This window comes from Diprion similis, chromosome 3, assembly GCF_021155765.1.
Source record: "Diprion similis isolate iyDipSimi1 chromosome 3, iyDipSimi1.1, whole genome shotgun sequence".
Taxonomy (NCBI): Eukaryota; Metazoa; Arthropoda; class Insecta; order Hymenoptera; family Diprionidae; genus Diprion; species Diprion similis.
This window is the reverse complement of record NC_060107.1, coordinates 2,677,918-2,822,096: the sequence shown is the minus strand read 5'-3', so window position 1 is coordinate 2,822,096 and position 144,179 is coordinate 2,677,918. Positions and strand designations below refer to the sequence as shown.

Sequence of the window (144,179 nt, the reverse complement as noted above, 5' to 3'; positions counted from 1 at the left end):
GGAAGGGGTGCGATATCGTGGAGACAATGAGATCACCGCTGATTCGACGCTTTTTAAAATCTTTGCTCGGCATTCAGGGTGAAGCGTAATTTGCGTTGGTACCTATAATATTCCTCAATCGTAAATTAAAAGTGCTCGACGTCGTGCTAATTGGGCACAATTGCCGATTTCGAATCTCTATATTTTCTCTACACATAATCTATGCGAAATTAATTTATTATGTGGTTAATTTTATTCCTTGTTTATTCCTTATTTAAAAAATTTCGGGGGCCCACTTTGCCCCACTCTCCCCTACCTACATACACACAGACTTTCACCTGAAAATAATTGGAAGTGATTCTCTAAGCTTCAAAACGTAAAAATCTAGTCCAAACTCAACTTTTTATTTTCGGGGTGATTCCAATAACACCCTAATTTTTCTTTGAAAACAGAAAAACGGTGCTTTGAAAATTCTCGCTACACCAGTGCAAAATTTTTACCCGCGATTCGGGGCTTCAAACTCGCGAATTTCTAAGTCAAAAATTATTTCGCGAGGGGGAGGGATGGGGTGGAACAGCGGGGAGTGCAATGCGTCATTCGGAGGTCGAAAGCAGGCTGCCGGCACCTCCGTATGTTGATGACAGCGCTGATTGTCCTTTCGACGAGTCCGCTGCAACGCTCAGCCCGAATTTCTCCCTCGCATGCACGCCCCCCACGTGTTGTGTTTCTGCAGGGCATTCGTGCATGATCACCCTTTGGATCACCCTGCAACCGAGTCCCGGGGTTCGGGCCACTTGACTCCCTGACAACGTTGCGTAAATAACGACAAGCACACATGTCAGAGGTGCATATACCTGCATCCTGACTCCACGTCCATGTTTCACCTTCATGTAACGCGATGCTCGATGCGTTTTCGCAGAGCAAAATCGAAATCACATGGCGTTTCGGTATACACGGAGGGAAAGGATTATATACGCTGGTCAACGGTAGTTTTTTTTTTTTTTTGTATGTATATAAATATGTATTAGGGTGGCGCAAAGAAACTGACTATTTTTTTTTTTTGAGTCTCGTGTGACAAAATGTTAGTTTTTGATGTTTTAAGAACCCACTCAAAGGACAGTTGAAAAAAAAATTTTAAAAGGTCGCTCCACAATTTTTAAAACGTCAGAAATCGTCAAAAATCGATTTTTTTATAATTTTTTTTCTCGTTACGGTATAATTTTGTAGACAAAAAAAAAAATAAGCTTCCGAAAGTTTCAGTTCAAAATTTGAATTTTGAAAGGTCGCTAATAATTTTTTTTCAATTTTGTGGTGCATTTCTTTAGATCTTTTTGAGCGACCTTTTAATATTCATATTAAAATTTTTTCTTTTTTTTTTCTTTCAGTGTAGCGATAATTAATTAATTTGCCATTTCTTTCACGAGATTGTGAATCAAGATTGATTGTGATTGATTGAGATTGTGAGAGATCGAGATACTGAAAAAATTTCTTTATGTGGTTCAAAACGCAGGGTTTTGACAAAAATTCACGTGTTTGCTGCGAGAAAAGAAAATGAAACGAATTTTACCGCCATGTCAAGAGAGTTCAACGATTGGATAGAATTGATCGCCGTGTGATTGATGTTCAGCGAATATTCCGTTGTTATTTGAATTCGCAAATTTGGTACGTTCCTCTTTAAGGAAGTTCGAGGCCGCTGGAAGCCACCCGAGACATGGCGCCGCCACGCGATTTTCGCCATAACTTTCACGCGGATGAGTCAATTCTGCACTCAAATTAACAGATCAATTACAAAGAATAAAAATCCTGGAAAAAAATTATCAGCAAAAAACGGAAACGGAAGGGAAAAAAATGTTCAAAACAATTTCAAGAATCCGATTTCGCAAAAAAGTAAACAGAAGACACATAATAACGGGTCAATCTCACTAGTGAAGAAAATTTTCGATCTTTCTACCGGCTTTTCTCGCCTGCGCTTCAGCTTCTGCAATCAAGCTAAGCTTCCCCGTCTGTTTTCCTTCCTCGCGGCCAATCTGCGCGGGTTTTCAACACCGTTGACAGGTAATCTTGGATATGAGCGAAGAGGGAAGGCTCAGGTGGCGACAGCGGCTGCCGCCGGATGACAGGGGGCGTCTTGTTTCCCCGCTTGATTCTTCGCTTGACTCGCTGCCAGGCGGGATCCTCGGGACCCGAGGGATACTCCAGGACCGCGAAGCCCGTCACTGGATGACGTCCCGTCCGAGGATCCCCGCATAGTCACTCGGGACCTTCGGTCAGCCGACTTGATTGCCTTTTCCTCCAAGTTTCCAGGAGGTGGTGGCTCGTCCAACCCCCGAAAGAACCCTGGAGCGAAAGTTTCCTGATCGTTTTAGACCGGTGAAAAGTCTCAGAGAAGTCGATTGGCCGATTAAACGATTTTAAACTTGGAGCTACTTGTTTCTTGAGATCGCAAACATATTTATAAGAAGCGATTTCTTAGGGAAAAAGAGATTTTATGAGAAATCGCTTCGTTTAAATTGGTTTGCGATTTCAAGAAATGAGTAGCTTCAAGTTTAGAATAGTTTGATCGGTCAATCGACTTGTTTCAGACTTTTTGCCGGTCTAAAACGATCGGGAAATTTTCGTTTCTTAGAAAAAAAAGAGATTTCAGAATAAATCGCTTCGTTGAAATTGGTTCACGATTTCAAGAAATGAGTAGCTTCAAGTTTAAAATAGTTTGATCGGTCAATCAACTTGTTTGAGACTTTTTGCTGGTCTAAAACGATCAGGAAACTTTCGTTTTTTAGGAAATATCTTTCTCTCCGAAGAAATCGCTTTGGATCACTGAAGATCGTTTGAAATCGGTTGAAATCCTATGAAATTCAGCGAAATTATTGGAAATCACGACGTGAAGTCATTAAAATCTTGCAATCGCTTGTCACTTAATCTGTGAATAAATAATTCCTCGATTTTGACTGAACTGCGCTTTTTTTTGGAATTCCAGTATTTTTTCTATTTGTATTTTTAATGAGATCGACAAACATTTTTTTCTATTAACTTCTTCTGTTCATATGCATGCAAAATTGCAGCATTAGTATTCAGCGAAATAATCATCAACTCTTCGCTGGTCGTTATTATAATTAGACGTCAGGCTTCTGGTTCTTTTTTTGTGGTTACTATTTTTCGTCTTTTACTGCCGAGACGCGAACGTGAGCTCCTGTTGAGGGGATGGAGTAAAGTTACAGGAACTCGTTTTTCGTGAAAGGCGTAACGACGATACGTATCACGTGTTAAAACATCTGCGATTTTGAAACTTCTTTACCATATCAACTCCGTGCCGCGTTATTTTTTTTTTCGTTTTCAATATGATTTTCAGGAGCTGCAGTGAAGTTAAAAACTTGTATAAAATCATTATTATTAATAAATTTATAAGCTTGATAAAAATAATTTCTATTAAAATAAGTAAAAATTATACAGATTATGAAATTGATCGAAGAATAAACTGAGACATAAATTAATAAAAAATATAAAAATCAATTATTATTCCCATAAATATTCGAGATGACTGATTTACAGATGAATATCCTGTCATGAATTTTAACGATGTCTGATTAACTTCTATCAATGAATTTTTTTCCCTCATTTTGTTTCATAAGTACTCGTCGTCATGGGTGGTTTCGGTTTTAGGAAAAAGGTGCGTCGCCGGGTCGACAAGTGATTCGCAAAATTCGAGAAGCGCGCGATTGAATGTATCGATGGCGGCCGACCGTTACGACTAATCGAATAAACCGCAATCTCAATTCTTTGTCGAATTCACGCCGCGGATCCTCGTATAAATGCTAATTTTTTCTAGAGGTAGACAAGTTTCGCAGAAACGCGTTTCTCCGCGAAATTCACGCAGCGTCACGCGGCGCTGCTTCGAATTCTTCTCACCGTGGACTCCTTTTGGTACACCGACGCCGCCGCGCCGCGGCGCTTCCTGTCGGTTCGTCTGATTCAGCGATAGCCGATAGCTGCATAAGCATAAGCCTGTAGGTGTAGGTGTACGTACCTTATATTACACTCGGGATACGGGATAAGGGATAACTAGCGAGGAAACCAATACCCTATTCGAGAAAAAGGAGGGTCTGGTTCTTTAGTAGCCTCCAGAGTCTCTCAGCCCCTTATACTTTTGATAAGACTCACCGATACTGTAATAAGATTAACCACTTTACACCGGACTTAAACCATGCTTTATACCCCGGAATGTAAAGGGTGTCCTATTGGACCCTTCGGATCCTGGAAATACGGGGACCTGATGGAATAAATACTTAGAAAGAGTTTTTATTTTCATAGGCATATTACATCAGTATTGGACACCACTTATTCCGAGTTACAATTTGTAATTAATGATGCTTTGATTATGAATTAGAAATGAGACATCATCACGTATGCACATCGTGAAATGGAATAGGAATTATATTTACATTTTGTAGTATGTAGGATGAGATATAAATGTATCTACGTAGAATTTTGTATTTTATTTTGACCTGTTTACAAAATACAAAATGCAGTCTATCTTTTTTAATTACCAAATATGAATTGTATTTCGTTTTTTCTATTTCAAGAAAATAAAAATCACAGTTCTATCTTGTTTTCTTTCTAATTACAAAATACAAATGTAATTTGTATTCTATTTAGGTTTAATTACAAAGCACGAATATGGCTTGCATTTTATTTCGTTCCAATTGCAAAATAGATATATTATTCTTATAAAGTTATTTTCATGATCGAATTACAAATCTTAATATTGTAATATACAATTTTTTTAGAATTTTACATTACAGTTAAAACTTTGATTTGTAATATATAATTTTTATAATTGATGAATTACACATCTTACATTACATTACAATTTTGCATTACAATTAAAACTTTGATTTGTAATGTATAATTTTTATAATTGACGGATTACACATCTTACATTACAATTACAAATTGTATTTGTAATGTACAACTTGTATAATTGACGAATTACAATTTGACATCACAATTACAAAGTTTATTGTAGTGTAAAATTTGTATAATTGATCAATTCCAATTTTGACAAATTACAATAATTAACGAATTACAATTTGACATCACAATTACAAATTTTATTTGTATTGTAAAATTTGTATAATTGATTAATTACAATTTTACATTACAATTACAAATTGTACTTGTAATAACCAAATTGTGTAATTGACGAATTAGAATTTTGCCAACCACTGCTATTTCACATTGTATCCAAAGTGAATATCTCAAGGGTGAAAACGTAAGTGATCACCGTGTAGGTTTCCCCGCAGGGACGAGATTCTGAGCGCGGGAGTCCAAGGCTTGTAAAGTATTATAGAAGTGGGACGTCAGGATGCTATTTACATAAATCAATTAATTCATTGACAATTCATTAGGGCGATAGGCTAATGTATCCCATTTGAATGCGGACGGTTCTAAATCAAGATTCCTTCGGCGATAAACATTCCGCCGTATAGAGAAACTCTCCTCTCTCTAGCCACCGCTGATCGCTCCTCCCTAATTCCCTCGGAACTCTCTCCATTTCTCTCCCTCGCCGCCGTTCCCTCCCTTTCGAAACCGATCGGACACAAGTGCCAACTCACGCGACCCTGTTTCCCCTGGTCTAACAAATGTCTCGAATAAATAAATGCCCGAATTAAACCCACTGTGTAAGTGCCCCCTAAAAGCGATTCTTTTTTCCAATCTCTCATTCGTCTATCTCAGAGTTGATTTCTCTGGATCATATTTACATTCATTCTTTAAAAAAGATTAATATCTCTCAAATTCCACCCGCGGGCTAATCTGACTAGAACGGTCTAATTGGAAGGACCGAAATGTTTCAACCAACCGTTCGACAAGCCTCACGAATCTTTTCTGTCAGTCGGAAGGCACTCGCGCGTTAAACGGGGGTTGTCAAGGCTGATAACTGATAAAGAGCGTGGGACGTTAATTAGATCGATCGTGACTCGTTAATGATAATGTAGATCGGAAATGACGGCTGTATTAGCTGATCTCTTCGTCGAGAGAACGGATGTATCAACGATTCGTTTTTGTACACGTGTAACACACACGCCGAGGACGGGAGACACGCCAACTACGGCAGCTGAAAGAAATTAAAAACTGTTTAACTTAATGATTTGAGTGTTAAACGATTAGACGGACTTCACGCCGCAAGAGATTACCCGCGTTGCTTGTGATTTACGATCGGCTCATTCCACGTTCGCCCCTTAGGACTTATGGGTTATCGTATAGTGCAGCCAGTCACGCTGGCTGGTGCCGTGCAACTCGAGTCACGGCCAAATGATGAATCGACGAATTTAAAAGCCGCTTCGTACTTGTCCCTGACTTGTACCGGACATTTGTACCTGACTGAAAAAAGTGAAACTGAGAGCAGAGGGAAAAGGAAAGTGCGGCTTGGGTTCAAATTCGGGGTTTCGAAGGTCCCGAAGGCGCCGAATTCCCAGTTTTTTGTTACGAAATTTAAAATGAAAAAATTAAAATTTGGCGAAATTTTCTCGTTCAAATCGAAATTTTTTTTTAATCTGAAACGTCGACATTCCGAATGATACAAGATTTTTAGTTCCCTGAATTTCTGGCTCGGTGAAATTTCGCCATTTTGATCTGTCTTTGTTTTGGATTTTCGACATTTTTCTCAATTTTTACACCCATTCGTTAAGTAAACTACCCTATGTGAGTATATTTTAATTTTACGAATTTTACTCTATCGAAACTTTATTAATTAGAACTTTGCTTTTCGGAACTTTAAGTTTTCAAGTTTCCGATCATTCGAAACGTTGTTGTTTCGTGAAAGTTTGATTTCTTCACTTCAAGTTTCGCCATCAAATAATTCGGAATTCGACGTTTTCGGAATTTCATCAAATTCGCAAATTCAACCCCCCGCTCAATTTTTTCGAATTCGGTAGTACCTTCACACGCTACGCCATTTTTCCCACCGAGATAACATAACCTCAAAAATAATCTTTCACTACAGGGGTTTCACTAATAATTTTCTAGTATCAGACGATTTTTTATCAGCCCACACAATAAACCGATAAATCGTTTTATTACACGGCTCGTCGATTATTTTTCCCAGTTTGCTGTTCGATTATCGAGTTTACGTCACGTGCCAAAAAAAAATGGGCGAAAAAAAAAAAATATTACCCAGCCGAAAAACATTGAGCTGCATCATTAGTATCGCGACAGTTTAATACATCGTAACAGAATCAAGGCAGAGAAGAACGAGGCAGAAATTCATAATTCCGTCCAAGATTGTATCACAGTAAAACAAATCCGTGATGCGGAAATTCTCAACTTCTCCAAGAGGACAAAGCAAAGCGCGCGAGATTCTCGCTCTAGAATTAAAACCGATTTTCTCCAAGAATCGCGGAGAGTATAGGGGTAGCAGCGGTATACCCGTTTCTGGAATGGATGTAAGCGTGTCTGAGGGGTTGGGAAATCGGCATAAAGGGGGGGGGGGGGGGTGAGGGGCGTCGTCATCAGAGCGGTGGTGGAAATTCGCGGAGTCTGGTATCCTGCAGCGGCGGCAGTGAGAGACAGAGCAAGGAATTCGAAACGTTCGTCTATTGTGCGAGACACACAATGGCGCAGTAAACCTCAGTAGCAGCCGGGGCGCCAGCTGTCGGCGGGGGGCGGGAAGGGGGCGAATTTATAATACCACTATACGCCGTATTAAACAACAAACCATTACAGCATCGCAGCGACTAGGACGAGGACGAGGACGAGGACGAGGACACGCGGAAAGCCAATAGGTCGACATTGGACACGAGTCATAGAGCATTGTTCCGCACCCTGTCCGATCAGCCCGCCGACCTTCCAAACGACACGCGGCACGTCACGTCGGTGAGAACAATTCGGGCCCCGGGCCCCCGGGCCCCCTGAATTCGGGGCCCCGGTGGTCCGGAGATTTACGCCTCGGATGACTTTGAGGCGTTTTACGTGCGCGGCTTTTTATTCATCCGGCTCGTCCATTAGCGTCGGATTTGTCGGATTAGAAATTGATTTATCGAGCCGTCCGGGGGCCCGTTCAATATTTAATTTGCCAAATATTCCTTTATACCTCCTCACGCACACCGTCCCCCACCCCCTTAGTCACCTCTAAGGCTCCAAGGATTAACAACCACCTCACGTTCCTGACCCAGACTAACCCTGCAGGGCAAACCCAGCTTGCAGGCTCGCAGCTTCGCTTGGTCTGCAGTTTACCTGTCCCAGTTAAACCACGCGGGATTATTTATGGCCCGACTATGTCGCTCGTGGGGCTTCCGTAATAGTCCGGAGATTTTTCAATTTCTTTCTTTCTTTTTTTTTTGTTTGTTTTTTCTTTGTTTTGGTTTTTTTTTTCTCTTTTTTTTTTTTGCCTCCTCTTTTCTTCTTCCTTTCGGGAAACGTACGCCTCCAGGGCGTCGGTTTTGACTGTGCATTGAAGATCTTGGCTACCGTGACAGCGGCTGACGCTCGGATCAGTCACGATTTTTAACCCTCATATGCATGACGGCTTGGCTAGGCTCGGCGCCGAGATTCTCATTGTTATGCCGGTCACGAGGCTCCAGGACAATGTCTATGCCGTGAATTAATATATCGACTCCAGTCTCTCGATGCTTATCGAGATTCTAACGCTAGCTAAGGCATCACTCACTGGCCGACGATTATACCTGTCAAATATATACGTACTATATATATGTACAAAAAGGATGTGAAAATCTAGAATCTACATTTCAACTCCGTTGAATTTTTATTGAGATTTACCGGGGACAGGTGGAGATTTATGTCAAACACTACTTTACTCTACGAACATACGTACGTAGGTACCTTTAACGTTAACTCGCGTGTAATCTGATATTCGTTCCTTTTTTTTTTTGGGCTGTTTTTCCTGTAGCTATACAACCCCGCACTACGTATTACCTTCGCAATGGCATTTTGGATCAGGGGAGAAACGGGCAAGCGTCAGATCATTTCTGACTTCGACACAGTGACTGACCGATTGTTTTTGATGCAGGGCTTGATGGCAAGTGACCATGAATCTCTGGTGAATAAATCAAACTGCATCGTGTAACACGAGTAATTTTCAACTCTGACGTGGTGACGCACAGGACAAGATTGAATACGTGGAGTAAAATGGTAGAGGTTTAAAGGTAGTCTCAAACGAATTACAATATGAATAGCAGTAGAAAACAAACTATGCGTGGATAATAGCTGTGTCGAAACAAAATTCCTCGGACCAACATGCGCAAGACACTCGAACATAAACGCAAACATTTGTTTGGAGGGGAATGAGAAAAAGGAGAAACGGTACGCGCGTCGAACTTTCCAAATGAACAGGTAAAAATTGAGCTTCTTCTTAAAAGGATAAGTGAAATAAAGCGTGCTCCTTGATTTTTAGAACCCAACGATGCACCCACACGAGGAGCTAAAGTGGGCAGAAGTTCAAAACTGGCCTAACTCATATCCGAGGCTACTGCATGCCGACTACCTACCTTAAGGTTCTAAGAGATTACACCTGCACACCATCGTGGAAAGGCGGTGGAAGTTGAGTCGAGTCGGTGCAGTTGACACAAGCGAAGCGTAAGGAGAGTACTTTGTATTCACATTAGGTGTTGTCTGCAGGGGCACCTGGATACCCGACAGGGCTCATCCCGATAGGCTTCGGCCACGAAGGCACCCGGTCGTTGATGTATGTCCCCATCGATCACCCGCCTCATTCCACTGACTGGGCTCAGTCGGTTCGTCTGCGGCCGCCTTCACGCCGAGCACGCGTTCCTCCTACTCCATAGGTATACCGTATCCGCACCTTGCGCCTTATTTTGGCATTAAAATTCCAGAGGGGTGTGGAGTTTTATTGCTTCAAAGAAGCTCCCCGAACAAAGAGAGGAAGAGAGAGATAGAGGACTTCATTGACGTTCTCATACTACCTACTTCCGATGCAGGCTCCGCTATCTGCGTACCTGAATCGCGAATTTCTGCTCACATTGGAATCCTATTTCCAAGAAACTCCGAGTCCAGTCGAGTCCAACTGTCCAATCGGTTTTTAGGTGGAACCATGACGGGAGAATGACCTCATCGACCTGGAAGAGTCACTCTCATTTCATATTCTTTCTTCGCCGGTCCTCGCAGGGAGGATTCGTCGTCGGGTAAACAGGCGGCCAATACGTCAGCCGGATATAAACAGGCGAGGCTGCATATACTTGTTAGCCAAAAACAAATGTGTCCCGGTCCCCACGTCTGTTCAGCCGCCGTCAACACCCCAGGGATTATCCTGGGACCCCGGGAAGGGCAGCTTGGCAGCCTCCGCAGAACCGGCGTCTCGACCCCCGCGCCACGAATATGCAGCCATATGGCCAACTCGAGCTGTTGCGTCTTCCCGCCTCGATATGTTTGTTTGTCAAGGTTCCGGGGGGAGGAAACTCCTGCGGCATTACGCTCGCCAGCCCCTAGCTTTTCGGGATTTTCTAAACACCCCAAGATGCCTTCGTTATAGAACAGCCCGAATCCATTCCATGGGGTTGCAATCTCTCGTAGTTGCATGGAACGGACACCATTGATCAGGTTGAAAATGAGTCAAAGGTGAGTGTTCCAGGTGCCGGACGTCCATCGTCGAGTGATCAACGCTCCTCATTTTTCCTTCTTCCAGACACCGTGCAGAGGCAGAGATGTTGAGGGGTTAACTAACCGGGCTGACCTACCGAAACACGTTTTTCAAACCATTGTTGCGTCGGGATGAGTTCAGAAGCCGGTTGGGAACGTTTTGTTACGACTAGACTTGACTGACGTGGTGAAAAGTGAAACGGTTCGAGAATAATAATACAGTATACTGGGGCATGTTGCGCTCAATCAAACGGTACGGCATAGCGATTGAATTCATCGAGGAATAACGACGTGGTGAAACCTTTCCAGGATGACACAGCGCAACTGGCTCTACCCATGTTCACAGGCTCGTTCTTGGTACAGAGACGCTCTGTGCCGGGTGACGAAACACGAGGCCTGTCTGACCTTTGCACTCAGACATCCAAAGGCGATCGAGTTCACCTACACGAGGCGTAGAAGAGGGAACAAGAAGAAGAAGAAAGCTGCTCGCAGCTTTCACGAACAATAGGATCAGGCAAAATATGATTAGCATGGACCGTCGACGACAAGAGCGTTCCTCCTTTTGTCATCTCATTAGGCGTTTCTTCTTCTCCTCATTCTCTCTTCATTCTTTTTCTCGTCCTCTTATTTCTCGACATTTTATTTTACCCTCCCCTCCGCCCCCAGAGGATCGTGCTCCGAGCAAACTGAACCTCCAGCTCTGATCGTACGAGAAATCGGATCCCCGTATAATCACAACGATTACTGCTATTCGATGACGATTCTTGCGTGCCGTAGAGTGTTTGGAATGTTCGATCCTATCTCGCTCAGGGAACACGACCGCTTCAGACGCGAGCTGGTGGACCAGCACAAACGCTGGAGCCTCGTCGAGTTACCTCGATTTTTATTAACATTTACTTACGGCCTGCACGTCGCACGGAAATACCAGCGAGCTCTCGACGCCTGAATTACACCTTCCGAATCGAGCTACGATCCCATTATGTACGGGGTGGGAATGCCGAAACTGCAGTGACGGGGTGGCTGCGGGGCCGCAAGCCGAAGGTATAAATTTACAAAAACAACAAAACCCCAGGGGTGCAGAGTTCCCACGAGTGTTGACCGAATGTTTTTACAACTAAGAAGCGGCTGGAGGTGCCTTTTCTGAACTTGAGATTTCGGGGGAGTCGAACTGTCCGTCAGGGTCGAGGACTTGCCGCAAAGAAAATAAGGAAGCCCCCCCCCCCCCCGCCGTTTACTCGAGAGTGCCGGGGATGCGTGCAGCGTATTTTCACAAGTGCGCTCCATCCATTTCGTCATGAAGCTCTTAATTGCACTTGTTTTTCCTTCCGTAACATTTTGCCTTCTTCTCCTTTTCCACGTTCTCATTCGTCCTCCAATGAATGGATCGACTTATTCCGACTTATCCCTCCACCACGGTAGACTTTTGCGAAATTCGATCAAAGAGTCCCTCCCCTTCTCTCATATTTAATTCCCTGTATACGATGTATCCGAATCGGGTACCTGCAGCGAATTCGCGGATGAACAAAGCGGCAAAAGCACCGAGAGACACTCAGCTTCGAGTACTGTGTCGGTATTGGTATCCAGCACTCTTCCCTGGTCCTGCAGCAGCGCGAAAATCCATCACTTTCCCCCGCCTCGGGTGGCTCGTCATTTGGGAATACTCGCGTCCTCTTCTCGGTCCGTACAGATGAAAGCAAAATCTGACCACGAAATGGATTTATACCCAGTCGGGTGATACTCGAGGGACCATATGGGTAGCTCTCGGTTGTTCTCCGTGTCTCAGCCGCAGTTGGTTAATTTTCGGTATTTCAAATTTTGGAAATCCCTACCGCACATGGGATTCGAATGTATATCCACGAGGTACCAAAACGTCGAGGTACAGCGTCGAGCGAAGGGTTCGTGCGTCGGCGCGAGGTCCTTATAACAGGCAAGTTGATATTCCGAGCATCCTTTAACCAGCGTGTAACACGATATCCACCTCCGAAGGTAATTCTTCTTAAAGATAGATCCGAAAGGTGAAGTCTACGGGGGCGCAACGAGCGACGTTTTCGTTTGTGTGCGTCCTGGGGCAGGTTTGAAATACCGTTCCGAGGTGGGCACGGTGACACAGCATTAGTCAAATGTGGGTAACACCGTCGTACTCGATATTTTATCATTGTTGACGTATACACGTCTGCGGCGCTATGAATATTATTCAAAGTATACACGAGTTGGTCGCAGCGAAAGCCTTTGATCCCCCCACCGTTACGTGTACCAACACACCTATTTTATACGTACGTGCGCGTTGTACGTCTTTGCGAACCCTGTGGGGGGGAATTTCACAAGTTTCGACATCTCGGCGCCTCGCCGTTCGTCGTTGTGTGCGTTGGGCTCACATGGACGTAGAAATACACACCGTGTTATACCGTACTCTACAACTTGGACGGCGCACTTGCTCACTCGGGACGTCGTCGCGACGCCCCGAAACGCGTTACTTCCTATACGACGTCTGTTAAACTCCCAAGGGATAGCCATGAACATTATCCTCTTCAGAACCACCACCACCACCACCATCACCACTCTGTCGCCCTGCGCTCTGCAGATGAAAGCGAAATCTGACCGCGAAACTCACCGTCTCTTAGATAAGCCTCTCAGGAGCAAACTTCTGGGCCGGATCCTCTCTTCCAGTTACTCCATATTGTCGTGGGATGGTGCAAATGGAACGGACGCGTTGTATCGAGGAATTAGAAAACGCCTGGTTTTTATCGAACCTCTTTTACTACGGAAGGTCGACGACGAGTCCGAGTGTCTCCCTTGTAAAACCAAGAAACAGGATCTTCTCCGTAAGTAACATAAGAGAGGAGTGTCCAGTCACAGTCTTGTCTTGCCCACGTTCCTGTTTAGTTTATTGGCTCGGTGTGGCACAATGATCTCTGCTTTAGGCGAGGAGTCTGGACGTGGTAATTGACAAAATACGTTGACGGAGCTGGTCTCCGACCGTTTCGAGATGATGGGTGAGCTGCAGTCACGAGTCCATGGCCAGGCGTGCATACGAGATAAGAAAAAAATATACGGTTTCGAAATTCCAGACCAGGTTATAATAACTCTGCGAGCTCTAGGACCCGGCCCACACGCCCATGGTCCACCCATCCATTAACCATTGTTTCGTCGACAGAACGAGCTGTTACAGATCGTCGAGGTGCGACGATCTCATCGGATCAGCGTGGGCTCGAAATCCGGGTGGACACGTTTTGGATCATGGTGTACCACGTACGCCTTTTCACAATTCCTTGTGCAATTAGAGAAAGCGCATAACTTTCGTCCCATTAACCGAGCCTGCACGCGATCGTTTTCGGTCGGGGCCGCTGTATACGGGGCCGAATTTATCCTCCTCGTCCTCTTCATCGATGTTTGTGTGTCTCCGGCGCACCGCGAGTTCTGGTACCCATCGACACGGCCACACACTCGAACGATCCTCGGTTTACGTGGTGAACGTAAAATCGTTGCTCCAGCCGCGTGGACCACACACGACTGATGTCAATTTACGCTGGTATTACCTCGTAACTTACCGCTTCCACCCACGCCGCAGCGAGAAGGCTCGCGACCGCTAAAAGGTCATGTTCATCGCTGGTCCCGCTCCTTCGTCCTTCCGCTGACTTATGCCCTTGTGATCGGTGCCACTGGGAGGTGCGACGGTTCCCACGAACTCGCGCCGCTGCGCACTGCAGGGTTCTTGAATCGGAGAGGGTACCCGGCTCCAGGGTTTCCCCATGAATTATGGAACTCCATGGAGGAGACCGGGGTTATATGCGCCTCAGGCTGTCTAGCACAGCGTCTCCTATTCGTGAACCCGGATAAGGTATTCAGGAGCGACACATCGACCCTGCCAATTCAATTTTCATGCTCGCATGTCTGACACTTTCCTGCCCCCCGTAAGAGGAACCCGCCAACGTCAACGGCGCACTTCAGGTTCTTCAGTCTTCAGTGGGAGTTGAGGTGTCTGCCTGCTTTTGAACGACATCGTCATTATCATTCCAGCCACTGTAGTCTCGGCACGATTATCGTATTTTCATCCTCGCACAGTCGTGAGGACCGATCAGTGGGTCACCGACCTACGTTATGAACTGGGCCGTTGAGTGGTACCGTGTTTTCAGGGTGACCCTACCCCGGAGTGAAATGATTAATGACCTCGGTCTCGTGTTACTCTGGGAGGAGGGGCGTCGATTCGCAGTCTGGTCTGGTATCGTCTATGGAAACCCGGGAGCCATGCACACAGTGTGAGCAAGATCGCGCTGCACTACGGCCCGCAGGAAATTACATCTTGCCATCACGTGCATGGGACACCATGGGTCCCTGCCGTTTGCCGTCAATCCCCGTCAATTCAACACGCTACTCACGCTTCGCGAATCCCTGATCCAGTCAGGTGCGAATCAAACCCTCAACGCCGCGGTCCGTGTCCATCAAATACCTGCATGGAAGGATACGGTCAATGGGAGTAAATTCTCCGCCTTGAACATCGCGAGTGTTGATTCATGTTACGTTCTTGTCTCGGTTGGAGGAGCGTCAGTCTTTGCAGCAACGATTATTTTCAACAACAACAACAACAACGAAGCAGCCGTTACTGCGAAAAACTCTGTAGGCGACGAGAGGATTGTTTCTCAAGCACGAGAAGCTGTCGAGGATAATTAATCCTGCTCAGGAAGTAGGTACGGTAACAGCAACAGCCACTGGTATACACTTGCTTTACTCTTTGAGTCGATGGAGGCAATTTCGAGGTATGAAATAATTGGCGAGTCGGTACGTTATAAAAGTATGGCGAAGGCAGGCAGGCAGGTAGGTAGGAATTGTGCGGTGGGTAGGTAGCCGCATGATTTATGTTCGTATTATTCTGGGAGAAACATTAATTGTTAAGCAAACATAGCGGAAACATGTCAGAAGCATACGATAAGAAAATCCTCTCGCTGGCCGTCCAGCCCGGGGATCCGCGTTCTTATTCTTATATTTCTTTCCTCCATGATCGTTAATCATCTCGCCAAGACGAAGCCCGCGGAGTCTGAGCTAGCAAATTGCTGGGCCGAGCAATGCGTATAGCCAGGGTCAATATTCCTCCTCTCTTTTCCAAACCCACCCCCTCGCAGATTCAGGACCGGTTAGTTTTTCCCGTTCCTTCCGATCGGCCACCGGCAAAAGGCCTTGGAGCCCCGTCAGCCCCCCCGTTATTTTCGAGCTTTATAAATTATTCGGCAGTATCAGCAATTAGCCCCCGACGACGCGTCAAGAGAGAGAGAGAGAGAGAGATTCATTCGCGTGGGATGGGGTATACAAGGTATTCGGATACAAGAGGCGTTATCGGATGGTTGCATTGTTGTTTGTGCCAATGAACCTTTCGTTTCGCCTGATCGCAGCTGTGTTCATCGGCCGAGAATTTAATCAACAACTGCTGATTGCCGCCTCGTTGGATTACCTACGTACCTATACCATGTAGTACCTGCACCTGTGGGTAGCGTTATATCCGTGGAATGTAAGCCGAGCGTGAACATACGACTGTACGTTTCTCCGGGCATCGGAATACCCGAATTACCGATTCCGGAACGCCGTGGCAGATCGGTATCTGCCTCCCAACGATCCTCGAGGAGGGACAAGGCATGTACCTACTAGATAAAGATGAAGCGATCGCCGTGTCGACTTGACGATTTTTATACTGCCTGTATCGATTAGCCCGATATTGATGTTTCATAAAAGAAACCGGTGTAACAACGATACGGCGTACAATTTTATTGCCACGTATGGACTCGTCAGCCGGACTAAACAAGATAGTGAGAGACCTGCTCGGGTATTTTTACTCTCGATACGTTATCTCATTCCATCGAAGTTATTCAACGATTATCATTATCCGATACGATCATCCTATCATCGACTATCGTACCTATATATAATCTCTTATCCGACGAACCGCGGCTGCTGCTGCAAAGGCGGAGCTCCACTCCTCTCTCCTCCACCTTGAGATAATAACACACACTTATGTGCTCAACACTCCTCGGTTATCTCCACTTCCTCAGTGCGCACCGGTTATCGCTTGTCGACTAGACCCTAAGAGACCGAAAACCTGCCTCCGTCCCAGGTCGTAAACGAACCTCAACAGCCTGTTTCGATGACTCTCGAAGGGTTGTGGGAAGTCGACTATATCATTGGTACTATAAGCCGTACTCTCATCGATACTGTCCTCGTCCATGCCAAATCAGGCCTGGTAAAAACGCAGATTGTATCAACGGACCTCAACAGCGTATTTCAAAGACTCTCGAAGGGTTGCGGAACGTTGACTAGGAACATCATTGGTACTATAAGTCATGCTGTCATCGATACTGTCCTTGCCTATGCCAAATCAGGGCTGGTGAAAATGATTACCGTAAAGGCTTGAGAATGATTTTATATATTTTATACCGAAAGCTGACTGCTTTCCAAACTCAGCACAGTGTGAATTCAGGCTACGAAACTTGGAGTCCACGATCTTGAGGGCAGATAATTGTTGACCTTTCGGAGTGGCTTGCGCGGGCCAAGTTGAAGGGGCATGTTCGAGGAGAGTTATGCGAAGAAAGGGTCTCATCGATGGTGAGCATCGATCAGCCGTCCGGATAGTGTGGCTGGGTCTTCTACCCGTCTGCGTAATTAAAAGTGGCAACAATATATTGCTCTGTCACATCACTGAGCTGCGTGCTCTCTCCTCGTAATATCGAGAGGCCCACCCAGCTCCCGTTAATTAGTAAACTCGCTGCCGGTTCGGCTGAAGCGTACTAATGAGAATTTGAGTAATGACCCCGTCGACTGCCACCACGACGTTCCAGGAGGAAACCTGCCGCACGAATTTCGTTGTTTGATTCTCCCTTCGGAGTCCCTCGATCTATGAGCCACGTCTCACAAGTCTAGCCTCCTTCTCGTCTACTGAGTATTTCGAGTGTCTCTCGAGGAGTGTTTTTCAATTGTCAGAGAACGAAGGGAGCCATTAGTCTCCTCTCAGGGCTGCGCCTTTATAACCTCCGAGAAGCGCCCCCGAAGCGCGGGAAACTCGAAATTTTGACATTCCGAAGCTTCTGTAACTCTGGCAACTTCACTCCCACTCTTTCACCTCGCTTCACTCCCTTCTTTCACGGTTTCACCACCGCCATGGGTATTAAATTGGGAAGTTTATGGATCGGGGAATCCGGCCAGTCGGCAATCTGCTCGGTGGCGGCACCTACCCGACATACGTTCAACCTCTTTGCGGGAAGCGACCGTCAGCCTCACGGTATATACTCTGCTAGATAAGTTAAGCTAGCTAGTTCCGTACGCAAGGCTCGGTCGAACAGGCAGTGATCGATGGTGGATGACGGGACTGTAATTAACGGGAAACGTGGCCGTCACGATGCAAATAACAACTTCGAAACGGAGCAGGTGTATTGATTTTTTAATACCACCGTCGTACAGATGCGGTTTTATCAACTTTTAGGCCAAATTGCGTTACGTAATTTTGTTTGTTCCGCTCTTCTTTTTTTGCATTTTTTTTACCCAGACAATGTAGCAGAAAGTTTATCCTGTTCAAAAAGTTTTAATCGAAGCGTACGCGTATACGTCACGTTTCCCCCGCAACAAGTAATTATTTTCGTTACACGATTAACGCCGTATACCGCAAGGCTGGGAGATATTTTTTATTTTATTTCATTTTTTTCGAAAATCCAGCAGAAAGGTATAATCAGGAATTTTTTTTTTTTAAACTGTAGCAAAAGTATGAGTTTCGTTATCCAGCGAGAGTGAAAATCAGCAAACAAGGAGAAAAGATCATGATCAGATCAATGTTCTTCATCTTCTTCTATTACGACATCTGAAACTGAAATCAACCGGCTGTTAGAGCTTTCCTTTTTTTTTTTTTTAAAAAAGGTGTAAATCGTGAAGCAGGATGTAAGTCACGAGATTTCTATCATGCAGAGAGCACCGACCTTACAGCTTGTTGTCGTATGCATAAGGAGCGGGATTTCGGGATGTTTGTTTGCAGCGCAAGCGCTCATCCGTGTTTCCGGGAAAAGGTGGCGGGTTGAACGCGAATATATGTATACACGTGAGCCTCCTCCACTAGCTTCCGAGGAAAGACAAATATTATCGTGTTGATAAATTTTAACCGTCAAGCTGCAGAAGAGTCGACTCTTATATTGCAGTAGCAGCAGCGTAGGGTGAAGTCGGCATCCGTTTGGGTTTTGATTAATGTCTCGAAAAGAAACAATGAAAGTTGCCCTGTCTATCCGATCTAATAAAACTTCACACGGCCCGGAATCACTCTTCCACGAGCTGCTGTCGGTCTAATTTCCGCTTCTCGGGACTTGGGCACTTCCGGTTGCAATTATAGCGCATGTTAATTCCATTGGTACAGCGGTATTTATACGACTGTAATAACCGGAGCGAGCTTTTTCGCCACTGTAGCATAATAAGGCTGGTTCTGCGTACAGATTCCGTGACCGACGGCTTACCGACGTTTCAGCCGTTTCACAGCTCGGATGCAAACCCCTTTTTTCAGTGAGGGTCATTTTCCAGTTTGGCGATTCTATGCCCAGAACCGTCTTTGTTATGCTACTGATTACGGGATTTGCGATCGAATACCTGCCTGATCATGAACCCTGAGTCTCGTCCGAGATTAGAATTATTTGCAGCTCCTATTTCCGCCCAAAACTCGGCCCAAAGGCCAGTTCTGCGTACAGATTCCGTTACCGACGGCTTACCGACGTTTCAGCCGCTTCACAGCTCAGATGCAAACCTTTTTTTTCGATGAGAGTTATTTTCTAGTTTGGCGGTTCTGTGCCCAGAACCGTCTTTGTTATGCTACTGATTACGGAATTTCCGATCGAATACCTACCTGATCATGAACCCTGAGCCTCATCCGGTATTAGAATTATTCGCAGCTCCCATTTCCCGCCCAAAACTCGGCTCAGTATTGTTGCCAAGTTAGCTTCGGGGGTGGCGGATAGCTTTTGGGGGAGGGTGTCATTTATGACTTATTCATTCGGTTCTCGATGCGCGCAGCCGACGCCGGTAAGTTATAACGTTCAAAGTTCCTCCCGCGCAGCAATATATCGCCTCGACTCGGTGCTCATTGTCTATGCAAATCCTCATTTCAACTCGGTTAAAAACACTCCTTCACCTCAGCGCGGGCTAACATCGCCCCCATTTTCTTATTTTTCCCTGTACATCCCGCCCTCCCACCGACCAATCTTGTTATCCGGGGGCTGGCTTTAATTTATCCGAATTTCAATTCAGGAGTGCTGCAGAGTGCAGGAAACGCCGGGAATTGATATACCTACACAAGTTGGAACAACACGCCGCGGTTCCCGTGGGCTTATAATCTCGGGACTGAATTGAAAACGCGGAAATTTCCCAAAGCCAGTTTTCCGCAGGGGCGGGTCTCCTTCTTTGCTAAACTTTGAAGATATTTCACGGATTTTACCGTTATGCCTATTTTATTCATTCCCTTGCTCGAGAGCTGTGCGGAGAAAAGTTGAGGCAAAATTTCGCGCCCCCGACTGGAGGGGCGACATCAAAAACTTAGACTTTATATTCACGCGCTTCGGAAAATCCACCCGCGAATTATCGTGTAAGGAAATATATAAAAGAATGATGCTGCGGATGCTTAATAAGGACCACTCAACGCCGTCTTTTGAGGAGGAGAAGGGTAGGAGTGGAGGGGCGGGGGGTGGGGAGGGGGTCATTACGTAACCATGAAATAACTCGCGAGAAACCCCCGAGTTCCATTAATCAAGTTACCCTTAACTTTCGGGCGAACTTGTTAGCAGCTACATCCTTGCGGTAGGTTCGTTTCCACCCCCCCTTTCAACCCCCTAAACCCCCTAGACTAGCCTACGAAACGCTTGCATGGAAAGAGCAAGTCGACAAGCAGAACCGCCATCGTCGAGTCGTGAACTGGCTAAACTGGGAAGCAAAGATACACAAATTCCTTGTGCATGTCTCTATCTGTGTCCATATTTACCCTCACAGCGTGCATCGGGATTAACGTTCGTGGAAATTACGGTTGAGGCGTTAACGCCCAAAATACTCAGTCTAGGAGATTGGAAATCGTCCATAAAAATGGCTCACTATGCAGGAGATCGATTTAAAAAACGAAAGAAAAATCTCGAGTTATGGAAATTCGATCAACGTTCTTGCGATCTGTGATGCTTGGACGTTTGAAGAGAAGAAAAAAAAATCATACACTTTGGCACCGTCTTCTCTGAAGTTGTTGGTAATAAGAATTTTCTTTTACCAGGGATGAACTTACTATTTTCTTTTTTTTTTTATAGAATATAGAATTCGAATTCGAGTTCACACGACTAATTCATTTCTATTGTGCCTATGGTTTAAATTTTACTTCTCTACAAAATACTTTTAAACAAGTCTAGAAAAATTAAAGGAGATTTACTTACCGTACTGGAGAGTAGTTGAAAAAAAGAGACAAAAAAAAATAATAAGAAAGAAAAGAAATAAAAATGAGGTTTTTACATTGTATAACCGCTTGTGGGCTTACGCAGAGTGAAGGTATTACGTATATAATAATATAGGGTATATATACGTATATCGTTAGACGGGCTTTTCCTCCATGAGTATAAGTTACATAAACTATACGCTCGCTGCTCAACTCCCGTGAAATTTTCATAAGAGAACGAAAGAAGAGTATAAGAAATTCCCGTATAAATATACGTATATGGGGATAGAGGAGGGGTTAAAAATATAGCCCCAAAGAATTTATGGAGAGCCTTGAGAGAATCCGCGAGGGAACGGTTTCCGTCTCGAGGCCTGCAATCCGACGCAAGCAGTTTTCACCCCGAACGGACTGTACGCGCGGATTTTTTTTTCCTCGTTTATTTTTTTCATTTACTTTATTTTCTCCGTAATTTTCTTTCGCCGGTGCAAGCCACGCATCGCCTGGAACGCCCTGTACTTCATATAACTCCTAACGCGCCCCGCGCGTTCACGTGGGATATTTACACGCGAGAGACGCCAGGCGTCGCGACGTCACATCCAGGCGACAACCGGCCCATGCATAAATATACATACTAACGTTATGCACACTGAATTTCATCGTTTTATTACATGAACGTACCTACCATGCGTGCTTCTAGCGCTGCGAAGACTTCGTCGAATTTATTCCAAATTAGAAAATCCGAAGTTGGAATTCAACTCTCGATGAAAATGACTTCTTCATATTTCGGTTAGAAAAAAATTGACGCTCCATGTTTTCCTTCAAGGTATAATAAAATTATCATTTTTCTGTTATTGGACGAATTTAAAATCAGATTTTTCAAAATTCTACTTTACTTGTGAAATTATTAATAATCATCAATCAATCGGGCTTTGTTGGGCAATTTTTTTTTTATTTGTTCACATTTGATTAGTAGATGAAGGTGTTTATTTTATTTCTTAGCTCAAAACTTTCAACTTTTTTTTTTTTTACCTATAATCTAGTTTTTCATTATCGGTCGTCTCATATTTCACATGTTCGTTAAACCTGTAGAATTTTTTTTTCATCAAACTATTCCCAGAGACTCTGTTCGGTTTCCAAAATCAGGCACCGATCGTGAAATAATCGATGTCCTTGGTCGGGGATGAAGAAAATCGATCAAAGGGCGCGGGGGCTGCGTATGGCAACAATTCCCGCGCCGCGGTTTCCCTGCGTCTGGAATAGACGGCGAGCTACCCCCGAAATACGATCCTATCGAAAAACAATAGCCGAACAATAAATAACGGAAATTGATTCGGCGATGGAAGGGTGAGAAGGGTGTAAGGGTGAGGGGGTGAGAGTGGGGGAGGGGGGAGCTAGATCAGCCACGCGTCTTTTGTAGCGTGGGCGGCCCCCCAAGGCTCTCCGCATCGCGCCGTCAGCCCATCCAATATTTACGCCTTCAAGGGAAAACATAAATATTTCAACCCCCCAACATCCCTTCCTTCGCCTTTTCGCCCTTCGCCCCCGCAGAAAGCCCGTCACTCTCCGCGGCAGGTAAGCGTGAGATTTCCACCGCTTTGAAACACACCCCCACCCCCCACCCCTTTCGCTTCCTTCCGCCCCTGGATCTCGCGATTCTTCTCCGGCTTTCATACACGTGCCAGGTTGTTCCTGTCTCACATATACCGGATATTCTGACTTCTCAGATGCACGCGGTCTTTCCTTTTCATTTTTATTCTCTCACTCCTTTCTTTCTTGGCCGACTTTTAACCCTTGTGTTGTAGAACCAGGTGTTCTTGCGCTTTAAACGTGACACTTACTTCTTTCATTTTTGCAATTGATCGTGACTCTTCGAGTTCCAGGTCTTACCCTGAAGTTTTACTACATTTCACCGTGACGCGAGTGATAGAAGCTCGATATTTTCTGATGGGGTAGTATTCTTGCGTCCATTTTTCGTCTGACATATCCTCCTCGATCATTGAAATCTTCAAACTAGCTAATGTAATGAAATTATTTGATAAACTGATTCGTGATTAGTCTTTTCTATATGAACACTGCAGAGAAACTGACCAAATAAACTATATTTCTAGGGTGGAACGATTCAAAAGACATCAATAGAATATGTTTCATAGATCATCGTCTACGATAAAAAAAATGTCATTCGTGTTTGCAAAACCACTTTCTTACTTTATGAAATAATAGCGATGATAATGATCAATTTTTGTCTTTGAAGCTGTCGAAAATTAAAGTTGAGGTTATGTTGCCTTGGCTGAAAAAATGGTTCCCACTACATCCATTCGAATAACATCGACCTCCAATCACTTACACCATCGTTAATATTCACGTTGACAAAATCTCAGGATCATTATTTCAGTCTCTAATCAGATCGAATCATGGCGCAGTTATTAAAATGTAGAATCTAAGGATCGAAAGGGTCGCTTCATCAGAACTGGTTTGGATCCAGCGTGAGTCGTGTACCTACACTCCGCCGTTGAAAGTCCCTCTCCAGTTCGTCTAATTGGTAATTAAGCAAGGAGCAATTAATCATCGCTTGACCCTGTAAACCATCCGTTAAGAGGAGGGGCGAGCTGCGGGTGGGGGTTAGGAGGGGTGAGAAATGCTCGGAAGTTTCCTCCCCCACACGGAGGACCCAATTCGTTAATGAAGTCGCGTGTCAGAAGGCGGCTGCTTCATTCGGGTGAAGCGATGCGCGTTCATTGTGTGTGTCAGTTAGTATAACAGTGCTCATGCACATACGTCTACTCGGGCATTGCATGTGTATAATGATAACTTCCAGAGGAGAAACGAACCACCACCGTAAACTCGACCAAATAATAATTACTGGTCACGGTAGGTACGAAGGGCGCGATGAAACTGTTCGGTCAATGTTTTTGGAATAGTATATAGTATAGAACTCGTACACGGTTACATGACGAGATATTTTTGGCGCCAAGGCAACATAACCTCAACCATTAACCTCAAAATCCACCATCATCATCGTAATTATTTTATCAAGTAAAAAAAATTGTTTTTCAAATATTCTCATAGATGATGAGATGAGATTTCTTCTGTGAATAGTTTGTTAGGTCAGTTGAAATCGGTTCTTCGAACAAAGACATTACATTTCGTCCTGACTCGTATCGTCCTTGTTCTTAATCATCGCAGAATTCACACCGATGTCCTTTATGCGATGTACCGGAAGTTCCGTTGGCATGCAAATCGTTAGATTAGCGTCCCCATGCGTGAGTACCTGCACTTGTTGATTCTTCTGCAGTGATCCCGATCCTGCGGTCTCCCAGGACTACGGACTCCGGCTTACCCTCAGACCTTCTCCAGACGCCACTCTCTGCACTTGCCCGTCTTAATCGATCGGCTTTCTCAGGTCTGTTTGGCTTGGTGGAAGGAACGGAAGCTAAAGGGAACCGGGAAGTTCATTCCGGGAAGCACAAACAAAATCGAAGGTTCCAGTCTTCCAGTTGGGAGACGCCTTGTGTCTCTTTGATTGTCTTACGATTGACTGCACCGCGTGCTGCTTCTCCTTCTTCACCCTTGAATCCTGAAAGAATTTCTCACCTCCACCTCCTGTGTATCCCACCCCAAAATGATCATGTCTTGAGACACTGCGACGTTGGCCGGAAATAGGACAGTAATTTTCACAGCTGCAGTCTGCTACCCGCGATGAATGTTTCAAACTGTAAGATCAACAGTGAGAGGTCTGATCGACGTATTCTAATTTAAGTCAAGCTTGCGATTCCAAAGCTCTTTTAGCTCCAGCCGATCCCATAATGCATGGGAATCAGATTCTCTACCAGGGAAGCAGATGAATTAATAAACCACTTTGGAATATACGAAGAATCTCAGATGTATGTCGAATGAAATTGCAGGTAGCTAGACAAGAGCTATTCAGACGTTTGATTCTTTCCTGGAGAATTAACCTGGCTGGAAATTTTATTATTATTTTTATTCTTATCAAGAGTCCTTATTGAGTGAGATCTTCTGCAGAAAGAAGCGAACCCTGATCAGATGATCGACGGAAATTGGATACAGACTTGCGATTTCACTTGCGAAACTTTTCGATGCTCAAGGCTGTGCTAAAAAAAAAAATAGAAACCCACCAAAAAAAGAAAAAACGGCGAGAAGTGGCGAGCTTTACCGACAATTTGTTCCACCCGTCACGTACATGCAGGTGAACGTGCTTTTATAGAATAATAGATTTTCGACGGTGAAATTCCAGCCCGTTTCGCATCGAGGCTTTCGATTCTTCACGGCTCTGCGTTTAACACATTTTTCGTTGATTTTTTTTATTTTTTTTTTCAAATATTCTCATTTGTTTTTTTTTGTTTTTTTCTACCGCTTCAACACCGAGCATCGTTCGACGTTCTGAAATTCAAAAATAACCGTCAGCAATACGATTTATGCTTATAATCAGAATCAGTTTGCATTTTATCGACGGATAAAGTATTCGTAAATGATTGGCTAAAACGTAAAAGCATGCGAGGTGCAATTTAAAAACGATGCCAAATTTTTTCCCCGTCCAATATCCATGAGAGAGAAATTGATCGAGATTCATTTGCGGCTGTAAAATGTAATGAATAATGTAACTATTTTGCCTGGCAATATCCCTATTTAATGTTTGACCGAATCGTGTGGCTACGCTTGAAGACGAAAATCGATTCTCGTAACAAATTCATTGGAATTAACCACGCACTATTCAAATCAAGTGTGGAAGAAATTTATTGCCACCTATTTATATATAAATACATGAATTTCAATAGTCTCGCCGTCGGAAAGACTCCAGTGTTATGGTTTTTTTTACCTCGAACTGTACTCATACTCTCATGTTCTTTCTCACTTTATCAAGTACATACCTTGACACGATTATCAGTAATAAGATCGCGTGTTTATCAACTTCTTGCACAAGGGCAAAAAAAAGCACAATGGTAAAGGCAAAAACTATAACAGCACAAAATTAAAGCGAAGAAAGAAAAGTTCAGTCACGTGAGGCTCCTCGCATGTTCGACGAGTCACGTGGCCTTCTTCACACGAGCATTAATCCTTTTAGTCTTACTGTTAAATATTCTTTCCACCTATTTTACATCCATTTTTTGTACATTAAGAAAACTTTCCAACATATTTCCATCACTTTTTGAGGTCACTAATTACGAATCTGAAATCAGATTTTAAACAGTCAAGATGGCGGATCCAATGTGGCGGACGAAAATTTGAAATTCGATCGCATCCGGAAAAAAAACTCTGTCCAGGGGTTTTTGGGGTCGCTGATTACGAATTTGAAATCAGATTTTGAAAATTCAGTATGGCATATCCCATCAGCGACCCTGAGAAACCCCTACATAAAGTTTTTCAACCGTGACTGATCGAATTTGAAATTTATGTTCGCCATATTGGATCCGCCATCTTGAATTTTTTAAATCCGTTTTCATATTCGTAATCAGCGACCCCGAAAGCCACAGAAGACTAGCTTATGTTATGAAAGTTGACTCAGCACAATAATGTGTGACTCAATGGGTTAGACTAATCAATTTCTTCTGTAAGGCTCACTTTTGATACTGGTAGAAAAACATGTCAAGTTTTGATGTTATTAGCTGCTTGAAAAATGTCAGTTAAAAAATTTATACCGTTGTCGATATTCGAGACAATGTGCGTCAAGAATTGACGCACGTACTGCTCGGCATTAATTATTCATAAGAGTTGAGATATATATTGCTGTTTTGGATGGCTCAAAATAAGCTCGAGCGAGTCAAACCCTAATTGATTACAGTCTATTCCTGCTCTATCATCGGCATCAAATATTTTTGTCATATATTTTATATTCCATTGTATAAAGTTATGAGACAATGTACGGAGATATACGATTCTATTTATTATTATTTGTTGTTCATAAACATATTTGTTTAAATTTTTAAATATATTCTCGGCAAAAACTGCACGCTGTTAGTTGAAATTAATTTTTTTTGTATATGAAAATGTAAAATAAACCTGAAACGAAAATCGAATCATTTTTTTGTAAAGTTTGAAGATTTTTAAGAAAATATGAAGTCAGGGTGAAAGTCTTTGTCGAATTATAAGTTCGGACGTGGAACTTGTGATTTTTTGATTTTTCACGTAAATCTGACGTTAAATTAAATACACAGATGCATAAATCAATTAATGTCCTCGAATCTGACGATACCTAATTAGTTACCGAAAATGCTGAAAAATTGCTGAAAATGATTAGTTACAGTCGACTCTCGTTAATTCAAACCTGCGATAATTCGAACCTCTCTATAATTCAAAGTTATCACGAGTTCCCTAGAAAATCTCTTGATATTTCGAACCAAATCAATACATTTTGATGCACTCGGTAATTCGAACGAAAAAAACATTGTTAGGTAATAAAACCACGCGTTAATTCGAACTCATCGGCGTCAAACACTTGATAATTCGAAGTTGCAGAGAGAAAGAGACAGAAAGATTGTTTTTGTTATGATTAGTTCGACACACACTTCCGCACGAATTGGTTGTTCAGTTCATTCTCAGTTACTGTTATTCTTTCGTTGTTTGTATACAGATTAAAAGTTTGTGTTAGTTATGCGTCGTTAAAAGTATAAATGCTTGACGATTGCTGAAAAGAAGAATGTAATCGAAAAAGTAGAGGGAGGTGAGAAGAAAAGTGATGTTGCAAAAGAATTTAAGATTCGTTTGAGTACTCTCTCAACCATAATAAAGCACAAGGAGAAAATTCATGCTGCTCAAACTGCATTTCAGGCACTTTTTTTCTTGAAAAAAGTTATTGAGCAGTCTGAGCAGCAGCAATATGCTTTGAAACAAACAAATATAACGAAGTTCTTTCCAAATATTAATTAATTCCCATTATGAATATGTACACGTATCCGCTAAACTTTTGCCATTGTTTAAGAATAGCAGTTAATAAATAATAATTGATCAACACTCAATAATTCGAAGTTTTATTTATTTTCTCTCAAAAATCCCGAACCATTTGATATTTCGAACACTCGATAATTCGTAATATTTTAAGAGTCCCTCGAGTTTCGAATTAACGAGAGTCGACTGTATTTGTACCTCCCTTTATTGCAATTCCAACAATATTCGAACAGTTGTTCTATCGATGCCTATTTTACTATTTTCTAGTGACTGTATCAAACAAATTTTTTTTTCACTTGGATACGGAATCGAAATCTTTTTGAGCGGGGTTGAAATTCCGAATTTGAAAAGTTCCGAAACCGCTAATTTCCCATCTTTTGGTGACGAATATTGCAGTAGAGAAATCAAAATTTAAGGAAACAACAAAGTTTCGAATGGGCCAAAACCCGACGCTTAAAGTTCCGAAAGTGTGAAATTCTGAATGATCGAAGATCTTCAGTTCGGTAAATATCTGTTTGGATGTAATTTCACCACTTTGAATCACATCTTTGTTTTAGATTGTCGATATTTTTATCAAATTTTCGTTCTTCTGATTTTTTACACCCACTAATCGAGTGTACTACGATGTATGATTATATTTCGATTTTCAGAATTTTACTCTGATCAAAACTTAACTTTTCGGAACTTAGCTGAACCTTAACTTGAATTTTGAGATCACTGAGCCATCGGCTTTCCGTCCAGTCAAAACTTTGTTGCTTCGTAAAGTTTGATTCCTTCACTCCAACTTTCGCCACCAAATAATCCGGAATTAGTCGCTATCAGAACATTTCAAATTCGGAACTTCAACCCCACTCCGTCGTTTTTCAGCCCTCGAAAACAAGCTGCCGAGATGATCGCGGTCAATTAAAACGCGAGGCTGTAAACGGCTCGCGGTCAGACAGCGCAGCGCGTGCAACCAACGTCGACGCAAAAGCGCAGGTGCGCAAGACCGGAAGATCGGCCCGCGGGTGAGGGAGCAAACTCTCGGCGTCGAGGCGTCGCGACGCTCAGTCTTGCGCGAAGCCCGCTTGAGAGAAGAGCGTCGGCATCGGACGAACGAAGCGCGTCGCGACGCGCATCTCGGCTCGAGTCGGTCGCTCGCGAATCACGCGGCGCGAATTTGAATGACCGTTGCGTCAATTTTCCCGCCAAGTGCAGCGCGAGGTCATAAATAAAAGCGCGCGGGATTTGAATAATCAATAAATCGTCGCTCGTGTTTTGCAGTGAATAATTGTGCTCGTTTTCTTGCTTGTTCCGAGTCATCGAAGCCTCGAGGTGCGTCGAACCCCCTGGGAATTTATACAACGCGACCTATTTCCACCCCTCGATTGTACGGATGACGGAAAATCCACCCCTACATTCGACTTGGTGAGTTTAAATTATTGGTGCATATATTTTTTCCACTAAAAAATAATAATCTTTTCCGTTCACATGTACGTCGACTTTTTATTACAGTACAAGTTTTAAATTAAGCTTTCACAATCTTTGTCCTCTTCGATCTCCTCGATTTTCCGATCTCTCGTTCCTGCCTATTAGATATCTTCTTTTCATTTCTTTTTTTACTTTTATTACAATCGCTTACCCCGAATTGGCAACGTTTCAAATCCTCGATATATTCCCCGGAGATCACCTGATCTCCGAAAGTCCTCTTTTGTCTTCATGAATCAGAAATCATCCCCCACATGTTACAGGCATAGAAAATCCGGCTCTTTAATCGACTATACGAACGAACGGAATCCGGCATCTGAGCGTCTAAACCATACAAACTGAGATAATAAAAAATGAAATCGTGATCGTTTTTTGGCACGTTCACAACGTAGTTGAAAATTTCCAATTCATCCCCGATTCGTCAAACGACTCTCGTCGCTCCTTTGTAAGCCTTTATTTCTCTCCTAACGTGGCTCGACTTTTTTTTTTCTCTCATTTTATTTATTTATTTTTTTTTTTGTTTCTTTCTTTCTTCGCCCTCCGATTGGCTTCGGGATATCACGCGCTTGCGCAACGGTCGAATTCGTTTCACCACTTGTTCTTCCCGGGACCGTTTACGATAGTGTGTCTGACTCTGCGTTTGTGTGACGCGCATGTAGATTTTATACATATGTATGTATGTATGTATATATATATAATAAACGCGGTGCTCCGTGTGTTCTTCTATTCAAATGTTTACCAATCTACTTTTATCGTCGGGCCAATTCTGCTCCCAGTGGTCCAACATTTTGCAATATTGAATTTCCACCCTCTTCCTCCCTCTCTGCCTTCCTTCCTTCCTTCCTACATCCCTCGCTCCGGTTTATTATAGCTCTGTGCATATAACGCCGCGTACTCGGTTGATGGCCGGCAGGCATGTAAACGCGTGCATGCATCGCCGGAATCTCCGAACGACCGTTTGGTGCAACGCAAACTGCGATAGACGATATTACACCCTTGAAATGTTGGCACTTTACACCATTTTCCGACAATTGTAGGTCGATTCTTTTTTCTTTTGTGACTAGAATTCGAAGTCCATCATTTCGAATCGATATTGCGTAATTTCACGATCTATAAAAAAAATGTTACTTAGGATTATCAGTAAGGAATTTTACTCCTGGTCGAATTCCCAGGATTTTCTATAATGCTTATTTAACAAATCATCGAAGCCTGTCTCGCAATTATTTGAACGATAATTGCTTAAATTTACTCAACAACCCGAATCCCGAATATCGAATTTGGTAAAATTTCACCGATAGGGTTAAAATCGGGAATAATTCGGCGGGTGTTTCGAGATTTTTCGATTCGGATATAATTGATTCTTGACTCGAGAAGCGCAGTTTCGACTTATTATCAATAACCGCACGAACCTCTGCAGAGCAAAAATTCAATTATCTCTAAAAAATGGCTTGTTTTTCATACATAAATGCACTGTACCTACGAGGTGCCAAAATAAACTGAAAAAGCACTGCAAGTCAAAGTCGAGTAACAGAGTTTTTAGAAATATAGTCAAATTATACACAAAAATTAAATATTATAAGTTATCATATAATTAATAGAAAAAATTAAGTATTTATTAATTCTGGCCGTATCGCGTATTAGTCAAAATATTAATGTTGAATGAGTCAAAGAAAACATGCAAATAGATGAATGATAAAATGTATATTTTGTTAATTTAATTTATTAAAAATTAAGTATTCATCTAATAATAGATAAAAAATTTATTTATTATTATTGAGGCTTAAATAAATTGTCCCGACATGACCTAACGATAAGCTCCACACTCGTTCCTGCATAAATTCTTATTTTTTCTTTCGTCCAACTTTCTGTTACTTTTCCTCTTTTTCCTCTTTCTTTCTTATTCTTTTTCTTATCCTTTTTCGTACACTCAAAAATGTAGAAAAGGCTCCCAGTACGTATACGCAATCGAAAGTTGTGCTGACCGTGAATTTATTGAACGTTGAAAAATTGTCACCCTGATATAACACGTATACCTATAAGTACCGGAAGTATCGGGAGGCGTAAGTCGATCTCTGGTCTGTGGATATTGGAATCGACGAACTCGTGGGATGACGGAAAGTTTTCCGTCAACGATATCGCGCCTGTATTCACAGGCCTGTGCATAATTCTCTTTGAAATTATGTATAACCAGCTTCCTCGATGGAATTGCGAATAAGCTCAGAAGCTTCAGATTCTTACCTCAGACAAGATTTTTTTTAACATTATTACTCTTACAATAAAACGTCTAATACTCAGATAAAAAAAAGTTTATCTCGTATTATTTAGTTGAGGTAAGATTCTGGAAAAATTAGGCGATTGTTTTTGAACTATTAGAATTTCATTCGGGGTGGGTAAAAAAATTCGTCAATACCCTAAATAAGGACCAGTTTTTGAGTTAAATTTACAGCAATTTTGGTGAAATTTGCAAAAAGCTAGAAAACATTCTTTTCACACAAATTTAGATTCGTCTCAGAAAATAAAAATCTCACAGTAAATTAAAGGGCAGTTTTAAAAGCTAGAAAAAATTTCTATTTAGACGTTTGACAAACTACGAGATCTATTTTTTCATTTTCAATATACAATTTCATTTATATATTGTTATTGTAAAAATTTTTTATTTCATAATAAGTTTTTAAAATCACAAATGTGTTCATATCTGCACATTTTGAAGCTTATAAATGAAAACTGTCAGTAAAATCTTACGTAAGAAGTGTAAGGAAGAGTTCAAAAAATCTTATGTGTTCTAACATGGGGGATAGGGGGTTAAAAATGGCTAAAACCGTCTTTACGTAATTAATGAATGACTCCTAAAATCTACGTTAAATTTTGTTCCACGTGTGCAGCCTGAAGGCTAAAAACTGTGTGGCTGTATGAAAATTGTAAAGAAAGAACGACGAGCCGAAGGTATTAATTTCGTTATATACAGTCGAAGCAGCGGCGCTATACGGTCGATGAATAATCGTTCTCGATCCCCCTTTTTATCCCCTGCAAACAAGCGTGAATCGCAACGTCCTGAAATATGCAATACCTTGTATAACCCGCGATATTTTTCCGGCAATAACACGAATTTACGCGCTGCAAGCTCCTCGCGTTTCCTTTTTCACCAAAAGCTCGATCTTTTGGCAGCGATCAAAGCTCGGATTGTCAAAGTCAAAGACCCTTTTGTTTATTTTTTTTCCGTCTTGCCCTTTTTTTTTAGGGTTAAAAAAGTTGATTTTCAAACATTATTTCCTCTGCATATCACGTGCCAAATCCCAAAAGAGCATATTTTTTTTTTTTTGCAAATCACTTTTTAAACATATTTTAAGCCTAAGAATGAAAAAATTGTTGTTTTTTTTTTTTTGTTTAATTACAAATGTAGCCAAATGAGAGTGGAACAAATTTTTGATTATTTAAAAACTAATCCAAGTGAAAAATCTTTTCGACGAAATCTTTTAATATTTTTTTTCGATTTTATCCATTTTGCCCCTTCTTCACTCTTTCTACAGTTAGACTTTTCATTCTTCATTTTTATTTTGATGCAGCTTCATTTATGGAGTAATTTTTTTATGTTTCAGAGCAAATCTTGAATTTTTTTTATACGCCTTTTTAGAGTCAGTAGTTGAAAAAAAATAATTTACAGATCCTTAGGTTCTAAGCAATTCTAAGTTGAACCGCAATTTTTTTTTTTTTATTTATACGCGCTTTTGGCATTTGGCGAGCGATATAATTCTTTCTTATGCGAAAATTTCTGATATTCTTTTTTTTTTACAAATTTTTTGTACGTCGTTTTGCGACAGCCTGATTCAAATAAAGTCAAAGAGTTATTTGTGGTGAGGATCAGGCTTGAATCATGGATTCATTTATTTATTCTTCGCCACGATTCGAGAGAATATTTTTTAATTTTTAAAGATGATAAATATTTTTGGTGACGGATCATCCACGAGTGGTTATTTATTTTTTTTTTTTTCACCGGAAAAGAGGGGTAAAATTGTCTCTTTTTCCCTTAATTCACACAAGTGAACGTCCCCTTAGACCAATTTTCCCAACATCATCCCGACGCCCTGATTCGGCCTAATTCGCAATAAATCAACGTCGCCCCACTCATACATCCAATTTCACCGCGGCGTTGTGTCGCGGCTAATTCATCTTCCGAGTGCCAAACCGGAAGTCGCGAAAATCGGTACTCCAGTCAATTTCTCCGCTCTTGTTCCATCCCCGCAGCTGATCTCCAGACACTCCGTAAGACCAGCTCTTGCTACCAATTAAACGGCTTCTCATTTGGCTCGAATTACATCACCGAGAATTGCTTGGGAATTGCTTCTCGGGCTTTTGAAGTACTTGAAACGAGAGAATTAGCTGATCATCGATTCGCTCTGATTTCGTCTTCTAATTTCAATCTAGATGGATCGGAATTTACGATGAACGGTGACTGGTGAGGCTGAAATTCCGAATTTGAAAAGCCTCGAAAGCGCCAAAATTCTAATTTTTTACTCGGTGAAACTTAACATAAGGAAATTTAATTTTTACGAAATATAAAAATTTGAAATGTCGAAGATTTTCAGTTCCGAAAATTTTTCCAAATCCTGATCATTCTGATTTTCGGTTTTTCTCATATTTAACACCCACTCGTCTGTGCCAAACTATGCCCGTGAGAATATATTTTGACTTTCGTAAATTTCCTCCATCCTAACTTGAATTTTCGGAATCTTGATTTTCGACGTTTCGAAACGTTTCTTGTTGCTTCAAAGTTTAATTTCTTCCCTCCAATTTCCGAGACAAAATAATTCTGAATTACACGTTTTCGTAATTTTTCAAATTCGAAATTTGAATCCCATCCCCCAAACCAAAGCTTATAATCTCTCTTCCATTCATTCTTTCTTTATTCATCTCTCTTTCATCGTTCCAAATCTAGCTTCGTGCAGCTCTTTCACTGCTGTGCATAAACATATATTACACACATGCATGTGTGTTATTTATGCATCCGACTACATTTCTTGGAATATGTACGTTTTTTTTTTTTTTTTTTTTTTCTTTTACGTTTCTGCTTTTTTTTTAATTTTTCTCTCACTCGTGTTTGCACCTCCGGTTTAGGTTTATATAAAGATATACAGACGCGTTTGCAGGGTTTCATTTTTCTGCAACTTTTTATCCCTCTGGCATGCCGCGTGCGGAGAAGTTTATTTTCAACCTCATGCAAGCTTCCTCAGCCTAACTAAAGATGTTCGTTTATTTTTCTTTCGACGTTGCTCATTTCGTGAGCTTTATTTTCAGTGTCTTTGACCGCGGATCGCAGCTTTAAATATTTTTTACCTCTCCGTATTATATCTTCTTCTTCTCTTCTCAACGTTTATATTTACGCATAAAAATATTTGGTAATTAAAAGAGCAATAAAGAAAATAAGAAAGAAAGATTTAAAACACTCGATTCGAATCTTAATCTTTCATACATTTCGTACGAATTTTAAATAAATAATTTATTCTCTCATCTAGAGTAACAATTAGCCAAAGTTTAATTGTCAAGAGTATCCGATGACCCCTGGTCGATAAACGACGACCTATACATAGACTTTTACGTTCATGTATGTATAATTATTTTCTTGTTTATATATATATATATATATATATATAGACATGCATACATGTAAACGAGTATAATTACCTATAATTTGAACTCGTTATTAATAGATACGTAGCACGCTCGATTATAATTGCATAGCGTGGACCTAACGAACTCGAATAGGGTGTTCAATTAAATGTTACTTAGCGAGACTCTTCGCCCCCAACCTCGCTAATCACCGTTAACTCTTCATCCCTCTCTCTTCCTCTACCTCTCTCCCGAATTTTCTCCCGCTCCCTCTATCTCTCTATCTATCTATCTATCTATCTATCTATCTATCTATCTATATCCGTAAACCTTCCGATGAAATCGTTTACCACCGTCAGCGGGACCTGTTACTTATACCTACATTTATTATACACATGTGTGTGTGCCGTGGAACATAACCTCAGTAACTGATCCATCAGAAACATGGAAAGAGGGATGGATTATGGATGGAGCTACGCGCTTGATGATCACTGGTGTCTTGTTTATCATTTGAGTCGAACGATTTTTGTAACGAGATAGTATTCTGTGGTTTTCGCGTCGCAGATTAGGAATCTGAAATCAGATTTAAAGAATTCGAAATGGCGGATCGAATATGGTGGAAGAAAATTTCAACTTTGATTGGATACGGTTAAAAAACTCTACGCAGGGGTTTTCGGAGTCGTTGATGGGATTTGCCGTACTGGATTTTGGAAATCTGATTTCAGATTCGTAATCAGCGATCCCAAAAACCCCTGGACACAATTTTTTTTCCGGATTAGATCGAATTTGAAATTTTCGTCCGTCATATTGGATCCGCCATTTTGAACTTTTCTAATCCGACTCCAGATTCGTAATCAGTGACCCCAAAAAGTTAATATTCGTATAAAACCTGTACACGCGTAGAGGGTTAACATTTTTGGAAATTAATTATTCCTTCAAATTTCACGATTTTTTTTCTATCAATTTGTTTCTAACAATAATAATTTACGTTATATCGCAATAACTAGTCTCGAGTATTGAAAAAAACGTGCTGAAACGAAAATAAAAAATACATTATAATCTACTGACTCGGTAACCTTTAAAAAACAGATTTTTTTGCGAAAAAAAATATGGAGATACAGCGCGATGAAAAAAAATTATTTTTCTTGTCGTAAGTGAAGGCGGATTTTTGTAAAAAAAAAAAAAAAACAACAACAAATTAACGATTTTTACGAAATTCCATTACTTACTTCAAATCAATCAAATCAAATTATTCTGGATATTTTCGTATAAAATTTACCGGGTAGATATCGTGGGGTCGTTTAGACCCCATTGTGCAGCGTAAGGGTTACCAAATGATAATAACGATAATAACAATAATAATATTTTATGATTTTCAACTTTCAAATCCGAAATAATTATTTCAGAAAATAGTACAGAGCAGCGAGAATATACAGTTGAACAAATTTTTTTTTATTGTCGGATAATAATAAACGATGTTTTATATTCTACGAATCTCGGCTGATGATCTATAACAACCATGTTATATATATATATATATATATACATATAACCACGGTTGTATGGATCGTAGAATAAAGCTGTACCGATAGTTCAGCGTAAAAAAAAAGAAGAAAAAAAAAAAGAAAGAAAAAAGAAAATGAAAAAAATCACAAAATGGAAATACTGGTGATTTTTACTCGTGCAGTACGTCATGTCGAATACATGCACCTAACATGCGGAATATTATATAGGCGAGTCACGAACGAGTATAAACGCCGCGAGAGTTGTGTTTTCAACCGACTCACTCCACCTCTCTCTCTCTCTCTCTCTTTCTCTTTCTCTCTACACCTCCATATATTATACAAACATGAATGTACACACCTGTATTTCTCTTCTATTGGAATTTTTGCCAATAAACTTTTCGCGTTTTTTTCTATTTTTTTCATTTTAATTATCGGTTCTTCTTTTCAATTTTTTTTTTTTTTTTTTTTTTCAGTTTTGTTTTTTGTCGTTTTTTGTCTTTCAATTTTTATCGCCTACCTCGACAAAGAATATTTAAACCTGTCTCTTGTTCGCGCGCACGTGTGTGTGTGTGTGTGTGTTTTTTTTTTCCTATCTGTATACACTATTTTTTAACTTCTGTTGTTTTCTCTTTTTTCTTTTGTTTATTCATTCATTTGTTTTTTGTTTTTTTCCCATTTCCGTACTACCTATACACCTTTCACCTTATTGTTAAACGGATGAAAAGTCTTTTCAGGCTAAAAAAAAAAAGGGTTACGTCAAAAGATGATCGTTATACGTCGTGTGGAAAATTGCACTAAATTTATTTTTCATCTTTTTACATTGAAAAGGAAAGAAAAAAAATTTTTCACTCTCTTTCCCCATATTAATGTACTTTACTTAACCAGCTTATACTACATATATTATATACATATATATATATATATATATATATATATATATATATATATATACAGATTACATGGTATACGTGAGGAATTTCTCGCGAATGGAATTTTCCGCGAGTTGTTCTTAGTCGACGTTATATATATATATATGTATGTATATATTTATAGGTGTATGCATACATTCCTTCAATATACCCCCATAAACCACACAGCTGTATATTGAAATATCACAGGGTGTTGCGCTCACGGGGGCGCGGCGTTCGGCTTGCAGATCAATCCGCAAGTCGTTGGTATTTAGCCTTATATACATATACTAGAATATATAAGTATGTACATATACTCGTGTCTGTGTATGTATATATATACATACATATATATATATATATATATATAATCGCGGGGGATGCGCGAAGAAGAATTTTCCAATAGCGACACGGCAATGAGATGGAGAGAGAGAGAGAGAGAGAGGAATTTGCACCCCCCATGCAGAGCTCGACTCAACCTCGGCCGTATGTAGGGGATGTATACGTAGGTGTATAGAAACCGCGAAGAATGTCTTGTTCCAGTAGCCCCACGAACTTGCGAATCTCTCGAGTGTCTTTCACCCTCTGCCTCGAATGTCGCCTCGTCGCCTCGTCGCCTCGTCGTGTCTTTGCGGAGGGGTGAACGGTGGAGGGGGGGGGGGGGGGGGGTGTGAAGAACACTCGCAGTTCGAGTATTCCCAACCCCCCACCCCCACCCCCCTCGCCTTGCCTTGCCTATAAGTTCTCTCGCGAGAAAAAGATCGCGGAATTTCACCTATTCCAATATTCACAGACATAAGCGTCGAGGCTAGAGATGTCTCTCTCTCTTCTCTTCCTCCCTTCCACACTCTTTTCCTCTCTCTCTATCCGTCTATCTTCCGGCGGTTCCGTCCCTCTCGCAACCCTGCAACACCGGCACTCTCGTACGTACCGCGATCTTATTCCTCGGGGATGTTTTCATTATTGGAACCGGTTCACGGGGTCGAAAAACCATCCCCCAGTCGGTGAACTTGAAGCTTTTATCAACAGCTCTATGTCACTGGGTCGAACGAACCCCTTTTTTTCCCGGCATCCCTGATCTCACTGCTCCTGTTTTCGTTTTTTTCTTCTCCTCTATCTATCTTTCTCTTTCCTCTATCTCTCTTTTTTTTTTAAAGATAGTCGGACGATATATATCGCTGATAATAATTTGACGGTGTTAAAAATGTGTTTCAATTTTTCATCGACATTTCAACGATCCCCCCTCAAAAATGTGGCAAATATATATATATTTTTTTTTTTCTTCTCTTGGTCTTCTACCAAATTATCTCAGATTTGACGTACTTACTTATTTTTAGGCCAACGTGAGATGTCTATATCTTGGGCATAATAATGGACGACCAAGAAAAAAAATTGGGTAAAAAAAAAAAAATTTCCCCCGATTCTTTGTTTTTCTTCTTTTTCTCGCGATTGTAAATTCGGAGTATGTATTCATCTGCTTAGGCTATTTCAGACGAATTAACCGTATGCCGGTGATGATTGACGTTTGGTAAGAGTAAAAAAAAGAAAAAATCTCATCAAAATTAGATTTTTTAGTAAAATTTTGTTTTTCTCTCTTTTTTTTTTCTTATACAGAGTATCGGTAAAATTGCGGTCAATTTGTTCGAAGTAAAAGTAAAAGAAATTAATTTTTCTAAAAGAAAAACAAAATAATTTTCTCATACTTTCATTCGAAAATTCTTATACTAACTCCTTGAAAAATACCGTGCTTCTCGTTATCTCATGGAATATTTAGTTTCTTTAAACTTTTTCCTCATTTTCATCAAGAATCTCATATTCATACGGTATCGGTATAACTATAATTACACCCTTATAATTTTAACATAGTGTACTTACCTTACTGTAAATCGACAGATCACTTACACAGGAAAAAAGAGGGGGGGGGGGGGGGGGGAAGGGGGAGGATAAGGTGGTGCTAAAAGATACGAGAAGAACCCATTTCGCAGCTGATTATTATATTCATTGGCACAATTGTCGTCCTCGCCTTATACGTACATACATATATATATATATATATATAATTATATAAGTGCCCGAGTCAGATTTATCGGTGGAAAATCTTTTCCTTCTACTTCATCTTCTTCTTATTCTTATTCTCGGTCTCTCCTTTACCCCGCACTTATATTCTTCTAGGAAGTATATTCCACCCCCCCACCCCCCTTCCCGCCGTTCGCCACCATTGCCAACCAATCCCCATATTCTCTTCTCTTCTCTTATAATTCCGCTTGAGGCGAATAATTTAAAAGCTCATTAGCTCTCCGGCGTTTCTTAAGAGTTTCGAATAAAGTTTTCCTGGTTCTTTTCGGGTTCATCCCCAACCCCCACCCCCACCCCCGTGTCCTCCCTGCAGCTGTGTATTATCATACGACCCGCGTGTCTCATGCACCGCAGCATCATCCCCTACCCTCCCACCCTCCCTTCCACCCCTCGTCGGCCACCACAGGGTTGGTTTGTCGGGCCATTAATCGGAACAGCTTTATACCGTGAGATTTATATTGGATTAGGTCGCCGGGGTGGCGCTCTGTGGTTTAGCCAAAGCCCCGCAGCCGCGAGAACCCCCTTTAAACACCCTCAGGAACGTACAGCGTGACGTGACGCAACGCAACGCAACGCAACGCAACGCAACGCAACCTGCAGCTGCTTCTTGGCACGTTCAAGAATTTTTTTCCCCGTAAACGTTGGACTGCAACAAACATGTAATTAATTATTCTCGAATTTGTAACGTTGAAATAATTTATTACTACAAATTACTAAAAATTATAATGTAATCCGTGTATCTACAGAGTGCTGAGTGACCGGGAATAGTCAGGGAATTTTGCTCATCGGAAAAAGTCAGGGAATCGTAATGGACCGCGAAAAAGGTCTGCCTTTTTGTTTTTTGTTTTGTTTTTATAAACCTTTTTTTTTTTCAAATTTCAGCTACGCTTCGCAAATTCAGTCAGACTAACTTCTGGAAATTGTGTTAGTCGATTTCTAATTATTCGTGTGAAACGAAGCGATACTGTTATAGGTGTGTTTTTTTTTTTTTTTTTTTTTCATTATTTTTGAGAGAGAGATCCACATTTATATATTCAAGGTGCACAAGTTTTGAAACTTTTTTTGGTCATAAAACCATATATATATATATATATATATATAATATAATAATTATATTATACCATTGAAAGAATGAAAACTTTATTTGAGTCTGGCAGTCGTGATAAATTTTACCCCGATACCTAAATATTATTTGGGGATTATTTATTGAATTATTTACGACATACCTTCGTTTTTAATACGAGCTGATGCTAATGTGTATATATATTTATATGTATAGGTATACATGAGGGTGGTTCGTTTGAAAAGACAGTTCTTTTTTTTTTGGTTTTTTTTTTTTCGAAATAAGAATTGCCTGAAGGTTACAGCCCTCAAAATTAATATTAAGTAGCTTCTTTTCCTTGGCGTGAGAAGATTTACCATCTAAGATACACGTAAATTAAGATTCTTTTTTTCAAAATCCAATATCTTTGCAACAGTTTAAGCTATCACATTATTGAACCGGATCGCAATCTACTCAATATTTCAGAAAGTTTGATTCGATAATAAAAAAGTTGAAAAATTGATATCGTCAATAAGTTGAGGCTCAATATCTCAAGAAATATCAAACTTAGCGATTAGGTTGAAAAGACCTTTTTGTAGAAAATTTAATTTCCTACAAATTTGTGATTTTTACACATTTTCGCCAAGTTTAGTCATGTAAATGAAATAACAGTGAAGAAACGAGAATTTTGGGTAAAAATCAACTTCAGTGATCGTTTAATTCTGAGTAGATTGCGATCCAGTATACAATGTGATGTAGGATTTTGAAAAAAAGAATCTTAGCTTACGTGTATTTTCGATGATAAATCTTTTCACGCCAAGGAAAAGTACTTAATCTTAATTTCAAGGGCTGTAACGATCAAGGAATTCTTATTTCTACATGTTCGATAAAATGTTAAGTCAGGAGTGGAAAAAAAGCAAACAAAAAAAAAAAAAAAAAAATAGCCGTCTCAAACGAGACACCCTAAATATACACACACATATATATATATTGTTTTTTTTTGTTTCCTTCCTACAGAGGTTTTTTATTATTCTCTTTTCTCACAGGTAGGTACATACCTGTTTCGCTTCCAAGTTTAATAAGGTTTCTCTCGAAGTTTGAATTTACCCCCATCCCCTAATTCCGAAGCTATGAATATCTTACCGGGTTATCAGAGTGTGATCGGATCAAAATACAAAACTATATATCTCTTCTTCTTCTTCTTCTTCTTCTTCTTATTACTATACGATGATCCGACGAAATTTTATACATTATACATCAGCAATCAATCAATTTTTACACCTTGTATCCTATTATGTCTGAAATATAATCCTATATATCTATATTAGGGTGGCGCAAAAAAAATCGACTATTTTTTTTTGTTTTTTTAGTCTCGTGTGACAAAATGTTAGTTTTTGATGTTTTAAGAGTTCACTTCAAAGGACAGTTCAATAAAAGAATTTTTAAGAGGTCGCTCCACATTTTTTAAAACGTCAGAAATTGTCAAAAATCGATTTTTATTCTTTTAATTTTTTTTCTCGTTGCGGTATAATTTTATAGACAAAAAAAAAAAAATAAGTTTTCGAAAGTTTCAGTTCAAAATTTTAATTTTAAAAGGTCGCTCATAATTTTTTTTTGAATTTTTTGGTGCATTTCTTTAGAAGTTTTCGAGCGACCTTTTTATATTCATATTAAAATTTCATAAATTTTTTTTCCATTATTTAGTAAGAAAGAATCGATAACAATACACCACGACGTGAATTAAAAATCAAACAAAATACTGAAAATATAATTTTATAATTTAACTTTTTGACGATTTTTGACATTAAAAATTTTTTTTTTTTTTTGATCTGTCCTTTGGAGTGGGCTCTTAAAACATCAAAAACTAACATTTTGTCACACGAGACTCAAAGAAAAAAAAATAATCGGTTTTTTTGCGTCACCCTAATCCATATGTATAACGATGAAGATGAATACAGTGAATTAAAAATCGTACATAAGTGACAAAGGAAAAACGTTACTCTTCTAATTAGAAAAAAAATAATCAACTAATAAGGTTAACATTAAATGTCTAAATTATCTCGCATACTAGTTCCGTCCAACCCTTTAACTCTGATTCTTTCCTCAGTTCACTGGATTTACTTCGTCTCGTTTTTCCTCCTCTCTTTCCACGGAAGGGTTGCTTTTTTTCTCTCCTCTTTTATCCACACTTCTCTTTTTCCATTTATTTATATACATATACTATATCTCCACATAATACTATAGCTCTATATAAATCTATACAGAGAAGTTTCGTTGTCGAGTGCACGAGGGTTAATCCGAAGTACACCTTCTCACCGGTATATAAGGTACAAGGTATAAGGTATAAGGTATAAGGTATAAGGTATAAGGTATAAGGTGTGGAGGGTGGCTTTGAGACGGTCCGGTTCAGGGGGCGAAGAAAATAAGTCGATAAGTCTGTGAATCGATGAAACCCCAGCGCGCGTTGTAAGAATGAACACATTGGGCTTATTCCAGTCTCTCTCTTTTCTCTCTCCCTCTCTCTCACTCTCTCTCACTCTCTTTCTCTTCTCCTCCCTCACCGCTATTCGGACAGCTCTCTGTTTTTCTCTTAACTCTGATACAGACGTTTTTTGGGTCAACCGTAAGAATCCAGCCTTTCCTTTTTCTCTTTGTATCCCAATCGAAATCTGTGCTAGGAAGTGACGAAGAGAAATCATTTTTTTATTTTTTCTTTCTCGTTTTTGGATAGGGCTCGTGGTTTTTGCACCAACGAAAAATCAACGCGAGTGTAATGTGAAGTTATTGACCGACGATTTTACCCCGAAGATTTGATAAAATGATAAATTAAGGTGGTCCGATAAGTGTTTGTAGATCGAATTTTGAGACTTTATTTTTTTTATTTTTTCTACAGGAAGTTGGGATCTATGGGGCACGTGATAGTGAGAGTGGTGAAAGCAGCTCTGGAAGCTCACCGAAGAATCTGATTAGTAATGTTATTTTTGGTTTTGGATCCCATATTCCAATCCAGAAAATCGAAAAACTCAGAATACCAAGTTTCATCTAAATCATGCTGAAATTATAGTTGCCCGTCGGCCATATTGGACATGCCATTTAAAAGTCCCGTTTCGAATATCATATTCAAATTTGATGACCCAAAAAACTTGAAAATATCAAGATTCATGTCGATCATTCCAAAATTTCAGTTTCCCGCCTGCCATATTGGATTTACCATTTTGAATTCCCAATTTTGTATTTCATATTCGAATTTTATGACCCAAAAAACTTGAGAATACCAAGATTCGTGTCGATCACTCCAAAATTTCAGTTTCCCGCCCACCATATTGGATCCGCCAATTTAAATTCCCAATTTTGAATTTTAATTTTGAATTTGATGACCCAAAAAACTTGGGAATACCAAGATTCGTGTCGATCACACCAAAATTTCAGTTTGCCACCCACCATATTGGATCCGCCAATTTGAATTCCTAATTTTGAATTTTAATTTCGAATTTGATGACCCAAAAAACTTGAGAATACCAAGATTCGTGTCGATCACTCCAAAATTTCAGTTTCCCGCCCACCATATTGGATCTGCCAATTTAAATTCCCAATTTTGAATTTGAATTTTGAATTTGATGACCCAAAAAACTTAGGAATACCAAGATTCGTGTCGAACACCCCAAAATTTCAGTTTTCCTAGCCGCCATATTGGATCTACCATTTTGAATTCCTAATTTTGAATATCATTTTTGAATTTGATGACCCAAAAAACTTGAGAATACCAAGATTCGTGTCGATCACACAAAAATTTTAGTTGCCCGCCCGCAATATTGGATCCGCCAATTTGAATTCCCAATTTCGAATTTCAATTTTGAATTTGACGAGCCAAAAAATTTGAGAACATCAAGTTTAACGTCGATTGTAGAACCATCGAATTTTGTCCGTGTTTTCGTGGATTCAGATCACTGTGGGCGCAAGAATAAAACACGCGGCTCTTGTTTGGCCGACTCCTGGAGGCGCGAAGGACCCGCGAGGACTCGGGCTCATCGATTCTTACCGCTATTTTTGTCTCCTCCTCCTCGTTATCCCTGCTATCAGTGCTGTATAAAATTCGCCTCTTGAATCGCCTTTGAATAATTGGGCAAGAGATTCTGAGACGCGCAGCAGGCCTCCCTGCCCGTCGTGTCACGTCGCGTCGTGTAATTATTTCGAATCGAAATATCAGTCGATGCTTCATGCCGTTTCGATTCGAAAGTCCAAAAAATAATACCCATGGAAAAGAAAAGAAAAGTAAAATAATAACAATGACAATAATAATAATAAGCTTGGATCTAGATATTTTATTACATTAAATCGAAATCCAATTACTTTCCATAAATTATTGGAATCATAATTTCGAGAAGAAAAAGAATTCAAGATTTGATTTAGCTGAAGAAAAAAAAAAAAAAAAACTTTGTTAGATTTATTATCGACTTGTTATTTTCTTGGGAAGAAAAAAATTTTATCGATCAGTAGAATCCGGAGTGTTAAAATCATAAAAAATTTTATACGAGGTAAGATTTTACAAACCAACATCGCAGTTCGGAATTGAGTGCAATTATTAATGGAGTTTAAGTTATTATATAGCTGGTAAAAATTCTTACAGCGCGTGATGCGGTGTAATTTTTTATAGCATATATATATATATATATATAGAAGAAGACAACAAAAAAAAAAAAAAAAAAAAAAAAAAGAAGAAGAAAAAATAGTCGGTGAATTGTATGGTAATAGAAATCGTTGATCGACGCTTGATTAAGCGATGTCTGTGTTATGCGGAAGAGATAAGATAAAAGGCGAGCTGAGAGTCACGTAAAGTAATCGCTTTTCACGGGGCAAAAGCAGCTCGGCAGTTGAAGAGAGAAAGAGAAAAAGAAAAGGAGAGAAAAAGAGAGAAAGAGAGAGAGAGAGAGAGAGAGGAAAGGGTAAAAGGGAATAAAGAAGAAATGGAAATAAAAGAAAAGATTTTCACTCGGTTCTCGCCCCCATGTTGTTTTACGTTTCGAATACATCGTGACAAAACAAATCCTCTTTCCTCGATGTTTCTTGACGGTGGGATTGAATAAGATTTTCTCTTCACAAAACCCGCCGGCGTGGCATCTCCTGTTGCAAGAGGGGTGGAGGGAGGCAACGTTCCTTATTCCTGGATACCCTTGCAGCACATACAAACATAAATACATATACATATATATATATATATATACATACACACACACACACATATACCTATGTATGTATATATGTATTTGTATTTATGTGTATATCACCCTTGGAATTCACTCTCTCCTGGGGATTAGTTGAATTCAAGGAAAGAGCGCTATTATATGCTGGTATATGTATGTAGGAGAAATTTGAGTAATTTTTCACGAACGTTTCCGCGAATCCATTCTTATTTTTCTTCTTCTTTTCACCTCTCCTCTCTTTCCCTCGTTTTTTCATCTCTCTTTCTTTATTTCTTTTTGCTTTCTCATTTATTCTGCTCGCAATATTTTCCAGTTCCAGTTTTCGACTGTTTTTACAGCTTTGGAAATATGTGCTCGCTTCGGAATTTGACTGACAATAAAAAAAAAAAAAAAAAAAAAAAAAAAAAAAAAAATGAATGTATACAAAAACATTACGAAAGACATTTTAATATCCACGAATTTTAAACCGAGAATCAAAATCAACTGTATCGTTAATTTGGTGCGACCGGTTTTTTTTTTTTGATAAAAAACAAAGAATAATTTTATTTACATTTTTATTATAACACAAAAGGTAGTATAATTTTTAATTTGTAAAAGGTTATACTGCTAATTTGGACAAATTAATTGTACGATTTCGGATAATTTAGGAAAGAGTGGGGCAAAACGGGTCCCTTAAAAGAAAATAATGCCTGAAATCAGAATAAAATGTTTGATTTTCATTCGAACAATTATGTTAAATTATTATCTAGCTTTCTCGAAAAAAAAGTAATCAGAAATTCGCGTTCAGAAAATTATTTCACTTTGACGAGTTGAGAGTAAAGAACAATTTAAAACGTTTCACCATATGAGCGCTGTGCAATTACTCGAGTAAATGATTTTCGAATAATTCATACTTAATATAAAAAAAGTTGACGTGGTTAATTTTATACCTTGTTGTTTAAAAAATTTCAAGGGGCTCACTTTTCCCCCAAATTTTTTCAGATATCAAAAAATTTTAAGGTGCCCACTTTGCCCCACCCTCCCCTGCATCAAAAGTCCCTCTCCCCCCCCCCTCCCCCCCCCCCCCCCCCCCCCTTCTTATCGGGCAATTCTTTTACTTTCTACAAACCTCCAGTCCACCGACACCCTCAGGCCTAATGGATTCTGAAAATCTAAGGACTCGATATCGCCGGAGTTTCCAGTTTTCTCCAAATTAAGCCCCGATCAGACGTCACTCAAGATTGTACAACAAGCTTGCGGTAATAATTCTCTGGTTAGGGGGTATAAATATGCCCATCAACGGCGGTGATCGATGGTTCGGCTGGCTGTAGTAAGATGGTATCTCCTCGAGCGGGTACGGATTGATTATAATAATAATAACAGTGGTCCGATATTGGCCCGCAATCAATAATTCAGAGAACCTGTAGGGAATGAGGGAAGAGGAGGAGGAGGAGGAGGAGGAGGAGGAGGAGGAGGAGGAGGGGGAGGGGGAGGAGGAGGAAGCGGGATTCAGGCTCTTGATAATAGTTGCTTCCGAGTGAACTGCGACCCGAAGTAATACATCAAACGTCGTCGTCTCATTCCCTGCATTCTCATTCTTCATCTCGTCTTATCATTATCGCTATTATTGTTGTTATTATTATTATTTTTCTTGTTATTATTCTTGCAGTATTCGCTTCTCGCTTGGTTCTTTAAAATTCTTAAGCCCTGAAATAATGCGTCCCTTTATGCTTTGAATTTATTCAAATTTCTGCATCTCTCCCTTACATCTGATGGAATCGGATTTAATGTCGACGAGTTGAAAAATTTGGAAATCGATCCGCGATTCTAAACGTCTTCTTTCGAAAAACTTGTCTCCTGCAGATATTCTTTTCAGATAAATTTATATATTTTTTTTTTTCCATTATCTCTATGAAAATATCGTTCAACATGACGAAAAACAAATTCTGGAAAAGTTTCACTTCTTAATATTATTATTATTACGTGCTTATTAACGATTTTACACTTCCCGTTTAAATAACGAAGGAAATATTTTTTTGGCCCACCGTAATATGCAATATATATATATATATATATATATATACATATACATACTACTTTTATTATTTTTCCTCTTTCAACCCCGCCCGACATTTTCCACCCGGTTTAACCGGTCGCAAACGTTTTTTCACCGCTCTGTTGGACGTCATTTGTGCTCCAGTTTTTTCCCCACTTCCTGTTCCGAGCCGATTCGTCTGGAAATAAGAATAGCCGATTTCCGATCCGGCCAATTCTTACATCGGGAAATTTGATCGTGCGGAAAACACGGAAAAGAAGCTCGAAGAAAGTGGATTGAGATGGTTGCTCGGCGAAATATCGATGCTTTTTATTAATTTTCGGACATCTTGTTTTTATCAAATTATTACATTTCTAAGCTACACAGCTCTCTTAAGAAAAAAAAAAAAAAAAAAAAAAAGGAAACAGAAAAGTACGTAAACATTTACAACGACACTGGACATCTGAAGAAAACCTTGATCTTATTGATCTCGGACTTTTAGAATACTTTCAAAGTGGTAGAAAATCTATGGTAGATTCCAGTGGCACAGAGTCAGTGGGAAAATTTTGTTTTTTGTTCGTCGCTGTTTTTTTTTTTTTTTTTTCTTTCTCGTTTTTTCTTACTCAGTCGTGAATTCAACACGTTGCCATTTGTTCGCTGTAAACGATACAAAAATAACAAAACTAAGTTTTCAAAAATGTTATTCGTATTATACTAAAAAAAGTAAAGTGTCTTTTCGAATTTTAAAAAAAATAAAGAAAGAAAAAAAATATGTAAGTACATACATATCGATGGAGTAAAAAAATTGAATGAATTCTACTGGATTTTCAAAATTTTTTTTTTTTCATCTATACAATTATAGTGTTTTTTCATTCTGTATTGAAAAAAAAAAAAAAAAAAAAAAAAAAAATACGCACATCCAACGATAAAATGCATAAAGTGTACAGATTTTTGGCGAAGAAAATAATATCCCGAAGCGTTTTTATCATCGGCGGGGAATAAACTTTTAATATCAAACATCGCGAATCGTAGTTTTCCGTCGATTCGCTTTTGCTTAAGTATATGTATAGGTACCTACAGTATAAACGGAGGCTTTTCAAACTACCCGCTTTGACGTTATATATATATATACATATGTATACGAGTTCAATTGTATAATAGAACTAAGAGCGCACGTGTTCCTGGTGCAGTTTACTCACATCTTGGGAGTAATCCGAGAGCCAAAGCAGAGATAATAGCGACGAGACCGGGGCCGGCAGAAGGTCCACTCGACTCGTCGTGTCTGCACCACGTCCATTACTGTGGGGTTGGAATTTACCGTCGACGAGGGACGTCGTCATCCGACGAAATGGGACCGCCGTTAGAAACGGGCTTAATAACGTTAATTGAGGGAGCGCTGCCGCTCCAGGCCCAGTTTTCGCGGGGAAATATCGTCAGAAATTATCCTCCCCCCCCCCCCCCCCCCCAAAAAAAAAAAAGAAAAGAAAGAAAAGAGAAAAAAGAAATTCAAAGCTGATCCGCACTTTTTTGGCTTACTTACGCAGAATCGGTGTAAGAAAATTTTTTTCTGGAAGATTTTTTTATTTAAAACCGCGGGGTGAATTCTCACCCTTTGAGTCATATTGATAAGTATTTTTACCACCTGTTTTATATCCATTTTTTTTTTTTTTTTTTGAATATATATAAAACTTTGAAATATATTTCTTTACGGTTTTTTAATACGTTTTTAATACTCAAGAGTAATTATTGCGATATAATGTTAATTGTTATTGTTAGGAATAAAATTGATAGAAAAAAAATGGTGAAAATTAAAGGGATAATTCATTTACGAAAATGTTAATCCTTTACGCATCTACAGGTTTTATACGAATGACAATTTTTGGGGTCACTGATTACGGTTCTGAAATCGGATTTGAAAAATTGAAGATGGCGGATGTAATATGGTGGACGAAGATTTCAATTTCGATCGAATCCAGTAAAAAAAATTCTGTAATCAAGGGTTTTTGGGCTCGCTGATTACGAATTTGAAATCAGATTTTAAAAATTCAGTATGACGAATCCAATCAGTGACTCCGAAAACCCTTGTATACAGTTTTTTCACCTTAACCGATAAAATTTGAAATTTTTCGTCCACCATATTGGTCCCACCATCTTGAACTTTTTAAATCTGACTTCATATTCGTAATCAGCGATCGCGAAAGCCACAAAAAAATGTCGGTTTTGAACTGTAGAAATCGAGGGTGGGGGGGGGGGGGGGGGGAGGTAATACGGATCCTTGGAGCAACGGTATGAAAGGGGATGAAACTGGGCGTTTGGAAAAAGGTTCGCACCTGATTTGAGGGTGAAAATAAAAAGGAGTGAACGTGAACTGAAAACAAAATCGACGTGAGAATCTCTCGCGGCGCTAACTACTAATGAAACTTTTTCGAAAGCAATTACTTTATGGATCCTATTCTGCAGGGTGGGTAGGTGGATGGGAGGATAGGTACCTCGGAGTGCTTCGCGAACACTCGCCGAACGATCATTCTCAATTTTATCTCTCGGTCTTCTCTTCTCTCTTTCTCTACTTTCCCTCGATCCTTTTTCTACCGCTCTCGAGGACTTTCGGTTTATTTATAGAGCGCCATGCTACGCAGGGACACAACTTTTTGCAGGGCATATGGCTGAGAAAGAAGAAGAGAAGAAGAAGGAGGAGAAAGAAAAGAATGAATCCAGTCCTACTGCACCAATCGAAAGCAGCATATATCGTGTGTAGTATAAATACTTCTAAAATCTGTGGAAACTTGTTGAAAAGTTTTCTTTTCTCGATAAACTTTAGCCACGAAATCCAAGCCAACACTACGGATCTGCTAATTTTCCAATCTTGATCGGCCATTGTGGTGGATAAAGAAAAAATAAAAAAGAAGGAAAAAAAATGGGGGAGGGGGGGTGAACCAGAGTGAGAAAAATGGAGAGAAACCGTAAGGAACGAGAGCTTTTCGCTCCCCGCAGGATATATCTTCGGGAGAGGAAGTTGAGCTTGAGTAATGACTCTGCTATTCCAAAGCGAAGAAGTCATCGAGGTTCGCTAGACCGGATTTGGCTGCCAATCCGCGATTCTTTCCCGATGAATTACTATCTGAATCGCGTTATTCGATCGAGAAACGGAAAATTCTTTGCCAGTAAGGTTAGATTGTCAGATTGGGGTGGACGTCCACCCCAGGCGAAATTTGGAAATGAGGTTTTCGTAGATTTTTATAATTTTCTTTGACTTCCAATGGATTTTTCAATAATTAAACTTCGGTGAAACTGATATCGATATGCCACATTCTTTTTCGGATAAAAAAACGAAACGATTCATCATCTTACGAATCCCATGATTTTACGAACAAGAAACGCCTGAAGAGGACAAGAAACTTTTGAAGCATACATTTTACCTCGAAGTCAAATTCTTTGGAATCGGGTATACATGGGTTTTCGGGGTCGCTAAAAACGAATCCCATCTCGAAAGTTTAAAATTCAAGATAGCGAATCCATCACGCCGGATTGAAAATATAAAAATCGATCCTATTCGCACATATTAGATCCGCTATTTTGAATTTTGAAAATCTGAGTTTGGATTCGTAAGCAGCGACCCCAAAAACCCACTTTAACCAAATTTCAAGTTTTCTCCTCGGATAGATTCTTCAAAAATAAATTTTCACAAAAAAAGTAATTTTTTTTTTTTTTTTGGCTCCGTAATTCATAAACCTTATATTAAAAAAATGCAAAAAACCGGATCTGAAAACGCAGAAAAGTAAACAAATTAGAGAAATTCAAGAAAAATCGAAAAAGGTGAAAAAAATAAATCTGGCGTTCTGGGGTTGATAAAAAATGAATCAATAAAAGAAAAAAAAATAACAAAATTTCGTAACCCCGTAGTGTCGACAAAATTTTTCGCTTTTGGTCTGGGAAAACGGTCGCTGTACTCACTTGAGTGCGGCTCTCTCGCTTCTCCACGGCTCGTCAAAATTGCAGGAGCTCTGATCGTAACGTCTCAACCCCCGCGCGCAGCATTAACCCTTCAACCAGCGGAGCTTGCGATAACTCGAGGCAATGGCCATGGCCATGGCTGCCCGCCGACTCGGGCAATAACTTATCAGATCAATTACAGTTATTACTTTATTCCGGCTGGATGCTCTGCAACTTTATGTTGAGCTGAGCTAAGCGAACCGTTCCTACTTCCTTGCCCACGTCGTCGCGGCTCCCGCACCCCGATTTTCACCCCTAAAACTCCCTCCCTCCGTAAATTTCCTCCTCCTTCTTCTTCTCCTCCTCCTCACCATTCTCTGGGCTTATTTGCTGGGACTGAAATTTTCGCCATGAACGTTTTATAAAGGCTACGGAGTGTCCTTAGTTTTTACATGTAACAAGTAGCTGATTTGGATGACCTTAATGGAACCACGCTGATAAAAATTATTGTGAATTTAGTAGAGATTTTCTGTGAGAAAAGAGTAATCGATTTACGAAATTGGGTGAAAAATTTAGAAATTCTTTCCAGCTACGTGAATTAATATGGATTTGTCGTGAATTTTTTGTTTTTGATTGAATTTATGGGAAAAATGATAAACGGTAATTTGAATTTACTTATTGGGTTTGTAAAGTTTCACAGAGAAATTTTTAATGCTGCGGTTTCTACAAAGAACTTCTCCCCTAAAAAAAAAAATTTTTATTTTCTCATTTTTATATTCAAATAACACGATAACTACTCGAATTATCATATCGGAAATCTGATTAATTATGAATTGAGATAAGCCTCGTTTATTGAGATAGAAATCATCCAAATCCGCTGATTCGTTCTCCAGATATAATCGTTGTATAAAAAATTAATCACACACACACACGCATCCAGGTGTTCATGCAAAAATAGTCGGAGATGGTTTTGTGGACCTTGAAACGTAGAGATATAGTAAAAAATCAGGTTTTCATACAATCTAAGGTGATTATAATTGAACCTTCCTTCAGGTATTCCGATTTTTCTTTGAAGACAAAAAAGCAGCAAAATGAAAAATAAAAAATCATCAGTTTCTAATTTTTTTTCAACCGATCCGTCCAGTCCAAAAACAGTGGGATTGGATCGAATACATCGAAGTTTAATCGTTTTGGAAATTCTGATTATAAACCCTTTTCTCAAATTCTCGAAATCTCGAAAAATTAGCTCGGGTTGTTCGAATTTTCTCGGTTTCAGACACGCGTGTCGAGACGTTGTTTCGTTCGTGTGAATGAAATCATTGCAGGTGCAAATATCAACATTGCTGGAGTTGTTTTTTTTTTTTTTTTTTGTTCTTTTTTTTGCGAAGGTTTTTCCTCCTCTCGCAACTTTTTGTTGCGACTTTCGATCCCGTTCGACCTTAACTGTTGCTCCGCGTTTCACTCGCGAGTCGAGTGGTCTTGGAAAAAACTGTTCAGCCGACATGCGGAGGGAGAAAAACGGAAGAGGAGACACGAGGAGGAGGAACGCCTTGGCTCAACATTCTTGAGGGAATAAAATAAATCGATCCATTGAGACTGGATTCGTTCGTTTTTCGCTATTTCACCAGCAGCGCTTTTCGTCCTTGTCGTAAGTTGCATGTGGAAGGTGAAAAAAAAAAGAAGAGGACTAAAATAAGAGAAAGAAGATGTAAAAGGATAAGACAAGATCCTGGTATCGGCATAACAAAGGAGTCGAAGACCGGGGAGAAGCTTGTTCTAAATTTATTCTTATTTTATTTTTTTCCTGCATTTATTTATTCACTCATCTTTCTCGTGGTGGGAAAAAAAAAATTTCATTCAACGAATTCGCGTTGTTGTAAGGATGCCCGGATAAAGTATCAGTTGTACGTATGAACGAGATTGAAAGAGAGAAGAGAATTGCAGAGAGTCCGAAGTGGAAGGTGGATGAAAAAATGGTAGCAAAAAGAAGCAGAAGAAGAAAAAAAAATATAACAACAACAGAAACGAACCTTGTCGTCTGCTGTCCAGCCGCCTGTAACGAGGGAAGGAGAAGCGAGCAGCCACTCGGCTCGCGGGGATCTTTTGATGATAAATTTACAAGCGATCTCTCTGCTATTCGAGACAATGGAGCGCAGCTTCAGCCGGACGACGAGACGTCTGATGAACCGTTTCGGAGGACCCTTATCTCCCACTCTTCATCTCGTCGGATGAATGCGATATTTACAGATACCGAGATGCGCGTGTGGAAATGGAAGTCGACTTGAGAGCTGCTCGTTAAACGTTGAAACCGCTAGTGCGAAGCGGATTTTAAAGTTCGTGCAGTAGGTGGTGTGGCTTTCGACTTTGAGGGGACCGCGAATGTCGTTTAATGACATACCATTGGAATCAGAGACATCAGATTCACATTCTGAGTGACTATTCTCGGTCCTCACACTTTGGTTGGATTGGACGTAATTTTCGATTTTTTGGGTACCTTGAATGTCGTTTAATGACATACCATTGGAATCAGAGACATCAGATTCATATTCTGAGTGACTATTCTCGGTCCTCACACTTCGGTTGGATTGTACGTTGTTCCAGAAAGTTTAAAAGTATGATGGAGGTGGTGTAAGTTGGCGAATTTGCAGAACCAACACACGGAGCAGCAATCGATTTGCGACCGTGTGATCGAGCGCTTCCTTACCTTGACTTCTTCCTGCATGGACACTCTAAAACTCATAACACCCGTGTGCTTGTCCGTCGAAAGCTCGTTGTAATTCGGCCTTGGTTGAGACGTCCGACCATCTCGTCCCCGGTTTGGAAGCAGAATTTAAGGCCCCCTATCGCCCGATCTGAGAATCGATCGATCCCAACCGCCGCCGCAAGGAAACCTTATACATCGCTAGTCGAGAACGATGGGCTTATCGGTGCCAGAAGGCGCAGAGCCAGTCGGAGGATGAAAATTACCTCCAATTGTAGATTTTTCCAGCAGAAATCGCGGTTCCCGTCGCGCCCCGTCGACCCGTTATCATTTTACCGGGGCTGCTCAGCGACCCCTAAACGCTTCTTGACTCTAAGTAATATTTATTGCTTCTGCCAAACCCTCTCAGCGACGTCTCCAGACACAAGACTCTGGCTATTCTCTCTCTTTTTTTCTCTCTTTCTCTCTCTGTCGGATTCGCCATTCGCAAAAACCGCTGGTGGGTTAAGAACCTCGCAGTTTCATCTCCGAATTCTGTATATATAGTATAAATATATATCTATATATACAAACCTGTACAAAAACCTCGACGCGTTTCTCTGCCTGTCGAGTTCGTGTGTGAATTTTTCCTCTCAGTTTGGTGTCTAATTTTCTCCAACAGCCACGGCGTGGATTTTCGAAAAAAATTTCATTACTCCAAACGTGAGGCGAGGAACGTCGATGCCTACAGGATTGTCGCGTAATTCAGGAACGAATTATTATTAACCCAGGCTGCAAGTAGAATGGGGGTTCGAAAAATTCTCCTGAAGTTGGCAATCCCTTCTCGTCGATTTTTCAACTACAAAAATCTCGACGAAGATTTCGATTGAACAAACGATCTCCTTGTAGATCGTCCCGTCGATCGTTTAACTCGATATAACACCTAATACACGTTGCACACTCCTTTTGCGACGGCAATGCAAATGAGTTATTATACCAATTTACATTTCCATTAGCAGGCGCGCATGCCGTTCGGCGACCCGCCTCAATAAATCTGGCTTTACACGCCCTGAAATCCAACTTTCTTAAACAATACTCGGAACAAAGGATATTATTCATTTTGGCAGAGTAACGTTTTAGAACAAATTACGACGTTCGGAGGGCCGTCGTCCTTGCTTTCTCTCTCTCTCTCTCTCTCTCTTCGGGGGCTAGTGGAGGGGTTAAGGGGGGGGGGGGGCTTTTAATATGGGGCGGCATCCGGCGGTAATGCCGACGATATCCTGGCAGAACTCACAGCGCAAACCTGCGGATTCGCAAGCACCCTAAAACCCGCTCTCTCTCTCTCTCTCTTCCTCTCGGTTTCTCGCAAGCCCCGCATGTTGTTTCAGTTAGGTTAGGGGTGCAGGTGGGGGGGGGGGGGGGGGGGGGGGGGAGGGGATTCGAGACCCTACTGCAAAGCTTTCAAAGTAGGCTGGAACGGGATGGCGAGGCCAGGCCGCCAACTAGCGCCCCGCTTATTAAGACTTATTACCCGTCGCGCCCCGCGCGAGTGGTTGAGCTTTTCGCCCCCCCCCCCCCCTTCCCCCACCCCACCCCGCACACCATCGGTGAACTGACAGAGGGCAGTGGGGGGGGGGGGGGGGGAGGAGGAGATGAAGCGGCTCCCCGACGCCCGTAATTGTTATAAATCGGCCCTTCGGTTTCGTAAAATGATTTACCACCCCACCGCGTAAATTATGCCAGTGAAAATGTAAAAAAGAAGGATGAAAAAAAGTAGACCGCAGACTTCCCCTTGTTTTTACCCCGGTTTTACAACTCTGGGACCCCGGAAGATGCAGACACTTATTGTTAGTCGTACGAATTCCCGAAGTTTGATCTAATTATTCTCTCTCTCTCCTTCTCCGTCGATCTCTTTTTTATCTCTTTACCTTTTTTTTTTTTTTTTTTTGCAGATTTTCACTTGGATTGGGTATATACAACTATTTCGATCGAATAAGAAAACTCCGTAAGATATATGATTGTATATTGTATACTGAAAATTGTATAAAAGTGTATTTCACGGAAACGACTTTAATTGGAAAATTTAATGTAGGTCAAATTTGCACGCATTCATGCAATTCGGAGTACCTTATACATTTTATGGATTTTCGTCTGTATTTTTGCAATCGAGAGCACAATTTATCGACTGAACTTTGTATTTTTATTTGAGATTAGCCGAATCCTCACTCTCTCCATTTCTTGACTATATGAGACTCATGTCAATTGGTGAATTGTACCACGAATTGCATATATGTAGGCGGATTTCAACAAAAATGTACCACGAATTGCATAAATGCAGGCTGATTTCAACAAAAATGTACCACGAATTGCATAAATGAAGGCTGATTCAGGTTAAATACACCCTGAATCACACACATGCAGGCGGATTCAGGCAAAATCGATCCTGAATTGCATAAATTCAGGCTGCTTTGTCCTACAATGTTCAATTGTCGACGGTATACATTTCCAGGAAACGACATGTTGCATAAAATTGAATGAGACCTCTCTCTCTCTCTCTGAGAATCATAAAAATAATAAAAAAAAAAAAACCCGCGTAAACCAAGTTAGAAACAAAATGTCCGAAGAATGAGAAAAGCTCGTCCCGAGAGCTTTTTACCGTAATGTGCGTTACGCTTGTCCCGGTTAGACGCGCGTAGCCGCAAGATGCAACGATGCGGAGGTAAAAGGTGACCGCGAATTCCGCCGCGCGTGGCCGCATATTTTCCCCACGGGATATTCTACCCTTATAACCTTACCTCCCTCACCCCCTTACTCACTCTCTCTCTCTCTCTCTCTCTCTCTCTCTCTCTCCTCTCCTTCGTTTCAGCGCAACTTGCAGCTCCCAAAGGGCTCGCATTCTCGATCCGTACGTTCTGGACCAGCCACCCCGACCCTCTACGAGGCTTGAGCTTAATCTCAAGGACGTCTGCCTTGACTCACGGACGGAGGTTTATTGCGTCGTAACGCGTCGCGACGCAGACGCCCGGCGTCCATTCCAAAAAACCTGGTGGCCACGATTCCGGACGTATATTCCGAGGGTGAGCTGAACCTGTCGCTAGGAAATCAACGAAATCTCGGGAAATCCTCTTTTCTCTCGTTCTCTACTCTTCGTCTTCCTGCAGCTTTTTTTTTGGATCTCTGTAAAATATTCTATTCCATTCCGTTCAATTCTATCCGACGGTCGTGCCGACGGAATTCGAATTTCCCGCGCACATGCGCCCTCCGTACAATTCCCCGCCCTTTACCCTAACGAATTTATCACCCTTCCCGAGTTTTTCTCGGAACCGATTGAGAGACAATCGAATAACGCCGAATGTCCTGCGGTTCCCCCCTCCCCCCCTCCCCCATCATCCCTTCTGCAACCCATCCTGGATTTTCCGATATTCCGCGGAGACGTGAAGAGGGATGAAATACCGTTACAACAATTCCTGCACACGCGGGACATGATTCAGTTTACCCGAGAAACAACTCACGCAAAATCTTATATATCTTCGTATCATTTATTCACCCCTCTGCACCTACGAAAAAATTCTTCTCCAGACAATAAGGATAATAGAATAATATATAATACAAATTTTTGGTAGAATTTTTATTATACGACAGTGATTTCATTTTTTTTTCGATGAAATTGATTTCGTAAACGTTCAACTATTCAGATTTCACCAACGTAATCTTAATTTTTATTTATCTAAAACAAAAGAATCCTACAGAATCCTTGTGAAAATTGACTTCCGGACCAATTGGTACCATCTTTCATATGTTACAGTCCATATTCTTGCGATCCGGAAAGTTCTCATGGACGTAAATTCCAAAAATCTATTGGTCACGCGATTTTTACGAATTACAAAGCTTCGAGGGATACTCGAAATCAAATATATCACTCAAAAACTGCGTAGCCGATTTGCAGAGACTCCGCAGACGCGTGAAAAATAGGACAAGTCCATTATCGCAAGACTCGGAGGGTCTCGTTCTTCGGGTGAAATCTCACGCTGCACCTCCTTCCGGTAAACCAGCGAGTTGACGGATGGAATCGATGCATCGACGGAATCAATCACAGCTTCCTGCCTATCTTTGAGAATCAACCGTGCAGTTTTTTCAGTGATTTATTTGATTTCCAGTCCCCTTGTAGCTTTATAATTCACGAAAATGACGAAATCCATAGATATCAAAAAATCTGGATTCCTTTTTTCCGGAATCTGTATCTCGGAAACTGCTGATTTTTGGGACTTGTGTCCATGACAGTTTTTCGGATCGAAAATATATGTTCTCTACTACATACTGAAAATCTATCCAATTTCCATAAGAATTCTACGAGCTCCTTTGATAATAATAAAAAAAACACTCATTTCGCCATATCCAAATATACGTTTGTTAACAGTAAACAAACTCTTTTCTCAATGTATGCGTTCTCATGATAAATTACGCGACTAAAAGTCTTTCCGTAAAACTACATACTGAAAATCTAACCAATTTGACGGAAGAGCCAATAAAATTCGCTTCGTACTTTCCGACACACCCATATAACCCTACCAAAAAAAAAAAAAAAAAAAAAAAAAAATTTGCCAAAATGAAAAATGAAAAGTTCCACCAAGACGAAGACTCACCATCCATTGCGAACAATCTTTACAGCAGAGATGAGACGCTACCATTTCGGCCCATTTTGTCCGCCGGCTTTTTCCTCGGACTCTGATCCTTCGTCCTCGTCGTCGGACTGACACGGGTGGGTTTTTATTTGCAATAGTGACCCAATTACGGTGAGTGGTTCCGCCGGGGGACAGAAGGGTGCGGGGTGAAAGGAGAGAATAAGGGAATACCGCGGGACCAGGGTGAAATTGTACGACTCCTCACGCGGACCGAAATTCAAATTTAAAGACCCGCATCCCTCGGTGGTTTGTGCAGTATAGTCGCGACCTCGTCGTCGTCGTCGTCGTTGGTCGGTTGGTTGGTTGGTTTCACGGTGAGCCGAGATATCAGCCGCGATAATGGGTGTATAAATTTAGTCCACGTCCTTGCGCCGCGGTCGCGTTTTAGTTTCCTTTCATTGAAAAACAAATGGGGAAAAAAAGTAAATGAAAAAGAGGGACGCCCTTCTTCTTCTCCCTCTCTCCCTCCCTCTCTCTCTGTCTTTTCAACCCTTCGCGCAGCGCTGCGCTGCGCTGGTTCGATCAGTCGTTAAATCTAACACGCAACCAAGCAATCGCCCTGCTGCCCCTGCAAGCCAGCATGGCCCTAATACCCACCCTGGCTGCGACCCCCTCGGGTAATGGAAAATCGAATTGCTTATTATACGGTGCATACCTCCCAGAGTTTCGCCGGAGCTGCCGGCTCCTGGAGTAATCGCAGCTCTGCGCATTGCAAAAACGAAATTTCTATACTGCTTTAAGAAAAAGTCCTCCTCCATCCATCCAGAGACGGCAAAGATTTTTCATCTAAATCCCTGGTCGAAAGGAGAGTAAAACAAGGATTTATTGCGCAGGTGTCTCCGGTTATTGGTGATGAATTATTACCGATTTAGGTATGTATTCTTCACGGGGGTTGCCTGCTGCTGAATTATACTTTCAAAACTACAACCCGATGCTGCTGCTGCAGGTTGGACGTCGGCCACGCTAAGCTGCCTGGTCATCACTTGGCCAGTCTGTGGCTTGTAGGCGCGCTGAATGAATCGCGGAAAAAAGGACAAAGAGAGAAAGAGAAAGAGAAAGAAAGGGAGAAAGAGGTTTGGAGAGTGCTGACTTCATCAGGGCTCGCCTTGAATAAATAACGACGTCTCTTCGTCGGATCGGGACAATAATACACAGCCACCTTATACAACGAGAATGATGCTGGATGCTGGAGGCGAAGGTCCAGGTGCAGATGTCATGGAAAAAATAAGAAGAATTTAAGGGAGACGAAAAGGGTGAAAAATTGAACCGGCAGATTCGGATGCTCCACCAGGTTTTGAGCAATGGTTACCCCATAGACTCACGTGACCCCATCCTACAGTTTCGATGTTCGATTGAGAAGGAGGGGGGGTTGGATGCCTGGAAACATTAAATATCAATTCCCGTTATGTTTGTAAACTGTGCACACTGCAGTAGCCACTCAAAACCCGTGGGAATTATTGTGAATTTTTGATAAAAGTGACCCCTCGGTTATCACACATACCCTTCACCCCCACACCCCTTTGAAATTTTCTCTCTCACCATTATTCTGTATTCGGTTGCAACGCCCGCCCGCCAATATCGATCTGCTACACGCACTTTTTTCGTTACTTTTTGTTCTATTTACTTATTTGTTATTGATCGATACGCAATGTACACCCTGTATATATTTATGGAATGTATAACAGCTTTTGGTGTATGTACATATGCGTCTGATTAGTATACATGAAGGTACCTTTTCACTCTGTATATTCAAACAAGGGTAGATTACGAATAGATGAATTACTGGGTTGCTGCGCTAACTACTTTTATTGTATGAAATTATTTTAAAAACAGTCTTTTGAACATTTATTTTCTTGACTACTGACTATTTTCACTGCATTAGCTTCTTGATCGGAGAACATTTATATTTAATCGTATTAATATTGCAATATTCAATATCTATATACGTATTTATGAATTGGCCAATCTACTAACGGTTTTATTCACCTGGCCGTTTATTCGTATTCCAGAACTTAATCCTTAGTGGCCACGTAGAGTTTGGGGTAACTAGTTACCCCGTGTGGCTGCTAAGGGTTGAAGGTAGCGACACAAGAATCCCTAAAAGATATCATGAGAAGGAAGTTAGTAAGGTTACCTTGAGAACCTTATCTTGAGAACAAATGGTTACTTCACACTTTTAAAAACGTCTAAAATTTAGTAAACCGTGATGAATAAAGTAAGGCGAACTCCTTGAAAATCGTTATCTAAAGTCTCATAAGTCGTGAAAAAAAGTAAGAGGAAAATGATCAGTGAAATGAATTTTCACACCATCGTTGAGCAGAAGACGCCTTTAAACACATCCAGAATGGTCTATAAAATCCTAGCCCACAACGTATCTACTTCTTGCGTTTCCATATATACGAAATCCTTTATAAGGTCTTCGAAATCGCAACCGCAAAGGATCGAGAGAGAGGCAAAGAAAGAAAGTGCATTCAAGTGTTATGAACGAGAGTCGAGGATGCGCAGGAATCCCAGGGATTTTCACTCGGGGGATGGAAGAGGAATGGGGTGTGTACTGAAAACCGTAATTCGACGGGGTTGACGGGTTTGTTTATTCACTCGGAGCTGCGACATCACTTTCATTCTTCTCTCGGAAACGTTTTGGAAGTTTCGATTCCGCCGTGTACCAGACTGGCGAACATCGCGGTTCACTTTTCGTTCCATTTCCACTACGAGATGAAGAAAATTCGGGAGTAATGGGACTGCGATACTATGAAATACAGCGAATGAGGCTGGCGGTTTATGGAAACGAGAAGCGGAAATCGAAAGGAGAAAAATGGAGTAGCTAATTAAAAACAAACCCTCTTATGTACAGAGAAATTCGAAATTCAATCGCTGATCGGCTCGTGTACAAGCCGCCGGCTCTTTTCGATCAATTATTCATTCATTCATTCATTCATTCATTATTTCGTTTATCCGTTCAGAAATTCCGGGCTACTCGCGTTGATTCGGTGCCAATTGTCGACAATTCGATTCGCATTCAATCTACGGAGAGGATATAAAACCCAGGGAATAAATAAAATACATTTCCCAATTATTATCCACCCTCAGAGAGCCAATTGTCGGTGCATAACATGTACACGGTGAGTCAATTGAAACTCCGAGAATGGGAGAAACTCGGTTGTCTTGATCAAAGTCAGGTTCGAAGTCTACGTCTAGGTAAGCACTGTGAACGAGGAACAATAATGAAGATATGACAACAAAGGAAAGACGATGGCACGAAATGTCAACAATTAGGTTCGTTTTGTCTGTTGTCATCCCTCGCTCGTTGTCATATCGTGACTTTATTTCTCATTAGCACTGAATACTTGTACCAAGACTTCGAACCTTACTTTGACACGAAGACAACTGAGCTCCTCTCATTCTCGGAGTTTCGATTGATTCACTCCAGACTGGCTGAAAGATACGACCTGATTCGTCAACTAAGCTCCTCCCATTCTCGGTGTTTCAATTGACTCACCCTGTACATATACTATCGAATTATGATAAGCATATTGACGAGAAAGAATTCTTACGGAGGAAGTCGAGTATAGGGTGGAGGTACTACAGTAGTAGAAGATATACGGAGCGTGAGTAGGTATAAGGATATTATAGGAACAGGTGTATAAAAGTAAAAAGGGAAAAGAGTCAAAGTTGCAAGGCGAAAGGTTGCTCGGTTCGCCCGAGGTTCACGGAGCTATGGCAATAAGAGATACACGGCGTGTGTTTTATTGGCCTAAGGGATAAATGGAAGCTCATTTCACGACCACTGACTCCTCCATAAAAATGATAAAGAAGGATATATCGCCGACACAACTGCAGGCTGGTGAAGAGGAGGAGGAGGAGGAGGAGGAGGACAAAACACGGATAAGTCTGATACAGAAACCCTGTACGTATACTGTTCCGTCTCTTTCCCTCCGTATCTTGGTTTTCTTTTGCTTTTTTTCCTTTTTTATTTTCTTCTCGATTTAGTTTTTCTTTTTCTTTTTTTTGGATACTTTTTTTCCATCATTACGAGCTTTGAGCTGTACTTTTTCCCTGATTTGTGTTTTCGAAAATTCAACATCCCAAGTTTCGAAAATCGATCTTTTAACGCTTCGTTGATCGCAATCCGGCATCGATGACTGTAATCCGTTTCCATAACTGGAGAATTTAATTCACACTTATGACACAGGATCCCGCAATATTCAAACGACTATCCGACGCTGCAGGTGAATCCTTCAGTCGTATTGCTAGAGAAACATCTTCAAGAGTTTGTCTTGTGATTTTTTAGCCCTTTTTCTCCCTGGTTCTATCCTTTTTTAGTTCTTCCTCTTCACCCCATACGAATTGGTGTAATCAGATGTTCCATAGTTGCATCGTGTAAAATTCTAAAACTTATTTTCTCTTCTTCCTCACCCTTTTCGCATTAGAGAATTGAACGTCGCGTCAAATAACACCGAAATCAACCCTTAATCATCCCAGGGAGATGAACCGTGCGGAATAGGGTAGGTAAAAATAATTTTCACCCGTGGAAGCGAAGAGGAGTGAAGAAGATAATAACAGAAAAAAAGAAGGAAAAACAAATACGAAAATGGAAGAGATAATAGAAGAAGAAACGAACAAATTATTATAAAGTAAAAGCACCTGTACCGGTGGGACAGCCCGAGGCAAACTCGTAACCGTAAAATAAATATCGGTGCGTATCTTGATACGGTGGGCGTCGGAGCTGCCGAGCTATTAACGACACGACAACCACATCTTCATCGCTAAGGGTAGGTGATACGAAATCCTCCCTCGCGCTGCGGGAGAGGAACGAGGAAAAAGCACGAAAGAAGAAAAATAAAGGGAAGGACAATCAAAACGGGACGATATCCCGATGGTCCTAAGCCTGAGCCGTGCCATCCGCCATCATTTTTCGCATAAACGTATGAATGTAGAAAAAAGTAAAAAAATTTACCACCGAAGCCAATCCCCGAAATTCCGAAAAAATATAGGCCTACATTATATGCAGGAATCAACTATTTATTGATCATCGTGTTTTCATTTCTTTCAAATGATTGCAGGATCTTGAAATATCTATTTTTTTACTTAACGTTAGTGAATTATATTACATTGAAAATCGGACTTTTTTTACACAGAAAACACGTAAGGTTGTAATTATTTTTTTTTCCTTGAAGGAAGTAGTAAAAATTCGAAAACAAATGCATGGTTGACATAAAAAAAAAGCGATAAAATTGATCAGCGCATTTTTCGTTAACGGTTATTCTTAGGGCCTGAGAATGGAATGATTCTCGTATTTTAGTGTGGCCTGTGCCGTATCGAAATTGAAATTTTATCTGAATAGAAATTTGAGCCCCAAAAAGTCCATCTGTAAGTTAACGAATCATCCGGTACATCGGCAACCTCGCGGAGGTTGGAATAATTCATCCTTCTGAATTTGGGGATATGGAATAATAAAGCAAGGGAGAGTAAGAGGGAAAAATAAAACTCGAACGCGGGGCTAATTTCAATTTTTACCCGTCGTTGTACGTTGTACAAGCGCAAAACCCGAGGGACAAGGATGAGGACGAGGACAAGGACTAGGACGAAGATAGGCTCGCCTCCGTCCGGGTGCTAAGCTAAGCTGTAATCGTCTTATCTCGTGTTAAATCTCGTCCCCGGTCTTCGCCCTCCGGCGCCGATTCCCCGAACACGTCTCAGGGCTGAAATGCCACGACTAGGAGAAGCCGGGGCCATTGTCTCGGGGCTTACCAACTACACGAATGGGCTCTAGGCAGGTTCATAGTTATAAGCCCCGGAATACGAACCGAGTCACCCACCCGGCTGAAGGCTCGGTATTCCCAGATTAAAGGCACTCGCGAGCTCTGCTGTAACGCTTTCTTTGACACGAATCGTCCCCCACCTACCCGTCTAATGCTTCTCGTCAACGAGCTGCAACGAACTGGGGCAAAGCGTCGCTTATGATCCTCCGGGACCCAACGCTGTGTGCATCCACTTGACGGGAATTTTTTTGCCTTCAAAATAATACGTCGAAATTTCTTCCCGGGGAAACCCGATCAATTCCCGACTAGGCCCCAACCGGGAATTAGTGTGGACGCCCTACTGTGGACGCCCCGATTAACCCCGACTAAAACCCCAACTTGCTTGTAGTTCTCCAAAACGAATTCTGACGGTGGTGCAAAAATCCATAAATTTTCGAATGTTAAATTTTGCATCACCTTGGTCCTTGAATTGATTCCGTCAATTTTTTATTCTGGTAATTGTCTGCAGGCGATAGAAAAGAGACGAGAGGGAAGTAAGAAGGAAGAAAAGAGGACACGGAAAGTCCAATAACCAAGTGCGCGGAATCGTGTTCGTAAAACTACTTGCGTCACAGGCTCGTTTCGCCTGTATGGCATGCATGTTTATTGAAAAGTTTCTCGTTACTCGGGACAGCCGCGCAACCCGCGCTCCTCAAACGGATCGGGAACACGGAGTCTCTCCGCTTGTCGGGGAACATCAAACGGCCGAAGCGCTCGTTTTCAAGGCTCGCTTGTCTAACGATTTTGCCAGCTATACGTATAACATCCGAGAACAAAAACAGGCAAGGATAGATGCGATGGTGCAACTTGCCGATTGGCTATCCATTCCTTTGCTTCGGGAGGACTGAACTTGCCAAAGGACGCCTTGCTTGATCAGTCGTTGGAACGCTGAAGGAGATGCCGAAATTTCTATGCTTAGTTGGGTGGATCAGGGAGGAAGGGAGGAAAGGAGGGATAAGTTGTACATCCGAAACCATCACCTGTCCATTTCGTGTATTTCGAGAAAGGTCCCAGGTGAATTGGCCGAGTGGTTGAAACCAACTTTGACAAGGAGCTTTATAAACTTCCCCATCAGCCGGGCGATGCTTTTATCGGATTTCATTCGTCAAATGAAGTTTTCTTCTCCAGTTACTTTGTTTTTTTTTTTTTGTTTTTTTTTTTTTGTCTTTTTTATTACTGTTTTATCAACTTCTTCTCTCTTATATTTCGGATTTTTTTCATCCTCCTTTCACTTATCACTTTGACTGATACAATGCACGCCTCGCTTGATTCAATTACAAGGTGTACCTACGTCTGTACGAATTGTTGCTCGAATATCGACGCTATATCTTACCTTGAATCACGTCAATCTTATTGTCAATTTTCGTTCCACCCTTAGAGGAAGAAGATTCGTCTAGAGGGTCGTACGTATAATTCAACTTTCTCAAGCCGCTTCGAGACGAAAGCTCTGTAGTCAGGCCTGCATAGTTTAGCTCGTCAAGAGCTTCCAATTAAGCCTGCAAGTCCCTGCGGTACTGCAGGGTATGAACCACCTCTGGTTACCATCTTTCCCCCAAAATCATGGCACGGGGTTGCTGTTCGGACGGGCGCTGATCACCCCGGCACGATAGTCGAGTGGCGCTGGGCATGTTGGTTGTTACAACTTGGCAGAGCATGGAAGCGATGCACCAGAGGCTTGGGACTCGAGTTGGGTAGGTACCTAGGTACCCACTGGCCGACGTTAACGCGATGCTATTATATTATACACACGTTTCTCCTGCCGCAGTAGGTATAATAATGTGCCAGTAGCTGTACGAGCCACGCTATATGCAGGTACAAACCTTGTACGTATCCACACACGCATGCATGCATGCATATGTATGCATACATCCTCACCGGCATAATTTATGGATAATAATTACAGCGGTGAAATTGCCCATCATTTAAAACCCTGCCCTGAAGCTCCAGCGAGTTACTGCAGGCTGCAGGAATACATCGTGGTGGCCGATTTTCATCGCCTCGTACCTCCTGAAATCAATAACATAAACCGTGGCAGAGGCCTTACAGGATCGCGTGGTTGGTCCCCCTGGTCTGACTGATCGTCACGCATCCCTCATCCCTCGTTTTTTTCTTTCTTTACTTTTTTATTCCACCATTCCCTGAGCTACTCTCGACTCGACCTTCGGCCATTTTGGTACCGCGTGAGCCTCGAGTTAATTGAGGTTAAGAGTCTCTTTCTCTCGATCTGTCTGCGGATTTAGCACCGATTTCATCCAAACTCGTATTCTAAAACGGTTTCACTAATTGTCCAGATCGGATCTCTTGTCTCAGGTGTGGCTATGACTTATTACGTATTTTCCTTTCCTTGCATTTTTATTCCACGATTCCCTGAGTTACTTTCGACTCGAGCTTCGGCCATTTTGGTACCGCCTGAGCCTCGAGTTAATTGAGGTTAAGAGTCTCTTTCTCTCGATCTGTCTGCGGATTTAGCACCGGTTTCATCCAAACTCGTATTGCAAACGGTTACACCAATTGTTCAGATGGGATCTTTCGCCTCAGGTGTAGGTAGTACTTGTCTTCAAGGGGTGAATTATTCAGCCACGAGACCGTGACACGTAACTGCCGCTCCGCATTTTCTATACGCACGCGTGAATAAGGGATGAGAGAATGTTTTACCCCGGAGTGAAACGAGTCCCGGAGATCGGAACGAGCCGGGAATCGCAATTGAATTTATATCCGAGTTGCAGTCGATCATGCAACCTGATGAACACGTCATCTAATTACACCTGCCGCATGGATCGCTCTGCAGATTCTCGACACGCGACTGCATCACGCGGTTGTGGTCACGTCATGCACTTCCGTTTAGAAAAATAAAAAACTGACCCATCGATTCTCCTCCAACTCGTAGGTCCCGAAATTTTTATTCTACTTACTCGTTTTTCCGTGCAGAAGCGCTGCAATACGCCCACTTTTTCACCATAACATCTGTTTATGAGGAATTCCATGGGGACCCGCCCAGCGCCTGACCCACACCATTTTCGATTTTCTGTCAAATTTTTTATGCAATTGTCCCAATTCTGAAACAGCACCCCGAATTTTTTTTAGACTTTCTGATCAAACGGGTAATTATTTACAAATATTTAAACTTTCTTTCTCAAAACCACCTTAAATATTTGTAAAAAAATCAACCGCTTGATCAATAATTCTAAAAAAAATTCGAGGCGCTGTTTCACAGTTGGAAAAATTGCGCACAATTTATTTTCACAAAATCAAACGTTGGCTGGATTCTCATCGAATTCCCCATACATTTACATACAATTTATATACATCACAGTATACCGCGGGAAATTCAAAATTTTCTACCAACTCGCGTGCCGGTGGTTCGACGTTTTGAAGGAAGCGCACGTTTCAACAGATTTACGATTTCCGCAACTAGGTCAATCCCGGATAGCTGCGAATACCTCCGCTTCTTCTTTTTCTTCTTCTTCTTCTTCTCCTCCTCCGTCTCCTTATACAACAGTCTTCTTCGGCCCTTCACCGTAGTTAAAGAAGGAAACCAGACGCAGAGCTTTTTCACCTAGAAAGTTTTTTTCATTACCTACACAGTATAAATTCCCGCGTCTAAAGTCATAGCCAATTCAAAAAACTTTACTTATCTATAATAAAAATAATACTATTTTTTTTATTTTCTCTCTTTTTTTTTCAAAACTCCACGTCATCTGATTAATCGCATCCTTCTCATAAGCGGCTAAAATTGCACCCCAGATTGGCACGCCGGAATTCAACAAGGTATTTATAAATACCTCATGCACAAGTGCATATTTTAGATCATAGAAACTCGTCTACACGTAACAGTTACCAGTTCCATGCGATCATGGGGGAACCGTTATAGAGAGAAGGAGTGCGGGACGTAAACTACGAATCGTGCTTACAGTCTTATCCAGCCACTCGCGTCGCCAAGAGACACATTTTTGCAGAGCTATGCTGTAGCTGGAGAAGATTCTGCAGGAGAAATCGATGCTCATATATACGTGTATATATATATATATATATATATAATCCCTATACGTACACCAATGCCAGCTTCGTCTCACCCCGCAGCTGCTCTACACATATACAACCGATATTTCATGGCATTGTGAAATTTTTCATTTTTATTATTAATACATTTTTTTTCTTATATTTTTTTTTTATTTTTTATACAGTTTATTTTTTTCTTCATGGCGCAGAGATGCTTTCGCGCCCTCCTCGACGGAGAGAAGTACTCTCGTTTGGTGCGAAAGGGGAAGTGAATTCAAGTCAAGTCGAGTATTTTATCGGCGGTTAGGTTAGACTCGAATATAATATATACATATATATTCGAATATCCATATTCATATTCTTCGAAGCGCGCTTATGGAGCAGAAAAGTGTGCATGGCTAACGGTGCAGATGAATGTTTGCCAAGAGTTTATATATACACACCGTGTGTCTATGAGAAAAGTGTTCACCTTATGCGCATGCGTCACGTCGTTCGAATTTCATTGGCTGACAGTCATCACCTGATCGAGTAGCCGGCACAATACCAATCGCTACTGTCAGAAAATGTCCCTAGGAACCCACCATTGGCTCTAGGCTCGTAGGTACATTTTCTGACATTATATATACATATGTTCATACACATATATAGTGTTGACGACGGTAAAATTTTCACCTCTATAAATCGAAACTCGAAACGGTATTTGTGTTTACGCATATGATGAATATAGCTGCTGGTATGTATATGTATATTGTATGTATACGTTTAACGCACTGTATCGAAGTAGCAAACCTTTAAACTTGAACCATCCTGGCTTGCCCATCGTTTCTACCTCACACACACGCACACACACAGATACTTGGAATAGATCGATTCCTATACCTACTCGCTAAAAGGATGGAGCATCAAAGTTTACCAATTTTTCTTTTTTTTTTCTTTCTTCTCTCTCCTCCTTTATTTCGACGATGCCACAAGATATTCGCCAGGGTTACGTGACCCCGTAACCTCAAACCTCCACCACCCCCCTTTCACGTGACAATATTCCACCTGGGGGAACCGCCCGTTTCCAACCCTAGCTCTACTAACCTCCCTTGTTTATCGACATCTTGCGCTCTCTTTTTCTTCATCCTTTTACTGTCTTGTTTGTCTCTTCTTTTTTCTTTTTTTTTTTTTGGTTTTTTCTCCTCTCGCGAATTTCTGCGACTTTTGGAGTTCTATGGTATATAAAAAAAAAGTTTGTAATACTTTTTTTTGTCTAGTTGTAATTTATTTCGAGAATAGACGCTCAGCCCTACATATATGGACAACCATATGCATGATCGAAAAATTGATGTTGAAAATATTGTAAATCGTCGGTGTAACCCCGATTTAGTTTAATCGTATATGTACTAAAATGAGTTTTAAGTAAATTATGTCTGACAATAAGTATAATATTACACAACGCATATGCAGGAATAAGTAGGCGGGACGTTGCGGGGGGCGTGGGGTTGAGATTAATCGTTTTTAATCGCCTGCCCACTTTACCCAAGTATATAATAAACTTTTAAAACACTATTAAACTCCGATTATCCAACAGCGTGTGACCGTCTGACTTCGGAGTCTAAGAAAAAAAGCACTTGAATTACGGTGAGGATATTATTATAACATTAATCGGCACAGACTTTTATGCATATCTGTAGACACAGGTGTGAGTGAAATAAAATGAAAAAAATACAGGAAAAAAAAAAATTAAAACAAGTAAAGAATCAACAAAAACTATATTTTCAGATTTTTCGTCCTTCTATCTTCCGGAGTGATAAAAAAAAAACCCCAAAAAATTAAAAAAAAAACACCCATGTTAAAAAATAATCTTTCAGCTTTATCGTAGAAACAAAACGGCGTGACGGTTCTCGGGTTACAATTGTGTAAAGCTTCATCAGCCGTCTCGTGCATTTTTGCTTTTCCTTTTTTCCATTTGCACCCCCTCGAAACGATAGCGCGTAGTTACCTAGAATTAGTTTCAGCAGTCGCACGCGAACAGATTACGGGATATGGCAAAACTGCGTTCAACTTTTCCACGGCAAATGGGGAAAAAATTTACGGAAGTAAAGATAAAGGTAATAATATAGAGTTAGAAATTGTGTCGATACAAAAGAGACGGGGATCAAGCAACGCAACGTCGCGGCAGGAAATTCTGCGGCCAAAATCGAAGATGAGCTTGCGAGCTTGCAAAGCTCCACATTCACGTCTAGCATCTTCTTATCATTTTCATTTCCGTGCCGCTAAACGTGCCGCATCCACCGCGTGCGCATGAAAACTGGCGTGGAAAATTGCATTTCCGCTTTCTATTTACGCGAATGCATCCCTGATATTTTAAACTGCACGGCTGCCTGGCGGCATGTAACAGAGCTATTAAAATGCAGGGCGGATATTCACTCCCCGATCCGCACCTATAAGTGTATCTGGATCCTGTTGCCAACTCACAAGCCGCGAGGATTTCCCATTTCCCGGATTTTCTCGATCGCAATTTATCGTCGGTATCGCCTCGCATCGAAACTTACATCCCCTGGACTAGATATTACAGAATATCAAATTATCAATATTAACACCTGCCATAGATATCGCGCGTGCGGAAAATGACGACAGAACAAAATTGGCCATGTTTGTCCCAACCGACGGGAATTTCCACCCTCCCTAAGCCAACCATAAGCTTCCGCGGCTACGCCGTGGCACGAAATTAACCCTTTCAGTCACACAAGCCACTGAACTGGCTCTGCGTTTTTTTTTTTGTTATTTGTCGGTTTTTCATAATCCACGCAAAATCTTATTTGTTTTTTTTTTGTTTTGTACTTTCAGGCAAAAAAAATACTTCAACTTTGGAATGAATAAGATTTTTTGTCAATCAATAATTGTTTCCAATTTTTAGGGAGGACACGGATTACAAAATAAGCCATAAGAAAAAAAAACGACCTGCATCAAAATAACCTGATAAAAAATAACGATGATATACATAACCTAAAAAGAGGGAGAAAATGATAAATCAGGTAATGTAACAATAATAATTTTGGTCAAAAGATTGTAGCACCAATAGCGCTATATTTGCAGCTCAGGTATCGTTTGTTGCACTGCGCCTGATGGCTGGCAACACTAATAACGCGGTAAACTTCTGCGCGCGCACATTTCCGATGCATCAAACGATACGAACGCAGCGAGTGGCGCAATCGGTATTACAAGCTCCGTACACGAATCTGTAACACTTTTGCCATCCGACATAGGCAATAGAAAGATATGTCTCCCCCTGATATTACTTCGTGGTCCCTGTAATAGCTGCCGGATATCCAGCGACCGAAAATCGAGAGTTGATGTTTTTTTTTTTTCATTCTTCTTTTCATCGAGGCACACAGAAATTCTCGAAAACGGCGAATTTCCCGAAGGTGGAATTAGCTCCTGATCGACGGAGGGAATTTTCTACGCCGCAGTGTCCTAAACGGGATTAGAGGACTTCCGGTTTTACCCGCTGTGGCTGCTGGTTGACCGGTTTGGTCCGTTCGCCGAGGGACTTCTCGACCCCCCTTTACCCCATTCCGAGGAGTCAATTTCTATTCATTTCACCCCCCGGTCGACGTCCCTCTACCGCCTACGATGATCCTTTCTTTCCGCCAATTCCACTCGTGGGGACCGCACGTTTCGACCTCGGAACCTCCCTCGAGTCGTCACCGAGTTACCCGGAATATCCCCCGTTGTGATGAGAACGGTTTCTTCGCGGTGCCGAGAAACCCGCTACTTACGCCTTCTTCTGTTTTTTTTTTTTTTTTTTCTCTTTCTTTTATCTTTCCATCTTCTTTTTCTTCCTTTTGCTGTATATCGTCGAAGTTTTTTTTCTCTCTGAAGATTAATTGTTATTTCATTAGCATAGTGAATAATTCAGAAATGTTGTTGAGTTTTTTTTTTCTGAATTTGAAGAAAATTTGTATTTTTATTCAGGTGGAACGAATCTCCCTTTTTTTGGAACACAAAAAAATTTAACGTTTTATTAAGTACACAATTTTTACAATTTTTTCCAAGCATACGATATAACGTGAGAAATATATACGTCGAAAATAAATTATCTATTACATATATAATGCAGTTTTATTGCAGATCAACTTCAATACCGAATTTTTTTACTGAATCTTCAGCTTTTGAAATCCATTTTAAGAAAATGTTAGTGTGTGTTTTGTGTTTTTTTTTTTTCTTCTATGTACTATGATTTACTTTTTGTCCGAGAATATCTCAAGAAGAAACAAACAAATAAACTCTGATTATTCTAGGTTCTTCCTACCTAGAACTGATTAGATTTGGAACAAAATCATGCTCACTGTTCCAAATTCATTATCAAAAATGATTTTTTTTTTTTGTTTTTTTTTCGATAACAACCCGAAAGAATATGACCCGATTTTTACTTGGAACTGATCAAATGCCGAGAGAAATTGTCGAAAAATCTTGTCACGAAAGATTCGTAATAATTTCGTAACTAACTTCGAGTATAACGAGAATTTTTTAGAGCTGGTTGACTGATACCCTGAATTGCATAAATACAGGCTGATTCAGACAAAATGTACTCTGAATTGCATAAGTGCAGGCTGATTCAGACAAAATGTACTCTGAATTGCATAAGTGCAGGCTGATTCAGACAAAATGTACACTGAATTGCATAAATGCAGGCTGATTCAGGCTGAATGTATCCCGAAAAACTGGAACTGATCAGATGCTGAGCGAAATCGTCGAAAAATCTTCTTCTCACGAAAAAGTTCGGGATAATTTTTCTGCTAACTGAAAGTGTAACAAGAATTGTTTAGGACTGGTAAATTTTTCTATCGAAAATCGTAAGTTTGAATATTTTGTCAACCCTCTTGTGTAGCCGCGGTTCTCCGGACGCAGGTGCCATGCGACTACATCCACTTATCGATAAGTCGGAGAGGCCCTTTCTCTCCCTCCCCCCCCCCCCCCTCTCCATCTCCTCTCCTTCGTATCTCTGTGCACGCTTCAGTTTCCAACAAACGTGATGCTGCGAGGCGGCGGCGTTCCCGGTTTCCATAGGTTATTATTCGACGTGAGTCTGACTTATACGATTGTTCGCAGGAGGTATTGTACGCCCGGGTGTGCCACCCATAATTTCGCGTATTAGATAGCGAGTCCCGGCTCTCCGTAGCATCCCTTCGGGGCCTCGAGGCTCGGCTCGTGCCTTCCTACCCACTGATTCAGCAGAAAACACACGCGATGCAGTGATCGGGAAACGCTAAGAGAAGGAGGAGAAGGAGAAGCTGGATGGGCTGGAGTCGTCTCGGTTAAACTACGCTTCGCCAAATCATCCTCATGTGCAGTCTCTCAAATCTCAACTCTCTCTTTCTCTCTCTCTCTTTCGGCTCTCCGACTCTTTTTCTTCGCTGAACTCCATCGGCGTACGTGACTCCATCGAATAACGACTGACAAGGGAAAAGTAGCGAATATTCGCGAGCAATTGAATAACGAAATAATTATTATTATAACAATGCAATCGAGCGTAACAATACAGCTCACCAAAAAAAAAATTAATAATCTATTTTCGTGCCTGGGTTGAGTTAATTATTATTATTGTTGTTGTTTTTTTTTTTTTTTTAGCATGCATCGAAACAATGGAAAAATGTAGACATCTTCTTTAAAGTTTGCTTCTTTAGTCTTGGGATGAATAATAATAACAATATAATAATTTCGCTAGAACAAAGTCTACTGATATTTTGTGCCTGGAATTTTTGTATGTCTGTTTATAGATTACTATTTTTGGAAAAAGTTTGATTTTGCAACCGGCCGAGTGCTGTTTGAAAATTGAAGAAAATCTATGATTTCAATTATTTAGCTAATGAAAAACGAAAACAATATTAGATTTAAATAAAGGTAATTGAAATGCAAAACTGAAGTTTCTATGATCGTTATTTACAAGAAATGTTTAAGAAGACAGGCAATTTTTTGTTTTTTTTTCAAATCCGCAATATCGTTCTGGTTTCTACAAAAACAAACTTTATTTAATAAAAATATATTCTTTCCTTTATTAGGTAAGTTAAAGAAATTAAAAATCTTACATTTATAACCCAGACTTAAAATTCGTCTTAATTTTCAATTTAATTTAATCCTAGTTCCGATTTTCACTTTTCACTCGGTACATAGACGATTTTTATTTCTTAAAACAAAATATGAACCTTCGCGAATCCAAGGCTCGGTATGTAGTGCAAATATACTATTATATACTATATTTTAGGGGCACTGCTCGTTCGAGCGCGAATTTCTACTGCACTTTCCGATATGCAACGCAGTGCAGCCTGGATTCGGAAAGCGGTGCATCGGCTAGCGTAGTAGGTATACTCATGCAGGATCAATATTATAGCATCGATGCTGCTGCACCGAGCGGGACACCCAAAAATTTATGTAATATTATATGTGTGTATACGTATGTATATGTATATCTACATCGTCCGGGTTCCAGAAGGCAGTTCCGGTAGCTCGAGCTGCATCGTCCCATTTTTGCACAAGCACGACTAGATATCTCTTCGATTTAATGGAACACGCGGCGAAGTCTTGGAATTTTGCAAATCGAATTCGCAACGATACGACATTATTTATAACACACGTTTATAATATTCATAGATTAGATTATACAAGGTTAAAAAATCATCTGCAGATATTATTTTCTCTGTCAAATCTATATCTAATATCATATTAAAGTTAAATTTCATTTTGAGGATGCAAAAAAGAGATGATTTTTAATGCTTGAAGAATCGGGGAGGATATGCAGAAAAAGAAAAAGTAAAGGAAAAAGAAAAGTAAGAGAGAATCGAACCTGGAACACCGCGAAACACACGTGTTTGAATAATTTCTCTTTTAATGCGTTATTTTTTTTTCTTCTTCTCTCTCTTCTTTCATTTTATCTCTTTTCGATGTTTCCCCCCTTTATTAAGTGCCCAACCCGTGGCACGTGTGAATTTCATTCACATCCCTTATTCTATTCAATGAAGATTTTTTCTTTCTTCCGTTATCTTATTTATTTATCTATTTCTTTTTTTTTTTTTTTCTCCTCTTCACGCGTATGTGTTATATACATATACCTATATATTTACACAATTTGTATTATATTACATTACTCGACGAAATTGGCAACCTCGTTATTTCACTCTCACGCACTTTTCGCCTCTAATTTGTCATTTTGATATAACAACTGCGTATGTATGTACATATATACATACATACATACATACATACATACTTATACCTGCTACGCTATATCGCAGACCCAGTGGGAAATACATATTTGTACGTTATACCTATTATATTCATTCGCCACAATTCGAATTCCCGCTGAGATCTGAATTTCGGAGATAACCAGCCGGCGCGGCGTGACGCGAGCGTTATGTACTCGTCTAAATTAATTTATTCGCTTCTTTTTTTTTGTTCTTGTTTTTTTTTGTTTTCTTTTTTTCGTTTTGTTTAGTTTTTATTTTCTTTATTCATCCATCTCTCGATTTCACTCGCTGCTTCAGCTGTTTGCCACGAAAGTATCACGCAAAAATTCAACACCGCATGATCCAGCTCTCCTCTCTCTCTCTCTCTGTCTCTCTCTCTACAGAGATAATATAACGATTTCCGGATTGAAAAAAACCGTTGCTATTTATTCATTTGTTTGTTTGTTCGTTCATATTTTATTCTTCATCTTCATAAATTTATTTCGAACAAACAGCCGTGTAGACTTTACACATTATGCCTATAATAATTGATTAAAAATGTTAAAAAAAAAAAAAAAAAATACGATGATCCATTTACAGGGATGTTGGGATAAAGTAATAATATACATATAACCGAGTCAACACTCGGCTTGATAGAATATAAGCACAATATCCACATGATCACGGAAATTGCGAATTTTTAATAACAATAAAAAAATGCCGATGATTAAACTTAAGGCTTCGATTCTGGTAGCGAGAGAGAAAAACGTGGAATTTTTTTAATTATATAACACCAGCAATAATAATAATAATAGTAATAATAATAATAATAATAATAATGAAGCAAATAATCGAAATCGCGACTCTTCGTGCAGGTACCAGGATACAAAAAATTACTGCAGAAGAGCGGAGAACACAAGGAATCCTGAGAAAATAAAGGGTGCTGGCGGCGGGGTGAAGGGGGGTGAAAGAAAATAGGGGATGGCGGGGATAAGGGTGAGGTAAAATATGCAGAACCCTTTCTCGTAGGCATCGATTGTATCCTTTGCAAGGAGGGCTTCCTTCACCTTCCATAGGTACTAAGGGCGAGGAATTTGCTCGAAGCAATCTTTCCAGGACCTCCGTATCCTCTCTGCACGAACACGTGGAGAGTCGCACAGCTAAACGTTACGCTTGTATGGGTTGGAGGTATGTATGGATGCATAATGCTGTTTAGGTATATATATATATATATATATTGTATATATATATATATATATATGTAATCTCTTCACATACCTAACAGCTACAACAGCGTGGAGAGACAGAGAGAAAGAGAGAAAGAGAGAACGACCCGCGTAAAAGCATAAAGGCATTCCAGCCAACAAAGCACGCAATTATTTCATTCCCAAGGAAAATGTTTACGATATTAAAACTGTCACCGCGCCCAGCGTTGTACAATTGTTTGTGTATAGGTAGCTGGTAGATGCATGTATATGTGTATACATGTGTATATATATATATATATATATATGTATAATGGATAATAATCCCGATTCCCTGCACTAATTTCACACCCCCGTCTTTCCCTTGCCTCATTACCTCCCCCCAGAGGTTTTCTTTCAACCAATTATTTATCGGCGTATTAAACGCATCGACGACCCTTCGCAATTGGGTCAACGAGATTCACGGATCGACTGCATGAGGAGCTGGGATCAAGACGATAAAAAGGGACGTTATAAGATCATATGATAAATAAGAAATTTATTTAATTTTTTTTTTTTAATATTTTTAACGATATATCGACGTACACGTGGGATAATATTGTTTATATATATATATATATATGTATATATTGTCGTGAATTTTTATTAACTCGAAATAAAAGGAGAATAAATTTATTAGGGAACGTCGCGATCGATCCTAAATTGAGAATTTTACGTCAAATGGATACTTGAATTTTTCAACCAATGAAAAATAATTTTAACAGATTGATGGTATCGGGATGAATTGGAGGGGAAATTGTAAAGGAAATCGATACTGTGTCAATTTGCATGTTTCTCAGGGTGACAAAGCCGCTGTGCTGAGTTTTTTTTTTTTTTTTTCTCTCTTTTTTTTTTTTCTTTTTTGTAGAAGCGTCACGTGGACAATTTTACGCACAGTGTAAATCCGTCTGTATTGATATGCAATTTAGGGGTACATTTACTACAATCCACCGACGTTTATGCAACTTGGGGTACATTTCATTGATTGATATTTTTCACATTATTGACGATTAGTCGATTCCTCAATACATACTTGAACAACCGTCGACTACGAGACAGATATTTCTATATGTGAAATGTATCCTGAATTGCATGAATGAGGGCTGACTCAGGCAAAATGTACCCCACATTGCATAAATGCAGGCTGATTCAGAAAAATTGTACCATGAATTGCATAAATGTAGGCTGATTACAACAAAAATGTATCACGAATTGCATAAATGCAGGCGAATTCAGACTAAATATACCCCGATTTGCATAAATGCATGTTGAGACAGATAAAATATCCTCTGAATTACACAAATACAGGCAGATTCAGTCAATATGATCCCACATTGTATAAATGCAGACTGATTGACTAAAATTAACCCTAAATTGCATAAATGCAGATGGATTGACCCAAAACTCTAAATTATTCGTATACCCAATATTTCCTGCACAAAACAACCCAGCATTACGTCGAAACGTAAGAATTATGTACAAACCACACAGGGGAACGTTAAATCTGTTTCATGTGATTGAAAGAGGAGGAGAGGCGGAGGAAAAAGAAGGTTGTCGCCGTATTCATTTGACGATAAGCAAACGACGAGGTATCGTCGTCGTGAGTTGTGACAGAGTTAGGGTGAAGATAGCCGCAGAATAACGGATAGAGAGAGAGAGATAGAGTGAGGCTGCGAGAGGGAGGGGAATGGAGGGGAAAAGGTTCATACGATTGTCCCTGATCGCGAACACGAGGCGTAGCAAATTTCCACGATCAAGATTACAAGCTCATCTCTTTTTCTTTTCGTCAAATTTTCGATTCGCGTATTAAAGGTAATTGGTTCGCGATTTTTTTCTACACGTGTATAATGAACGTTATACGTTATGTCGAGGGGTGAAAAAAAAAAATAAAAAAAAAAAAAAAAGAGAACCGGGTGAGTGTAAATCTTATCACAAGAAAAGCTCTGTATATACTAGTATATATATATATTCGATCGCCGGGGGCCCGATGGGTTGGGAAAAAGGGAATCGCGAGGGGGAGGGAGAAAGTAAGAAAGCACTCGACTGGCTCGAGCGGCGCTACGCTCCGACCATTCTGCCGATTTAATAACGTAAATTGTGCTCCGGGCATTAGCAGTTCCGTCACGAATTTTTCTAAAGCACACTATTGAGTGTTCGCGTTCATGCCGGGAATACAGAGCTTCTTGAGGGGGTTGAAACCACCCGACGTTCCCCCTTCGCCCCTTCGACGGTATTCGGATCCCTCCCGTTCACCTGCCCGGTTTCTCTCTCTCGGTTTGACCCTGCAGCGAGAGGAATCTGTCGACGTCGATTTTTCTGTTTCCCTTTTTTTTTTTCTTCGTTTTTCTTCTTTTCCCGAGGAACGTTGCTTTTTGTCTTTCGATGGAATCCACCGGCCGCTGTTAGAAGGTGAGAGAAACAACGCACCGCAATGTGGGAAAACGGGATCGGAATTTGCGGGGTTTCTATGGGTCACCCAGCGATTCCAACGCCGATAGAAACTAAGTCGAGAACTTACTTTGGGCTCAACGTTTCTTCGAGACCATTTGAGGAGGACCCTGAAACCCGCCCATTAACCCCGTATAAACGGACGATGCGAAAAGCGGGAAGTAGGAGTTTAACAAGTTTTTATTCGGACCCTTCTCTTTCTCTCTCTCTCTCTTTCTCTTTCTCTTTCTCTCTCTGAAGGAGAGTCTTGGATTCGCGAAAACCAAATGACGTGGAATAATCATGCCACTCTTATACCTATACTATATATATATACATATATATATAGGTATACCTACAAATCCGTCGGAGCGAAAAATGTAGAAATTTTTGGAAGAACCTTAGATTTTTTACCTTCGGAGTGCAAGACGCGTATTCTGGCGAGGTGTAAAAAATTTCGTAGAATCGTATAACCTCAAAATGGGGAACATCAACTCTCGCCTCCGGTATATTTGCATTTGATTAATGAGCGTCTCACGACGTATAGTGTCTAAAGTGCTGCAGCAGTGACGGATGTCAGGGATAGGGCTGTAAAAAAATCCGGAGGATGGGGTTAAAATCCGGGATCATCATTTAATAAATAGTATATTGTGTAACAAGGGAGTGAACTCGGTCTTATTGGACCGGACGTAAGTTTACAATACGAGTAATGAAAATACGCGAGGCGAAATACATTCTTTATACAACAAGGATATGTTGCACGTTTTTTCGCGAAGCACGAAATTGAGGTTAGGGTCACGTGATGTCAGATTTGTTCGCGGTAGCGCATGCGCACGGTGGAGAAAAGACCATTTTCAACTCATAGAAGTTAAAAGTAAACTTTTCTGCACTCACTCTATCGTCTTTTTTTCTATAGAAACGAGTACGGATGGAAAACTATGTAAAACATACTCGCGTAGGATAAAAATGTTTATCGAGTGTGTGATCGTCCTTGATAATCGCTATAATTGTTATGAGAGATCTGAAGATTCTAGGGATAAACGAAAAATGAAGATATGTGGATAAGGAGAATCGTTGATAGCGTGATAAAACGAAATATGAAAAACAATATTTTTACTCTGCAATCGATGAACGATAAATCTTTCGTGTCACGTGATGCTGGTGAAAAAAATTAGACGAAGATCTGGACGCGAAAATGTGGGAATCATTTTGGTGAAAAATTTACAGTCGATCCCCTTTGGCTGGGGGCGGAAAAGCGACGTGTATTATGTTGTAGGATTTAGGGTTTCCCGTCTGTTTCCAATGTCGGATGGTTTTTCTCCCTTCCATCCTTCAATTTTGCGGACGCGACGGCGTAAATTCGTTTCGCTCTACCAGCGTCTTGACAAATTCGCATTTCTCGTCCGGTAGCTAGTTCGTGCAAATATCTGGGAATCACGTGTCACAGAGTAATTCCCATATCCCGAAACTGGAATCGCTCGTTCGATCGCTTATTTCCCGCCATCTTATATTACAGCGTTCGCAAAGTGTTCCAGTTTATCCCTACAAACGCCGCGTTTCCGCTGTTACGAATTTTCGTGATGTATTATATATATAGGTATAAAAGACTTTCGTGCGGCTGATTAATGTCCCGGTAATTCGCGGAGCTCAACTTGAATAAAATACACGTTAAGCTGATGAATTATCGCGCGACTCTCGCCTCATCCCGTTTCCGCCTTTAATTTTTCGCCAACTAAATTCGTTATTTAACGCCATAATCGCCCAAGATCCGAAAATGTCTATTTTTCGCTTCGTAAATTCGCAATTCACGTGACGTGCGGTTTTTCTTCTTTTAAAAACAACAAGGCTTTAGACTGGCCATCAGCCAGCCCACGAACCTCCCGTTCTCACACTGAAAAAGATTAATAATATCCAATTCGAACTTCGAACTACAAGTTCACATTCATGATTGACGATTTTAAAACCCTCGAATACCATTTCACATAAAAATTTGACGATTTTTTGTTTTTTAATTTTTTTTCTCCTCACGGTATAATTTTATAGACAAAAAAAAATAAGTTTCGGAAAGTTTCAGTTCAAAATTTGAATTTTGAAAGGTCGCTCATAATTTTTTTTCAATTTTTTGGTGCATTTCTTTAGATCTTTTCGAGCAACCTTTTAATATTCATATTAAAATTTTATAAATTTTTTTTCTGTAATTCAGTAAGAAAGAATCGATAACAATACACCACGACATGAATTAAAAATCAAACAAAATACTGAAAATATAATTTTTTTAATTTAATTTTTTGACGATTTTTGACATTTTAAAAATTGTGGAGCGACCTCTTAAAAATTTTTTTTTGAGCTGTCCTTTGGAGTGGACATTTGAAACATCAAAAACTAACATTTTCTCACACGAGACTCAAAAAAATAAAAAATAGTCGGTTTTTTTGCGCCACCCTAGTGGACATCTATTGATAACTGAACTTTTTATAACTTCCTTTTTCTTTTATGAAAACAGAGAAACGAGAAATTTAAAATAAGGGCCTCAATAAGATATGAAGAGAGAACAAAAAAAAAAAAAAAAAAAAAAAAATGATCAAACTCCCAACGATCAACAATCGCGCATTTCCCAGCTCATTGTTAGACGGTCTGCTTCCGCAGCCGGCATGCGTGGACGGAAAACGCATCGGTGATTCAGGCGGAATGGAGATTAACTCGGGCCCCCGCATCAGTAGGACATCTATAACGCAGAGTCGAATCATTTATGCAGCGGTTGCAGAGCCGCCGAGCAATCGAGTCCGTTGAATTCTGTTAATTGCGCTGCAGCCGCGATTGGCGGAAATCCAACGTGTTTTGGGTCCGTTTGTCTGCTGCGGATTGAACCGGTTGAATACCGATCATTAACACGTTTCGGATTATCTTGTATTCTATAATTCAATGGTACAGTCGGCAGCAGGATTTTCCAAAAAAGTTTCCGTCGACGGGACGCAACGCACTGCTCGAATAAGGCTTAGTGCCTACAGACTGTGACGATAATCAACCGTTAATTGCAACTCCGGTAATTCCGTTCGAACGACGGCCGCAAAGCCGGCTACAAATGCATTATTAAACGTGATTAGAGAGAGAGAGCGAGGAACGAGAAAAAAGAGAGAAAGTTTTACGGAAAGACTTTTAGTCGCGTAATTTATTATGAGAACGTATACACTGAGAAAAGATTTTGTTTACTGTTAACAAACGTATATTTGGATATGGCGAAATGAGTGTTTTTTTATTATTATCAAAGGAGCTCGTAGAATTCTTATGGAAATTGGATAAATTTTTAGTATGTAGTGTAGTACATATATTCTCGAACCGAAAAACTGTCATGGACACAAGTCCCAAAAATCAGCAGTTTCCGAGATACAGATTCCGGAAAAAAGGAATCCAGATTTTTTGATATCTATGGATTTCGTAATTTTCGTGAATTATAAAGCTACAAGGGGACTGGAAATCAAATAAATCACTGAAAAAACTGCACGGTTAATTCTCAAAGATAGGCAAAAAGCTGCGATTGATTCCATCGATGCATCGATTCCATTCGTCAACTCGCTGGTTTACCGGAAGGAGGTGCAGCGTCAGATTTCACCCGAAGAACGAGACCCTCCGAGTCTCGCGATAATCGACTTGCCCTGTTTTTCATGCGTCTGCGGAGTCTCTGCGAATCGGCTGTGCAGTTATTGAGTGATATATTTGATTTCGAGTCCCTCTAGAAGCTTAGTAGTTCGTAAAAATCGCGTGATCCAGAGACATAAGGATTCTACGGGGTCCTTATAGTTGAGGCAAATACAGATCGACAAAAATTTGTTAACAGTTAACAAGTCATGTTTGACTGGACTAAAATTTGATAATAATAATATCGAAACATTTATTATATTATATCCGAATATACGTTTGTTAACAGTGAATAAACTCTTTTCTCAGTATATAGCCCACGTGTCGGAAAAATGCGCGTTAATTTTAGCCACTCGTCATCACGTGCTTCGCTGAAAATTCATTTTTCAGTATATTTGTTAAAACTCATGATGTACATATAGATACGTTATAACAGTATGAACTCGACGTTTCGGACCCTCGTATTAACGATGTTGAAATTTGTGAATTTTACCTCGAATTTAATGTTCAGGTAATGCAATTAGTCGGCCAGAGAGAGAGAGAGAGAGAGGGAGAGGGAGAGAGAGTCGGAAAGTTGTGGGCAGAAAAACGGGAAAATAAAATTGAGAAAAGGAAATTGAATGTTAAATCAGTTTCATTCAATTCTCGATCCTCGCAGGCATGTAATAAATTAATCCGAGAATTGTGTTGCAAAGCTGTACAAACTTTAGCCAAATTGAAAGGTCGAATATCACAAAGAGGTAAATTCAATCTGTGGTAGCAGCAGCAGTAGCCAAGGCAGGGATAGAAAAAGATAGACATAGAATGAGAGAGAGAGAGAGAGAGAGAGATATAGAGAGAACAAGGTAATTTTCTTTTTATAGGTAGCAGAATGAGAAACCGCTCGCTCATTTAGATTAGACGAGATTCTCGATGGCACTGTAGAGGCGTCTTTGCGAAGTTATTTCATCGCAATTCTTCGTCTGGGAAAACATTGTTAGTAATTTAATTAAGATCTGGGCAGAAGGAGAAGACGAGTAGTAAGAAGGAGAAGCTGGGGGTGTGTAGCTTATAGCTAGCCTCCAGAGCTATATAACAAACTACCCAACTACCATCTGAACCTTGGTATACATGCCCACCCAACGTTACCGTGGGAAATTGTTTGCAGGAAATAAACTTTTCTTATTCGAGAGCTAGCTGGAAAAGATGTAATGCAAACAAGCAACGCCGCGCGCCGCGCCCAGAGACGCTCAGAAATATCTCCTTTCGTCTTCTTCGCTCGGTTACTCGTCGCTCGAGAAATGCTGTCCTCGCTTTTTCCCGTTGGCGGTATTATTAATTAATTTAAAAAAAAATAAAAAAGAAAAAAAAACGGAAACGAGAATTAAGAGGAATAACATACCGCGTCAATTTTCCCTCTACTTTTCCGTACTCTGTGTATCATGTTATAATACTTGAAGCCGGGATCGCGATGAACTTAACGGAACGGAACGGAAAGGCACGAAACTTAAAACAAAACGCACTCATGACTACTGTCATTTCAAGACACCCGCGTCATCGCTTCTTTTTTGAAAATCCTGCTTCACTACGGCCATACCGTTCTAGTTCCGTTCCGTTTCGTTCCCCTCGGCTCCAGTCCGTTCCGTTCCGTTCCGTTCTGTCCCATTCCATTCCATTCCATTCCATTCCATTCTATTTCCATTCCATTCCATTCATTTCCATTCCATTCCATTCCATTCCTTTCCGTTCCGGTCCGTTCCGTTCCGTTCCGTTCCGTTCCGTTCCGTTCCGTTCCGTTCCACCGTTCCGTTCCGTTCCCCCGTTCCGTTCCGCCGTTCGGTTAGGTTCATTATGATCCCGGCTTAGGTCGAAGAGCCGTTGACGAATCTTGTAACGTATTTCAATTTGTCATGGAAGTTGTAGGGGTTGTTTATGCATTCTATTAGATGAGTATAAATTGAAACTAAATGTTCTCGAGCAGTTCTTTTGAAAGAACTTTTTTCAAATCTAAGCCCAAGGCAATAGAGTACCTATAAGACGAGGAAATACGTTGTGAAAATGAGTCGATTTAGTTTCAGGGACCTAACTAAGATGATGACGGCGAGGAGGAGGAGTATATCTGGTAGAAAGTTGAGGAAAGGAAAAACTAAGGAGAAGAGAAAATGGGAGAGAGAGAAAAACACACACAGTGTAATGATAATATTCGTTCGGATTCTCGGCCATTGTCGACCGTTCGTTTTATTCCTTGGTAGACAATAGAGCGTAGGAAAATCAGCGGAAGAAACATTCCTTTCACATTTCAGCCAAAGTTTAACCCCCGCCCTCTTTCACCTTCCACCCACTCTACAGTAATCAACGCACCTCATCCCCGCCTTCATCATCATCATCTTGGTCTTCTTCTTCTTCTTCTATTAGTGCTTCAGTCTCGAGAGCAAAAGCATCAGGGTGACAAATGTCAAAGGTCCAGATTTGTTAGAATTTTTTTCATCGAAAATAAAAAACGTCGTGAATAGAGGAACGAGGAAGTGAACCTGAGTGAAAGGGAAGGAGAGACGGAGAGCTGGGAAAACAACTTTTGATAGCTATAAAAGACGAACTTGACAGGCACTCCGAAATTCAGAGGGAAATTAAAACTTGGAGTAAGCTTTAGGATTATAACCAAGGAAGGGAGGGAGGGTGAAAATTATCCATGAAACGAGCGAGGAATCAAGCCGAAGAAAATCTCTAATTTTCCACTGAAATTCCGTCGATCAGCGGTTGTGAAAGCCTGTTTTACCGACGGAACAACCACCCGCTGTAGAATTTCTTGAGGTTAGGACCTGGGATTCTGTGCTCCGTGTTGCGGTCTGGATCACCCAGTCTGTATTCAAGGTTAGCGAAAATCACACGCTCGAAACTAATTTCCCAAACTGGCTATTAAAACGCGATACTGTCGTCGAAGCTGTTTCGCCACCCGGTATATAAACATTAATATTCATTGAGTACTCAGACTAGGTAGAAACTTCTGGCAGTCAAGGTTTAATAATAAATTACTGTGCAATCCTTTGTCGGCGGAGAATTTCCCAGCGCCAATCGACTTTCATGCCCGAGGATTATAATCAGTGCAGAATAATTGCACATCCGGTGTTTAGTCTCGTTGGTTTGATTACCATTTTTGAATTTCCAACGTTGAGACAAAAAATTCGACTACATGAATGGAATTGGAACTAATTATTTAATGACCTTGGAATGGTCGGTTCAAATCCTGCTTTGGTGGTTCGTGAATGAGCTTGCAAATTCAACCCTAAACATCGAAACACGTTACTTTAAATACCGATTTAAGATGCGCAAGGTCAAAGTCGATCGTCAAAAAAAGCGTTTCCTCTTCCATTGGTCTGGGGTAAATTCTCCGACCCGTGTTTAATGGAAGGGTTAAATTCCCACGAAATTGGGAGCACTGTTTCCAAGATTCGTGGTCCGGTAACGTATCATTGAAGGGTGAGGAATGTATATTCGTGAAAAAATGTCTCTTCTCGACAGGGGCAAGTCGTCGGGAGGGTCGCTAACGATCCACCGCCAACCCCCACAGTAGAAACGGGCAAAGGACATGAACCTACTCTCCGAATCGTCGTCGCGTCGCGTTGCGTTGTAAATTGTGTTTCTGGTGCAGAGACAGGCCTGCCACGAGGATCTTTGAGGACAAACAGAGAGACACATAGACAGAGGGGGTGGAAAGGAGGGTGGAGGGTGGAGGACTCGAGTGTGTTTTGTTGTAGGGCTCGTTTGCTTTGCACGGGCCATCGAACGCGCAGAAAAGCTGCTGCTGGGCGACGACGTTGGGAGAGATAGTGAGTGACAAAGAGAGAGAAAGAGAGAGATAGAGAGAGATGTGATTGTGCTTGCGTCGTTATCTAACAATAAGCGTCGCCTCCGCACAACAATGATTTCCCCCCAAACTGACCGACACTGGTGTCCCCTCTGGTTTCAGGTGAAGAGGAGCTCCACCCGACGCCATGTTGGAACCCAGATCCGAGGCGGATGGTCGCCTCGCCCCGCGATGAGGACCTTCGAGGCTCGGGGGTGGTAAAGGCTGATTCTCAACTCAGCTGCAAGATGAGACCTGTAATTCAGCTTCACGAGGTCCTGATCCTGATTCTTGGGCTCCTGTTGGTCGGCCGCACGCCGGAGTCCCTGGCCCTGGACCTCGGTGAGCACCTCAACTAACTATATAACTTTTAGCCCGTGACCGGAGATTTTTGAGCCAGATACCAGGGCGCTTTTCTTCGTCACGTGACGACGTGCAATTACCGGTATTTTACCGCGAGGATACGGCGAGCCGAGTCCTTTGTGTCCTGCACACGTCGACGAGCTACCGTCGGCACTCGTCGGCATTGTGTTTACCTACATTCAGCAAATGAAACGTCAACCGCACGATGAATTAACAATTCTGTCTTAACGCGGTCGTTTAACTGAGAAACAGACAAGTGGGCCACCCTTCTCGGGATTCCACCCCTACACATCTTCGCCTGTGGGCGTAAACCCCTACGCGTCACACCACGAAACCTTTTTTTTTTTCTTCTTTTTTTTTTCCACATCTTCTACACGAGTTTCGTCGCAAGAGAGTTAATTAACCGGAGCGAGTCACGCGGCGAAACTGCCAACCGACGGAGGAATCCTCTTGTAACCAACTAAACGCGTTTTTCCATCTCTCGTCGTCACGTCACACCCGGAGCGATGTTTAGTCGAAATGACTATTTTTCAACTACGTACTTATTACCAGCGATACATGTACTGTGAATAAAAAAAATGTCCCGGTAGGTTGACTAAAATTTTTTACTTGATTTAACCATTTTTTAATGTATCACTAACAAGTAGAAGAAAAAAAAAGTACAAAATGCTAATTGAATGTTGATATGACAATTCACACCAGAACTACCGATGTAAACTGTAACATTGAGTAGGAATTTCAAAATCAAATTCTAAAACCCGTCATTTTTACTGGTCTGGTAAAAGTTGTAGTGTTTAATGTTAAAATTACAATAATTAGTGTCATATTAATAAATAACGCAAATAAAAAGTGAACCTGCTGACACGTTACGTTAAATAAAAATTTTCTAACACCCCAGTCACCGAAATGTGAACTATTTTCATTTGACCTATAGTCAAACACCCGACATTCCATCTCATTGTCAGCTCATCGGCTGACTTCTAGACTTATTGTATGGTAATACGAACCCTTGGACGACCTTTGACGGACGATATCTAATCGCGCGATGATTCGAACAAGCAAAATTCATTCCTCGCTATTTCCATCCCCAAACAAGCAGTCGTAACACAACGTTTCCATCAGAAGCTTGTAATCGTCGATGAACAGTTTCTATTGCATCTGGTACCTATAACCGTATGATTAAATTTCGGTAAGCTGAGTCAATTAACACTGCAGGGTTTCAGTAGGTATACCCGAATGGTGAACCGTTGTAGAAGCACGTAGCAGGGTTGAAATCAATAACACACGGGGTACAGGAGGAACGAACGAATAACCAACAGCAGTAGGGAACGCAAACGGTGCGGGAATGACGAATTGCTAACGTCGTTCTCCAGCCGGGAAAGGACGCGCATACGTCACCAATGAATAGTTTAACACGGAAACAGAGGCGCACCTGCATCCCGAGGTGGAAAAGGAGGAGAACGATGATAAAAAAAAAAAAAAAGGAAGCAAGCAATAAAAAAACTCGCAGCACCCCCCCTTCGCTGATGAATTTTTCAATCGAACGGACGCGCTTCGCATTGCTCATTCCGCCGTTTGTCTCACCTAGCTTCGACGGTTCTCAGGGGAAACACGTGCACGCATCTCCCTTTCCTTCCACCCCTTAGTACCTGGGGGTTGTAACTTGTCCACACACACATACACACATACACACATGTTACAAGGATGCGGGAACGACGGAACGCGATGGACTGCCGCATGGGTACCGGAAGTTGGACTACGTAATGCTTTCCAACCGTTCCTCCTGGACCGAAACATTCCCAGTCACCCTGTTCCTCCTCCACACCCTTCTTGCCGCCGCCTCCCCCTCCCCCTCCCCCACCCCCACCCCCATTGCTATCCTCGTTTCGCTGCAGGACAGGATTCGTTCTGCTCCGACTAATCCCGGGACCACGGTTGCATTCTGCAGTTTTGAAACTTCCCCCCCCCCCCTGCAGCTAGCCAGCGAGCCAGTCAGCCATTGTATAGCGAGTCGGTAACTTGAGTGCACTGCACCTCCGCATCCCACCGCTGCCACCAATTTATCACACGGCCTGAACGCTAAGAGAAATTACCGTCCGGGCAATTTTTATAACTTTGTTCGTTCTTTTTTTGTTGGTTGGTTGTTTTTTTTTTTTTTTTTTTTTCGTTTTTCTTGTTGCCGCCACTTTATCGTCAATTTTTAGTCCTCCTTTTACCATATTTTCTACTTCCCTATCTTACTCTCTCTCTTTCTCTCACTATCTTTTTATTCCTGAAAGAGAAATGGGAAATAATTAGTAATTTGGATAAATTTTCGTTCTTTAGGCTTATTATAATCCATGGATAAATACTATACCTATATATCTTCTCAAAATTATTTAAATCGTATAGCTGCTTGAACGATGTCAGAAAATGACTGACATTTAATTGTATATCCACTGTTGGAAATTATAACGTTTTTCACATTACGAACAATCATACGTTATTATAGCAATTCTTATAACAATTTCGATGCAGTACGGTACGGTGTTCTGGAAAAACTTGTCAATTTCTCCGACTAATTCCTTTTTTTTTTTTTTTTTTGTTACAGGGCAATGCACCGCCGCGCTGGGGATGGAAAATGGGGAAATCCCGGACGACGACATCACGGCGAGTTCCATGTACGATCCAAGCCTCGGACCGAAGCACGCGAGGTGAGAGGAAAAATAAATAAAAATATTTATTTGCAACTTTTTTTCGGTCTTTTGGACAAATCGCACCGTTTCTGACGATCCATCGTATTCGCTGGGGTTCTCAACCCCTTTCTATGTATATCCGAATGTTTACCGATCGTGTAAACCGCTAGTGAAGCTCGTTTGGAGGCCCGCCGGATGGCGGATATTTGCAACCAACCTGGTTTCGGTTGAAACGGTCGCGGGAACCGAAGGCAACTGTATAAGCAACAACAAAGGAAACAAGACAAACAAGAAGAGGGGGTGGGTCATTACGGTCCAAACTACAAGATACACACGGAGAGCTCGAGTAGCCTTATATCTCCACCCCCTCCCCTCCCCTTACCTTCCCTTCCATCCCCTTCCCATCCACCTCCACCTCCACCCCCGCCCATCACGGTGTGTATAGCTGAAGCCGAGAAGGACTGCCCTACAAATTACCCCCAATTTTGTGTAAATTCCCGAAGCTCGCCTCAGCATAATACCTGTATTAGGCAAGCGGGGGCCGAGCTCTTACCGGCAATAAATCTGTATTAAAGCAGTATTTTGCCAAACGGTGAAAGCTCCCGGGCGTTAACGGCTCCGAGACAGGCACGAGGTACGAAATTTTTCAGCCCAATCACTGAACCGTAATACCGCATCTTCGCAACTTTTTTTTTTTTTTTTTTTATATGCATAGGTATACTCGGTAACTAGATATTGCGTATAGATTATTAATTGACGAATTTAGTAACGGTCACAATTTCAAATTACTATGGTTAATACTCGTCGCGATTGGTAGTCCATGGTTGCCACACACCTGGGGAAATATTTCAGGGAAAACATGGAAATGTCAGGATATTTTTAATTTACTCGTGGAATAAAACTGAAATTATCAGTTTAATATCGTGGGAATTAGAAATGATTTTTTTAGGTAGGACAGGTTTACCTTTTTTTGTTTTGTTTTGTTAAGTTTTATTATTGTTTTTTTATTTTAATATTTATATTCAATCTAGATGCAGAGTTGATAAACTGATCGATTTAGGTTTTTCGGTAACTTTCTGGAACGGAGGGAAATATCGGGAAACACTGGGTGTTAGGTTCTGGAAAACCTGGAAATGTCGTCGAAAAACCTTCGAGAAATTATTTTACTTAAACAATTAACACGGTTCTGTAGAATGTGTTTAAAAAAAAAAAAAGTTTTTACTATTAATTAATCGTTCATTCGTGTATGGAAATTGCGGAAAAACGAGATCCACCGAAGTTACATTACTTGCAAAGGAGGATTTTTTCCTTTTCTTTTTTTTTTTTTTTTTTTGGATTCTTAACCAAGCACCACAAATCCGAGCAAGATGTGAAAAATCGGTAATGCTGATCGTAAGACATAACCTCGGTCCCTTTTTTACCGACGAAACCCAAACATGCGTGCTCGACAACTTGCATGTGGGGGGATATAGAAAGTGAAAGCTTGCACTTTGAGAAAGTTTCCCTTCTTCCCTTTTTTTTTTTTTTTTTCATTTCGTCCCTAACGCCCCCTTTTCATCGTCTACTTATTTTCTAGGGCACACCGACTGAAATCGAATTTTCGACCATGCAGTGACTAAGGATAGATAGACAAAAAGATAGGGGTAAAAAGCGGGGTAGGTGAAGAAAAAAAAAAAAAAATGAAACAAAAAAAAAAAAGGCAAGAAAGAAAGAAAGAAATAAACGACCGATCGGGTGAACGATAACCGATCTTGATTCCCGTAAATTCTTGGGACCAATTCCTCAGCCATCGAGGTTATATATACCGTAGCACGTTCATCTCTGTGCACGAGAAGGGGTGGATTCTAGATATCTACCCATGGCCGAGTCCGCGTGCAGCAAGGGATGGCAAAAACTACGTTTCTCGTCGCGTTTCCGGTGTAGCATATATACATCAATATATATATATATATATATATATATATATATAGATCTGCCCACCTAAAAGGTACACCCACACACACATGGGTACATAGATCCATGGATACGTGTCCACCACCTATCCAGACGGACGATCCGCAGGGCTCCTCGAGACAAATCGAGGCCTTTATCAAGGCAGCCATATAATACCGGCATTGGTAAGAATCGAAGCCCAGTGACGTGTGAGCATTACTCAGGTGTTGCCTGGGGGGAGGGGTTGGAAAAAAGGTGGTAGTAGTCGTCGTCGACTTATACCTTGTAGGTAGGTACCTATGCTTACCTTATGCCTTAGGTATACCCTATAGGTATATTGCTGCATGGCGGCGAATTCGATGGATGAAATCGGAACCTGCGTCTGCTACCACGCCACGCCACGCCACGCCACGCGATGCCACGCCACGTAGCACGTATCGTATGGCTTTCACCGCTGCGACAAATGGTCGCCAACCCTCCCTCACCTTCATGGTGGTGTCAGGTCGTGGGGATGAAGCGAAACCCCGAGCGTGTATCTGTACTATCTTCTCCACCTACACGTGCTTCCGTCTCCTATCCGTCCTACATATGTACTATATACCTACCAATATATGTATTAAGTACATACCTATGTAACGTGTTATATATATATATATATATATATATATATATATATATGTGTGTGTGTGTGTGGGCGGTACGCAGATGCGGCGTGTGTCCCATTTGTAACTATCCACATACGTAAACGTGTCGTTGCTGCCTCGTATCGTATCGGCAACGGTTTCCGCCACTTCCTGTACAGCTCCCCTATTTTTGGGTGGGTGGGTGGGGGGGGGGGGGGGGGGGATGAAGAGATGTGCACGTGGTAGTGGTGGTGCTGGTGGTGGTGGTTGGGTCACATGATTTACGGGCGAATCCTTCGCCTGGCGCATCAACGCAAATAACGCGATGGGGATACACACATTGATGCGCGAGGGTATAGAATCTGTACAAGGGGGTTGAAGGGGGGGGGAGGGGGGGGGGAGGGGGCTTGATATTGTGTCGCGGAACCTCGAGAGGCTAACTCCTGTATGTTATACCTAACTGCCTGCCACACCAGATACTCGGCGTGCGACGAAGGTTTTGGCATAAATCTCAAACGCGATGAAACGAAGGAACGAACCAACGAACGACGATATTTAAGCGTCGTACATATACGTTCTTTTCATAAGAATGATAAAGAAGCAAAAGAAAAAAAAAGGAAAAAAAAAAAATTTCGCGCATTTCCTAACCTATATCGCCTCCCCCTTTCTTCCACCCCTTCTACCCCTTTCACCCTTGCATCCCTATGTGCATTTTGCTACAGCCTACTTGTGTATAGATATAATAGGACTATTCAACGGGCACGCGAAGAAGTAAAGCAGAAGCCTGTGCAAGGGGGTGGGGGAGGTGGAGGTGGAGGAGACGACACCCTGACACAGGTCTGAATTGGAAGAGGCATTACTTCGCCCCGTCGTCACCACCCTCGTTCTGACAAATCCTTCTCGCTTTGCTGCTCGAATCACAGCGTGAAATTAAAATACCTACGACGAAGCTGACGTGACTTCACAACGCTTGTCAACTTCCTCTTCCACGCTGCACTATCGAAGCACATATATATATATTGGAGCCTTATTTTTTACTCATATATAGTTTTATAGATTTAATTATTCTTTGAGCTTGTTTTACGTTTTCGTTTTATTATACATTTCTTCTTTTTTCTTTTTTTTTGTGTTTTTTTTTTTTTTTCAGGAAGTCCACGAAAGCTTACGGAAAACCTTTGGATTGTAACTTCTGGTAGAACCGAAGATATTTGAGAGAGAGGGAGAGAGAGAAAAACAGAAAAAAGCAAAGAAGAGAAATAAATAAATAAAAATAAATGGATAGGGAGAGAGGGAGAGAGAGAGGGAGAAACCCGCGACGAATTCGAAGAGACTCTTGCGGCGAAATTGTATGGTTACTCGGTGCGAGACGCAGTAGAATCAGCTGGGTTAGTTCTGACTTAGTGGTGGAGAAACTGGGCCACGTCAGTCGAAAACTTTCAGGCAGATAGTGAGGAACTCTCAGACAGACCGCATCCACTATCTATAATCTATATCGGCTTTTCCGGAACACCGGGAAAAACTCCCAACGAACACCATGAACGCGCTGACTAATTCACGAAATTGCGTTGCCTCGTGAGGTTTTTTTTTTTTTTTTTTCAATTTCCTCCCTCCCCCCCTTCTTTTCTGGTTTTTTGTTTTTTCTTTTTGATTTTTTACAAACGTCGAGTATCCCGTCTTGTTATTATGATCTGTGAAAAAAAAAAAAAATAACTGTATTTTCGTTAGATTCGTATCAAAGAACAAAATAATATTTTAAAAAACCGTTTTCAAGGAACACATCTCTCTCTCTTGATCTCTCTCTCTCTCTTTTGGCCACGCATCGATCTGATTCGAAAAATTCCCGGATGACGAGAGGTTGACGAAAGTCACGAGAAGCGACGTTTGAAATGCTTTTATCCACTCGCTCGTCGTTAAGCGTATCCTCGTGTATTTGTACACACACACACACGCACACACACACTCCAATGCCCTTTCTCTCAAATGCCGTTTGAAGAATTCGTCAGGCTGACTGCTGCACGACCTCCACCCCCCCCCCCCCCCCCCCCCCCGCCCCGCCGCCAACCTTTTACCGACGATCTTGTCTTCTACAGATTGTCTGTCTCAGGCTACGTGATGTATAATTCTCCTCGAGAATCCCTTTGGCTTTTTGTTTATTTGTTTGTTTGTTTTTTTTTTCTTTCTCTTTTCTTTTTTCAATTATTCTTTTCTTTCATCCTCTTTCGCTTATAGTCGAAATCTGAAATAAAGAGAAAACAAACAGAAATACAATATTCCGCAAAAAATGCGGGGGGGGGGGGGGGGAGGAAAATTCGAGGTTTGACGTAACAAAAAACAGAAAAAATAAATAAATAAATAAATAAATAAGCGACGAAAGAAAAAGGAATGAAAAAAAAGTTGAACGCAACAAATTGATAAGTAAAAGAGAGAAAACGTACTAGCCACGGGTAAACTTTGGGGGTGTAAAAAATCGGCAACGCGGGGGACTTGAGGCAGGAATTTTTACGGGTCATTTAGCTGATGGCATATTCGACACCGCGCATTCCTGCCAGGCATATTCAATAATACCGGACGACGACCAGCCGCTGCAGGACCTCGAGATAGCCGGGGTGTCACACCCTCGTGAGCCCTGGCCAAATGTAGTTGGCGAATTGCGGAGGGGTGGGAGGGGCCAAGTGGCGACATGCTGATCCTTGTCCGATACACGAAATTATCGGTCAACGTTGAAAAGCGCCCCTTGAGGATGTTGAAGGTTCGGCGGACGAAGGGTGGAATTTTCATATTAATCTGCCCGAAAGCGAACCGTTAAAATTATTTCTAGGAAATTTCCAGAATTTATAGGGTGAAGAAAATTTGTTGTTTTCTTTCTTTTTCTTTTCGGTGTGATTATCTGCATAGGAATAAAAGAAAATTAATTGCCTGAAATAAAATCTGGGAGGGGGGGGGGGGATGAAAAAAATAAAACAATTTCTATACAAGAAATAGAATCGATGGTGAAAAAGTAATTAAAAACTACACGAAAGTGTGTAAAAAAGACAAGTTTTCTTTTCAAAAACTATGATCGTGTTTCAAATATCCTTAAAAAAAAAAAAGAGAAATTTTTAAATTTATTTTAAACAGGGGTAGATATTTTCTAAGAAAATCGTGGCATAATTTTTTTTTTTTTTTTCTTTTTTGCCACATCCGCCACGCAAGAGAGGGAGGAAAGGGGTCGAAATATTACTGAGGGGTATGAAACACCCCCGATCGATAAAGAATTCTACGTTTTTTCGCCACCCACCCCCTCGCATTCCCCCAGATGGTCCATACACGCGTACCACATCCCGGTATTCTTTCCCCTTCCTTCCTTCCTCTCCCAAGATTTCTCCGCTATCCGCACACCGGGAGCGGCGATGAGATTACCTTATTTTTTTGGAGATGAAGGGTGAGTTGGAGGGAGAGAGATCCGAGTGGATGAAAACCGCCGAGAGTGTGTATCTGCTCTGCGGGGGCCGGAAATATTTCCAAACTTTCGACCGAAGCTCGCAAATTTTATCAAGTTTGAGCCGAAAAATTTGCCACCCCTCAGAATCCTACCCCCTTATTATACTCCTCGCGACAATATCGGATCAAAAGTTTTCCGCATCTTCTGTGTAACACGCGGCTATGGGTGGTAATAGACTTCTCTGGTCCTCCTGCAACCCGGCATCGCGTCGTGCTGCTGCACGGGTAATACAGTCTTCTAACTTACCGGTAGAGGCATAAGTTTTCCGCTTCTTTTTTCACACAGTGCCGGAAAAATTTAGGGTTGTTCGGACATAATTGGAGGAATGTAGAGATGAGAAATTGAATTTTTTAACGGTTATTATTAATCGCTAATTAATACGTGTTAAGTAATTTTTTGAAAAATATCTGACCTGTAGTTTTTGGGTAATCAATTATTAAAAATTGGATAGATACGATATTTAGTCAACAGGTAATTTTGTGTAAAATGTACATTTTTTACAAAAATTTAACCACAATTGCTGAATCCAAAATTAAGTGGTAAAAAAGGTATTCCGATGTGTAGTTTTGGGAATATTTTATTTTCTAAATGATCGAAAATTTACATAAATATCATTCAGATATGTTAAAATATATCTGACTCGTGAAAACATGGTAACGTCGGATAAGGAACACTTTTTTTCTTTCATTTTTTTCTCTCTCGTTTCGTAAATTTATAAATGAAATTCAATTAAACACAAGCAATTTAACAAGAACGTAGTGTCTTGTGCGGAAAAATACTCGAGTCGAAAGACATTTATTTATTATTGTTTAATAAATAAATAATCAAATGAATCCGATTAGAAGTAATCTTAGGTAAAATATAAATGTGAGTTATTAATTTACATGTTCACATTTTTTATTTTAGTTGAACCACAAATCTAGATTTTATGATGACTTACGAGGTTCTTTCCGTATTATCTCAGCATAAAAATGTGCTTTATACGTGTATATAAAACAATACATATATATATATACAAATTTTGGAGGACTAGGGATTCAAATCGTGAGCATATTATTTGACTGAGGAAATGTTTCTTTTTTTCCTCCCCCCCAAGCCTCTCGCGTCTATTTTGTATTCTCGCGCCAAACTTCTACGGGGTCCGTGTCTCTCAGCTGCGGAAAATTCAGCCCTTTTCCACGTGTCCGTCACGTCGTGCCTGGAATTTCGATTCGCAAAATGGAATGTTGAATGAAAAATGCCCCGGAGTGCGTGAGAAAGAAAAAATATTTTTATACTTATATATAATACTGTATATATATATATATATATGTATATCGTACGTCCATAAGGAAAGTGCGCATCTTATGCGCGTGCGTCACGTCGTTTGAATTTTATTGGCCGACAGTTAGCGCCTGATTGAGCAGCCAACGCAACATCAATCGCGACTGTCAGAAAATATCCCCAGGAGCCCACAGCTAACGGTGGTCTCCTAGGGACATTTTCACACGGTATAAATACATACGCTTCACGTTTGTTTTAATCCAAACAAAACTACACTCGCTTCAAAGGCGACTTACTTTGACTATTACGACCGCAGAAAAAAATCATCTCGTTCAACAATTACAAGTTTTTTAAAAGAATTTTCATATTCTAAGAACAGTTATATTAGTTTCCGTAAAAAATTACGTTAAAAGCTCGTTTCGTTCGCATGTGACTCGAAACAGAAAAAAAGGTAAAAAGACCAAAAAAAAAAAAAAAAAAAACTCTGACCAAAAACAACGAGTTCTCGAAAAAATCACTAAATCAGGGTTATTCCGTGATGAAATGATCCTGCTGGAGGGGGGCGGGGGCGCAGACGCCTAATTAATAACCCTGTCTATATGCCTATTACACACCCGCTCCACCTGCCCTTTATATTTATAATCCTAACCTCCCCGATTCGCCTCCCCTCGCGTACCTATAATTTAACGCCAATTAATATCTCCGTTGCCTCTTCCCGCACTCTTTTCGTTATTACATAAGCGACGCGCCCTCTTCCTTGTCGTGCTCAGTAGCGGCACGCGATTTCCTCCGACAACCCTAAAATTGTAAGAATATTTTTAATTCAGAGGTATTCCAAATTTTAATATTATTCATTTATTTTTTCATTTATTTACTTTTTTTCTCATAATATTTTTAAATCGATATGTTGAGTGCATGTATTACCTAAGTACCTACCACGTACGTATCTGTTTAACAATTTCATTCTCTTGTTACGTTTTTCCCATAAAATATGTCGCGCGTTTTATCTCGCGCACATGCAGAAGACCCACAGGAGCAGAAAAACAGAAATTTACTGAAAAAAAACGAAAAAACAGAATTGAAATACCACCTACTCAACGTAAACGTTGCGTGATAATATATCGCGGACTACGTGTGTGTGTATAATGTGACAATAAAACATCTGGCGCCGCAGGGTGGGGGGGGGGGGGGGGGGGGGGGGGAGGAAAGAACCTAAACAGAATTAGTAATTAAAAATGAAGAGAGCAAAAAAAAAACGAAAACACAGTACCGCAAACGAGAAGCAAAACAAGACAATAAAAGAGAAAGAAAAAAAAAAAACAACTACAACAACAACACACACAGACACACATACAAAGCGGATAAAAAAGAAAAAAAGAAAGAATTTTTTTTTTAAACAAGTCGAAAGAGTCAGCAAAAAGCTTATCAAACGTGAGCGTGAACCGGGAGAGTTTGGGGTTGATATACGCGTGTCAGAGGTGGGATAGGGTGGAGGAACTGAGGAGGGCGAGATGGAAAGTGGCGTTATGTACCCACCCAGAATCTGTTGGAATAACGAGCTCGAGAGCAAAAGTACGACGGTCGGGTGGTGAAAAAAAGGGGAACATAAGGGGTGAAAAGGGGGTCTATACTTGTCCGTGGAAGTACATGTATAAATGTATATATACATATGTATATATGTACAGTATATAGTGTGTATGTATATTTATATATATACAATATACATGGTGTTACACCAACGCGATTGTCGCACGCCGGGCCGCTACGTAAGCAGAATTTCAAAGAGCGTTAAGATTTAACGGGTGAATAAAACACGTGTTGAATCCCGGGCACGGTTGTCGTCATCATCCTCCTCCTCTTGCCCGGCGTCTCTACACCCCCCCCCCCCGCCCCTCATTTTGCATATTAATTATCGCTGATCCATGTAAGCGGTGCTTACCCTCACCTCTCTCATCCAAATTGCCGCGATTAACGTTTCTGCGATTCACAATATGTCTAAGCTGGCCGATTTTTCGTTATAGAATGTTTTTTTGAGTCGAGGGGAAATGTTGGTGGTTTTTTTTATTTTATTTTTTTTTTTTTTATCTTCTTCAAATATCATTATGAATTTTTACATCTATATGTAATTTGTATTTGTAATCACATGCTAATTGAACGAGGAATATGTCATTGATCGTTTTATTTTAAACAGTCTGGTCTAGTAAAGAAATAAATGAGTTGAAATATTTAAATGAAACAAAAATTTTTGCAGTAGTTTTTAGTTCGAAATCAAATTTTATACATTTAGATGAAAAATTTCAGTTTATATACTTCTAACTTTTCGAGGAATGAAAATATTTATAATTCTTAAATCTGTTGAATTATTAAACTCAAATTCGGATCAAATTCTACCTTAAACGATTTACAGACTCGAATGGTGAAATTTTCAGAAACGTTCATTTGTATGCGGTAGAACACTTTTGAATTACACTGTTAAGAAATTGAAACCGAAACTCGTTCCCCCGGATTAATAGGAGTGAGAAAAAACGAGGCTTTTGTACAGCAAAAAATCACAAAAATTAGGAAGCAAGACAATTTCGAGTGTAATTGAACATCGAGCTTATCTAATAACAGGTATATAATATAATAATCTACCTGTCCATGGGGTTTAATGGGAACGAGTTATCCATTCGAATAGCCTAATTACTCGAGATATGTGATAACAGGGTAGTCAAGGAGATCTGGAACTTGAAATTAAAATAAGAGGCAAAAAAAAAATTAAGCATACAAAGCAGAGAAGAGGAAAAAAAATTAATGAATTTATACTCCTTGTATGGCAGAGCTCTGCGGCTGACTCCGCGTGACCCAAGAGACAGATAACGAAATACTTGGGTCCTTTGTTGAATACAAAATATACTTCACTCGGGGTTACAGTAGGTTGTATCTACAGGAAACTTGAAGAAGCAAGGAAGAAGCTTGCTCAGTCTGCTTCCGTAGCAATACACACAGATTCCTGTACCGAAATATTATCAACAATCCCAAGACACAAACCCTTTCAATAGAACATTTCAGATACAAACCTTTTTTCTAGATTATTCCACATTTTGAGAAGGTTTGTGTCTTGGGAGTGTTGGTAAGATGTCGGTACAGGAATCTTCATGCAGAACTGGTCTTGTAATGCTACCTGCTGAGCTCACTTGCCTAGTAATACTAAGCCAATTCTGAACGCAGATTCCTGTACCGACATCTTATCGACAGTCTGAAGACACAAACCTTTCCACAAGAATATTTCAGAGACAAACCTTTTTTCTAGATTATTTCAGATATTGAGAAGGTTTGTGTCTTGGGAGTGTCGGTAAATGTCGGTACAGGAATCTGTATGCAGAACTGGTCTTGTACTGCTACTTATACAAAATATACCTGATTCAGAGCTAAAGTACATTTTATCTAGAAGAGAACCGAAGCCGTGTGAAGCAAGGAGAAAGCTAGCAGGCGAATCGATACCCTAAGCCTTGATAGGTAACAGACAGGCCCTACAATACGGAGTGAGAGTGCGATTCCGCCGTTATTGACAATAATTCTACCCCATAACGGGCTTTGCGCCCGACACCAAGCACTTCGCCTGTATTTTGCTAATTCGGTAAGATCCAGATGTTATTTATTGCGCTCGCAGATATTACGCGAGGAAAATTAGCCTGAATTGTATATCGATAACCAATATTCGTTTCGTGCGTAAAAGCTGACACTTGAAAAAAGTTTTTGTACCTTTTAACCGCTCTTCGGTCTAAATCGAAAAATGGTAAAATCTTATCGCATTTTCTCCACCATCGATCCTATGATAATTTTCTAGTATTGCAGCACCTTAAGATCGATTAAAGTGTAACAAAAAGTGCAATTTATGCCTCAAAAATCGCCAGTAAAAAACAAAAAAACAGTAATAATTTAGGTTTTCTTCTAATTCATACGAGGGTCTTAATAATTATGCCAACTTACTTGTAAGATCGCGTTAAAAAAACCAAACAAACCTTAAAAAAATTGATCATAAAGTCCACCCTAATAAATATACTTCTCACTACTAATGAACTTCATTCCAATCTTAGGGTAATTACTCGACCAATTTCGATATTCGTAACAACGTAGGTACCAGCGAAAATATTTACCCTAAAGTAAAATTCCTCACAGTTATTTCTATATCGTGAAAGAGATAAATTAGCGACCTAATCCGCACGATTCAGCGTCGAAGTCAAGGTGAATTGTTGGGAGCAGGGTGTAAAGGAAAGTGCTATGGGGTGGATATCCTCTCGGCTATTCCAGGGGCGGATTGAAGGGGGGCTCCTGCAGCATGTGGTGGTAACGACGGTCGTCATTAGCAATGCTAATGCATCTTTCGAGTGATGAGGCGCGCGCCATCGCAGGTAATGCCTCCTCCACTTCTCCCCTGCAGGAAGCCAACTCACCCCCGTCTGATTCCGCTCGCCTATTATACATACGTAGGTATATCTGTACATACCTTACATGTATAGGTATAACCACTATTCCTCTTCGTTCTCGTTTCTTACTTACATACCTATATGTATAATACGTACCCTTTGCAAATCCGAGTGCATCCTCGGCCTGTCTGATTGGCTTTTCCATCAGAGCAACGATGTATATATACATATACTTGCCATGCGACAAACCAGATTTCATAAAGGAATTAGACATATATTATGTATGCGGGGCTTATTTTTTATGATATATGCATTTACTTTGTACAAAATATTTAACTGCGAGTAGTAGTAAATATTCTAGTTGGATTCGAAAAGTTTTTTTTACGTCAAATTTTGGAAATTTTTTGTCCACTTTTTTTTATGTTATTTATATTTTATATTTATTTATTTATTTATTTTTTCTTATTGATTTTTAAAACTGATACGAATCTTTCGATAAATTTCACAATCATATGAATTTAGATCCTGTAAAATCCGAAACGGAAAAGGAATGGAAAAAGAAGGAAATTGAGATCACGTTCCAAACCTGGGAGAGAAATTAAAAGAAATTATGAAACAAGTGTCTAATTAAAAATTAGCTTGTCGAGAGAGAGAGAGAGATAGATAGATAGATTAGTTTATTTTTCCACAACAATATTGGAAAATATAGATACAGACACAGAAGAGACAGCAACTTAACCAAAGATGAATGAAAAATTAAAAGAGAGAGAAAGAGAGAGAGAGAGAAAAGAGTGAGTATAAAGAGGTGAAATAAGACGCGTAACAATGAGTGTTAAATCCCCTATGAGTACTGATTTTATTACACCGATTGTGCAATTAAAGTGGTGCAGCCGCGAGGCAGCACGAGTGGGAAATTTTCGAAGGCTTTACGAAAATGGCCACGCGATTGAATCGTCGTTTGATCGTTAAATTAGACAAGGAAGGATTCTCAGAGTAAGAAGGTACATCTCGCGGTACAGCCAATTAGGCTTGATTGGAAGGTTGTCTTTAATTGCCATCCCAACTTCACTCTCGAATTTACTATACATACAATATACGCGGACATGGACCTGAATACATGCCTATATGCATGTACTACCTACCATATAATATTCAGGTTACATATTCTAAGGATCGAGAAGGGCCAAATTTTAGCAAAGGGGTGGTGGTGAAGGGGGAGGGGGGGTAGGTTGTTCAGTTTTTTTCCTCTTTTTTTCAACCTCTCTCAATCTTCTTTTTGGTTGTAAGATTTTCAACGGTCGTAAATTCTCCGACAAAAGGATAAGTAAAAAACGAAGGGTCTGATCGTAAAAACTGATATCCGAATGACCTGCAGTTTTTTATTTATTTCTTTTTTTTGTTTTTGACCGGGTTTATCTCTTTTATTCTAATGAAGTCCCACCCTTTTAATCCGTTACGTTTCTTTTTTTTTTTTTTTTTCTCCACGCCTCCTTCCTCCTCTCTCTGGCAGACGTGTCTGATCTGAACCTTGTCGGAAAAACATTGTTCTCGGGAAGAGAAAGAGAGAGAGTGAGAGAGAGTTCAAAAGAGAGCATTGATATAATGATCATACACGATACCTTTTTTGTCAGTTTGTTCAACATCCGCATATTATACATTGAACCAGGCTTTAAGCTTTAAAGCGAAATTTGTCGACCTAGAGAGAGACAGACAGAGAGTGAGAGGGGGGGGGGGGGGGGGGGGCGGAGGTGGAATGGACCATGCTCAGTCGGCTTTGAGCCAGAACGCTTAACGATATTGACGCGTTATCTGACCGCTTAGCTCAACCAGTCTAAGCAATATTGTGTCGGGTCAGCGAGCCACCGTTTATCGGAGCTCCGAGGACTCACGGATTGATAATTTGTGGATTGCTGAACTATCATAGACCGTCTCTCTTTCGCTGACAATCTTTAAGGCAGTTAATCGTTTCTTGACATCTATATTAGTAGCAATAAAAGACGGGTTTTAAGTACAGATTCCTGTACCGGCACTTACCGACGCTCCCAAGACACAAACGTTTTTACTAGGATATTTCAGTCGAGAACCTTTTTTACTAGAACATTTCAGACACAAACCTTTTTTTCTAGATTATTGTAAATTTTGACAAGGTTCGTGTCTTGGGGGTGTCGGTAATATGTCGGTACAGGAATCTGTATCCAGAACCGATCTTTTATCGCTACTTATATGATCACGATATAATCGTAGACTGACAATTTACACGTGCCGATAAAGGAAGAACGATTCATAACCGACTAGGTAATTCAATTCCCTGTATGCATAATGAAATTTTGTATAAACATATTATTGAAACTTGTAGCGAACTGTGTACAACGGCGATAAATCTTTAATAAATACCGAATTCACTGCACCCGGCTCGTTACGATGTTCATAATTGTTATAGTGCAGGGTGTGAAAACAGGGGTTCGGCTTTTCTTCCTGTACGTATATAATCCGCAATTAATTTCCTCCGTGCATCCACGGTGGTAAAATGTTCGCACTCATGGAAGCTGAGCAGTTTTTTAACGCCAATTCCAATTCCATATTTATACTGTTTGAACCTCCTCATATTTTTTACGAACTTGAAGTTAGTGACGCTGAAATAAAGGGGTGGAAAAAAATTTCTATCACCAGTATAATTTATGTCATGCTAAAACTGAAATCTGAAATTTTTTTTATCAAAATATTATTTCACGACACATCAACCTCACGAAGTCTTTTTTTCATAACGAATCCCTCGTTTGAGCTTTCAACGTGCTTTCAGACTGCGCCAGGACAAGGGTGGCGGCGCTTGGTGCCCCCGCAATATGGTGACCAAGGAGGGCAAGGAGTACCTGGAGATCAATCTCCACACCACCAGGGTTCTAACCTCGGCCCGAACTCAGGGAAGGTTCGGAAACGGTCAAGGAGTCGAATACACCGAAGAGTATTTCGTCGAGTATTGGCGCAATGGGTTCACCAAGTGGACGAGGTGGAGAAACCGGCGAGGAATGGACGTGAGTGAAATATAATATAACATTTACAGGAGACTCGTTTTATCACCCTCTTTCGCGGCCACGAATTGAAGAGGGAAAATTGAAAAAAAAAACCTTCAACTTCCATTTTTTTTTTCGTTTTTGAAAATTTTTTTTCGCCAATAAAATTTCGCGCAATGATTTGGCAGGTAGAAACTGTTTCCGGATTAATTATCTTGTCTTTTTTTTTTTACGCTGCCCCGAACGATTGATGGAATTTGATGAAAATTTTTTCTTTTTCTTTCTCAAATTAAATTTTGAATTACAGCTCGTTAATTTCACCGCATATTTTATCACACGGTATATAATGTATATAACACGTGCCGAGGGTTTATAAAAACAGGGTGAAAGCGAGAAGATTGATTTTGTTCAAGTGGGGGGAAAATACAGAGAGAGGAAGCGAGAGAGAAAAAAAATTACAATTTAGTGGGAAAATCGTCGCGGATTATTCATCATGGATCAGTTACGCAGAATTTAACTTAGACGGATGAATTCTCACAGCTATGTACAAAACTTAATTTATTATGAAAATGCTTTGTTTTTTCCGAAATTTTACCCCAAAAAAAATTCAAACGACTGATTGAAATTCTACTCTCAAGAAGCTGAAAATAAAGACAGAATCGAATCGAGTTTTATAAGACATGAAATGTCTACTTTACTGCGAAACGCTGACGCGATCCTTATACGTATTTATTAATAACTTTTACATCAAACGTCATTTAAAATTGGAAAAAAAAAAAAATTTCTCCCTCTACACTCTTCTTTATTTTTGTTCTGCACATATCCTGCCTGAATTTGCGAAAACAGATTTGTTTTAATGTCATTTCATCCGACTGAAGTTTGTCGTCCCCCCTCACATCCAACGAACCCCTTTGAACCGGGATAAAAATTACGGAGTCTGCACACCCAAGGGTAATAGAATTTCACCCTTCTTATTTTCGCTCTCTTTTCTCTCCTTCAATTTTTTTTTCTTCCTCTTTTTTTTTTTTTTTAATTTTTTTTCCATCATTTTCCTTTCCTCGCACGAACACCGTGAGGAGTTCTAGGATAGAAATTAAAAATTCCCAGTGATTAGTGGAGCTCCGCGATCGAGTTTCATGGCGCAGGTGTACGAGCAAGTTTCGCAGCTCTCAAGTCTCGGCCGAAACTTTTGCACACCGACTCGTATCGCTCCAAAGACGTTACGGGACTCGAAACTTTGTTCGAGAAGTCTCGCATGTGCAGGAAACCTGCGTCTCTCAAATGTGTGCTCAGACATAGAAACACTTTTCGACTGCACACGCTGAACGGAAACGATTTTGCTAATTGTGATGTGTATCGTGATATTTTAAAAGAAAACAAAAAAAAAATACAAAGCAATTCTCTCGTGTTCGTATCTGTCATTTGATTATTCTTTCTGCACGATTTTTATTTGACTTGTTCCGACATTGACGAGTTGAAAAAGTCTGACATTTTCATCTGACGCGCGTCAATTGATCGTCGGAATCGGACGGAATGGAAATTTTTTCCTTTCCTCCTGTTTTTCCTGCCATTTGTTTTCTCCCTTTATACGAATCGCGTTATTTATCCAAGAGGAGTAAAATAAAAAATCGTTTTACACCCCGCGGGAAAGACAGAAAAAAAGATTTTTATAATATTTCAAAAAAAAAAGAAATATAAACACAACAGAGTTTCTACCGTGATGAAAATTATGGCGATGGTTTAAATTTTTTATAATATTTACAGAAATGTTTTAAATTTGCCTGTAATTTCAATCGTTTATTTCTTCTTGACTGCTTTTCCGAAAATGATGGGAAAAATCAATCGAGCTTGCAGATAATCCCACTTGTATTTTACAAAATGCAATGGCTAGATATATCCGCAATTATTCCGTTCAAATATTAAATAGAGATTAATACCGGATTATGTACTTTGCATTGGGATTTATACATAGGTATGTGTGTGTGCATGAGAAAATATCCATTAAATACCCGCTAACGAACCGATGAAAAATTTTTGCATTTCTGCATTTCATGCAAATTTCATATATGCGTACATACGTATCACATAGCTATGCATATAGGTTACGTCGTTTTGTTTATTATACGCATATATCTTCAGCCGTAAAATATCTATTGATAGGAATTTAAACTCGATTCTTACACAATTTTGTAAAATGCACACTTTATCGATGCTACGAATGAAATTCAGCCTTCTCACAATTTATATCGCATTTTCTAATCTACTACTGATCATTCTCATCAAGTATCATTTTGAGAAAGAAATCGAATGTTAAGAAAAAGGAAAAGATTTCTCCGTTTTTTTTTTTAAATTTTTGGCTCCGGGCACTTAAAGCCTTTTTCCCAACTGAGTGTGGAAAATTCAATTTTACGTACGCTGACGAATGTGCAAAGTAGTACATTCCCACACTAGTAAGAGATTTGAATCAAAATATCTACTGACACTATAAGAAAAAATATTTACATTCAATCCCCGCATGAGTGCAAAAATTTACTACTTTGCGCACTAATTTGAATACGCAAAGTGGAATTTTGCACACCATGTTAGGAAAAATAGCAGGCGGATTAGTATTTAAATTTTCCACCTTGAATACACTATTTGAACGGAAAATGGAACCCGTGCAGTCGAAATCGGGATCGTCATAATAACGCATAGAAAACGAGAGAAAACTTTATCAGCGAATTTCATATCCTGCTGACTTGCACAACAGTTACCCCTACTCGTAATGGCGTTGAAGAACAGTTGTTCAACACGTGTCACCGCCTCACGCACGTATTCCGTTGTCGAGTTTGCGAATCGGCCAGGCCATCCCGTCCATCCGCCCCCAAGCTGGATCATCCGAAGCTCCGAGTTCCTCATTTGAATTCACGAAGCGCCGGGACGCCACCGAGAAGTTGAGCTTCGCGGGCCTCCGGAAAAGGGACCGAAAGGACAATCGCGGACAGCGCAGAGACGTGTCTCATCCCGACCTTTAAGAAGAACCCGAGAGCAGAAACAAGCGGTTTTTCCTTCCTTTTCACAGCTTTTCTTTTTACCGTCGCCACTCCAATAAGACACCGTTAAATTAGCTGGATTAACGAGCCGATTTCTAACGTTATTGGAACTCGTGACGCGACTCCTTTTCCACATCGGCAAAAACAAACTTTGGCTCTAGCTCGAAAGCTCGAACAATTATTTTACCATTAGAGCTAAGTTGCACGGAACTGTTTTATCATTAGAACTAAGTTGCATGGAACTGTTTTATCATTAAAGCTAAGTTGCACGGAACTGTTTTATCATTAAAGCTAAGTTGCACGAAACTGTTTTATCATTAGAGTTAAGTTGCTTGAAGATTCTCAACTTCGCGTTTTGGTATTTTTATGCAATTGCGGACTTCAATGAGAATCTATGGTTATGCAGGACACGGGTTGAAGTTACGTGTCGCTCGGATCTGCAATGATATCCTTTGGCAAAGCGTCCGATCCTTGTCCAATTCAGGGCGAGTCTCTGGCTTCTCTATATCTCGGCAGCAGCAGTCCGAAGGCGAGAACCAACTTCGTTCGTGATTAGCATATATTCATTACCGCCTTCTCATGCAAATCAAAAGCAAAGAGGATAAAAATAACAAATGTAGGCAAGTATACGCGAAAGGTGCAAAAAGGAATGAAAAAATTCCTCTGGCTTTTTACCGGGACCCGCTTCGTTCTCTCATCGAGATGGAATAATCATGACGTGCCAAATGCAACGACAGCTCTTCGCATTAACTGAAAGCGAATTAAAATATTTATTTAATTATGAACCTGCGCAATACTGTATAATTCATTTCACGTTATACCGGCTGCAGATCGACGTATAGTTTTATTATTCATTTTGAATATTCATTCTATATTGTCACGCGACGTTTCAATCCTTCGTAATACCTACGTCCGATACATTTTGCGTTTATACCCATATTCGCGATGAGTAATCGCCAGATAATGTGATTCATCGATTATTTTATCATATTCCTGTACTTGCTCTACACTATTATTGAGTTCCCGTAGGTAATAAAAGCAAGAGTGAGATATATAATACGTATATAATATATATATATATATATATTAGGGTGGCGCAAAAAAACGAATATTTTCTGTTTTCGAGTCTCGTGTGAAAAAATGTTAGTTTTTGATGTTTTAAGAGCCCACTCCAAAGGACAGCTCAAAAAAAAATTTTAAGAGGTCGCTCCAAATTTTTTAAAATGTCAAAAATCGACAAAAAATTAAGTTAAAAAAATTGTATTTTCAGTATTTTGTTTGATTTTTAATTCATGTCGTGGTGTATTGTTATCGATTCTTTCTTACTAAATTAGAGAAAAAAAATTTATTAAATTTTAATATGAATATTAAAAGGTCGCTCGAAAAGATCGAAAGAAATGCACTAAAAAATTGAAGAAAAATTATGAGTGACCTTTCAAAATTCAAATTTTGAACTGAAACTTTCGGAAACTTATTTGTTTTTGTCTATAAAATTATACCATAACTAGAAAAAAAATCGATTTTTGACGATTTCTGACGTTTTGAAAAATGTGGAGCGACCTCTTAAAAATTTTTTTCTGAACTGCCCTTCGGAGTGGGCTCTTAAAACATCAAAAACTAACATTTTGTCACACAAGACTCGAAAAAAAAAAAATAGTCGGTTTTTTTGCGCCACCCTAACATACATAACGTTTCGAGGACTTCCATTTCGTTCGGATAACCCATGGATTTTGATAAATCAGTTCTCCGTAACACTTTGAAATTTTTATCTACCCCTAATTTTTATTCCTTACGTTATTGGAGCTTTTCATCGATTAAATAAAAAAAAATGTAGAAACTCTAGCTGAGAAAAGGGGAAAATCATCCCGAACCAATTGATCGCCTCGATGCGAACCAGAATTACGTTTGCACTTACCGTAATTACACCATCAATCTTGTTTCCGAAACTTGCAAAACGTTACTAAACGTCGAGAAGCGAAGGTTATGTTTTTTCTCTCGCATATCCGTCTCCGATTGTAATAAATTTTTGCGTAAATTTATTAATATCACATACATTAAATTTGTAGCAATATATTTTTCGATGTTTCATCCAGGTCTCGTTATCATAACATTACAAACCTCGATTCAAAGATGGCTGTAACGTGATTTACATTCCATTTTTTATTATCTCGTTGATATGTAATTAGAAGATTTTTCTTGACATTTGATTACTTGTCAGGCTATAATAATACGGTTTTGCATTTATATGAAAGTCGAAATCTCGATTATGACAACCACAACATGAAGTTGTTTATTTGTTTGTTTGCTTGTCTGTTTATTTAAGTTAAATTAATAAGAAAGATAACGAGTTTTGGCGATTGGAAGCTGATGTTTAGACTTTAAGTAAGGAGAATGCTGGAATGCGAATGCGAATGAGAAATGCAAAAAAGACGATACGAAGTTGTGTTAGCCTGCCCTACAACACCGTCGAACAATTCTTAAGAGAGGAAAACTTTTCCCAGTCCTTTGTCAGCCGTTATTATTATAGTTGCGGGGGTATAAAACGCGCAATGTCGTAACTTGTAATTGGTAAATGCAATTAACAAAATCCCTGTTACTTGGAAAGTTTGCAATTAAAATCTCATAACATTATAATGCGAAACGCTCGATTGAACCGAATTATTAAGGGGCCTAACCAACTGACGAGGAAAAAAAAAGGTTTTTTTCAAGAATTTTTTTAACAAGGTTTAACTCGAAATATTGATATTATAGGCTTTGTTAGGCTTGATAAATACACTTTCCAATTACATAAAGAAACATTTTTTCATTAATTTTAATCACTTTTCATACACGAAAATCGTAGTTGAAAATTAATCTAAAAAAAGGTAAGTCAGCGGTGTTAATGATTTCTCGGAGATAGTTAATCTGAAATAAAAAAATCGAACGGTTTTAGATTCAGCATGTTAATGAGCTTGGAATGAATCGTACGATTTTTCATACTTGCAAAATTAAAAAAAACGGCGGCCATTTTTCGAAAAAGTCGAAATTTCAAAAAAACCTATGATTCATTCCAAGCCCCTTAACATGCTGAATCTAAAACCTTTCGATTCTTTGATTCTAGATTAACCATCTTCGAGAAATCATCAACACCTCAGACCTACCTTTTTTCAGGCTGATTTTCAACTACGATTTTCGCATATGAAAAGTGATTAAAACGAGTAAAAAAATCTGTTTTTATGTAATCCAAGAGTGTATTTATTATAATCGTAACAAATCTTAAATCAATATTGACAGTTAAAAGTTATTAAAAAATTTTTTGAAAAAACCCTTTTTTTTTGCTCGTCAGTTGAGTAGACCCCTTAAGCTGAGTACGTCCAATATGTACATATACATATACACACGTAACTACCTGCCTTGCGTAATCCCAGGGAGATGGTATTAAAAAATTCATTTCTAATCTGACAGCAAACAACCTCCCCTTTACCTCCAATTTTCCATCCCTGTCTCTAATTCTTTCTAAACTTGTTAATTCCTAATGTACAATCACACTCACAAGGCCAGCGGACAATAACAACGTGTATTAATAATAATTCCCTCCTCGTACAGCTCGCAACAACGAGCCAGCCCGAGGAGTCAAGAGTTTCCAGAAAGCTTTTTCGAATGATTTATGACGCCCTCGGCGAGCCAGCTTTCATGTTAAATGTGACTAAAAAACATTAAACTTTTGTCCCCACTTGAATACAGCCGACAGTCTCGCCTCCGAGTAGTTTATGCGAATTCCCACCACGAGCTTGCACGAATAGGCTGCAGACGCATAAAGAAGGGGCAAAAAATCAATCCCTGAATTAAGCTCGCACGATCTTTCACCCGTCTAAGGTGTTCTTATAATTTTTCAGAAACCTACACGATTCATCCTTACACCTTTATACCTATACCAACCAACCAACCATATATTCCACCATCTTTTTCTTATTTTTTTCAAAAATCTCCTTGAAAAAAAAAAATCCTTACAATTTCATCAAAAACGATCGATATTACGTCACGACTCGGTGGGAAACCGTTTGATACAATTTTTTTTTCTTTTCTTCTAATTAAAACAAAACCCTTATATTATTTTCAGATGAATGAACAGCCGGTGAATAAGTATATTTGTCAACAACACAATAAGCAGCTGTGTTAAAGAGGTTCCGGTGCGGGGAGGGGGGGGGGGGGGGGAGGGAGACTTTTAATATACCGGAAAGGTTGAATCGGAAGTTTTCCACGAGTTTTCCCGACGATTAATACACGCCTAAACAAGGTGCGGGGCTAATTGCTAATTATAATACCTCGTTCCCTGCAACCAGCCAGCAACAGCGCGTTTCATTATTATATAAATAATAACAATAACTCATCGGGGCATAATTATGATAATTACTTGTGCTAATTATACAAATGGACGGACACGCTGTCCGAAAATTGAGCGTCGTTCTACAACGTCGGGGAAATAAATATGAACAAGACGGTTTTAAAACGGTCTTGACGCGCGAGTGTCACTCATTTAAATCGCGCTCTGTTTTAATCCCCCATCTTGTTAATTTTGGCTCAATATTCTTGCTCGTTGGGTCTTTCGCGCATATATTTGTGAACTTAGTGAAAAATTGATACAAATTTGTTTATTATGTTAATTAAAATTTTTACCTAAAATTTGAACCATTTTTTTCTTTTTTTTTCTTTTTTTCTCTTACAAAATTGATGCTACAGGATATTTTAGTGAAATGGTTATCGTCGTGATATAATGGTTTGAAATATTGTTCCAGAGTGCGAGGAAATGTGATATAAATATAGTAATTATTCAGTCTGATTATAGCTGTTGATAGTACGTTTTTCGGTTAATTTAAAGTCAAGCTGTACTTTAGCTTTTCGAAATTTTTTTCCCCGCCAAACAAGGCATTTTAACATCAATTTGTTGCTACACGAACATGAAACAATTGAATTGTAGTTGGAAGAAAATATATGGAGAATGACAGCAATCAATAATAACTGTATTAACAATGTGGAATTCTATTTTTCTTGTTATTACGGTACTAGGATCATATACTTCAGAAATATTAAGCCATGATAGAAAAAAATAAAAATAAATAACCGGCGAAAAAAAATAACTTTCACGAAAATAACACGTGACAAAAATAACCTCCGCGAAAATAAAGCATGACAAAAATAATCCACACGAGAATGACCCATGAAAAAAATGATCAGCACGAAAATAACCCATGACAGAAAAAAAAACCTCACAGAAATAACCTACACGAAAATAACGCGAGACAAAAATAATCCAAACGAGAATAACCAATGAAAAAAATAACCTACATGAAAATAATCCGTGTCAAAAAAAAAAACCTCTCAAAAATAACCTACACCAAAATAACGCGAGACAAAAATAATCCACACGATAATAACCAATGAAAAAAATAACCTACGTAAAAATAATCCACGTCAAGAAAAGAAAAAAAAAAAAAAAAAAAAAAAAAAACCACTTCCCAAAAATAACCTACACGAAAATAACTCGTGACAAAAATAACCCGGCAAAAAATAATCTACACAAAAATAACCCCTGACAAAAATATCACATTTAAAACGTAATTCAATTAAATGTTATTCAATATTTTGTCTCGGCATATTTTTACTCAAGTTATTTTCACATACAGAACATAAAGGTCCATCGACGATTATTACAGCTGAAAAGTTATAACTTTCATTCCATACCTACCCGGTGCTGCAGAATTTTTGGTCGAGGTACAAAAATGTAAAAACCTTGATAGATACATCATAACTAAGGGTTTCACTATAAGCATAACAAGAAACTTCTCTCGATGCAGAGAGGAACCGAGGATTGCTGACATCAGGACTGCCAACCGGTGTCAGGCAGTCCGATCAATTCCCGCCCCATATATCTATAGGTACATACATACATACATACATACATATACCAGGATACCTAAACCTAGCTGTGCAAAGGATATTGCGAGTAGCTGAGCCGGGGTGCTCGTCCTTGTTTATGAGAGTATTAATTATTCCTATCGCGTAGTGCGGCTGGCCGGCTCTCCTCCTCGGTCTATATCTAGGTACACCGGATTGCGACAGCTCGCAAGCCTATAGGTACAAACCTACCAGCAAGTGCATGCGAGGCAGCAACGCATCCAAGGGCTCTTTACAGGAAACCTCCACCTATCTGTTTCAAAGGACACGCGTTTCATTTGCCCGACAGCCCGACTCCCGCTTTAACGTTAAACCTGAAACAGCAACGACGACGACTACGGACTTACAGCCATTTTTCAACCCCCCTTTGAAGGGAAGCTAGCGTACATGTCGACGGACATGTGAAAGTTTCGAATAAAAAATATCGCTGCGTCAGATTTTTGTATTTATTTATGTGTATTGATTTTGACTGTGTGAAAAGAATTGACTGTTTTTTTTTTTTTTTTTTTTTTTTTTTTTGATGTACTGGAAATGTTGGTACAAATGACGGAAAAAGAATACCGTCTAAATTTTAGTCCGTAATATTAATATTCAGAGGTGCCTCGTCGCGATTTTCTATTTTCCGTTAGCATAATACGAGAAAAATCACTTTTTGATCCTTTTGATTTTTATAACTAGTTAACGATGGCTTGTACAGAAAATTTGTGAACATGGTTTTGTGGGGAATTGAACGCTTTATAAAAAAGGTTTGTTTTCATTTTATGATGAATCTACGCTTTCAAAAGTTATTTGAGATCGAAAATCAATAGAGGACTTCGAATAACTTTTGAGAGGGTAGATTTATCGTAAAATGACAAATAGGGTGGTCCTTAAAAAAGACGTTTTTGAATTTTAACCGACTCACGCCCCCAAAATCAGTTTCGAAGAATTTAAATACGATTTTCTAAATTTTTCAGATTTTCATCTCAACTCTAACCTCTCTCACCAAGGGGGTGGAATCCCCCAATTAACCCTTTCAGGAGCACATTGAATTGGCCGAATCGATTTCGGTGAAATTTGGTAACAGGGGGTTTCTTGGATCGCTAATTACAAATCTAAACTCAAAATTTGAAAATTCAATATGGTGGATCTAATATGGCGACCGAAATCGAAAAAGTCAAATGATTTGGATAAAACGCGGTGCCAGGGGATTTTCGAGGTCGCTGATTACGTATCTGAACTTGAAATATCAAAATTCGAAATGGTGGATCTAATATGGCAACATCAAGTGACTCTTGGGATTTTGATTCATCATATTGAAGCTGCCATATATCGTGAATATTCGAATTTTGAGTTCAGATTAGGCATCAGTAACCCAAGAAACCCTCCTGGACCAAATTTCAGCTAAATCCGTTGGGTATATTTAATCTACCCCTAGGGGTTTAAATGGAGAAATCCAACCTCTTGCGGGCACAGATTAGAATTGAATAGAAGACTGAAAAATTGAGGAAATCATATTTCATTATTTGAATCCGACTTAGAGAGTGAGACAGTAAAAATTCCAAAATGACCCTTTACGGGACGGCCCTGATATAAATTTATATATCGGTGGTTCTTACTTTGTACTTTTTTGGTCGTGGAAAGTATTGATCAAAAAATTTTGCCTGCAATCGCTTTGTTATGCAAACAACATCGGAGAAATCACGGTACCCAACAATTTTTCCAGTCGATTATTTTTGCAAAGGATTTATCGTCCGCAATTCGTCCGTGTGTATGAATTTTTCTAATATCAATAACATGTTACTTGCTTGGTCGTGCTTTTATCATATCTGAATTATTATCACGATTTTACATATAACATCGGATTTAATTTCCTTTCTATTTGCTAACTGCAAACAAGCTCGAAAAAAATATAGCTCATTGCTTGACCATTTACTACGGCATTAATTTGCCAATGGGTTAAAATATTTTTCATCAAAATCGAACGTAGTGTACATTTGGGTTTTTGGCGAAAATTTCGGCGACTTTGAAAAGTGCTGCAATTAATTTTTGCATGCACTATTCCGACGCAATTTTGCGAGAGGAATCGATTTAGCGCAGTCCCAATACGCTGCGAGCGATAGCTGAAAAGTTACAGCCGAAAAACGCACGATTTTCATCGTCATTTCTCTCCTGCTGGTCCTACGCTCTTTTTGATGTGTTTTCTGAGTTCCTGGGGGTCGAATTACTCTAGAGATGGTCATACAAATCGATTCCGAGACGAGAAATTTTCGGCTCCGAAAATGACCCAAAAAGTAAGGCTAACCCCTTTGGATTTTTGGCGAAAATTTCGACGACTTTGAAAAGTGCTGCAATTAATTTTTGCATGCACTATTCCGACGCAATTTTGCGAGAGGAATCGATTAAGCGCAGTTCCAATACGCTGCGAGCGATAGCTGAAAAGTCACAGCCGAAAAACGCATGATTTTCATCGTCATTTCTCTCCCGCTGGTCCTAGATTTTGAGTTGGAAATACGCTTTGAAAAATAATGTAAATTCCCTGACATCGTTAATAATAATAACAAGACATTAACGATTGAAATTCGTGATCTTAAAATTTATTCTCCAAATTACATCTGGGCCTTTACTTCGATAAAATCGGAGGCGATTAGGACCGGTTGCATTTCTCCAACCTTTGCTTATCCATGTTGTTATCCCAACACATTTTCAACCCACGTTCCATAGATCCTCAAAACGTCCAACGAAGAAGATGGAATAAAAACGAATGTAGCCAGCTCGACTTTTCGTTCTGAAACGGTAATCCCGGTCCTCTTGTCGATGTACAAAAAGCAAAAGTCGAGGTGTTTTATTCCTCCTCGTTGCCACTAATTCCATTAGTTCTTACGGCGTAGACTGCAGCAGATCGATATCACCAGGTAAATAATAAAGTATTTAAATAAATAATTTTATTAGGTTCGTTAGACAGAATGTCAAAAAATAATTGGCAGGTGTTTTTTCTTTTTTCTAATCGATGTTCACTAACAAAGACACAAGAGTTCGAAATTGAGGCGTGACGTCACAACCTAGATAGATATACCTAGATGTACTAAAATGGTGAACATTGTGACGTCACGTGGAATTCAACCTGCTATATCTTTCTTAATAAACATTAAATTGAAAGACGAAAAAACACGTGTCAATTATTTTTCGATCTTCTATCTGAAGGAGCTGATGGAATGTTACGAAATTTTTCATCCAAGCACCTAATTCCTAACCTAACCTAATTCCTAACCTAACCTAACCTGACCTAACCTCACCTAATTCCTCCCCAAAAGTAGGAGAAGAGCCACCTGGAGGTCGTAGACGGGTTTCGCCAGAGGGAAATCCCGTCAAAGCTGTAAGCCTGACGGATCATCCCCCTTACGTATTTAATAATTCCTGTACCGGAGGATTTGTGACCAGCCCCGATTACGTCTCTTGGGCAAGGGTTTGGCAGCCCCGAGCCTTTCGGCTCGTACGATTCTGCACTCGGGCAGCTCTTGCGTTCCCCTTGTTCCTAAAATTATTACACCAACCCCCTACCCCCCCGTGGCTAAGCTTCAAGTTTTATAATAACTTTCGTAAGTGCCTCCCGAGGCGAAATTGTACGGCTCACGTACCAATTTTACGTATGGATACGTTACGGTGTATATATATGTTTGTTTTGCGAGGCCTTGTTGTTGTTGTTGTTGTTTTTTTTTTGTTATTATTGCTAAATTATCATCGTCGAAATTCGCGAGTAAAGTTTCACTACGATTCTCTGCCGTGTAACGTATACCTGTGATAATTATTTATATGAAATTGTTATACCGACGGGATAACTTTGCAAGCATTTTCACTGAGCTGCTAAGAATTTGAGATTTCATCTGACGGAAGAGTGAGACAAAAAAGTTGGTGAGAAATTATGAGGAATATTGTTACCGCGGTGCAATATCATTGCCTGTTCTAATTAAGCGGATTGTGCAGAATTAATGAAGGATTTTTTCAAACGTATATAACAGTGATCAAAATTGCGAAATATTTTTAAATACAAATATTTAAATTCTTCTAAGGTGCTTAGTTGACTAAAGTATTCATACTTTTTATTAATTTTATTACAGTTTTCGTATCAATAAAATCGTAAGCTAAGAATTCTTCTTTGAAAATTGAATCGCAAAAAAATACTGGAGTTTTGGAGAAAAGATTTAATATATAGATTCGCATCAAAATAGTTAAAAAACAAATAGATTTGATTGACTTCCTTCTTCGGTGGCTCATTTTATTCGAAATCGAACGAATTTATTGTATTCTGTAAGAATTATAAAGTAATTTGAAATCAAGCTTCGATATCTAAGATTTCGTTTCAAATAGCAATATTTTATATTCATTATTTATTTACTTCGAAAGAGATATCGTAGCTTATACGAATTAAAAAATTCGACAAATATACTCGACCTTAAGGACTATTACTCGTAATAAAATAAAATTAATAATTAAAATCTTTTACAATTACACGTGAGTAAAAAAATATACCTGCAGTTCAGGAGGAGGAGGGTGAAGAAAAAAAAAAAAAACTAGGAAGAGACCAGAATAGAAAATATTGTTGAAGATCGTGACTGGGATGAATTGCGGAGTCAAGGGTGTTGTTCCCGGAGGGGGTGGGTGGACGACGTCGAGGGCGAAACAGCTCGTCGATCAATTTAACCACGTAGATCCGTCATTCTGATTTCAGCTGCTCGTCGGTAACAACAATCCCTACACAGAGAAGGAGCAGACGTTCGACCCACCGATAGTGGCTACGAGAATACGTTTCATCCCCTACACGTCCCACGTGAGGATAGTCTGTATGCGAGTTGAACTTTACGGCTGTCCCTGGACCGGTGAGTGAAATTTAAAGAGACTCTATTTTCCTCCCGTCTCTCCCTTCTACTGCTATACGTATATACACTAGGGTGGGCCAAAAAAAAGTTTCAATATTTTTTTCGTTAGTCGCCGTGAAAATGTCAAGTTCAAGATGAGGAAAAGAAATTTCTGTAAAAGTTTGAACTCTTAGTGTTAATTTTTTTTGTTTTTATTTTGGAATTTTATTACTTAACAACGGATTGGCGTATCGTAAAAGGCGATAGATATTTTTTTAGGAAATTAAATGATCTGTAGAAAAGGTCTTTAGCGATTTTTTCCTAAATCTATTGGTTCTAAAGTTGATGAAAATATAAATTTTGTACAATAGTTTAAGTTAAAAACTTATTTCTTGTTAAGTGATCGGAAATTTCGAGAATGTTTCGATGTTTCGATAAAGAAAATAACATGAACATTGAGAATTATCATATATTTTTTTTCAATTTTAAACCATTATTTCATAGTGGAAATAGAAAAAAAATCTTAAATAACTTTTGAATAGTAGATTTATCGTAAAATGATGAAGAAACTTTTTTGTAGAGCGTTTAATTCTCAACAAAAATACGTTCCGGTTTTATCAGTACACCAATGCGTTGACGAGTTATCAATATTAAAAGTTAAAAAAAGAAAGTTTCCCATATTATCTAAATAAGAAATAGAAAGTCGCGATGAAGCATCTCTAAATATTAATACACAGCATCTTTTTTTTTCGTAACGTTAACTTGAATTTTGAACAAAAAACGTATTCAAAATTCTTCCGACAGAGTCAAAACACAAAAGTTATTATACCGTCACTTTTCCACACGGGAAAGCAGCCAGTGGCGAACGTCAGTCTGGGAAAAATCGATTATCGAGGGTTGAATTCCACAAGCGGTGTTTCAATTTTTCCGATTTTTTTTTTTTTTTTTTTTTTTTTTCTTCTCCCCCGAAACGCTCGCGTCACACCGGAAGATAATATAATTCGGAAAGTGTATCTTTCCGGCGGTTTTCCAACCACCACCGTTGTATCAACCCTTTTCGCGAGAACCACTCGAGTCCGGTCCGCCATCCGCAAACCCTGCAACCCTCCCCCGCCAGGTTTACTACCCTCGGGCTGTGTTCCCTCGCTCCTGTAGATCCTTTGCTATTTTACGCTAAAAGAGCGCAGAAGGGTGGGCGGTTGTCTCTCTCCGTACCGCTGGAATCCGAACCCCACCCCCACCCCCACCACCACCCCCAGCAGCCCAGCCTCTATCTGAGATTAACTTGGATTTATGATCACCAGCAAAAGCACAGCTGTGTCTGCATTAATCCAATCCGAAACTGCCGGTCGAATAGCTCTGCTCTGCTATGTGCTGCACACGCCTGTATTATTATAGGCATACCTACAGTCCGCCATTTCCTGCTCGGCCATCTGCCGCCTTTTTCGGGATGCGGATCTCCGTCTTTCTCTCTCTCTCTCTCTCTCTCTCTCTCTCTCTTTCTTTTTGTCTTTGTGTGTATACGTTAGCACGTATACGGTACTGCATACCCAACAATATATATATATATATATACACACACAACAATCTCGAAAAGTTAATTATCGCGGCGGACCTTCCTTCCGTCATTTCTTCCTCTCTCGCTATTATACTATTTTTCCTTATTTTAGTTTCGTTTCGTTACGTTTCGTCTCGTTTCGTTTTTTTTTTTTTTTTTTTGCATTTTTATTTTACTCTTCTCTTTTCATTATTATTTTCTTCTACTTTTTTCCTCTCTCTTCATACACCGCGGCTCCGTTTCCGTCGCTGGTATTCTTTTCTATAAAGACTTGGATTTTTTTTTTCTTTTTTTTTTATTCTTTTTTTTCTTTGTTCATTTATAAAGTAAAACTCAACTCTCACTCGCTTCGAATGGATAATATAATACATTACGAAAGGATGGAAACGGTGAAACTTAACAGACTGAATTACCGACTGCGCTTGCGCGAAATAATCGAACTCTGTTGGTCGGTGGGATCCCCCCACCACGACAACATTTTCATCCCCCACGCAGTGGGGCCAACCTAATCGAAACTACAGGGAACGAAATGTCAATCGCTCTCACGTCAAGAGTAGGTAAATTGAAATTGTAATAAGAAACCTAACCTAACTTTTACGAATCCGTACATCAAATATATATTTGAGTTTTGCTTTAAGCCCGAAAAAAAGAATTCGCATCACCAGCATAACCTCCAAAAGTCACGTTAAACAGCTAAAGAAGCTCGAGTTGGCCAACCTGCATCAAAATACGACGAAGCCTGGCTCGCGCATGCGCAGTTCGATCCGTAACCTGATAAATTTCACCGTTTTCTTTCATTGTCAGTGTAAATCTGACGATAAACGGCGTTCCCTTATTTTTCTTTCGTACCGTAACGCGCGTGGATAAAATTGTTATTTATTATTTGGGTAAATTTCTGCCCGCAGACGGCCTCGTCTCCTACTCTATGCCCCAGGGAATTCAACGAGGATCCGAGGTCGATCTTTCAGACAGAACCTACGACGGCCGCGAGGAGGGTGGACACCTCTCAAGGGGCTTGGGCCAACTCGTTGACGGCCGTAAGGGCGCCGACAATTTTCGCCTGGACGTCAGTGGCAATGGGAAGGGTAAGCTGGCCTCGATTACCTTATTCTTATTTTCTTCAACTTTTCCTCCGCTCGGAATTCTTCCGTCTTTCAACCGGATAATCGCGACTCGGATTCCATTTCACGATCATATTTGTGCCGAAGAATTCGTATCCCCACCCCGTGCAGTTTTTAATTACCTGAAACTGAATATCTGGATAACTATATGTATACTATATTCTACTACCGGTCAACAGATCGCTGCTAGTTTTTGGGTATATATATATATATATATACATAAAATACATATATATATATATATATATATATATGGATATCAGAGAAAGGTAGATGCGGCTGAATCCCCATGCAACGTTGGTAACTCGATGTCGAACCGTTCCATTGAGTTGAGGGGTTTCTGGAATTACGGGAGATCCCTGGAAGATGAGGGAACAAAAGATCCAATTAGCGTCAAAACGCGCGGAAAGAGAAGAGCAGAGATATTCATCTCTCAAGTTTCAATTTGTATTGTCTCCGGCTCGTTTCTCTAGCGTCGTCGTGACGCTCGCGACGTCGCGCTGCGGTTGACGGATCAATTTTTAATTCTCGAGGCGACAACCGCAGGAATTTTTTTTTCTCGTTTCCTTGCTAAATTTCATTCTATTATTATCATTATTATAGACATGTGGTTTATTCTTTTCCTCCTCCTCCTCCTCCTCCTCCTCCTCCTCTTCTTCTTTTTTCTTTTCTCGCCTTATATCGCCGCTCGCCGGCCCGTTTCGGCAAAAGTACAATATGGGGGCGCAATTTCCGCCGCTCTCGAAATCCGCGGCTCGAGATGAAATTTCATTAATCGTTCCCTTAGCCGTCGGGAGAGAAAGGGGGCGGCACATGGCGCCTTGAAACGTCTTAACAACTTTACCGGTCTACCCAACGGGCCAAAGTGATTGTGCAGCCCGACGTAACGCCTTTGCAAGTTCTACCTGATTAAAACCTCCGCAGTTATATCGGCCCTTTCACTTTGTGGCACGCATCCACCTGGATTTAAGGAGAATTTACCGAAAAAATTATTCCCTCAACCAGAAAATTTCAGTCTTAGTACAGTCTCAGCAAGGATTGTTAACTAACTGTCGAAGCAAAAATTTTTACTGCAATATTAGTAAATTCTTGTGGCTATATCAACATTTTTGACCAACTGAATCTCCGTCTGCTAAAATCTAACGCGCATGCGTCGACACAGGATATTTTCCAGGGTGGCCAACCGTCGTAAGTATAACCTAAAAAATTTTTACAGTTGTGAATCGAAGGACGACTGCCAGCGACAACGGTAAAATTTTTTTAGGTTATATTTACGTCGGTTGGCCATCCTGGCAAACAACCACTCTGTGATTATATCGCGTGCGCATCGAATTTTTTCAGACGACAGGACGTGCGGTCGTTAGAAATTCACTTTGTATACCCTGCTGCATTTATTCCGCGTTTCCGCGCGTCAGGTGAGTATTGTTGTCTCTTGTTTGTTTCTATGTCTCGCGAGCTAAGTTCGCTCCGACGAAAAGGGTTTTTAGTCTACAAGGCGGCAGCAGCACGAACAAAATTATGGTTTCTGCAGCGCATTGTGTCCAGTTTTTTCCCGAAGGTACGTTATACGTATATAACCTTTGGAGAACAAAGCCGCAAGGAGAGATCAGTCCCGGATAACACGCGGGTTTCCAGAGTCTATTCTCTATCGCCCCGTCTACTCCACACACATACCACCACCCATACCTACCCTCGGAGTAAAAGCTCCCGGGACGTTCGTCAAATCCTGCTGGGATAAGAAAGTGACAATAAAAAGAAAAAGGGAAAAAGGAAAAATGGAGGAAAAATTCAATCAGCCGCCGCCGCCGCCGCCGCCATCGCCGTCGCCGGAGACAGTGCTGGAAAACGATCGGACCAACGGACCCTGCAAGCTTCTGTGTGTACATTATGCTCGTGTGTGCATTGTAGGAGCGGAAAAGCTCGGGGTCCTGGACCGCAGACCGATCTTCTGGTCGACGAGGGGTGAAGGGAGGGCGACGAGAGCCGAGAGGGCTTTGGCTACATTTGAATCTGTTCGGATTTACATTTATATTGAACCGCAGGCTAGGCCGTGCGGCTGCTGTTTACCCGTTCCTCTACAAATTTATGTCTTTCTATTACCTGTATGCGTAATTTTACATTTTTCCCATTCAATGGTAGGTTTACCGGCTAGGATTTGCTGCGACAGCTTATCGCCGTCGTCGTCTCGTCGCTTTTCTATAACGCGTATATAAATAAAGTAGAGTCAACCGTCGGGTCCGGTCATCTCATTTCCTGCTCAGATATATGTATATATAGGCGTCGAAGCTTTTCACCTTTCGACCCGGCTTCAGCCGCTCGGATCACTTCGCTTTACCGATAATTGACCGGATTCTGGATCGCCGTGACCGGGGATGATGATTTTGAAACGCGGCAGAGCGGCCGGTTCAATTAACCCCGGTGTATACTAAAGCTCTCGTTTATTTTCTTCGCTTCGGTATTTCCACGGATACATCATTACACCGCTAATTGGAATACCTACCTACCATTCGCTCACTCAACTATACCGATCCACCAACCACAGACAGATATAATCCATAACCATTGCATTTTCAAATATCTATTTTTCATACGCGTGTAGATACGGTTGCTTACGCACTTTTGATTCAGGGTGCGTTTATCGCAGAGTTAACTGCCGGGTTGTTCGAATATTGAAAACAAAAATTCGTGATTTACTTTTAGGTATTGTAATTTTGTGTCAATGTAACTCTATCTGATGTCAACCATTCCAGAAAAAAAAATTCTAATTATGCAAACATGCTAAATTACTGTAAGAAAACAAATTTAAGGGTACGAATTCACTCCTGAGTTAGAGATTTTGAGGATTTTTTTCGATCAGGGAATTTAATACCATATTTTAATGTCAATTTGAATACTATTTTCTAACGTCAATCCAACACCATTCTTTGATGTCAATTCAACACTATTTTTTTATATCAATCTAACACGGTCGACTTCTATATTTCGGAATCGATCATAAAAATTGTTCCAGAACAAGCCACGTCGGCGAATTTCGTCCAATTTTAACACGACCATATTTCACACTGCATTTAACGACGGTAAAGAACCTGAAGTGGGTAATTACTTTGTTAAAAATCAGTGCTAAAAGGACGCGGTGAAATTGATGACTGAAAATTTTTGCCCCTAAAACGTCGCCCGGTTCCAGCTCTCTCCTGTCATTCACTCACGTTCGCTTCACGTCAAACGAAATTGCCAAACTTTTCCATTTGCCGGGCAGAGGGCAGCCCAGCACCGAACGAACGAACGAACAAACGAACGAACGGCAGGCAGGGTGAGCCGGCTCAACTTTGGTCGGAATAAAGCGATTACGCGTCGATAGGTACCCATTCGCCTGAACGTAGCAGCTGAGTGCTGGTTAGGTTGGCCCGCGTGCTCGTGCAGACTCGGGCGAAATTCGCGCCTTCGATTGGACCGCCAAGTGGTAATTTCTGCAGGGTGGAATTTCAACGACTGAATCTCCATACCCGATCTCCATCCCTTACCATCAGGTACGGGCCTAAATTAGTCCGCGGAATCGTGATCCGTCGGTAATAGCGTTCGCGCCGATCCCAGCAGAGCCGCCGGGCATCGTTCGGCTCATTGGAAGTCGGTTCGTGTTCCCTAAATTACGGCACACGGCTCGTGGACACCGATACTATTGTAGGAGAGCTGAGACCATCATTCAGGGTTCGTTTCAACGAGCCGACGAATCCCAACGGTCGGCCCAAACCTGTAGGACTATTCACCGGGGAGGACGTATAATGGCCGTCTTGGTAGCGAGAAAATCTAGGGGAATTTTTTTGCTGCGCATCAGGTGTCAAGAAGACATTCGATTTCTATAACTATGTATGTAGGAGAGATCGATTCTCGCTCGGACATCATCACGGGATTCATTTTTTTCTATGAGTCTATAATCATTTGTTGCGAGGGTATTGGTACAACTGATATATTACTGCATACAGCCGAGATGAGAGCGGTTGAATTACGGTGGCGGGAAATATGACTTCGGGGCCGGTGGTAACACGGAATCGATGATGACCCAGATGCGGATGAAGTATTTTCCACACGAGAAGACTCATACGACGCGCAAGATAGTTCTAATGGCGAATGGTCTCGCAATAACCGAGACTGTATATCTTCGAAAACTCTTTTATTTATCTTCAATATGGACTTGAGAGAGAGCCCCAGTCGCGCGGTATCTGCACCCCTCCTCAAACTTCGCGATATTGTATAAGGTACCGTAGCTTCTCTCTCTCTCTCTCTCTCGAGAATTCACGAGGAATAGGAAGAAGAAGATTCAAGCGTTTCAAATTACTTATGAAACAACTCCTATCCGTTTCATCCAGCAGAAATTTAAGCACCTTCGTATTTCTATGTTCCAAGGATACGAGTGGGTCGGATGGCGCAACGACACTCCAAACATGATTGGACATCCGGTTGAAATCACCTTTGAGTTCGATTACGCGAGGAACTTCACAGCTATGCATCTCCACACGAATAACCTCTTCTCTAAGGACGTTCAGGTGCTTCAACGTGTATTCAAAATTCTCCCAACCAGCCCAATGACTTGTCGTTTTAATTCTACAATCCGACACAGGTCTTCTCACACGCCAAGGTCTACCTCAGCGGCGGAACCGGAAGTCAGTTCAACGGTGAGCCCGTCCACTTCTCCTACATGCCGGACCTCGTCCTCGAACATGCTCGTGACGTCACTATAAAGCTCCACTCGCGGGCCGGTCGGTACCTAAAACTACAGCTGTACTTTGCCGCCAGATGGATAATGCTCAGTGAAGTCGTCTTTGAGTCTGGTGAGTCAATGTCAAGGAGTCCAGTAATTTGAATACGTCATAAGGTAGTTGGGCCGAGACCTGATCTGACATTTTGATTCGGAAAAATAAAGCTTATAGCAAGTTAAACACCGAAGATTCAAGCGACTACAGTCCAACAAAATCACGCGACGTTGCCAAATCTATTTTCAGATTATTTGAGCAATACAATGCTCAGGATTATCCGCCGTTTTGCAGGGACTCTACTCAACTACCTTAATTCAAGCGGGAAACTTGATCCAGCTCGACCAATTCGAGCTCAGTATCTTTTTTCGCTAAGCTGAGCAGCCGAGTAAACAAGTTTTTAATACCGTTCAAGAGGTCGCGGTAGTTGAATGAATCGGGAGTAATTTCTGAGGGGTTCGATTTTCCCGTTCACCTATTTTCTGTAAATTTCCACTTCCCCCCTTTGTGCGATATGAATAGACATTGAAGTGCCCTGCGAGCGCAGATCGCGACTCAAATCGAGTTAACGAACATCGCTCCCAGTACCTACGTTCAATCGGAGGAACGGAGTTGGTATCCCAAGGAAGATTTTCTCCCTTTTTCTTGAGGGCGCAGGAGCTGACTTGTTGACTGGAGGAGCGGCGGCTGCAAGCTCGGGCCGCACCGACGCCATTAATCATTCCCAACCCCAACCCCCCTCTCCATTCTCTCTTCCTCTTCCTTTTCCTCTTCCTCTTCCTCTTCTCCGCACGGTTAGCTCACCGCTGCGAGGTGACTGTCGCCGGCAGAGAAGCACCCACACTCCGTTCTTTGGGGCCCTCCAAGCGCCGCTCAAATGCTCCGCTGAACCGCGTCATCGATAAGAAAACACTGTAAGATTCCGATACAGCACTCCACTGGTGCTCACACACACACATGGGACTCCAGAAGCCGGTGACCCACACCTAGAACCATAACAAACTGCGGACCCGCCGCCTGTTCCCGACGTTCAATGGGAAGCGAAAGCTGCCCACGCTTATGTGCCACGGAGCTGTTTCCAAGCTCCCTTGATTCTCGGTCCTACTTTCCTGCCTTGGACAACCATTGAAACGTCCCATTTTTGGTTAATGATTGTCTCTCATAGTGGAATTTTTTCAATTTTTTCCGCAGTCATCTCCGACTGGAACAACACCGACGACGAGGACGGAAAGAACCGGAGTACCATCGTCATCCCCGGGGCGACTGGGAGTCCGTATCAAAATAACGAAGGTCCGCTTCAGAGGGACGAGGTCAAAGCCACCTTCAATAACAATAACAACAACAACAACAACGATGCCACCCGGGGTGACAATATCTGTAAGTCGAGCTTGATTCGGCGAAACGCAAGTGCAGCTTCTTCCCTGAAGGAAGACTAGTCTTCGAGTCTATTGATACCGATTTCAACCATTTCTAACTCAGTTCCCGACAAGAGTAAGGAGCCGGAATCCCGGCAGCTTATCGGTCTTGTAATCGGCATACTGACGACCGTCATCGTCATGCTGCTGGCTGCGATCACTTTCATATTCTACCGCAACCAGAGACTCAAGGCCACGTTGTCACCGGCGACCTTCTACGATCCACAGAACGAACACCAGCATCCAGAGACCAAGGTTAGATGTTTGTTTTTTACTGATACGCGAATTTCAGCCATTCCAGTTCATCAGAGTGAATCTGACTTGCTCTTGGCTTCCAACTACTCCAGAGATTCGACTGAATTCGGAGATGAGAAACTCGAGAGAGAGCCAATTACCAGCGATTGGACATTTGTGTAAACTTTACGAACGTTGCTCCTGTAGAGCAGGTACCTACCTACTCGCCTTCGTTTGCTACGTTTGTCTGTACTCCAAGAGTTCGTGATTTACTCACCCTTCGACGGTACAACTTCGCAGATTTTCTATACACACCACGTAATCCGCAGATGAACGTTTCGTAGCAACGATAAGAGTTGCACCAATTCATAGTCTGCATACCCACTTCAGATACTCCAGCGCTTCTCAACTATCAAGAATGTTGTTAATGTCGTAAAGTACCGCAACCATCCAACGACTAAGATACTACGGATCACGAGTCAACGGTTTTCACCTTTCCCCCTTAAAGTCTGTCTTTTCCCAAAATTTCCCTCCGGGATGTTAATATAACCGCGTGTAAAATGGTCCCCGCTATCTCCCTCGATTCACACACCTTATAGACCCTTGAATTCGTCCAAGTTTCCACACGGCGTGTACCCGCAAGTTCTTTACGAACGCGTTTCCGGATACTTTGTATAAAGAGGGTGAAAATTGCGGTCCGTTATAGGCGATAAGCCTTAGGTATATACAGATACACCCACTTGTACCCACCGATCGATGGGACACTATTATACCCGTTTAAAAGTTTTTATTGGCTCTCGCGGGGCTGACTCCACTTAATTAGAGACCCTATAGCGGTGGATCGAGCAACTCTGTACAAAGCTGGAATATACAGGCTGAACGACGAGGAAACCTGAAGTAGAAGGGACTCGACGAGGAGGGGAAACCCAGACGGAATTCACTGTCGTGAACCTCGAGACGTGCGCTATCGCCATCAGTCATTCGGTCTCTCAGCCTCTCCGTTACTGATCCTCTTTTCTCCTCGCAGCTCCTAATTCTCCTCTCGTCGCATTAGCCACCTGCTACCCCGGCATCTCGCCTGTCTTGCAGCATCCCTTGGAGAACTTACTATACGTCGGTACCCCCTAAAAGGACAATGCGCGTTATATCTACACACCATTTACATTTTTCTATACGGCGATCTGTCCTCCTAAACTTGCAAGTTCGAATCACCAGCATTTTTTCCTGTTCAGGAAAATTTCATTTTTTTTATGGCGCGTTCCAAGCCGCGACGAATCCGCTAGGTTTAGACCATTTCAATTTTACTTTGGTTGAATCTTTTTCAGGTAGTGATGATAACGCTTCGAGAGACCGAAATTTTTAGGTTCTTCACTTTCGTTTTTGATATGAACGATTTATCGGAATTATGAGAGTGTAATTAAAAGTTTTTACTTTTTAACTCAAGTTTTACTGAAAACGTATTTTTCTTACCGACAATTTGAAAGTCGATTCTATTTTTTGTTTTCTTAGCGCTAAAAATTCTCTCGTCTATAAAATCAGATGACAACAAAATATTTGACAAGAAACAGCAAAGTATTCGTGTAATTAAATTACGTCAATTGACCAAATTTTTTTCAAAGCTAATTGAGATATTTTCTAATAATTTGTGTGTGTGTTTTTAATATATTAGTAAAATTGTTCAAATTCTGTAGGTCCGTAAAAAGAAAAAAAAAAAAAAAAAATCAAAGAACAGAATATAAACCCCGCGGTAACACATAAACTGCAAGATTAATCGAAAGGCAAATATATCGTTACATATGTGTACCCATACGTATAGAGACACAGTTTTAATTCAGTATTATTTTACGTTTATCTCGTTCGCTGTTCATTTCGTTCTTTTGTACTGGATCCCTCTTCTTTTTTTTCTGTTTTTATTCAACTTTGAGTTAGTTTTTTCCCTTATCAGCTCGGAATTATCAGAAGGGTAGGTAATATTCACCGAGGTATGTATATAGGTACATGTATATTTACGTATACATATATTGTATAGATATGCGCAATATTATTCACACACGTATGCTTTTACCCTCCCCTCCCCCGGTAAATAACCCCGTGGTTTAAAACGATTCGATAAAACCACCGACCATAGCACATGTGCACGTTACGTAGCGCGTAACAACAGCGTTTCACCGACACAGTAACAGGACGAGCGAGTCGGAGAATGTGGATGACGCGGCGTAGAGATCGAAATGCCGGGTGAACAAACAGCCATATCCGGTTTACACGTCTATGTACAATATGATAATATAATATCGCTGCTCATGCACACCTCCGTGCAGAGCAGCGTGCGCAAAACGTGCGAGGTGCAGGGGTAGATTGAAAATCTCGCACCCCTGCTCCTTGGCCGATATGCCATGCAAAGAGAGAGAGAACGAGAGAAAGAGAGAGAAAGAGCAGGGTGTATGTATACCTTTACCCACGCTGCTGTACGCAGTGAACAGATTTGGCTAAGCACATAGACATTATGTAACGGGGTGAAAAGGGGCGAAACACCACGAAGCGTGCGCAAACTTTAATCTCGGACGTAGGTAGACGAGGGGGTTAACGGAGTTCCAGCTATTGCAAAAAGACGGGGGGGGGTGGATGAAAAGGGGAGACGACTCGCTTCCGAAAGATACAACTTGGCCAACAACCATGAAGTCGAGAAAGAGAGAGAGAGAAGAGTTTGGCGAGTGAGGGGATGCTGCAGAATCCTGATGGCTAAGTGGTTATCTTATCTTAACGGTCCGTGGCCTCTCTTCGCCCCCCTCATCCCCGTCGCGCTAACGCGCCCTAAACGGAAATTAACACCACCACCACCACCTCCACCAGCACCACCCCCGAGGAGAACGCCAGTCGGGTGTCGCGTCGTCGGAGAGCTAACACAAAAATCAATGGGCGTAGCGATATCATAACCTCGAATAGCCGGTCGCCGCCTCGTCTCACCCTAAACGCTACGCGACGCCATGGTTTTATAACCTAAACACCGCGGCACCTTATCGCGAACCGACTAACTCGACAATTGTTTGTTATAAAAATGTTAATTTCCTTACGAGGAAGGCGCACGCTGATCGAGCCAGAGATCGTAATTTGCCCTCCTCGCCTTCCTCTTCCATGTCGGCGTCGTCGGTACAGGGAAACTATAAACTCACACCATTTAAGCAACCTTTGCAACGACGACGTAGATAAATACCACGGATTTTTTCCTTCCTCTTCATCTCGTCCTTCACGATGCAGACGATAAACGACTACTTTTATCACCTGGTTTTCGATTTTATGCGTTCAACATTTTCTTGCGGAACGGTCATTCGCGCTAACGAGCACAACGATCTCAATGATTAGAGATCACATTTTTGTGGTTTGGTTTCCCCCTGTGTTTCATTATCGGAAACCACTTGGTATTAATACAGTATACACATAGACGCTTTTTTAACGATGTTGGATGTAATCGTCAGGCTCTTCGATCGTCGAAAGAGAATATCTGTACATTGTCGTCTGTATAGGGATGCGTAAGGGTGACCCGATGACCAGTTGAAGTAATCACGTCAACAATTGTACGTTCCTATGACGTATAATTTTCTTCAAACTATATTACGATGTTTAAATTTTGCGTAAAATTTTCTAGTGGTGCTACGTCTGTTCTATAATGAAGTCGATTTCTAACTTACTCTTTCCTTACATCTGCGTAAGGGTTGAAAATTTTCTAAGGGTGGGAATTTGTTACTTTCTGTTGAATGATGAACATTTTTTAAGGAGGGACTATAAGTCGAGCAGTTAGGGGTTTCGGGGTTGGAGTTACGATGTCCGTTTCGATGTGTTTTAACAATAGGTGGTAGAATGTCGGAAAGTCCCGTACGAACCGTACCAAATAAATTTAGAAAAACTGAATTTACGTCCAGCCATGTAGTTGCCAATTGTTTGATGTTATAAAAGCGAGAAAGTTGAAGAGATCTATAAGATTTATAGAGGGTTAGGTTAGATTAGGTTAGGTTAGGTGATTTCAGATTCGACGTCTTTTGTAATCTGTTATAGTAGACCAAAAACTAAGTGACACGTCTTTTTTCTACCTGTCATTAAACACTTTAAGGACGTGAATCCACCCTTCAAAGTAAGGCATGTCACGGACCGATTTGGCAGTTCTTTTTTTTTTTTGTTCTTTAAACTGAGAAAATTATATTTTTCATTTCTCGTTATGAGAAAACTTTCACAGTTGGATTGATTGAAAAATAATTGCCAAATCACCCCTTGACATGCCTAACTTTGGAGAGTGGTTTTAGCACCTAAAAATTTTTAATGGCAGTTAAAAAAAATGAGTTTCGCTTAGTTTTTAGTCCACTATAAGATATTACAAAAGAAATAAAATCGGAGAGATCGACTTGGGACACCTTTTATTTCTTGTTCGTTGGGGTAAGCGTTGAGCGTGACATTGCATTTAACATCAAAACATTGATTCTACCGTGAGACTTTAACTCACTGTCAAGGCACTTTGGGGCCGAACATCATCGCTGCATGTGGCAGGTCACATCCGGCCCAGACGGCACGTCGGCGATCCGAATTCCGTCCCGTTTCTCGTCGCGAAGAAGATCCGGGATCTAAACCGACACCTTCCTAATTCTTTCGCAGGTCTGCGTCGAGGATACGGCCCAGGAAACGGAAGCCCCGGAAGACAAGGGTCCGATCTGTCCCCCACTTCCGCCGCAGTACCATCCAGCAGTCTACAATGCGAAAACGTCACAGCCGCGGAAGACCTGCCTGGACTATGATCCCGGTCAGTATTCCAGCGGGATTATCCTGTCCCCGCGAATTTCGTCCCTTGGGATGAAAAGGATGAGGAAAAGTGGTGCGGGGCAATTTAACGCTCGGTTAAACATCCGCTGACGGTTTTTGATTCTCATTTTATTCTACACACTTAATGTCGAACATTTTATCCAGAGAGTTCGATTTACGAAGGCATCAATTTAGGGATTAATAAATTTACCGTCTCTTTTCCTCCCACCACACCCCACCATCCCCCACCCCACGAGAGACGAGAATCCCTATTTCCCGGAGGATTGAGTTCGTTATTTCTATCAATCCAGAGGGACTCACGGACATCCAGCAGCCGGTGATCCCGCTGCTGATGAACGCCGCAATCAACATTTCGAGGCCGATTCCACCTGTCGATGAGTACCAGTCTAATCCACCTCCGATACCTCCCCCGCCTGAAAAGTACTACGCAAGCACGGAAATACTAAAGGTGAGTCGAAATAGTACGAGCGGATTTTTTCCCGGGAGTTAAAACTCGGCGCAGAAATGAGGGTTGCGAATTTAGCGTTTTGGTAAAAAACTTCTTCACTTCGCGTTTGAAATTCTATGTTTACCAAATTCATGGAAATTTTATTATAGGCTTGTAGTTAATAGTGCATTATGTAACAAGGGAATAAACATTATATTTCCCGCAAATGCGGGAGAAAAGTGCTACTTTTTCCCTCAGATGAGGGAAAAAAGTCGAGAGTGGATAATATGCCACTTTTATCCCGTTTTTCAGGTAAAAAAAAGTTCACATTATGCTTGAATCAGGAATAAATATAATATAAAACCATACAGGCGAATATTTTTAAGGGCGTAAAGTGTGTCTGTTTAAATTTCCGTTAAGCAACGAAATTTTAGCTGAAGAAATGCAAGAGTCGCGACAATTATTCATACAAGGGAATAGAGACCAATCACTTCTGTTTACAGATAAAATATCGCGTGTCAGGATCTATATTTTTATTTAATTTTTTTTTAATTATTAATTTTTTTTTTTTTTTTTTTTTTAACAATATGTTAAAAGAGCAGGGTGATGGGGGTGAATTTAATATCCATAGAAGAGTTCGGCAATAAAAGTAACGCGTCGTCGGGGGGTAGAAATTTTTCATTTCAAACTATGCGGCCCGGGTTTTCCGCGGCTAATGAGAAACTGCAGCGGGAAAACGGAGTCCTCAGGTTACCCTGGAATTTCACAAAACTGTGAGGGTAAAAATTCGCCCCGGGCTGTTGCAGAGCCCCCTGCCACCCCTTCCGCCATCCCCGACGCCCCCGCCAAGCGCCAAGGCTTCGAGCAGCATGACGAGCTACAGTCCGGAGGACATGCTGACCGAGGAGGAGGACGAGGAACTCGGGATATTCGACTTCCCCAGGGAGCGGCTCAGCATCGTCGAGAACCTCGGGAACGGCACCTTCGGCGAAATTCACCTCTGCGAGGTCGACAGGTTCCCGGGGTTCGACGACGTCTTCAGGGCCGCTGGCAGCCACCTCGTTGTCGTCAAGTCTCTTCGTCCTGGCTCCTCCGAGACTCTCAGGTTCGTATTTATGCCGGGAGTTGAACTTTGATGTTTCTTCAAAGTTTGATTTATTTACTTCAAATTTCGTCACAAAGAAATTCGGTATTCTGCGCTTTCGGGAATTTTTAGATTCGGGATTTCAACCCTGATTCACTGTGCGAAATCGTTCTTTCGCTATTTTAGAATTTTATAGGAAATTTGGTAAGTACTGAAACCGGAGAAATTTCTCATCATGGTTATACCGTCTGTGTACCGCCCTTAAGGATGTACAGGATGTATGGTCCGTTCGAAAAAGTTCTGAAACAAAAACGAGATGAAACGGAGTTTCAACCCTTTCAGAATGGTTGTCCATAGCATTGGACATACATTTCAAAAATTTATAACCAAAGTTTTTGCTCGTCAGAATTTTTTTTAAGATATAAGTTTTATCAAGAGTTCCAATAACTTTCTGAAAAAAATATATATATATTTAACACTGTGTCACTTCATTTGAATATGTTTTCAACTATAAAAGTGCAGCTAAAGTGGTAAAAAAAAAAAAAAAAACGTGTGTAATTTTCATGCTCATTTATAATTTTATCAATTTTTGTCGTCACGAAAAAAGTATTCATGTTTCTAGGATAGTCACAAATGTTACGAAAAAAAATATATGTCAACTCGAAGCCTACTAATGCAAAGTTGTAAATGAAAAATGAAAAATCGTGCAAAATGAAGATCAAGAGATAGAAATCATTCATTCGATTCTTAAGAAATTGTTCGGTTTCAGTAGTCGATCAGTTTTAAAAAATATTTCATTCAAACACCTAATCCGAAGCTCGCTCGGTTGAGATTATTAACCGAAAATGACCGAGCAGCAGATCCTGGATTTGTGGGGAAAGGACAAGAGCTGAAGAAACCTTCAGGCCTCTGGGGTAAGATATCCTGAAATAAATTTCAGGGTAGAATTTCAAGAGGAAGCAAAGCGACTGGCGCGTCTCGCCGACTGGAACGTTTCTCGGTTGCTCGGTGCCAGCCTCGAGGACGATCCGATGTGCATAGTCCTCGAGTACGGAGAATTCGGCGACCTGAATCAATACCTGCAGAGTCACATAGCCGAAACGTCGAGCGTCCACACAGCCAAAACGCTGAGGTAAATCCGATATTCACCCAGATTGTCGGGGCGTCGAAGCTTATTTATCATTCAACGCCTTCCCGTCATCTATGATCAAGCCGATCCTCATTTGGCTAATTGCGATTACTGCGCCTTGAGTCACGTGACGCGACGTTTAATCACGTGACGGGTTCGATTGTTGCGCGTTTTCCAACGGTTTTTTAGATTTGATCAGAAATCAATGAAACAGTGATAAAACAGGCCTGCGAAACATAACCTTTAATTTCTTCGTAAAATATAAGCCTCTTCTTTTCTTTTAGGTATTTAGGCTTGTTGAATTAAAATATGCCGCTAGTTTTGGTTTTACAATACGTATCGATATTCATTTTTATACGATATACGACTTTTGAAACAGATTCTTCAACCATTTTTCATGAAAAAATTAAATATCGTGTATTTCAAACTGATTGTTTAGTTATGAAATGAACAGCCTTAGTTTTAAACAAAACTTAACCTCATCGCTGTCAGGCGAAAATGAGATTTTCATACCATTTTTATGTTGCAAAAAAATTTTCATAATCATCCTACAATTTTAGTAGTACAATTTCTGGAGTCACTGAATTCAAATCTGAACTCTGATTTTCAAAATTCAAAATGGCGGATCCAATATGGCGGATGCAAATTCGAAAAACAGTTTGATTCCGACGAAAGTGAGTACCTCCAAGGTTATCGAGGTCGCTGAATCCGAATCTGAAATCGGATTTTCAAAATTCAAAATGGCGGATCCAATATGGCGGATGCAAATTCGAAAAACAGTTTGATTCCGACGAAAGTGAGTACCTCCAAGGTTATCGAGGTCGCTGAATCCGAATCTGAAATCGGATTTTCAAAATTCAAAATGGCGGATTCAATATAGCAGATACAAATTCAAAAAATAGTTTGATTCCGACGAAAGTAAGTACCTTCTGGTTTTTGAGGTCGCTGAATCCGAATCTGATGTCGGATTTTCAATATTCAAAATTATGAATCCAATACGGCCGGAGGAAAATTGAGGTCCAAAAACTTTCCGGTATTACCAAGAAAACGGAAAAAAAATTCTCAAAAAATTGACGTGATAGAATTTTTTACATACTTTTTTCTTAGATTCGTACCTAATACCTACCAAAATTACTACTCACAATCAGTTTAGTCGGGAAAATCATCGCAGGCCTGTATAATTTCAACCCTCAGAATTTGTAATTTTATTATTATTATTATTTTGTTTTTTTATTTATTCACAAGATTGTCGTAGAATTTCGCTTCGATAAATATAATTTGAAATTGTACAATCAGAATCAGGGTAGATTTTTTTTTTACTCTTTATCGGTTCTGTCGTTTTCGAAAACTTGCCACAAATACATGCCCAGAGCTTTTAAGGGTAAAAAATGTCAGACCTTCTTTTCTCTTCGCTGCTCGTTAACATTCTAATCATGCCTGATTACGCGGATTACTGTAGACGTAAATTTTTACGAGGCACGTTGTCTCAGTGACCTGCAACGTAAACATCCTCCCCATCCCCCCATTACCCTCCCCATCCGACTAACCCTCACAGGTTATCCAATTTCTTGCAAAACCCTCCGCTCGTGTGTTTTTCAGCTTCGGTACCCTGATGTACATGGCCACCCAGATTGCATCTGGCATGAAGTATCTTGAGGAGATGGATTTCGTTCACAGGGATCTTGCCACAAGGTAATAATAATAATAATTTCACCAAATATGTATACATATTTAATTTCTAATTTTTTTCTTTTTTTTTTCTTTTTATTTTCACGCAAAGAAATTTCAATGTAAATCTTGTAGATAAATTGTGACCTAGCCTGGAATTTTTTTGCAAAACAGGTAACAAAAACAGTAAACAAAAACACGAGTTAGGTAAAAAAAAAGAGTAACAATTTTGTCCTCAATGGTAGGGTAGCAGTAGCTGTAGGGTAGAAAGGGCGAATTGAAGGGCGTATTGGAAATATATTAATATTTGTAAGTTTTTTTTTTTTATTTTTGACGTTAACGGGGCGGGACGTTTGACAGGTTCAGTTTTGGGGAAAAATAATTTACGAGGTTGAAAATGAAAGCGCAAGGGATTGTCGGCTTCTGTACCGCATGGCGCGCGCGCTCCGCGTTGATTAACTGAAAGTGCAGAGTCCTGAAGGGGTGGAAAAGGGGGGAGAGGGAGGAGAAGCTGGGCGCCGGGCGCTTGTGGTGGTGGTGGTGGTGGTGGTGGTGGGATCGCTTTATTAGAGTAGTCCATTGTTTTATCGCCACCCGATTAGAGCACGGCCAGGTGCCAGTTTCGTCCTGCAGGATATCCCGCCCCCGAAATCCTAGCCGCGCATAGCCGGCAGCGTGGCACGCCGGCACCAAAATGGCGTCGGTTGGTACCTGCAGGTCCGTTTACTCTTTAATGGAGGCACGTGTTCGAATTATTAACTCTAATCATAAACCCCGATTATAATTACCCCGTCGTTTGCCGTATAACAGCAGTTAGTTATACACGCTTGCTTATAAACGTATATTTATACGTGTGTGTCACGTGTTTATATAGGTATGTATGTATATACAAACACAGATTGTAAATCACGTAATACACAGGCACGCGTTTGGGAACATTAACACCGAACTACCGTTACTTACGCATTAATTGTTCTGATTTATCGAGGCCTAGCACGTGTCACCCTGTATAGGGAGGTTATACTCCTAAAAGGGGTTGCAAACACCCTTCGCGCACTTGGGACCAGAATTTTCGCATTGTTTGTACAGGGGATGAATTCCGTTGTCATTTTCTTGAACTGTTTAACGATTATATTCTACTTTTCTTGACAATTTGGAATTTTATGTATACGTATAATATACGTAGAAATGATTAACGATTTTAAAAAGTTTGTTTAGGTTGAAAAATAGATTCTGAAAAAATGAGGGTTCTAGGTTATTTGGAAGATCGGGATCGTTTGATTTTTCAATTTTTTAAAACGTTGTTTTTAATTTTGAATGAAATTTGTTGTAGCATTTGAATTATTGTTTCGTTAATGTGTCGTGGTGGATAGTGGCAAATTATTTTTTCTGTAAACCCTAATATATGTTTATTAGGGTGATCGTTAAATGCAAGATCATGTTGGATGGTCACAAATCGGCTCCTAGTGTAGAAAGTTGTTTTTTTTTTCTTTTTAGTATATTATGCAGAGTGTTTTAATTTAGTAAATTATTTTTCAACTATTTTTCAAGCCATGTGACGTCGTATTTTATTCTTATTTTTCAATCTTCGTTGAATTTCGAATCGTCGTTACTTTCGATTGTACAGTAAGAAGATGTGCAGGGAATTCCATTCTGGTGCTCAAAAATTGAGTCCAAAAAAAAAGGGCAGCAGAGAAACTCGGGGCTCGAGATAAAAATCTGAAAAAATTAGAGACTTGTTCTTTTTTATATTTGAAGCCGATCTGCGACCATTCAACATCAAAATTCCAACAAAAAAAAATCATTCAACGATCACCCTAATATACATTTCGGTGACAGTGGAACGAATCAGGGTTGTGCTGCTGCTTGCAGACAACTACAAGCGAACGGGGTGAAATACCAATTAGCGTTGCAGCTCGCGTAGAATTACGAAGTTTCGCGGATAGCGTGGGTATAATTGGATATGGCTAGGGTGTACCTGAAATGAGAGATACCTCAATTCGTTCGTCGTTCGGTTTATTCTACCTACCTACACATGTGCGGGAGTTTGTCGGCTCGATGCACCCTGGAATGCAACTTTTAATGCATACGCGATGCACGGACTGCACCACGTGATATTGTGGTTTGGTGCTACGTACGTATATATTAGTGTTCCAAAAAAATCTAATTTTTTTTTCTAAAGAACATTGAAAAATCGTTAGAGTATCCCTAAACCCTAAACCCTGTTAAAATAAAAGACGATTTTTCAATGTTCTTTGAAAGAACAAATGATTGACGATTTTTTTTTTAACACTAGTATACATACTAACGCAGCGATGCTCACAAGCTCGTTATCAACAAATGTTGTAACGAAGGTGTGAAATTTGTGATTCCGGGTTATTTCCAACTGCTTTTTCTCCAGGAATTGCCTCGTGAGTCGAGGCCATGGTATCAAGGTTTCTGACTTGGGACCAGGACGGAGACTCTATGCTGCAGACTACTTCCGGATCGACGATCGACCACCTCTACCCATCCGCTGGATGGCCTGGGAATCGTTACTCCTGGTAAATATCCTTTTGGTGTTTTATTCTTGGAAATTGGAAATTCACTTGGAAATCGAAAAAGTTGTTTTGATTCGTTGATATTAATTAGAAATCACTTCTCTCGATCTCCGGTTCACTGATCGGAAGTCATTCCCATCGATTTCAGAGCGTTGAAAACGATTTCCAGTGATCTTTACTGAAATTACTTAAAAAGCTGAGAAATTATAATTGAAAATCGATGGAAATTACTTGGGAAATTTAAAATCAACGCCAACACGTGACGTAACACAAAAATCAATACAGTTTTGAGGAATTGAAACGATTTCATTGATTTTCAATTGTCTTCAAACAATCCCTCGTTATTTCGATGAATATTTCACTCCTGCAAGTTCGTCATGATTTATAATTTAAAACGATTCGATTTCCAAGTGTTGAATTTATCGCGGTTTCCTCCAATGAATAGATCCCCCTCGGAGATCGTTGATCTCTCAAAAAACCTTCGATGGCGGACGATCACGAAACGCACTCCGGCCAAAGTCCGGCTAAACCTCGTCGAGCCGTTGCTCACAAATTGATCCGAAATGTCTGCGGATCTTCGGTCTGAGTAGAACGAAACAGAGGCAGAAAATGCCAGGGATTTTAATGCCCGAAGTTCTGGGGTTGATTTCCGGCGTATCGCGGGTGTCGCAATTTACGTCGAGTGATCGTCTCGGTGAAATTGAATTCGTCGTAACGCGATATTCGAAACTAACTAGAATTATTAGGCAGACATTCGCGTTAAAGAGGATCGAATGGAAACGAAAATTCGCTTTTCAAATCCTGCTTGAAACTTGAAAGGATGATCTGTAATCCATATTCTCTGGGTACCTTCCTCGAATTTTCGCGTTTTATGCTTTATATTATATTTATAGACTCCATCAACTGTACGGCTATATAGATATGCAATAAATGTATAATATAAGTAGGTATATATATATGTATGTATATGTATGCGAAAACTACCCCCGTGTTACATTTAGCATACATTTGCATACACAGGCTAGCTCGGCGCGCTTTTGCTTCAAATTGACTATGTCATTAATGTTTCATTACGGCCCATTATTTATCCAGAAAAGCCCATTACGGTGTTCTAATGAAACGCATCTGGCATCCGTGCATTAAATATAGATACGTATACATACGTGTGTCTACCTCACATGTAGGTAGGTCATTATACTTCCAACGAACGTCGGAAAATGATGAGAATAATTTTTACCGACTGTCGGTAAGGTTGTCACCTGATGACGTACACTATGCACGCATATTACAGATACTCGGAAGGACAAGCACATGTACACAGAGATAAATTCGTTAAGTTAGCCCCGAAACTCAGGCCTACTCACATGTAGATAGGTCATTATACTTCCAACGAAGGTCGGAGAGTGATGAGAATAATTTTTACCGACCGTCGGTAAGGTTGTCACCTGATGACGTACACTATGCACGTATATTACAGACACTCAGAAGCGCAAGTACATGTATACAGAGATAAATTCGTTAAGTTGGCCCGGAAACTCGGGACTAATTGGCGCAAGTTTGCGAAAGTATCAAGACTGTCGGGTAGTAGGAGGATGAGACGAGGAGGAATTATTTCCCCCGAGTTGATCCTCGAGTCGAGAGTCAAGGATGTTGTGGCCCTGGCTCTTGAACCCGCGGAAATTCCATATACTCGGTGGGAAACACCGCTAATTGATACTCCGCGTATAATTCAGGGGAAATACACGTCGAAGAGCGACGTCTGGGCGTTCGCCGTTACACTTTGGGAGGTCCTCACCTTCGCCAGGGAACAGCCATTCGAGGAGTTGCCCGATTACCGCGTCGTCGAGAACGCGACCCTCTTCTGCCAGGACAACGAGAGGCGGGTAAGTTTCGGGGGTCTGGGATACGGGGAAGCAAAAGATACGCCGGGGGTGCCGATTTCCGGGTAAACGGACCTTGAGGCGCGTCGAAAGTTGGGAGTGGAGAAGAATTATCCGTTCGAAAAATCAAGGATCCATCGAACGTAGTTTTTTTTTTTTTTTTCTTTTTACATATATAACGTAAAGTTGTAAGGAAAAAAATGTGACATAACCAGGGTTTGGACGTGCAACTGAGGTTCATTGACTTGAATTTAGTTGAAATGATTTTCTATTGACCTAACCTAACCTAACCTAACCTAACCTAACCTAACCCAAAGGGTTAATCACTACGCAAATCACTATGGCAGACACGGACCACGATTACGAAAAGTACGGGCAACTACATATATTACAAAGATTGACAAAAGATTGTGAAGATTACGCGAAAATTATACGAGTGAATTGCAAGTATTAGAAATAATTACAAATATTACAAAAATTCAAGAGACATCGAAGATTACAAAGATTACAAGGATTCCAAGAATCAGCGAGATAACGTGACGAATAGAAATAAAATGCAAAAATTACAAACGATTACAAGAGATTAATGAGATTACATGACATGCGTGAACTAGATTACAACAGTGATTAACCACTTGTTTAAACCATAAATTTCAGTTAAAGTAGCACAGTTACAAATTACGCTGAAGAGATCCTATTATCGAATCATTTCTACGATTAAAAAAAAAAAAAAAAACCAGCATCGTTTGATCGATTTTAATGAACTACGACACAATTCGTTCGTCACTGACCGTTCGCTCGGTAAATCCAGAATTTTTGAATATTTCGAGAAGCGTTTTACCTCCACTCCCCGATACTCTTGAAGCGCGAAGAATATTTGGTCCCGTTCACATCTTTGTAACGGGGGTTTTTCAGTTCGTCCTACTTCCGCTGCCAAAAAACTGTCCGAAGGAGATTTACGAGCTGATGCGTGAGTGCTGGCAGCGTGGTGAAAACGACAGGCCGACCTTCCGTGAGATCCACTTGTTCCTGCAGCGTAAAAACCTCGGTTACAGGCCGAACAACAACGTCACCTGATACAGAGAGCTGGAAGGCTGGAACCTGATTCGGCTTTCGATGATCGGAGAACTAAACGGCAACTGGATGCAGTGGGGATACCCTAACAATTGCCCCTAAGCTTTTAAAGGGGGCAGGACTGGACCAATACCTTGTATCCTAACCCCGCACACGAAATTCACCCCCCAATGATATACGTCGAGTCGATAAATACAGGGTGAATTCCTAACGACCGAATGGTCGCGTCTGCTAAAAGTTTAATGCGCATGCGCTAAAGTTCGAGAGCAATTGTTTCCCAGGGCAGCCAACAGTCGTGAAGGTAACCTCAAAATTAAAAACGACTGTCACCGACTAGTTTGAACACTCATTAGGTTACGTTCACGACGATTTTAGCGCATGCGCATTAGACTTTAACAGACGCCGGATCGTTCGGTCGTTAGCAATTCACTGTGTATATTATAACGTACGAAGAGATGCTCGAGGATCTACGAATACGCGGTTCCTTAGTTTTTTACTCCTCCTTCGATTATCCCGCGCAAAATAATCTGAGGCACAAAACCCACGCAAAATACACACCTGATTCACGCGATTAAAAAGTTCGATAAATCCGGTCATGCGAGCCGGTCATTTTCTCCGTCTGCAGACCTGATGAACACCGTTATTACCCTCATTATTATTGTTGTTATTGGTATACCATCCATCTGAGGGTTAATTACACCGAATGCGAAAAATTCGGAACAAACGTCGGACTATGTAATGCATGATAAATATATGCCCAATTTTTTTTTCTTTTTTGCTCCGTTTTTTCTCAATGATCGTCATTTTTTCATACTTTATTTATGCATAGAAATTTTTCTACCATAATCGATTTGTTCTTTACACGTGAATTATATCGCAGAATCTATGATAATGGATTCCAGTTTAAAAGCTGACAAAATGCTTAATCAATTGAGCGTAAAAGTATAAGAAACGAATAAATTTAATCGGTAAATAATCATTGCGAGGTATAATTGCATTATCCGATATAAAAAAACCGCTGTAGAAAAAGGAAAGGAAGAAGAATTGTATTGTAATAAGTTATAAGTAATTATCTAATTCTTAAGCTTCAATAATGCGCTTAGCCCGAGTGCATGAATATTTGACAATACCATGGTGGTTGCAGAATAAAAGGAAAAAAAAATAAATAATTAATTAATAAATATATATATATACATATATGACATAGTGTATATGAAAATATATATATATATATCTATAGTAAATATTATATAAAAATTGTTGACGAAGGAGTTAAGAGATTGGAAATTAATAATTAAAGAGCAACAAAAAAATTTTAAAAAAAATAAACAAAAAAAAAACGACGTTTACGAACGAATAGGTAAACACGTTTGGTAGTGGCGTTTAAAGAAAAAAAAAAAAAAAAAAAATGAAAAAACAATTGAAAAAAAGCGAAGGAATTATAAGAAACACTTTATAGTCGTAATGGGGGGAGGGGGGGGGGGGGTAAAATAGCTTAACAAGGCTTACCTTATACGTTTTATATTAAAACATTTTTACGTATACATATATACATTTAATTTGCAACGTGGTTTCGCATAAATAATTTAAATTTATATATATATATATATATATGCACACAAACAGACAAACACACAAGAACACACATACACACACGCAGAGCAACATATATATATATATAGGATACACGTGACAACAATAATTATATTAACATAAATAATAAACGCATACGTATACAATATACAATATATAGTACATGCATGGGTGAATACGAATTGGGCTTATA

The 144,179-nt window shown here is 40.5% G+C and overlaps 1 protein-coding gene across 1 annotated transcript; it reads left to right on the top strand.

Moving 5' to 3' along the window:
* The first annotated feature begins 29,287 nt into the window (after positions 1-29,287).
* Positions 29,288-142,582, top strand: LOC124404405 (discoidin domain-containing receptor 2-like). Its single transcript, XM_046878501.1, has 18 exons — positions 29,288-29,311; positions 87,275-87,493; positions 90,105-90,207; positions 104,698-104,929; positions 118,583-118,730; positions 121,173-121,352; positions 125,790-125,929; positions 126,004-126,214; positions 127,328-127,513; positions 127,616-127,806; positions 132,427-132,571; positions 132,882-133,039; positions 133,825-134,123; positions 135,043-135,234; positions 136,831-136,923; positions 139,301-139,442; positions 141,173-141,322; positions 142,235-142,582. The coding sequence occupies exons 2-18, from the start codon at positions 87,325-87,327 to the stop codon at positions 142,394-142,396; spliced, it is 2,901 nt and encodes a 966-aa protein (XP_046734457.1). The 5' UTR covers positions 29,288-29,311; positions 87,275-87,324; the 3' UTR covers positions 142,397-142,582.
* Positions 142,583-144,179: the final 1,597 nt, after the last annotated feature.

Excerpts from the sequence above, each read along its gene's own strand:
- LOC124404405 (XM_046878501.1), top strand. The coding sequence starts at position 87,325 with ATGGTCGCCTCGCCCCGCGATGAGGACCTTCGAGGCTCGGGGGTGGTA. Across the intron at positions 87,494-90,104 it reads GTCCCTGGCCCTGGACCTCG|GGCAATGCACCGCCGCGCTG; the intron begins GTGAGCACCTCA and ends TTTTTGTTACAG. Across the intron at positions 141,323-142,234 it reads GCCAGGACAACGAGAGGCGG|TTCGTCCTACTTCCGCTGCC; the intron begins GTAAGTTTCGGG and ends GGGGTTTTTCAG.